General features: G+C 40.8%; 16 protein-coding genes across 21 annotated transcripts in view; 10 read left to right on the top strand and 6 right to left on the bottom strand.

Annotated features, from left to right (window-relative positions):
- Positions 1-7,187: 7,187 nt before the first annotated feature.
- Positions 7,188-14,505, bottom strand: chst3b (carbohydrate (chondroitin 6) sulfotransferase 3b). 2 transcript variants are annotated; one of them, XM_031842551.1, is made up of 3 exons: positions 14,268-14,505; positions 10,457-10,672; positions 7,188-10,245 (listed from the first exon to the last, which is right to left on the bottom strand). In XM_031842551.1, the coding sequence occupies exons 2-3, from the start codon at positions 10,534-10,536 to the stop codon at positions 9,018-9,020; spliced, it is 1,308 nt and encodes a 435-aa protein (XP_031698411.1). In that variant the 5' UTR covers positions 10,537-10,672; positions 14,268-14,505; the 3' UTR covers positions 7,188-9,017. The 2 variants fall into 2 exon arrangements, with proteins under 2 accessions (XP_031698411.1, XP_031698417.1); XM_031842557.1 differs by lacking the exon at positions 14,268-14,505 and adding an exon at positions 10,746-10,831.
- Positions 14,506-15,391: 886 nt separating this feature from the next.
- Positions 15,392-19,574, top strand: ghitm (growth hormone inducible transmembrane protein). Its single transcript, XM_031843550.1, has 9 exons — positions 15,392-15,460; positions 15,838-15,975; positions 16,495-16,591; positions 16,806-16,917; positions 17,037-17,178; positions 17,349-17,457; positions 17,684-17,872; positions 18,122-18,293; positions 18,410-19,574. Exons 2-9 carry the CDS (start codon positions 15,859-15,861, stop codon positions 18,492-18,494), a joined length of 1,023 nt encoding a protein of 340 aa, XP_031699410.1. The 5' UTR covers positions 15,392-15,460; positions 15,838-15,858; the 3' UTR covers positions 18,495-19,574.
- Positions 19,575-21,858: 2,284 nt separating this feature from the next.
- On the top strand, positions 21,859-32,898 carry LOC116381421 (cadherin-related family member 1). Of its 2 annotated transcripts, XM_031843563.1 has the most exons (18): positions 21,859-22,081; positions 22,329-22,331; positions 22,492-22,587; positions 22,915-23,060; positions 23,147-23,197; positions 23,412-23,501; positions 23,604-23,690; positions 24,653-24,769; positions 25,838-25,981; positions 26,057-26,135; positions 26,222-26,322; positions 26,413-26,616; positions 26,801-26,953; positions 27,633-27,797; positions 28,399-28,466; positions 29,197-29,425; positions 29,515-29,769; positions 31,285-32,898. In XM_031843563.1, exons 1-18 carry the CDS (start codon positions 22,021-22,023, stop codon positions 31,792-31,794), a joined length of 2,559 nt encoding a protein of 852 aa, XP_031699423.1. In that variant the 5' UTR covers positions 21,859-22,020; the 3' UTR covers positions 31,795-32,898. The 2 variants fall into 2 exon arrangements, with proteins under 2 accessions (XP_031699423.1, XP_031699424.1); XM_031843564.1 differs by lacking the exon at positions 22,329-22,331.
- A 914-nt stretch (positions 32,899-33,812) lies between these two features.
- Positions 33,813-36,049, bottom strand: LOC116381796 (leucine-rich repeat, immunoglobulin-like domain and transmembrane domain-containing protein 2). The gene is made up of 3 exons (XM_031844246.1): positions 35,999-36,049; positions 35,015-35,796; positions 33,813-34,804 (listed from the first exon to the last, which is right to left on the bottom strand). Exons 2-3 carry the CDS (start codon positions 35,781-35,783, stop codon positions 34,044-34,046), a joined length of 1,530 nt encoding a protein of 509 aa, XP_031700106.1. The 5' UTR covers positions 35,784-35,796; positions 35,999-36,049; the 3' UTR covers positions 33,813-34,043.
- Positions 36,050-37,788: 1,739 nt separating this feature from the next.
- On the bottom strand, positions 37,789-40,895 carry lrit1b (leucine-rich repeat, immunoglobulin-like and transmembrane domains 1b). The gene is made up of 4 exons (XM_031843538.1): positions 40,663-40,895; positions 39,813-40,273; positions 39,192-39,497; positions 37,789-39,044 (listed from the first exon to the last, which is right to left on the bottom strand). Exons 1-4 carry the CDS (start codon positions 40,782-40,784, stop codon positions 37,984-37,986), a joined length of 1,950 nt encoding a protein of 649 aa, XP_031699398.1. The 5' UTR covers positions 40,785-40,895; the 3' UTR covers positions 37,789-37,983.
- A 3,297-nt stretch (positions 40,896-44,192) lies between these two features.
- rgrb (retinal G protein coupled receptor b) lies at positions 44,193-48,612 on the top strand. The gene is made up of 7 exons (XM_031843539.1): positions 44,193-44,601; positions 44,839-44,995; positions 45,771-45,892; positions 46,065-46,218; positions 46,441-46,558; positions 46,863-46,976; positions 47,255-48,612. Exons 1-7 carry the CDS (start codon positions 44,526-44,528, stop codon positions 47,393-47,395), a joined length of 882 nt encoding a protein of 293 aa, XP_031699399.1. The 5' UTR covers positions 44,193-44,525; the 3' UTR covers positions 47,396-48,612.
- Positions 48,613-53,060: 4,448 nt separating this feature from the next.
- slc18a3b (solute carrier family 18 member 3b) lies at positions 53,061-55,887 on the top strand. The gene has a single exon (XM_031843873.1). The coding sequence runs from the start codon at positions 53,590-53,592 to the stop codon at positions 55,156-55,158; it is 1,569 nt and encodes a 522-aa protein (XP_031699733.1). The 5' UTR covers positions 53,061-53,589; the 3' UTR covers positions 55,159-55,887.
- Positions 55,888-56,561: 674 nt separating this feature from the next.
- Positions 56,562-67,045, top strand: chatb (choline O-acetyltransferase b). 2 transcript variants are annotated; one of them, XM_031844244.1, is made up of 16 exons: positions 56,562-56,740; positions 57,117-57,225; positions 57,314-57,429; positions 58,197-58,388; positions 59,064-59,182; positions 60,461-60,514; positions 60,712-60,892; positions 61,965-62,142; positions 62,245-62,414; positions 62,490-62,590; positions 62,688-62,816; positions 62,909-63,031; positions 63,109-63,250; positions 63,511-63,573; positions 64,452-64,589; positions 65,022-67,045. In XM_031844244.1, the coding sequence occupies exons 3-16, from the start codon at positions 57,385-57,387 to the stop codon at positions 65,286-65,288; spliced, it is 1,902 nt and encodes a 633-aa protein (XP_031700104.1). In that variant the 5' UTR covers positions 56,562-56,740; positions 57,117-57,225; positions 57,314-57,384; the 3' UTR covers positions 65,289-67,045. The 2 variants fall into 2 exon arrangements, with proteins under 2 accessions (XP_031700104.1, XP_031700103.1); XM_031844243.1 differs by lacking the exon at positions 57,117-57,225.
- Positions 67,046-78,074: 11,029 nt separating this feature from the next.
- Positions 78,075-96,727, bottom strand: LOC116381341 (poly(ADP-ribose) glycohydrolase). Its single transcript, XM_031843411.1, has 17 exons — positions 95,856-96,727; positions 95,663-95,751; positions 94,810-95,558; positions 94,411-94,533; positions 93,954-94,040; positions 93,627-93,701; positions 90,597-90,689; positions 89,413-89,567; positions 87,192-87,271; positions 87,031-87,091; positions 86,793-86,868; positions 85,421-85,568; positions 82,296-82,374; positions 81,778-81,886; positions 80,399-80,504; positions 79,213-79,341; positions 78,075-78,959 (listed from the first exon to the last, which is right to left on the bottom strand). Exons 1-17 carry the CDS (start codon positions 95,969-95,971, stop codon positions 78,817-78,819), a joined length of 2,418 nt encoding a protein of 805 aa, XP_031699271.1. The 5' UTR covers positions 95,972-96,727; the 3' UTR covers positions 78,075-78,816.
- Positions 96,728-96,752: 25 nt separating this feature from the next.
- On the top strand, positions 96,753-104,697 carry adam9b (ADAM metallopeptidase domain 9b). Its single transcript, XM_031843410.1, has 22 exons — positions 96,753-96,925; positions 97,212-97,318; positions 97,405-97,481; positions 97,593-97,671; positions 97,751-97,827; positions 98,193-98,385; positions 98,503-98,565; positions 98,829-98,900; positions 99,012-99,181; positions 99,284-99,371; positions 99,934-100,061; positions 100,709-100,877; positions 101,350-101,439; positions 101,568-101,769; positions 102,053-102,164; positions 102,280-102,460; positions 102,611-102,697; positions 102,787-102,892; positions 103,601-103,733; positions 103,843-103,924; positions 104,106-104,143; positions 104,257-104,697. Exons 1-22 carry the CDS (start codon positions 96,859-96,861, stop codon positions 104,378-104,380), a joined length of 2,445 nt encoding a protein of 814 aa, XP_031699270.1. The 5' UTR covers positions 96,753-96,858; the 3' UTR covers positions 104,381-104,697.
- A 528-nt stretch (positions 104,698-105,225) lies between these two features.
- pstk (phosphoseryl-tRNA kinase) lies at positions 105,226-107,696 on the top strand. Its single transcript, XM_031842326.1, has 6 exons — positions 105,226-105,559; positions 106,109-106,364; positions 106,656-106,857; positions 106,969-107,044; positions 107,127-107,220; positions 107,302-107,696. The coding sequence occupies exons 1-6, from the start codon at positions 105,338-105,340 to the stop codon at positions 107,517-107,519; spliced, it is 1,068 nt and encodes a 355-aa protein (XP_031698186.1). The 5' UTR covers positions 105,226-105,337; the 3' UTR covers positions 107,520-107,696.
- Positions 107,662-110,620, bottom strand: LOC116380389 (zinc finger protein Pegasus). Its single transcript, XM_031842316.1, has 3 exons — positions 110,137-110,620; positions 109,858-110,046; positions 107,662-109,488 (listed from the first exon to the last, which is right to left on the bottom strand). The coding sequence occupies exons 1-3, from the start codon at positions 110,294-110,296 to the stop codon at positions 108,557-108,559; spliced, it is 1,281 nt and encodes a 426-aa protein (XP_031698176.1). The 5' UTR covers positions 110,297-110,620; the 3' UTR covers positions 107,662-108,556.
- Positions 110,621-111,027: 407 nt separating this feature from the next.
- On the top strand, positions 111,028-115,368 carry acadsb (acyl-CoA dehydrogenase short/branched chain). Its single transcript, XM_031843540.1, has 11 exons — positions 111,028-111,115; positions 111,402-111,558; positions 111,660-111,760; positions 111,862-112,068; positions 112,275-112,445; positions 112,681-112,806; positions 112,885-112,977; positions 113,094-113,183; positions 113,291-113,428; positions 114,022-114,121; positions 114,621-115,368. The coding sequence occupies exons 1-11, from the start codon at positions 111,083-111,085 to the stop codon at positions 114,695-114,697; spliced, it is 1,293 nt and encodes a 430-aa protein (XP_031699400.1). The 5' UTR covers positions 111,028-111,082; the 3' UTR covers positions 114,698-115,368.
- Positions 115,369-117,615: 2,247 nt separating this feature from the next.
- Positions 117,616-119,390, top strand: hmx3b (H6 family homeobox 3b). 2 transcript variants are annotated; one of them, XM_031844001.1, is made up of 2 exons: positions 117,616-118,386; positions 118,678-119,390. In XM_031844001.1, exons 1-2 carry the CDS (start codon positions 118,107-118,109, stop codon positions 119,265-119,267), a joined length of 870 nt encoding a protein of 289 aa, XP_031699861.1. In that variant the 5' UTR covers positions 117,616-118,106; the 3' UTR covers positions 119,268-119,390. The 2 variants fall into 2 exon arrangements, with proteins under 2 accessions (XP_031699861.1, XP_031699860.1); XM_031844000.1 differs by having other exon boundaries at positions 118,675-119,390.
- A 1,663-nt stretch (positions 119,391-121,053) lies between these two features.
- On the top strand, positions 121,054-125,802 carry bub3 (BUB3 mitotic checkpoint protein). 2 transcript variants are annotated; one of them, XM_031843764.1, is made up of 8 exons: positions 121,054-121,210; positions 122,042-122,236; positions 122,335-122,404; positions 122,542-122,693; positions 123,163-123,321; positions 123,510-123,687; positions 123,900-124,116; positions 125,445-125,802. In XM_031843764.1, exons 2-8 carry the CDS (start codon positions 122,042-122,044, stop codon positions 125,452-125,454), a joined length of 981 nt encoding a protein of 326 aa, XP_031699624.1. In that variant the 5' UTR covers positions 121,054-121,210; the 3' UTR covers positions 125,455-125,802. The 2 variants fall into 2 exon arrangements, with proteins under 2 accessions (XP_031699624.1, XP_031699625.1); XM_031843765.1 differs by lacking the exon at positions 125,445-125,802 and having other exon boundaries at positions 123,900-124,535.
- Positions 125,803-134,355: 8,553 nt separating this feature from the next.
- Positions 134,356-139,072, bottom strand: part of LOC116381644 (uncharacterized) — a 15,623-nt gene continuing 10,906 nt past the window's right edge. The window contains exon 7 of the mRNA XM_031843942.1: positions 134,356-135,834. Within this exon, the coding sequence (XP_031699802.1) occupies positions 135,667-135,834 (168 nt within the window). The 3' untranslated portion in view covers positions 134,356-135,666. The remainder of the gene's footprint in view (positions 135,835-139,072) is intronic.

Here is a 139,072-nt window from a genome sequence, read left to right as displayed (position 1 = left end):
GGTCCAGACAGTGAAGCCTGTGAACATTTTTCTCTTAAGTCACAATTAAGACAATTAAGAAGAGTAGCCGCTGCCATTGTGTAAACTCAGCACATCAGGAAATCCAAGAATTAGATCCCGGCTTAAAACTGAAGGGAGGGGTGGGGGTAGGGGGAGTAACAGTGAGATCAAATGTTGTTTTTTTGTCACTGTAAATAGTATTTAACCCAGTATGTAACAGTATTTAACCCAGCACACTCACTTCACAGTTTCCCATATATCTGTCAACACAATATAGCATGTGTAAGGCTGTCACACTATAAAAGCTGTTGTGAGGGGAGATCACAATGATGTCGAGGCTCGGAGAAGTTAAGAGTATATGCTAGGGAGAGTGATGAATGGGCATAAATGATTGTGCTGTGGCTAAAAAAGGGAAAGTTATTAGTGCTGTATGTTGGAGCAAACTGACCTTTACAGGGACAAAAGGTCACCAGATAAATATCTCCGTTGGGAGTCTGGAGTTCTGCTGACATTAACTTTTCAAAACAGAGGAAAGTCATCTGTGTGTTATATTTAGATGTTACAAAATTCCTCACAGTTGTTCTCAAGTTAAATCCATTTAGTTTGTGTGTACTGTACTACACTGTACAGCAGGTTTCACAGGTTTATCTCAGGTTTCCTCTGGTGGTCTCTCTGGTAAGTTGTTAGCATGTCGTGCAGGCTAACCGTACAGTGTTGTATATAGCACTGGGGGTTTGTTCACTCTTTTTGGGCTGTTTCTGTATTTTAAATCACTGACTTTGTAAAACCAGAGGCCGCATGGTTTTTTACTTGCAAAGCTAAATTGAAGGTTGGAGATAGCGCTTGTATTTAAAGTTGGCACGTGGGTGTTTACTCCGTTAAGTTTGACATCAGAACACAAACATGTGAATTATTTATTTTATAAGGTGCAATTCTGCCTCTACAGAGTTTGCTTTGGTTTCTCCCAGTGAGGAGTCTGTAAAGGCACATATTTGGTATGTTTTCTCGTGCCATTTTAAATTTATATAGATTTTGTCAAACCAACTGTAAAATAGCAATATCGATCAATATCTCATCAGTCTTATTATTTACTGGTGGTTTCTCAGCTGTGTGCTTCTCAAAAACTAAAAGTTCATCATAAAGACAATCTCTTTTACAAAACAAAACAAAAGAGAAGAGATGTTCAACATATTTGGTGACTTGTTTTTGTACAGAAACCTTTCATTTGATTCTTTTTGTGTTCCTTTTCTATTGCCATACTTACTTTATGTATTTTTTTTTACATTATTTTATATTTTGTTATGTTGTATCGAGGTACTTTATTGTAATATATGAATCCTATACTGTGTTTGCACATGGACTTTCACATTTCATATCTTAATCATCACTTGAATCTGCATGCAAGTGAATTCGATTGAAAGAATAATCTCTAAAGCTCAATGAATATAACACGGGCAAAGTTACGTCACATGTAGAAGGATAACTGTGAGAGACAATATTTAACTTGATTAGAGAAGAGAGCCAGATTATACATGATCAATCCACAATAAAGGGAGGCATTGTGTAAATGTGGTCATTTCTGGTTAATTAATTCAAGAGGGTAACTGTCTTATTACAGTATCTTACACCAGTAAACAATTGACTTGTGTGTTTGGAAATCAAACATTGCTTCAATCACAGCAGTCACATGTTATGTTATCTTCGTTTCTTTTAGCCAAACGTCAGCTATGTGACCCAGCTGGAGGGGCCCCCGGGGGCCACAGTCACGGCTCCCTCTGCTTCAAGCTGCTGCCATAGGATTATCGGCTGCTGGGTTACACGTCAGCCGGCCAGAGATTTGATAAGCAGCATCTGTGGAAAAGAAAAGTCAAGGGGCGAGCATGGGAACTGACTTATCTGCCTGTGGAGCAACTGGTCATTCACGAGGCATGTGAGAGGCCCACGTCGCCTGTGGGTACTGATTTTCACTTTCTGGGGATTTTTGCATCATGCCTTTTTAACCACACATTTCAGAAACAGAAGATTTATTGTTTGACAATAATCTGCGACTTAAGAATGTTGATGACACTTGGAATGAATGGAAATTAATAATTCTGGTTATATAAAACCCAGATAAAGGTGACTTTAAGTCAGTGTTTTTCCCTCCACAGATCAACTGTATACCAAATTCCCAAATGCTAAATACAAGAAACTAGGTGTTCAACTGCTGCCCTCGGAAAAGTAAAGAGAGGTGTGCCTCCCCCCTCCGAGGGGCTCTCTGAGGGGGGAGGCACACCTCTCCTTCCTGCACAAACTTAACAAAGTACCAAGGTGGTTGAAAGAGGGGAAAGGAGAGTAGAGGCAGCTGAAGCTCAGGTGGTAGAGCGAGTGAGCCGTTTTGCTTGATCTCTTGCTTCCTCTGTCTGCATGTCGATGTGTCCTTTCAGCAAGAAGCTAAATCACAAATTGCTCCAGATGAGTGTGCATGCGTCGGAGGTAAATCTGTTAAGACAAAGCAAGTGAATGTAATGTAAAACACTGCGTCAGGCTGTTCTGAAATAAATACACATGATGCTCACTGATATAATCTGAAAGAATTTGAATCCTCTTTTTTGTGGAAGCTCAAATTAACCAATAACCTGGCCGCTCTTGAATCCAAAATGTATATTTAATTTACAGTTCATAGTACAAAAGCACTTTCAGTCCATTCAGCTATAGTGTCCTTATCTGTCACCAGGCCTTAATGAAGGGTCTGGGCCTTACCACCTGTTCAGCATATTCTAGTGCTACGCAGATGTTGCTGTAGCTGCAGGGGACGCTGCTCTGAGGCCAGCATTTGTTGTCCTGTACGGTATGTGCAGCACCCGTCCAGTTTGCCCTACCTCTATAATAATAATAATATAAGTCTTCTCTGTTCTTTGTTTTAAAGTATGCACACCTGAATCTGTCCTCACCAGGACACGCAGGTGCACAGCAACCAAAAAAAACGCCTTTTTCTTTGCCCTTGTAGAACAGTATGGTGGTGGAAAGATTATAGCACGGCAGTCTTAGTTCCTCTGAGGGATTCTCAGGATCTGTCTCTTGAAATGTGTTTTGTTTATGTAACAAATTCTATAAGAAGTCCTGCAAGTATTGTTATAGTTTACTATAAACCAGCTTGATGGACAAAGACAGACTGGTTGGGATGGGTAAGGTGCCCCTTTGGGAGTGAATCTTGCAATAAGAAATGTGCGCATTGGACTCTAAGAATGTAAAATTCCCCTCGGAGCTTTTCTGCGAGGGGAATTTTACAGCCACTTTCTCTGCACCGACCATCCGTATGTGTATGAGACCACAGCTTTGTGCGCTAGGAATAGAGAAGCTTTGTGTACAAGAAATGTCAGGGGCAAAGGTATGAAAACTTTCCCTTCCTGCTGCCCCCAGTCAAAGTGAGAGACCACTGTCGAAAGGGCTGACTTGTTTTCTTCTGTGTTGACTCCTTTAGGTTTTATACAATGTATATTTATAGGAGGTTGAGCTAGAACAGAAAATAGAAGGAGAAGAGAACCATGAAGAGTTTCATTGTCTATCTGTTGTACACCTCTAGTTATAGAGCCATTGTTAGGATTGAATTTGATTTAATGTCCTGGAAATGCCTGCCCAGCTTTTAGGCCACACTGTAGGTGGATTGATTTATTGTCATCATCACTTAGCAATTTAAATAGCATCTTAAGTGAATGCTAGTAACATTAAGCTTGACAAATGACCATATGATCCTCATTTTGTTCTTTTATGAGTTACACGCTGGCACACTGGACAGGGGTGCGTTCAGTTATTTTAACACTGCAGTTTGTGGTCAAATGTGGACCTGGAGCTCTATTTTTGTTACTGACCCATATTAAATTTATCTCAGTATAATAAATATAAAAAAAATATATTTAATGTTTGCCATGACAACTCCAGATTCTAAATCCCACAACGTGGTGCCACAGTTTGTAATTATTGTTCAACTTATAGTCAAAATAAACTCTGGTCTCCAGTCAGTGGTACATGATGCGTTATGAATAACACAAAATATTTTTTTTGTTTCTGTAGCTGCTCCTTGAAGAAGAAACCTTCGAAGTGGGCAGAAAGGTGGGAATGGAAGCCCACAATTATGATTTTTTTCAAACGTCTGCGGTTCAGTTTCTCCACCATCATTTCCTCAGTGTAAAAATGGATACTCGCTGTCTGCTTCCGGTGGTCACTCTGGTCTGCTGTGCAAACATCTTTCTGCATCTTTGTGGGCTCCTTTCATTGGTGGCAACCATGCAGCAGCATCACATGGTTGGTGCTCACATGGCATCTGTCGCGTCAAAAAGGAAAAGGCCTGTCATTACAGTGTTGAGGCTGGAGATTAATCTATAGTCGGTAAATGCATCAGCACCACATCTTACAGGGAAATGAAGACGTTCTCTATTGATGCTTAATTTTTTCCCATTAGCCCCCCTGCTCCTTTTGACTCTTTTTTTTAGTCCTAAACTGTAATGCCTGTTTTATTGTGACTAATAGTGGCACTAGAAAGGCACTTACTCCGTATTTGGTGGAAAGCCAACAGAGTGGGACAAATGGAGAGACCCATTCAGTCGTTCTAAACTTTTTTAAAGACCTCTTCGCTCTGGCTTGGTGCTGACACAAAAGGAGGTATTGATGTGAGAAAAGACTGAAGCTTTGTGTTATGCCCAACAGAACTGGCTGAGGAAACCGCTCTTTCACGAACATTAATTTAAAATGCAAATGGTGGCACATCTTGTACTCAAGAATCCTACAGTAAGCCCATTTTATGTGAGCTCTGCAGTACTTGAGTGGCACACAACAAGGACATTTAAGAAATGGTGCTGTTTTTTATAGGATATTGACATGGCAAAGTTAATATATTTATTTATATATATATATATATATTCTTCTTGTTTTTTTTTTAAATTCTGTTTGTTACACACACTCTTGTCGAAAATGGGCATGCTGTTCAGTGCTCTGGTAAGCTTCTCTGAGGCCTAAAACAAAGAAAAGAAGCACACAAATGCATTAATAGCTGTGTGTGGCATGGCAGAAATGAATTTTGTGGCCTTGAATTGTCTCAGGAAGAATGTCAGTCTGGGTTTGAAAAATGTTCATGATGAGTGTATTTCCTCGTTAAAAAAAAGACACATTAAATATGGGAATGAAACCTTTTCACTGAGAATCAGAGCAGCCCTTTGTCATTTTGTTCTCTTTGCACCACCTGCTGACCTAAGTATTTACTTAAACTCTCCCCTTACCCACAAAGCCATTGTTTGTACTGGAGGGGGCTGGCTGCAACTAAATGTCATGCTAGATTGCTAAAACCATGAAACGTCTTTGTTATTTCAAACTAGAATAGATATCTAAATTTAGAGTGGGGGTAACGCTTAATGTTTTCTTGTGTGATTAGGTAGAGAGGTTGGCAGTGCTTTGCATTAACACTGAGCTCATATTCAAAATGAAAAAGCCGGTCCAGTGAAAACAAACGCAAGCCAAGAGAAAACCAAGTAGGGAAATGAAAGATTACAATGTATTTGGGTAGAAAATCCCTGGTGTTTATCGCAGCACATGCCCTTTAATAGTACACCAACAGGATCTTTCTAGAGATGAGGTGACATTCAACCCCAAAGCATCAACAAAATACAAAGTAATTGAAACATGAATGCAAATTCACTTTACACTTTTTTTGCAAGGGACATTTTTTAAGAAGTAGGATTGTTTATTTGTATTTTGGCAAACACCTCAGAGACCGTCTGGACTTTATTGTAAGGGTGAAAACGGGTTACTGCATTTTTTAGCGACCACAGTCATCACAATTATTGTTATTTTGTGTCTTTACACCTTCCGCCTGAAAGATGAATGGACACATAGATAAGATGGCAGGGGATTTACGTAGATAATGTTTTGCAATATCCTTGATAAGTTAGAGCCGTAACAGTCATTTGTGTATAAGAAAAACTGGTGTCCTTACTCACTTCTACACTTCTTTTGCAAAGTGTGTTGACACATCAGTGCATCTGTGGCACGGAAACCAAACCACATCAGATCTTTGATGTCTGTCTATGGGTTGTATATGTGAAGACAAAATACCAACAGCACTCATTAGTCCTCAGGTTACCATTTCCTGTTTAAGCACAAAATTTAATGGCTTTATTAACAGCGAGACAGTTCCTGTGAAATTTGATCCAATGTCAATAAAGGCCTGTGAAAAACAGGTTTTATTGCCCCTATTTTATTTGAAGCAGCATGATATTGGACAAGAAGTGCTTCCTATGCAAAGTTTACCACAGAGCTTTGTGCAACTTTTGCTGACACACTGAAAATCTGCCCCTATGGATTTCATGTATAGTTAGAAAATGGTCAAAGATGAACGGAAACTCGATAATGGTGACATTTCCAATGCACCAGTTTTATATGACAAATAAAAACTGCCTAATGTGTCTTCTCATCACTCATCAGCTGCATACAGTCATTTTTGTGCATAAAGGATTCTGTGCCCGCTCCTCGCAAAGTCACTCATTATCGCATGCAACAACCTGAGTTTTATGAATTGCATTCTTCAGTGTGAGATAATTTACTGTGTATTTAGATTTATGTCTCCTCCTCAGCCATCATTATCGAGTTTTATTTGCAGCTCTGAGACACGTCTGAATTAACTCAATTTTGTGTCTGTTACTCACAGATCTTACAGCAAGGTATCATACAGATGATAGATCCTCTGCTCATGCTGTTTTGCATGTGTCAAAACCCTCATGGTTGATGTGGCAGGGCTCCATATAACAGCACGAGGGTGGGGTTACCTAAATGCCCTCATTTTACTGCGGGGGGGGGTGAGAAGGGTTTAACTTCGTGGAAAGTGGTTCTATATTTGCTTCAACCATACAGTTACTCCACCCTCCACAAGTCCCACATAAAGCCACTTTAATATAAGAGTTTATGAATGCTGAACCTCTTCTCATTAGGTTTAGACTCTTTAGAAGCAGCTGTAGACCTGGGAACACTTTTTATTAAAATAGAACAACCAGCCCAAACTAACCAGATAATGAACTGTTGATATGAATGAATGTACTTTAAGTGCTCTGATGTGGCTTTGCCATGTGTGACAGCTAAGATGAGTGAGTTAACAAATGTTTGAACCACAAAGTCACTTTTTCATGTAAAAGAAAATGACTGAGACCGAAAGACTGTAAATGACTGCCTCCCTGCTTTTTCTGTAAGCGGGCGGGGTCAGGTGGACTAAAATGACTTGGACCACGTTGTATGTAAAGTTGGTAATTACTAGGTTTGGAGATTTAAATAGCCACAGCGGTAAACACACTGTGAGTCAAGGCAGCTGCCTCCAGTATCCTTCCTTCTTGGCTCCTAAGAGACAAAGTTGGTGTGCAGAAATCTTCAACATTTGATTTAGATAGAACCGGAGTAAAAAGCCAAAGATGCGTCAATTTACCATTGCAACAGAAATGTAAGAGGCTTCAGTAAGTGGTCTTTCACAGCTAAAAGTATGAAATGAATTGTGAATGTTTCTTTTTTTGTTTGTTTTTTGCACAAACAGCTCAACAAACTCTTGTATGCACATAAAGTCGTACTGTTAGTGGAGCAAATAACAGGAAGAGCTGAATGTGCCAGTATACTGAAGTGCTTGTCAGATGGTGGAATAGCTTCAGAAACCCCATCTCTCTACACCTACACAAATAATCTATGAATCTTTCAGTGTTGGTGAGTCTTCTTGTGCCCACTGTTCCTACGTCTGGTATAAATACACTGGCAACGACAAGCTGTAGTTAAAAGCAGACCCCCACTAACACTGATACTCAATTGGAAGCTTTACAAAGGTAGTGTTTATTGCAGGTGAGCTGTTTACTGTATCGACAGGCTGTCCTTGTATTTTAAACCACACGGTTATCTTTTGCATAGCTCTGCCACATCTACTTCCGTGCTCTTTGATCATTAATAAGCGATAACTGAAAAATATGACGAAATGGGGAAGTTGTGCTCATGTCAGTTGAATGTGAAACTCAGACAAAGTTAACTAAAATAACAGTTTTGCCACAGTTACGAATGCAGTATTTTCATGCCAAAAGTGAGATGTTTTACAGTTAATGTAAAAGAATTTATTGTTACAAACAAGTTGCAAAAAGAACTGTCAGGGCAGAGTATCAGGACCTCTTTTTATCACCAGCCAAGAGACTTGTGTCAACAGACAGACCTGCCGACAAACCTCACACAATACTGCAAACCAGCTGCAGTTGGAATGTTTGCATACAGTGGCAGTGTAAACATCTGTTTTTACAGAATGGGTTCTTCTGATCGCGAGGACCACTTCAAAAAACTTTTGGCCAATTACAAACATGCATGTACAGCAAACTACAGTATATGTGTGCAAGAAAAGCACCTACGGAGGGCAAACGAACCTGTGCACATTCAGAGCTGGAGTCATTATGACTCTTAGCAAAGAAGAAATAAATAAATTAACATGGGACATTACTTCTAAGTCTCATGCTTAGAAATAACAAAACATTGGTGTTTCCTCATCCTGCCATAAGCATTGCTATACAAAGCTATTTTTATTTTTTGGCTATGCATTAACATTTCGTTTCAAGTTTCTTTGGTGTAAAAGCAGCCTATGTCGCTGACTCAAGTTGCTGAAAAAAAATAACTAATGAGGGTTCCTGGACGGGTTTAAAACAGCTACTGTATCTCCCGCAGGACTTTCCTATATTTGCTAAGAACAAGCCAACGATACAGTTTGGACAGAGAAAATAGTCTGGAGTGCAAAAACAAAGATAGCGTCCTATTTTACCAAATGTAAAGTCTCTATATACACCCTTGCTACAATATTACAAAGCTGTATATTAACTTTCTGCTCAACCATTTTCTTCATCAAACTATTTTAAATATTACAAACCTTTAAATAGCACACAGAAAATATATGGCTCTCTGTATCAGGATAAATTACTCTAATATATATGTAACTTCAGAGTTTTCCTGCATCTGGGTTCAGAATTCATGTCCGTGAAAGTCTATGAAAAGTTGAACACTTTGTCCTCAATCAAACTAATAGACTTATCTGTTAGCATTTCTTCACTGCTTACAAATTTATACCCAAAAAGCTTCAGTGTTGGTCCACAAACTTTCTGTACAACCTGGGCTACTTTAAATGGTAAAGTGAACCTCCATTTCTCTACTTGTTCTGAGGAGTTTTTCTGTGTGGAGTAAACACCGCTGGCCTCCTTGGAGGCCTGTGTGTTCTTCAGGATCCAGGATTTCACTTGTGGAGTGAACGGGATTCCGGTAAACCTGTACATCTCCGTCGCCTTCCTCATGGGGAACCGAGCGATGTCCTCGTACCGCACCAGCATGTAACGCCTGCGCAACCACGGTGGCTGTCTGAGGCCGATCTCAGCCGACATCCTGATGTTGTCGCAGTTCCCTTTCAGCTTTCTCACTTCGCCATCATCAATTGGCACATCCCCATCCATGGACCACTGCTTCCAGTTCTTGTATTTGGCTGCAAAGGCCACCATGCGCGAGGCAAGCACAGCCCGAGGATCCCGAACCAGCTGAATGAACTTCACGTCAAGGCGCGGGTCCTCAGCCAGAGGACGGAGGTTCTCCAGCTGGCGCACTCTCACTGACTTGATGGCCCTGTGCTCCTTTTGGAGGCAGGACTCAGACGCCATGGTGAAGTTCAGGGGACCACAGTGTCTAGTCCTGCAGTGATAACGCTCAAAGACCCCCTTGATGAAGGGGCTGCAGACCGACTCCTCGCATAGAGAGCTGCTGGACTCTCTGCGGAATAGAGCGGGGGTGATGTGGTCCACAGGGAGGGGGTCAATGAAGCTCTCCAGCAGGGAGAAGTCACACAGTAAGAGCTGCTGGAGCACATCGCGGTAGGCCTTAACTGCCGCTGTGGCGTTGGTGCCGCCGGTCTCCAGCGTCAACATCTTCTCCACGTGCCACAGCGGCTCAAACAGGTAAAACATGTTGTCGCCCTGCTGGTTGAAAAACTCGCCCACAAACGAGGAGCCCGTCCTGGTGGTGGCTAACAGGAGGATGTGCTTCCTGCCGGTCGTCACCACCTCCTGGTGCTGGCTGTAGTCCTCCAGGCGCCGCTTCATCAGCGTGAAGGCAGAGTTCCTCTTGCCGAGTGAGGTAAAGGAACCATTGTGCTTCAGCAGTATGTGGGATAAACCACTCGGCTGCAGATGGGTCTGGGGGGTCTGCTTTAAGGTGAGCTTATCTGACACCCTGAAAGTGCGAGAGGAATCAGAAAGTTGTATTATCTTTTACTGAAAGAAGTCATAGCTGTGTTATTTAACTCGACATTTGCAGCAACTTTGTGTTGCAAAAGTTTTGTTTTTTTGTTTTTTCTTTTTTCCTTCAAGCTGGGAAGAGACAAACGCACACAAACCTGCTGGGAATCACTAACGCACTCCATTGATCACTGAAATGGACTTACCTTGAGATAATGTTGTTTTCCTTCTCAATGATAACAAGTGCCACAAAAAAGACGATGGATATTGTGTATTTGATCCTCATTCTTGGATGTAGCTGTGCCTGGATATGCTTTTACAGACTGCTTCTTAATGGGTTCTGCCAATCTTGCAAGTCTCCAGTCGCCTTCTTAAAGAGCCTTCCAGTTATTTGTATTCCCCGTTGTAGGCGATGTTTCATCCTGTAAATGAAATGAACATCAACCTGTCAGTTACACATTTTGCACATTTGAGCACGGCGGTGAGTATACCTACTTTAGTCTCAATTCATTTTGTCGAAACACATCAAGGTATTTGTTTTAACCACTCGTGGAAAATGGGAAGTTGACAGTATATTGCTGCATATGTAAAACTGCACTGTGATGCCGAGTCAGAGTAGTGGTTACAGAGAGCACTTCTCCTTCTCATGCCCTTTTCTATTTTTTATTCCTACACAGCATCACTGTACGGTGTAATGCAAAACCAACGATGGAGGCATTTACTCAGAGACAAAAATATCATATCTCAGGAGGGTAAGAATAGAAAATAGCTGAGTGTTTAAGGCTGGAATCTAAGCCAGTTCTTACAAGGAAGTCCTTGTTATCTTTAAGTGCACCAGTGCATTTCAGGAACATGCCCACCCACGCTGCAAGACAGAAGACTGGTGCACATAATGAAGCTGTATTTATGAGTCAGTCTTAGAAACAAAGAAACAATTGCAAGAGCACAAATGAAATATGAGCCAGAGACTGCAATCAAGCACAATTTTGTAATTAAACTGTAATTCCACAACTGCAAAGCTGCTTGCTTAAAAAAAACTTGTCTAGGTTAGAGTGATTATCCAACCGCCCACTGATAGTACCAGTGTGGTCCAAACTACCAGCTGCTGCTCCATGTCAACACTGGGAGATCTTTTCAACAGAGGCCCTCAGTGACATAGTACAGTAGACCATCTGGTGACGGGCTAATGGCTTGCTGTTTCCCAATAATGTGTCTTTGTGCTTCTGATTTGAGACTGAAGGGGGACACATGTCCAAACGCTGAGAGGTATAACTGCAGAGTGCTGAAATTGAAGGGGAAAGCCTGCTTGTCATGGAGACATAAATTGCAGCACTCTGAGCCTGCAGGCCGTTCAGTACTTGTGATACTCTGTAGATGGCCGACAGCGGGGAATTCAAATGAAGATAAGAGTGGATTTAATGGTGCCTATGTGTATTTGGGGATGTCTTGCACATCCCTGACAGATGATATTTTAAGATAATGGCAGCTTGGCTCAGATCCCTGACTAATCTTTGGATTTTAGCATAATCCTGCCTTACCTCGTCTGCCAGAGAAAGGGTCAATAGCACGGCAAGAATAAATGAGATCGTCTCCACCCTGAGGAATTTGGCAGTGTGTCAGTTTGATGTGTGCCCACCAAAATGCCATGTTAGGAATTTAGAATCTTATAAGTAAGCACACAGAGGGTGCACTGTACAGTCAGTCTTTTAAAATCCTGAATCAAACATCTGGGTCTGTGAAAGCATTTGTTTATTGGATCCGTCAGGTGCTACGCACAGACTCCTGAGTGTGTCTGTGATTTCTTATGGATCAGTGTTAAACGATTGCAGGTTTAGCCTCTGGGCCGACACATTAGTGAAACTGCAGCTATTAATCAGCAGAGCCAAAAGCCAACAGACCAGCCTTTTCACTCAATGACTACAGCAATAGTCGCATGTTTGACACACGAAACAAGCAGCACTGTGGAGGAAGCCTGATACACGAGCATCATTTTCTGAATTCTGATGAGCCCGAATGTCTTTTGAGTTCCAACACGTCTGGAGGTCCAGTTCTCACATCCTGTTGCAACCTCTGTCCCGGGCCAATTTTGTGCACAGAAGCCAGTCCAAATGACTGAAATCTCAACACAGGGAATGGTTGGACACTGCCTGCGAAATTCTCTGAGAGGGAATGGGACGTTTTCAGCTCCAATAGAGCACTGTTGACGTGGAACGGCGTGTAATGAAAAGGTGAACAGCTTGTGTACTGAGACACGTTTTCTCCGGGAGGAAAAAATCAGCTCTGTCTTGCACCACACTGCTGCATGCCACAACCACAAAGGTCTCTTTACACAGGGGTGACTTGAAACCTCCTTTGGGCTGAGATCGCAGAACATAAACTTGCCAGGTCACTCACACGTCACGGGGTCAGTGAGTAACCCCCTGATGTTACAAGTCCCATGGTACATGTCAGATAGTCGGTTGCACCACAGGAAACGATTCAGTCCTTTAGTGTTCATTAGTCATTTAACATTGCAGTTACAGTCACAGTTTGTAAGTAAACCACAAGAAGATCTGAGTAAATATACCGTTATAGCACAGCACGTTTGTTCTGCAGTTTATTTTCTACTGTACCTGAACAGATTAAGACAAACACCAAAAATGATTTCACCTAATGAATAAGACATTAGTGAACAATTAACTGTTCTTTCAGTGAAACAAAAGTTAATTTGACATACCTTTAGAGTTCTACAATATGTATTAAAGCAGTTTTAGTTTTCTCCATGATTTTAAATAAACCAAAGAAAGCCACATCAACAAAATAAGTGGTTTGAGGTTTTGTCATTTATATGGTAAATTAGATGTACACCAATTATCTCAGCGTATTGCATCTGCTGTGGAAAGTGAAAAAAAGAAAACACACGAGCTGACATTGTTGAATATTCACAAACCACTGAGGCATATGACACTTTTGATCATCTACTCATAACAAAACCGCCACTGCACCATTTATCATCTTGCTACAAATGCTTTTAATAGCTGCCTCTTATTTAATGTAAATCTATGTGAAGAAAAATTAAACACCACCCAGCCAAACCCACTATGTCTGAGATGTTGTCAGTGTGATTCCATTCCAATCCCTTAACAACAGGTAAAGGGATTATTTTAGATCCTCTCTTAAATACAGTAGGCGTGATAATTATAGGATGTGTGTCTCGAAATACAAAAACAACAGACTACAAAAAATGGGATGCATTGTTACTTAAGGTATTTAATTAGCCAAACACAGACATTCCCATCTGAGATGTTTCTTAATTTACTCTCCAGAAAAAGCTAAATTTACAATCACGATATAGAACACAATACAAGCCTATACTGTGATAGTGGATTATTTTCTATCTGCAGTGTTTTTATTGTAGAATGTTTATCATGACCACATATCAAAGGAAAACAAGGTAGACTGTGTTATTAGTCAGTTATACTGACATACAGGTCGGTTTTTTAGTGAGAGTTATATCATGCACCATCAAAAAGAGGTTTTGGACAGATCTTTGTTGGAGATGATCATACTAGTAGCCTATATAAGGAATGTTGCCTAAGAAATCCTGAAAAAGTAGAGCGGAGTATGCAAGCAACGGGTTTAGTTGAGGTCGTTAAAGAGTGTAGAGAGTCACACTTGTTGATAGAATATGTTGAAATGCACAGCAGTGCTTTAGCCCTGCAGCAACATGTCACTACAAATTCATAAACCGGGTGAAAGATCGGAAAACCCTGACTTCTTTCATGCAACAGTGTGAGACCATGCGCTGCATTTAAAGGTCAAAGGGACAAACCATCAAAACTGAAGTCATGCTTTCTTAATAGGAAGACACTTGAAAAGAAAAGCCACTTCATATTTTATGTCAGAGATTCACAACAATTGTATGGTGATTTTATTGTACTCAATGTTGTTTTTAGGGTGATGTTAGAGCCTAACATGTGACATTATTAGTTCATACTTTTACAAAGTAGCCTCTCAAAGTCCACTCTCCATACCCACCATCATGATGAGCTGCGGTGTCTGAAGGCTTCCCGCTTCGGTTGATCAGCCTTTCCTCAAAGAGCGACTCCGGATAGAAATTAAAGCCATTACTTCCCAACAAGACTTCACTCGTGTGACAAAAAACTATCCGATTCGAAAGAAGAAGCAGCTCGACTAGTTTTAGGAAGTAAAACCTGTGGATCAGATGGACTCATGTTTGAGGAGGCTGCCGGTCGGGCTGCTGAACCGAATGACAAGTAGGTCTAACAGTTGCGACTCAGTGCATCACATGGGGAAAGTTTGGTGTAAAGGAGCGGAGTTTCATGCAGGAGGCGCACCGCCACCACCCCTCACAGGGCATAAGTCAGTGATAATGAATAACAAACAAACTTTATACACATAGAACACACGATAAGCAATGGTAAAGGCATAATACTGTTATTATGTGCTGCTGTCATTTGGTCTATTTTATGTTTTTTGTAATTTATGATGTAGTCACAACCAACGAAGAGGCAAGCGCTCCACCTAGTGGACGAGGTGCGTCTCGATTTCTACATTGACAGCATGTGGAAATCATTCCAAAACGCTTTTCTGACTATATCGTGATTCGTGTTACATCAAATAAAAAAACAAGTAATTTACTCTACTATACCTGTGATTACTACACTTCAAGAGGAAACATAGCGTACTTTTTACTCCACTACATGTATTTGGCAGCTGTCATTTGTTGCTTTTTTTGCTGGTTTTGAATATATAACATCATATTAATTGTGTTTTTGTATGTATTTGTACTTATATGTAAAGTAGTTTAAATTACGTCTGATTGAGCACTCCTAACACATTACTGCATGATTTATAATAAAATAATGATAGTGTATAGTGAAATAATAACACAGAGGGGTTATTTGCGCATTCTGAGTACCCTTATTTTTGAGTCTTAAAGTACCATTTGTTCATAACACCTGGCTTTTTTACATTTTGATATGGTTATTTGCTTCTTGGATCTGAATACTTCTTCAACCAATGATTACAGTAATTATATTATACGATTATAAAATGCAGCCCGATTAAGAACTCCAATTCCCTACAAACCTGTCGCTTAATGATGACGCGCCTAATGGGAGAATCGTCACGAAGGTTGCAAAACAATTGCGTCAGAAAATCGCGCAGTAGTTTCTGGAAAGGTGAACGACGACCGTTTCTCTCTCTCGGTATGTAACATTATCGTTACTTTACATCTAAATGTCTTGAAGTTAGACATCATACATCAGAAAATAATTTGCTCGTGATAACAGTTAATCTATTTGGCCAGACGAAACACTGTAATACCGGAAGTTAACAAAGACTTTAACGAAAAGAGTCTCAAACGTTTAGCAGCTAGCTATGTGATGTTAGCTGACGTTAGCTAGCTTACTTAACTAACGTTGAATGTTATGATATGAAAGATAATGTCCTTAGCTGTTATTACTACATTACTTTAACGCTGTTGTCTTACCGGCTTTGTGACTGTAATCATAATTACATAATTATGTCAAACGACTGTCTGTCATTTACTGTAACGTTACCTGAAGCTCTCTTTATATTTCAGACAGGATAATATATTGTGACCATGTTGGTGGCGAGGCTGATGTGCCTGAGGAGTCTTCCTCTCTCTGGGCTGCGTCCTGTGCTGACACAGAGAGCACCCACCCTGAAGGCCTGTCCACCGCTGCTCAGGCCCCAGCAGGTACTGTAAAGTCACCACCAACAGGATGGCATTCATAGGTTTCCAACACTTCTCTAAGCTCTCTTACCACAAGAAGAATGGATAAAGACAGTAAACAATGTCTGTGTAGGAGAGAAACAGACTAAATGTGTATGTAAACGTTAGTTTGAAGCACGTCTGATGCCTCGGATTTGACTAATTGCCTCTACCAAGGCCGTGGGTAGGAGCAAAAGTTATTAGCCTCAGAGGGACCTGCAGGGTCAGAAACTGCCGCCTGATATTCAGAATGAATGGCACGGTAATGTCATTACAAAATCGGAGATGTTGGCAGCAAGTCAGTGGTCTGACAGAAAGGCTTAACAACTGCCCTGTAATTAAGGGGTCACGTATTTTAAACTCTGCAGCAGATGGCTGAAATGAAGTTCAATAAGTCGTGTACCCATACCACTCCCTGGTTGTTTTTATGTTACTGGGTGTAAAAATCCAAGTCACTTAATCTACAGTTTCGGTTTTGTGTAACATGTGTTTTTCTTTCACTAGGGTTATTCTACTAAGGCCAGATTTGGTTTCCGCCGTGGGACCAAAGAGCAGCTCAAAGAAGCAGCTTTTGAGCCAGCAACGAATACCGCTATCAGAAGTAATCACTATTACATATACTAGTTAAATGTACTATTACATGCTGTTACATAGACTGTACTGTTACATGACTGGAGTTTTATAATATCCACTCTCTTGAAAAGGTCAAGGTTGTGCCAACATACAATATACTCGCATAGTCTCAAGCTTTCTTTAATGGCTGGCTAAATAGCCAATACGCTAAATTTAAAAACAAATATTGTTGTGTCCCACAGTTGACAGCATGGGAAGAATGTTTCTGGCTGGAGGTGCAGCAGTTGGCCTTGGAGCTCTCTGCTACTATGGACTCGGCATGTCCAATGAAATCGGTGCCATTGAGAAATCAGTGTGAGTAACAGCTTTTTGTTTCCGGCAGCTTGATTTAGTTTTGAAACACAGGTCAGTAGGAAGTGTTCGTTCCCCTTCCAAGAGCTCCATATTCACCTGGCTCTCCGCTCTCTGTGCAGGATCTGGCCTCAGTATGTGAAGGACAGGATCCACTCCACCTACATGTACTTTGCAGGCAGTATTGGACTGACGGCTTTGTCGGCTGTAGCAGTGAGCAGAACCCCGGCACTGATGGGTCTGATGGTGGGAGGCTCCTGGCTGGTAAGCTATGTAACTCAAGTCGACATAGATCCTCACTGCTTAGCAACATTTATTTTAATAATGAAGGCTAATGCACCATTGAGCTGGTTTAGTAATCTCTTTATTTTTCAACATGTTTAGGTGTATGTACAGGTTATTAATATGAATGCCTGTTGTTTGTCCTATCCCAGGCTATTGGAGCAACGTTTGCGGCTATGATTGGTGCCGGCATGCTGGTTAGGTCCATTTCGTATGAGCAGAGCCCGATGCCCAAACACCTCGCTTGGATGTTCCATGCAGGTTTGTAAGACAATGTCCAGTGGGGAATGATTATTCTGTTATGATGTCTCACTTTGGCCTTGTATTTTGCTTATGTAGTTGCCTTAATTGGACACTAGAGGGAAGTCATGTAAAGGCTCAGAGCCTCAGCTCAACCACTACATTTAGACTTGTGGCGCAGATCTGTTTTTTGTTGTATGTTTTGAATGTGGTGTTGAGATGTCTTCTTGCTTTATTTATCGATAAGGTGTGATGGGTGCTGTCATCGCTCCCCTCACTCTCCTCGGAGGACCTCTGATGATGAGGGCCGCCTGGTACACAGCAGGAATTGTGGGAGGTCTGTCCACTGTGGCCATGTGTGCCCCAAGTGAGAAGTTCCTCAATATGGGCGGGCCATTGGCTGTTGGCTTCGGAGTGGTCTTCGCTTCCTCTATTGGTCAGTATATTGCAGTTTTAACCTCATAACCCCATCTCAGTACTGATTCCTAGTTTTGGGGCTTACAGTTCATATACATGTGTGTTAATTATTAAGTGCTGTGCCAGGCAGATAAACATCTCATTGGTTTTTATAGTAACCACATACATGCATATTAAAATGAGACAATCAGCTCATGAATTATTTAGGTCTGTATCATTTTTAATCTGTACTTGTTAGTCTCACAGCAAATCTTCTTGTCTTCTTCAGGATCAATGTTCCTGCCGCCCACGTCAGCGTTCGGAGCAGGCCTGTACTCAATTGCCATCTATGGAGGCCTAGTCCTGTTCAGCATGTTCCTCCTCTATGACACACAGAAGGTTGTCAAGAGGGCAGAGACACACCCACTCTATGGCGTACAGAAATATGACCCCATTAACGCGTAAGTCCCTCCAGAAAATGTTCAATTTCACTTTAAATGCAGTTTTTTTTAACAGAATACTGTTAGTTATGTACTTGCACAAAGATGCGGGTCTCATATTCTTCTCTATCACACAGGTGTATGGGGATTTACATGGACACACTGAACATCTTCATGAGACTGGTGATGATTATGTCTGGTGGTGGTGGCAAAAGGAAGTAAACGGCAGCATTTTGGCTTTAGCTTCAATCTTACCCTCACAGAGCCAAACTAAATCATATTCTATTAAGAGCAGCATACGCCAGGTGTTAATTCTTAGTGACAAGTCTCGTCTAACTTGCAAAGCAATCACGTATTTTTAACAAGAGTGTGAAGAAGAGGACTGCACTCTCTGGTGCAAAGAAGACATTGATAACATACTGAGAGCTCTTACCTTGATGGTGGAATATCTGCTTTATCCTGTGGGTTACAGAGGGGTTCAATCTGTCAGCGTCATTATGCCTGCCTCACATATCGTTTGTATTCTTTATGTTTTGTATTTATTTCAACTTTATGGTTTCTGTTTCCAATATGAATAAAAGTTCAAGAATATCTGGTACACGCAGCAGACATGCCACACACATCAACCATAGACCGGTCCAGATCATCACTGACTGCTCCTGCTCCAGTATATGTTGTTATTGCCCTTTAGTTGATGTGTTAAATCAGTGGGAACTAGTTCATATATTTCTGAGAAAATATGAAGTAATTTTATTAATTGAATCACTCAATAAATACGTTAAAAGTTTGTTTTGGCCGAAGTTGCTATTTTGAAAAATGATAATAAAAACCAGCAGAGATTTAGCAGACAGGGTTCCTGTTCTATGCCTTTTTCACAGAAGACATTTTGACAGTCGAAAGAGCCCTACTACTACTACAATTAATGGTTGCTGAATTCTATTTAGCTGCTTCGGTTTCAGGGTCCTGTTATTGTGCATGCTGCCTCACTGTCACTTCTTGCTGGGACACCTGAATAGAACAAAGTCATTGGTAATGTGTTTTTAGTTGCAGCTTTGCTTGGTGACAGGTCACCAAAAACACCTGTTATCTAAATAGTAAAAACAACACAAATGATGAGATGCATATCTGTCGTCATCTTTAGGTGAAATACATATTTGCACTCTTGGAGTTTTGGTTCTTATAATTTCTTCTTAAATCAATTATTAAATGTCATTTTTAAAGTCCGTCTATCTTCTTGGAATGCAACTTGATCATTTACATTGGAATGATAACAAATATTTATAAAATTGCATTGATCCTGGTTGAACATATTGTCTACTTGATTGCTGGCATTCGTATTATGCTAATGTTGGAAAGAATGGACTTATCCAACAATGGTATAGTCCACCCGATTTTACGGGTTGGTTCTATTGGTAGCAATCAAGTTTTAGGTCATCCACACTCTCGGCAGCTCTGACCAGACTATGAGGGACCGGCGAGGTCCACCTTGTATTTGCTTATAAACAGTCAGTGTGTAACAGCAGATGACAAAGGCTTAGTGCAGTAATCCTCTTGTCCACCATCTGGCTGCTCTAAAATTAAACCTCCAAACCAGGGCACTTGCAACAGATGCTAACATCTGTGAATATTCAGGTGCTTCATTAAAGCACGTTCACATGGCGCAAACAGCTGCCAACAGTGTTTCAATCTCTCAGATCATGTTCACGTTTAGCACACGTATGATTCATATATATATACTGTGCATCGGCAGATGGGAGGGTTAAAGAGGGCAATAATGGATGAGATTGTGGAAAGCTTCAGCATTTGGAGATCTGGCATTACTGGGGATAAAAGTTGCTCTCTGGCAGTAATTTTCAGATTGATGACCAATATTTGGTTAGGGACCAGGGATTTGCTTAATGTAGACTTTTATATGTGTGTGTGTGTGTGTGTGAGAGAGAGAGAGAGAGAGAGAGACAATAAGCAAGTGCAGTGGACATTGACAAATGGCTCAGAGTATAGTTATAATTCCCCGCCTTTAGAACTCTGGCCTCTCACTTTGTTTTGCATTACCACGCAGAGAACAATGTGTAATCAGTTAATTTCCAAAATAGATTAAATTGTCTGAACAACTATGAGATGTTGTACAATATTCATGGTCCCCAGAGGATGAATCTTACAGACTTTGGTGAGCCCCTGAATTTTACTATAGCGCCACCATGAAATCGACATTTGTGATTTTAAGTGAAATGTTTCGACAATAACTCTATGGATTGCTGGTTTGGTGCAAGCACTCATGTTACCCATAAGAAACATTTAAAATAAACTTTGACGATCCCCTGATCTGGCCTCTACCGTCATTATCAGGTCACACCTTTAATTTCCCCAAAACTTTCATTTATGACTAAATACAAACTACTGACATTCCCATCAACCTCATCTGCTCATATTTTAGTTATTTTGCTGAAAGCATATAATTTTTACACAGTTCTTTACTTATTAACAACTCTAAAACAGTTCAAAAATCTGCTGATCATGCTCAAGAAAGTTTTCGTCATCCTGCTGTTTCTTCTCTAAATAAGTAAAATAAATCGAATTAGCTCCACCTTGGTCAACTACAACGTAAAAATATGGCGTTCATGTTAATGAATCAGTAATAATATTCCGATCATAGAATATATAACTCCTAAAGGGGACGTCCTGCTTAATGTTTACTTGTACTATTAATTCATAAGAACATTTTGCTGATAATACTTTTACTTAAGTAATATTTTGAATGCAGGACGTCTTCTTGAACTTAAGCATATTATTTATTTGCATAAAACAAATATGCATATGCAGAGTTCTTCCATACATTTTCTGCCTTACATCTTTTACCAGGTTATTGTGTCTGCTCTATAAACACTGAGCAGTCCATAGATTCTGTGTTTATTTTAGTGAGAGCCGATTCGTCATCGGCTGTGAGAGCATTGAGTGTGTCATTGAGCGTCAGACCCTATTTTCATACCTGTGAAAGTAAGAAGTGCACAAGTGAGCACCTCTACGTGGTTAAGTCGATACACTTAAAACACCTCACAGAAACAGCAGGGAAATGTGTACTCGCATGACACCTGCTTATAAGCGGCTCCGAAAAAAAAGGTGCAAAACTCTTCCAAATTGTGTTAAACAATAAAAAGTACTCAGTTTTCTACTTTGGTCTTTTTTTAATCAGATCAGCTGTTTATTATTGGGTTGTATCTCTTTGAATGTGAGAGCAGCGTTTTGGTTTGACCTCCTTAAGCTGCGAGTGATTCACAGCAGGAGTTCTCATCAGACAGTGATCGTGGCAAACACCTTCTGTAACATGACAGTAAGCTGAACTCAAAATGAAAAGTATACTAGCATCTTGATTTCAAACACTCAACTGTAAAGCAGAAGCCTCAGTAAGTCTATTATGTTATAAAGCCTTTTATTTAACAGTAATCACGGATTCAGTGCCTCATGTGTGCATTTTCACATGTCTGCAGAGGTGTGATGATCACACCATATTGTGTGAAACCTGAACACCCATCCCTCCACGCACAGTTTTTCAGATCAAAATTGGAGAGGGAGTGGTGTAAGATGTCTGTGTAGGGAAGGGGATGCGTCACTGGATTAGTGCCTGGGAATCTTCCCCAGCTTCTTCCTCCTGAGCTGCTGAGACGCCACCAGAAGGGCAAGACACTCGCTGCTCGCATTCCCTCCACCAAGCCTTCCACATGAGCCAGCCAAGCCTTGCCTCCCCACCAGGATGAAGAAAGAAAAGAAAACGCATGCTTTACTGTTTGTCCTCCTGCTTCACTTCACTTTAGGTAAGGCTTTTCTTTTCTTTGTGTTCTTTGTGTGTGGTTGAGACTTCTTGTCTTGATCTTATCTGGTTAATCCTCTAACACAAAGAGGGCATGTCCATCTTAGTGTAGACTGCTCATGCTGCCTGTACTTCACATCTAAATGTGTGATAGTGTTTGTGTTGTGATCGTAGAAAGTTACATCCAAATATATTCATAATTCATTTCCATCCTCCTCCTACTCCCTGCTTTCGGTTCCTGCCCTTTTTAGCAAGTGAGTGCAACAGTTATGTCTTAATTATATAAGCATTTCCATTAGAAATAGAACAATATATAGACAAATTTATGTGGCTTTTGTGATTTTCTTTTCAGATTATACTGTATATAGGCTTGCTTCTGCTCAAATAACTTGGAGTATGTTTGTTTGCTTACAGGGCAATCAGACTATGCTCCGTATTTTTATGATAATGGACCCAGCAGTACACATGGGAATATGGCCTCGTTCAGCATCTCTGAGGATACACCAGTCGGTAAGTCTCGTTGTAGTAATTACCGATCTGGTTAATTTCAGTAAGGTATTATATTTTCAGGCGTATAGTTGTAAAGATGAAATTGTCACACTGGTATTGAGGCACCAGCTAATCACTGTAACACCTTTTGGATTGTGACGTACGTCAAGATTTATGAGATGAAAACAATTTGGGCGGTGGCTCATCAGGTGACTGGATTATTAAACGTTCGATTTACACCGAATGAAAAAAACAAGACTTGAAAGGCAGGACTCACATGGTTTTAATCAACACGGAAATGTCATGTTTTTCTTTGACTTTATTGTTTCTGTCATTTTCACCACAAAGGGACACAGATATACATTCTGAATGGTACAGATCCAGAGGGAGATCCAGTGCGATTTGGTCTGACTTTTGAAATGGGCTCCAAAGAATACTTTAGGGTGGACTCCAAATCAGGAGAGGTGACTCTGATTCAGGAGCTCGACAGAGAGGTGAGTCTGTCGATGGGACTCTTATTTTGACTGCTTTAAATTTGCCACCGCTGTGGCTCAAAGTGATGTTCGCCTTTTCTTTGTAGAAGCAAGCTGAAATCTCAGTGCTCGTGAGCATAACAGACGGTCGCAATAAAGTAAGTTTATATTGTTTTTGTGATATGTTTATGTTTACTCTATTGTCTTGAATTCACTGTATTAATCACATCATTGACACCACAATCTGCACGTGAAAGAAAAACAAAAATGATATATATGATATTTACACCTAGATAATACGAGTTGTGTCGTGAAATAAATACCAAATGTTGAGTTTTTGTTTGTGATAATTCATTTTATTTTTGCTTTCAGGTTGTTGAGACAGTTCGAGTGTTTGTCACTGATGCCAATGATGAACCGCCCGAATTTCAAAATCTGCCTTTCATCATTGACATCCCAGAGGTACAGTATCATCTAAATCCACCCAATATAATATGATAAATACAATACGACCTCTAAACAATTAGCAATGATTGAAAATGAAGTGTCTCTTGCCTCTTCTAGGATACTGCTCCGGGAAGTAGCATCTACAGAGTCCAAGCAGCTGATAGAGATATGGGCTCAGGAGGCAGCGTCTCATATTATTTACAGGTAACCCTATAGCTTCGTTGTTAATGATGCACAGTTGTGGCTCTCCAAAGCTTTGTCTCGGTGAAATTCTGTGCTAGATAGAAAAATGAAGCGTCTAAATTAGAACAAGGCTGTTCTGGTTTTTTTTGCCACTGAATTTCAGGAACACACTGGAGGCTCAGTGTTGAATTTTACGCAGTAAATCTTTATTTTGACTCAGGTGAAGAGAATTATCCAAATTTGCAATACACCCAGAACCAAATATTTCCTAAATGTAATTTATCATTTTAGTTTGTCTTGCTCAGACTGCTGCATCTATCTTTACTCGGGTATTGGGTGGAAAAACATCTCCAGGCTTTGATTTATTTTAGCCTCCTTGCACATGGCCCACAGTTGATTTCATTGTGATTGTAAAATGTTAGTAATCACATTTACTGTAGCTTAGCTCCAGCCTACATCTCCTGACCTCTTTACTTTTACACACTGTGATGCATCCTGAAGTCTACCAACAGGTTTATCCTCTTGGTTCCCAAATCCTTTCATTGATGTTTTTCTATTGTTTTTCTTTTTTAAAAAACAACAGGTGATTTATTATAACAACTGCACCATTATTGTCTACATGACGATGCCGTTAACTGACATGGTGTGGCCTTAACACTCGGGCGTGAGACCAGAGGTCGAGCTGACATCGTGAGAGCTGTGCTGCCATGTGGAAAGAGGAAAAGGGCATTCGAGTAATAGGACAGTGTGTGGACAGGAAAGATTAATCTCACACCAGAGAGCAGTCTGGAAATGGTTTTACTTTAGTGGATTAATTTTCAATTACATTTGAGTAAGGCACTGAAGGCTAAATAGGGGCTTAGGTTTGGTCCAGGCCAACAGCTGACAGCGCAGTAGTTGTTACTGTTCATGTGTCAACTGTGAGATAAAAAAAAAAACTATCCTTACTGCTACTGAAACTGTATGGCTTTTTACATGATCAGACCTCACCGTTTGCCAAGTTTACCATCGATGGGAACAGCGGGATCCTAAGAGTCAAACCTGGGGAGACTTTGGACTACGAGACCACGCCTACTCACTTTGTGACCGTGGTTGCAAAGGTGAGACATCGCACATATCACCCTTTGTCTTTGGGTTTGTCTTCACAGGTGCCTTAAACACACATCCACGCGGTGAGCAGCAGCTTACCATCCATAACCCCAACAACCTTTGTCCATTGCTTTTTGACACGTTAAGTCTAAAAATAGAAAGTTTCGAAAGGGCTGAGATGAAACAATGAAACAATTGGCAGGAAAGTCGGGCAGCTCAGCGACACATCTGCTGCTCGCCAAAAGTTGACAAGTTCAGTCACGAATAAGCTTTTCTGAACATTAACACTTTTCTGAATTTCCACAATCTCAGTATGTGAAGTAAATGGGAGTCTGAAGTGTTGACAGTGTTTCTTCCAGTGTGAATAACCCGAAGTGTAATCCTTCCATTGTGAGTAATAATGATGGAGAGGCTTTTTTTAGCCTCTGCTTCTCTGTACGCTTGTGGAATAACATACACGATGTCAATTAGTGCTCGTTAAAGAACAAATCAGATCCTGAGAAGGTGCATCAATGATAAAATATATGATTGTAGAAGATTTGTGTGTACCATCAGTATAATCAGTTCAACTCACTGATGGTTAAACTGAAACAACACACGGCAGCATTTTTTCCACACAGAATGAGACGGCATCTGTCGCTGTCACAGAAGCAAAATATTATAATGAACATATCCATGCAAATTAAATTACAAATTCCACTGTCCAAGTTATACTGATGTTGACATGCTAAGAGTGGTTTATTTATAATTCTATTTAGCTAGTCAACAGAAAATCATCAAAGCCTTTCAAGCTAGACATTTGGTTACTTGCGGCCTTCAACGATATGATTTTAGTTGGGAAAGTGCTCAGAGTAAAATTAAATCTCTGTACAGGGATTTTAAAAAATACCTCAATGCTGCAGATATTACTTTATGAGAGGGGGCAGCCTTTACAAATATCACATAAATGTCCTGTACCAACACCTTTTTATTTCAGTTTTTATCATACTTCCCCATGGATAAAAGTATTATAGAAAGTTTACGATAAACACTATGAAATGTGTTAACTCTCCCTTCTGCCTCACTGTTTGTTTTCTCAGGATGGAGGTGGAAAGTGCAAGGGGAAGCACCAGGTTTTGACCTCGACAGCCACCATGACAATCAATGTACTTGATGCCCAAGACATGCCTCCATCCTTCATAGGAACCCCTTACTTTGGCTACGTCTATGAAGTCTCAGTTCCTGTAAGAGTCTTCCTCTTATTCTTTACACACATGCAGTAAGTATGGATACGATTAATTATATTTCCTTTCTTCCAGGGTTCTGAAATATTCACAGTGTACGCTAAAGATGGAGATCAAGGCAACTCTAACCCAATACATTATTCCATTATGAATGGTGAGATCAATGCATCAATAAATAAAATCCACGTTGAGCTATCTTTTATCAGACACATTCACAACATATCTTTAATCACCTTTCAGGTAGTGATGCTGTCTTTGACATAAACAGCACCAGTGGATGCATCACTCTGTCGACTTTTCCAACTCTGCTGAGAAATGAATTATATGAAATTATAGTCAAGGTAATGTTTTTTTTCTTCTTCTTTCAGTCTCCTCACAGTTATTTCTTGTAACCTGCTGTTATTACTACTGAATGCGTTTTTTAAACCCAGGCGTCTGAGGTAGGACCTAACGATCAGCAGCAGGACTACGACGTTACCACAGTGACGATCCGTGTGGTGGATCTCAACAACCACCCTCCGACCTTTTACGGGCAGAACGGACCACAAAGCAACTTTGAGGTCACCATGTACGAGCATCCTCCTGCAGGGGAGATCCTGCGAGGCTTTAAGATCACCGTCAATGACTCAGATCAGGTACATTTATTCCCACATTTCCTCGACGCATCCTTTGATTCTAGATGTGTATTGGTCTGTGTGTTCCTGCTCTTCTTCAACTAACATGCATTCATCAACACATCTGCCAGATGTTTTTCTAGGAAGCTTATTTACTTTACAAATTTATGGTTTTCTAAATTTTGCTGTTTATTTTTCTTTACAGGGAGCAAATGCTAAATTTAAACTGAGACTAGTGGGGCCGAGTCGAGTGCTGCGAGTGGTTCCTCAGACTGTCCTCAATGAAGCGCAGGTGACCATCATTGTGGAGGACACATCTGGCATCGACTATGAAAAGGGAAGAACCCTCTCTTTTAAGGTTTGACTTCATATATCACTAATGACTCAGATATTTAATCTGGGGCTGAAACTATTTTATCAACCGATTATTTGCTTTGCTTAGAGCCCAAGATGATGCCTTCAAATCGCTTGTTTTCCCTGACCAACAGCCCAAAACCCAAAGACGTTCAGTTTATAATAATACAAAACAGAGTATTATAAGTAAGAGCTTGCAAAATGAATTTTCATAAACATTTTCAGGATTTCTTAACTTTCCATCCAGCACCTTCATCAGGTCAAAATTTCAATTCGTCCAACAATGTGGGTTATGATCAAATATTTTCAGAATGAATGACACTCTTTTAAGCCTTAGCTGTGCGACTTTGATTGTTAGTACTACATTGACATGCACACACTTAACTGTAATAATATTAAAACAATAATCATTTCTCATGTAAAAACTTGTATTACATTATATAACAATTCACCACTAATCCCAAGGACTAGTCTCGTAGGTTAAAGGTGCAATGCGTAGAGCTTTCCTGAAAAAACAATGTATGGATTTGGATAAACTCATCACTTATGACCCGCTAAACGTGTGTGGCGGTATCTAGCAGTTTTGTTTTACAATGAACCTTTCAGTCTCACAGAGCTCCTAGTGTGACTCCTAGTGTTGTTGTTTAGGCACTGATTTAATCACACTTTGTCTCTCTCTGCAGCTGCTCGCGGTAGAGATCGACACTCCTGAGAGGTTCAGTGCAACAGCTGACATAGTGATCAACCTGCTGGACACCAACGACAACATCCCCAAATTCACATCCGAGTATTACATCGCCAGGGTCCCTGAGAACTCTCCCGGAGGCTCCAGCGTTGTGTGTGTAACGGTGAGTCAATCATGATTAAACTCTCCTTTAACCCGACCAAAGTGATTATATAATCCAACGGTCTTCCAATAAATGCATATTTCTCGGTGCGGTTCATTAGATGAAAGAGCTCACTGCTCCCTGGCTTTGTTTTGGTTGGTCCTAGTTATGAAATCCATGTGTCCGTGTGACTCTCTGGCATGTGCTTCTTGCTATAACTCAGGCAGGGCTTTCATTTAAAGTAATATTGGCACATTTGTCTCCTCCGTTCCATTATATTGTATGTATCCTGCAACCAGGCATCAGTGTGGGGTAAAAAGCTTAATTTTACCCCGAGGTTAATCTTGCTGACCTATACTTCCATCCTCACTCATCACAGGAAGAGACTTATAGCTTGCCCCACCCACATGAGCTTAAGACCCTAGCTTTATCCTCAGCCAGTCAGTAAAAACATCTAAATGGACCACCTTCAATCACCTTGGTTGAGTTTTTTCCCTGCCAGATTTTTGATTAAACGTATCAGATTGATAAATAATCTTTCTCACAAGTGTACATGTTTCACACTTTATTGTGTGTGTGATAAGTATTGGGGTTTTAATCTCTGTCCTGTCCCGTCCTCTAGGCAAATGATCCAGATTCAGGGCCCTGGGGTGAAGTCAAATACACGATTTATGGATCAGGATCAGATTTGTAAGTAAAAACCTTTCACTCCTGCCAGTTTATGTTTGGTCTGATCAGATACTTAACCCTTGCACTTCCTCAAAGCATATTTCATAGACTAAAAACATGTGATTGGCCCCTCTGCTATACAAAATCTGCTACTCTAAAATGGCTGCAAGATGCTGGCTAATCTCCTAATTGGATTGGAGATTTAAAAATAGACAGGCCCGTCTCACGTAGGGAGAGCCAATTAACATGCAATGTGACAGCTGGAGCCACAGAAATAGCAGCTTTGAGAAGCAAGGCAGCATGCAGTGAAAGAAAAGTGAGAATATATGCTCCTTTTTGAAGCAGTGACTTGAGTTATTTGTGTGAAAGTTATCAGTTTCAAGGCAACTTGTGAATTTTCACAGTAGAAATTGAGGCAGCTGAATAAAAATGGCCGTAAGCCCAAAATTGAACTGGAAAGCACTTTGAGAGCACAAACCCACAGCCATGCTATGAATTAATTTCTTAAAGAGATGTCATATCATACATAGATGTGACATGATTGAGGTCTATAAGATTTTTGACAGAATATATGACATTACAACCGAGTCTGTAATCCACTTTTGGAATAATATGTATAATTTAAGAGCGAAACAAACAAACTGTCATGACAAACAAACACAACATAATTGGTGAAAATAACTTAAATGACGCAGAATGGACAGCTGTGGTTTTGACTCATACACTGTGTCACCTTGCTCTGAACCTGCAGGTTCGCCATCAACCGGACATCAGGCCTCATCTCCACGCAGCCCTGGACCAGCCTAGATGCAGAGGTTAGGTCCAAATACAACTTCTACGTCAAGGCTGAAGATTCGGAGGGAAAGTACAGCTTGTCTGAAGTCTTTGTCACCGTCCTCGACATGAACGACCACTCTCCAGCATTTGATGAAAATCTCCTGGAGAAGACCATGATTATTGGCACACCTGTCAAAGTAGAGGTACATCGTGTTAAATCATATCGTCTTAAAAAATTGATAAGAAAATCGAAATATGCATCCATTATGTGTTATTCTGCTACTTTTCACAGGCAGTGGATGACGATGCAGAGTCCCCGAACAACGTCATTGAATACTCCATCATGACGGCCGATCCTGACAATGCGTTTGATATCAACGCAGATACCGGAGAGATCAAGCTGAAGCCGTACATCAAGACCATGGAGATTGTGCAGAACATCACCAAGCAAAAGGACTGCAAGTGGTCTCTGGTGGTCCAAGCCAGGGACAGAGGCTCTCCATCCTTCAGCACAACAGCTGTGGTCAACATCGATATCACAGAGGCGGTAAGACTTAGCTCTGACTTGCAGCATGCTCGCAGCGCTTTCTATTCCAAGCTTTCGGCAGCACGAGCTGTAGATTCGAGCAGTTTACCATGTGATAAAATGAATTGTCGTCATGCTACGCAACTGCTTAATTCAGCATCCTTGTTTCAGCCAGTCACACTTCATTGATCTCATATTCTTAAAAGGATAATGCCGGCTATTTTTATGCTTTTATTATCACATTTTGACAACACAAAGGTTGCTCATATTAATTACTTCTAACTTATACTGTATATGCCATTTGTCACTATTTACTCTTTTTCTAAATAAATTACAGTTGCCATGTTCATCGAGGTGTGTTTTTAATCGCTTTTGGACAATATTGGAGTTTTATGGCACGGAGGCTATCATGGCTGCACGAATGATGCCTGTTAGTTGCATAAAGTCATACTGTTTCTTCAGTACATTTTAAGATATTAAAATGAAATATAAAATAACAGCAGCATTATCCTTTAAAGTTTTCAGTCATTCACATATTTTACTCTATGTTTTCACCATGTGTTCATTCCTTCACTACATGATCAGATGACTCGGTGTTTTTGGTCTTGTTTCTGTGTTGTGTATCATGCTTTTCAGATCAAAGGTCGAATTGTTTCATACTTCATGGGCCTCAGCAAGCGTCCGCTGACTGTTTTTGGAATTTGTCTCAGCATTGTCACTTCCCTCATTTTACTAACAATCTGCATATCCACAGTCCTGTACTGTAACTCAGTGAAAAAGTCCCGAATCAACCCTGAGAGTAACTATATCAAAGTGGTGCGCAGACTCAAGTGAGAAATATTTGACACCTGTACCTCGTTACTTATTCATAAGCTTTAAAAAGATGTCTATTTTTTTACTGACCAGCTATTGTCTGTAAAAGAGTACTGGAGCACATTTGAAAGAAGAATACAACATTATAGTGAAAGTCTTTTGTCGATTTTACTTTTTTATTATTTTTGAGTGGAAAATATTCTAAAACACAATATTTTTGGATTTTTACACTCAAATGTCCTCTTAATCGAGTAAAACACATTTTTTTTATAGCACATGACTCAAAGTGACAAAGATGAAGCACTTTTATTCTGGATTTAAACCTGGATTTGCTCACTTAAACTCCATTTTTATCTCACAGATGTGCACATCTCCCCATTTTGTTCTCATGAACTGTCATCGTTCTTGTTCAGTCCTCATCAGTCACACACCGAAGAGAAATCCTAATGCACCGCACTGCCAGACGCATTCCCAACAACTAGTGTTCTGCATAGTTCTTAGCTTTGCACTAGCAGTCCTGTATTGTAGAACAGGAGCAAGATGGATGACTTGAGTGTGATTGTGAGTGTGTCACATTTTTGGTAGACATGTTGTTTGGGCCTCCTCTGTCAGTGCTTTGCGCATCCATCTCATGCTTGCATGCTTTGGACAAATGCTCCGTCAACACTTGGATTCAGTCCCTTGGACTTGATTTAAACTATTTTGTATTGTGCTCTTTCACAGACTCCTCTCAAGGGGCCTATGGCAGCCTTTTTAATGAAAAGTAGGGACAGTCCTATGAAAGCTCTAGGCATGGTCACTGTTGTCATTAGCTTATTGGTAGGGGTGACTGCCTTGATCTCTGTGGCTATGTACATGCGAAACTCAAAGTCAAACAGGATCACGCCAGCACGTCGCATCATTAAGAGGCGACCCAGGGACCAGCAGCCCTGGATCTTCAACATGCCTGTTCTCAAATTCAGCAACCCTGCAGATAAGTTCCTTATTGTCAACCAAGAGAGAAGCCCGCGGCCAAAGCCTCCCCCCCCCAGCGCTCCCCCGCCCCCATGTATCACACGGCTATATGAGAGGCCCCGGGCGGTCCCGACCATATCTGGTGTGCTGGCCTCCAAAGGTTCCAAAAAAGTTAAATCTAATCGCCATAAAGAGGGAAATATGAGCTCTGCTCTGGTGTCAGAGCTTAAAAGGAAGCTTGAGCAGAAAATGATTGAGAGCAACCAAGGTTACTATTAACTCTGTCATACAAACGTCTTGTTAAAGGTCCTTTGGCAACTCTACTTGCTCTTAGCTTATCTACTGTCCGAGACTTCTCACCCTTATGTGATGATCTGGTAGGGTGGGCCTGCCCTGCCTGTAGATTATTCATGAATAAATGGAGAAAAGGAAGGTTTACAGATATTTGATGTCTTAAGATGAGATATGAAACAAGTGGGCATCCTCAGTCGACCTGGCTTGGGTAAAGAGAGGAGAGCGCTTGAGTCTGTGTGGTATAACGGTAAATAATTCACCACACTGCCATCTCTAGGAAGATTACATAATAAGAAGCACCAATGTAAATTGCCCAGGGAGAGGATTACTAAGACTTACTGTGTATACATAAGTTGCATAACTTCCTGAAAAGTGTAATTTAAAAAATATCCTACAAAAAAACCTTTCCTCTTGCTCACTGGAGCGCGCAGCTGAATGACACAGTCATGAAAAACATGCTTCTTATAAAGTGCTAAAGGACCTGTTTTAATATTTTTTACCGCGTTACATCAGCCGCTTGACAGCTGAGAGGTTGCTCTTTTGTATAATTACAATGTGCCACTGTAGGTTTTCACAGTAACACAAGCTAACAGAGTTGCTTTTATTCATTTGAGTGTTTAATTCTAGAAAAATGCTTTTATATAAATAACACATGTCCATTTTAAATGTGTATATATATATATACAGTATATGCATGTATGACAAGATATGAGCATTTCCCTGTTGTATCTTGTAGAAGTAAATAGGTACAAATTAAACCATCTAACTCCACTTAAGATGTTCAAAGCACAGGTCCCTATGTATATAACCTGCTTAGACATTCTCATTGTAGATATAGATGTGGAAATATAGAGTCTGTGTCGAACATTTTGGTTCCTCTCGATGGTTACTTACCATGTGTACCTTCAATGCCTTCAAATATAGGCACCTAAATTAGAGTTGGTTAATTGATGTTGCCCATATCTTGTATCGGACTGTATCTTAACTCATAGCTATCTGAAATAAGTTGAGATAAACTATACATCTTAACTATACATTTCACTTGCTTGGTCCTTTTGAAGTAACATATTTGTACCGTCTTTGTACCGTTTTAATTTTGAATAAATATTTGAAAATGATTTGGTCTGTGCTCAATTTTGTCCCGGAGGCTATTTTGGTTTAAGTTGGAAAAGGACATTTGTGAAATCTTGGGAGGCTTGCATCTTGCAAACTTGCATCTTTGTGCCGGATACAGAATATTATGCTGTAGTTCATGTTTAACTTAGGTCAGCTTTGTTTGCCTTATATTTTACCCATGGTGTATTTCAATGTACATTGAAAACAACAAAATAAAAAGTCCTTCATGTGTACACTTTCCTGTTTCTAATGACATTTTTACATACTATACTATGACTTTTCTGACATGCTATAATATTACATTTTGAAAAAGAATATTGAAAATCTAAGAATACCCTTTATTTGCCTCCAATTGACATGGAGAGACACAGTGAGCTTGAAGCTGTCATTAAATGGAAATATCATGTCCTGCTGACTAGGATTCAGATAGAAAATCACTTTAATCTGCTTACGGGTGTATGTATAAATGCACGGGAAAACACTGCTTATGTAACAAATCCGCTGAGTGATTGTGCTAAAAAATCTGAGTATGTCTCAGCATTCATCTCTGACTTCTCTTTAATCCACATCAAACATCATGTCATTCCATTACAAGACAGCAAATCGGGAGTTGGAGCTGGAATTGAATTGGAGTCTGCGAAAAATACAAAAATATATTTTTTTAACAAGTCGATTGAAATCTCCTGACATATCACACTTACAATTTAGTTTTGGTTGACAAAAAATAAATATACACAATAATAATTATTTACATTATTTTAAATTCAGGATTTTTTTTGCATTAAGTATAAAAACTTTAAGAAAAAAAATGAAACCAAAGAACTGTCAAATGTATTTTATCACAAACTTCTTTCTGTACAAAAATAAGGAAGAAAGGCATCTCCACTTTGAGCTGATATTTACATGACTATAATATCTATAATAGCTCTGGTCTATGCCTCTCATTAGTGTATTAGTGTTACATCCAGTCACAGAGCTTCTGAATATGATCTTTGAAAAATGTAATAATGTAATAATATTACAAGAGATGCACACTGACATTATTTACAAATACACATGTATGTACAGTACATTTCTTGACTTTGATGCTTGTACAATTGAGCTGCACTTCCACCTTTTCACGTATCCTCAGACTTCCGCCTCTTTTTCGGCTTATCCTCAGAGTCCCTGTACAGGCCTTCATCGCTGGCTGCCTGCAGGCTGTCAAAAGTGCCTTGCCTCTCAGACGTTCCCTGCAGGTTCCTTCCGTGCAGTCTGCGCCTCCTCCACAGATTAACACAGCGATCCACGCAGCTGAATCTAGCCTCCGTGGTGCAGGCGTACATGCCGGCCGGCACTGCCAGCACCATGGCACACACAATAACAATAATGTGGATGAGTCTCGCTCTTTGCTCCAGCTCACTGATGTCACTTCCTGTCACAAACACGATGCACTGGCCCTCCCTCGGTGGATGGTTCTTCAGGGACACGCACACCTCGTATTTGGTGACAGGAAGCAGGTCGCTGACAGAGTAGCTGTTGATGCCGGGACCAATGTAGATCATCTCCTTTTTGGGTGAGTCATATTTGCCAAAGTGGATGGTGAACCAAGTTTCTGCTGGGTTGTCTGTTACTGCGTACCACTCCAGGGTGATACCGTAAACTGTCTGCTTGGCGATGCGGATGTCAATGTTGATATTCTCATCAGAAGACAACATGGGGACAGGTGGAGGGAGAAGAGCAGAGGAATTGAAGGAGTTGATGTTAACTGTGATGCTGACAGAGGAGTTGCCAATGAAGTTGTTGGCCATGCAGGTATAGAGTCCTCGGTCTGCCAGGTGAAGAGAGGGGATCACCAGCTGAGAGGTGACGGTCTCCTCGTCTATGCGAGTCTCTGTAGCTGCAAGTAGAAACCATAGCGTCAGAGAATTGAAATCAGAGGATTGTTTATATCTGATAAAAACATAGATAACCCTCAAGACGGTATTGCTCATGAATCTTTTCATAAAGCAGATGCAGCCTGAAAGTACAACCTATACCACGTTAAGTGCTCCCAGAGCAGGTTCACAACTATTTAATTAATGGATAGTAGTAATAAATAAATTCTTACCTGCAGATCCTCTTATAATCTTCAGAGTGTACATCCACTGAACGGTTGGGCCTGGCCTGGCCTTTACTAAGCATGTGAGTGTTGCATTTGCTCCGAGAGGTAAAGTGATGTTAGTCTCTGGGGCAGAGGCCACCGGCTTCATGCATGTTTTTAACTGGATCTCGTGGAAAAACTTGTCAGCTTTGGAGGCGGGGCCCAAGCACATCAAATAAGAGTTCATGAGAATGATGGGAGGGCTGACCGCCCTGATGAACTCAACAAAGCCTTTGAGGCGGCAATCGCACAACCAGGGGTTGTCATGCAGCGCCAGAACCACATTTGAGACTATCCCTTCTTTACCCCACGCTTTCTCTGCTGTTTGGTAAAGTGGCCAATTAATGAAGACGTCTTTTGATATGACACTAAGCTGATTGAAGGATAAATCTAAGTAGGTCAGTGCAGGTAAGTGTCTCAGAGCGTGTTCGGGGAGGAAGTCCAGTCGATTGTGCTTCAGGTCCAAAATCTTCAGTTTCGGTGTGTCCTGAAAGGCCGTCCATGTTACTGAAGTCAGCTGGTTCCCTTGCAGCCTGAGCTCAGTCAGGTTGGCCAGCCCGTCCAGGCTTTTTATGTTCATAAGTGTGATCTCATTGAAATTCAGCCAGAGGAACTCTAAGGCACTAATTTTAGAGAAAGATCCTCGAGGTAACTCAGTCAGGTGGCAGTTTTCAATTCGGATTTTTGTGAAATCATGTGGGATGTCCTCTGGTATTTTTCCCATGGAGGTTTCCATACATAGTAAAGACCTAGGATGGTAAGACGAGATATGTTTAGACAAGAAAAGTGCACATTTTATCTACAGCTACACATGTACATGCACCATTTGCTCACATTTAGTGTTTGTAGGATTTAGAATCATTTGGTTAGCAGGTTACATTTAAAACAACAGTGTTATGACTAACACATAACCTACTCTTAATAGTTTGTGTAGTTCTAATGGTCGCTTACCTTCCCAAGTTGTCATCTGTGCAGGAGCAACCAGTCAGACATGTTGATGATCCAGAGGCGATGAGATAAAATACCAAAGCGATACGTAATGCGACATAAAAGGCGTCCATATTCCTGCGGGAGCATGTGAAATAGGCCTGCGAGGACAGGACACGGGCTGTGTAGCAGAAAGCCTATTAGCTTAATCTTGCTTGACGTAACACTTAAAGACACCGACTGACATGTGAGACACACATAGGTAAGGTTTATTTATAGCAATCGTCCACTTTGCAAATCTCATCAAAAGCATGAAAACACTCCCCATAAATGTTCAACCAAGATTTAAGGAGTTAAGTTTGATACTGCAGTTCTACTTTCAGGTATGACCCCAAACTGCTTTGCATCAGTCTAATTTATTGTATTTGTCCAGCACCAAAGCGGAGGCATTGGCATGACAGGAGGGCCATCTGTATTAAGTGGGCCGGAGCCCGTTGGGCTTAGCAGCACAGAGAGGGAGGGCTGCACAGAGACAGAGAGACAGATGTCTGGACTGTAATCTGACCTCAATAATCTGAACACTGGTTGCCTCTCAGGTTGTTGAATCAGCATATAAAGAATATGTGGAAAAGGACAAAATCTACAGCACTTTGGTTTCAATCTTTAACAGGCATTTTTTCCTTTTCATTGGTGTACATGCTCAACATTTAACAGGCAGAGAGAAAGAGTTTAAATCAGATGTTCGGTAATGTAGGCAACTCCCAGTTATGCAACAAGTTTTAAATCAAGCATATGATCTCATATTGTTAGTTTACTTGCACAGCAAAAATAACAAATAGAGATGCACTGATACCGACACTGATATTGGATATCTGTACGATATTAACTCAAATAGCTGGATCGAGCTGTATTTATATCGATGTATTTATTTGTTATATTTTGTTTTACAAAGTTTGGAAGCCTTACACACAAACAAAATGTATACTAGTCACTTCCACACAATGAGGCATACATCCGAGTAACACTGAATCGGATCGGTACTCGCTATCAGCCGCTACGCAAAGCCCGCATGTATAGGTGTCGGCATTAGAACTGAAATTTAGCAATCTTTATAATAGCATATATTTACAGCCATTAAATGATACTTTTTAATGCACATAAGCTAATTTCTGCTTTAGTCAAGATACATATCGATCTATTCGAAAATCAATATTCTGAGATGTAAGACAAAACGCTTGAGAGTACTTTTTGTCCCCGTTAAAGTTTTTTTGGGAGTTTTTCCTGTGCCGATGTGAGGATCCTGGGACAGACGATGTCGTATGTGTACAGATTGTAAAGCCCTCTGAGGCACATTTGTGATTTCGGGCTATAAAAAATAAATAAATTTAACTGAATTAAATTGAATATATCGATATAAAAAAATATTTATTTTGATACAGTACATTCATACATACACATATTTCAGGTCACAAATATTTACACATTATAAAATGGAGAACTAGTGTATTTTAGGTTTTTTGACCCAACAGTAAACCTGGCACATTAAATTCATACCGACATATAAAACAGACTAATAACTGGTTAATCCTTTCTCTCAATACTTTATGTTCTAAAGCAAGATTTTAACACAATGCAGAGGTTACATCTTGGAATAAAAATAAAAATGATTGAGTTTTAAACTGTTTTGTGCAACATTTTTCTCAGCAAAACATCAACTTTAAAAGTGCATGATGAATAAAAAAAAAAAAAGATATTTTCACACATTTACTGTACACCACATGTAAATACTGAAATTGTGTAACTGTGTATTTTTTCCCGTCCACCAAATTAATGGTGTTTTTTATTCCCACAAGGCTGTAAAACAACGTAGTTCATCCAATGCCGACTGAGCTACCAGTGACCACTGTCCTCAGTCTTTCGAGTCTCTGAGCACAGCAGTTCCTCTATTTACATCACAGGCTGGTAAAAAACAAAGTGCGTCCTCTGTAGGTTGAGGAATTTGTTTGGTTTTAGCAGAAGTACTCATTTGGTGGCCCCTCAGTCCTGGCTGTGGCCTCCGAGTCAACACTGGACCTCGCTGAGAGCAACCTGTTGGATTCGTCAGGATTTATCCTTGTCAGATACTCTCCCTCCATCCCTTTAGGTTTGGTCCCAGGGCCCAGGGTCTCAAACGTGACGTACGAGTCCTGAATCTCCTTGGACTGCCGCCCCAGCAGCTTTTGGCAGCGCTTCTTTAGCGCCCCGCAGCACACAATCAGTGTCAGGGGGACGGCGATCACACATGCTACAGTTATCACCACCACATTAATGAGCTTCTGGGTGCCACTGGCACTGGCCGCCTCATCTGTTGAGAAGATTACACACTGCTCCTTTTTTGGGATCAGGCCTTTAACGCAAACGCAAGCAATGTACTTTGTCTTTGGTACAAGGCCGTCAATGGTGATTCGGTTCTTTCCAGCACCTACGTTGACCCTACGCATGTCTCTCTCACCAAATACAGCATATAGGACACTGAATTCTGTGATGTTTGTGGCTGTAGGGGCTCGCCAGTTCAGAGAGACAGTATGGTCGGTGTCGCCAATCACCTTCACCGAACGCACTACCCTTTTCTCGGGAGCTTGCTGTAAGGACGAGGCATTGGCTGCTAAGTTGCTCAGAGCATCCACCTGCACCGGTCTCTGAGGGTCTGGAGCCTTGCCTCTTCCCTCAGAAGCACCGTCAGAGATGCTGTAGCTTTCGACCTCATACTTCCCAGTCACGCCTTTGCCGTTGAGAGGTTTGACGATGGGTAGGGCAGCGGTGCTGGTTGGAGGAACATATCTGGCAATAAGTTTCTCCTGGTATGCTGCTCTACCAATGCCACTGGGTTTCTTCCCTCTGGTTTTCTTAGAGACCCCCCCACCTGCTTCCTCTGACCGAAAGGAATCTGTGATCACCAAAGAGATGATGGCGTCTGCAGTGCCCACAAAGTTGGTTGCTTTGCACACATATTTCCCAGAGTCTCGGTAAGCGACTGCAGGCACGCTCAGAATCGACCAAATGATGCCCTCCTTTGAAATCTCTTCCTGAACTGAAAAATAAAAAAGCAGACACCCACAGACTAGTCAAACAGATTAGCACAAAAAGAATAATTTTAATCTCATTGACACTTTGACTTGGACAGGAATAGATACTCTTCCAATCCAGGCACATCTGGAATCAGTTCAGCAGAACTCACTGGTGCCGTTCATTTTCTTTCCATCAGCGCGGCTCCAGGACAGCTCTGGGATGGGGACTCCAACTGTGCCACAGCGCAGCAGGACGTTGTTGCCCAGTGAGCTTCGTACACGAGCCACGGCCGTGTGCACCCGAGGGCCCTGGCACCTCTGCAGCTCCGCTTCGGTGAAAAGAACCCCCGACAAGCTCTCCGGATCGGCGCACCTCAGCCGGGTGTCGATGAGAGCTACCGGTGATGACGGGGATTTCTGATACTGGACCAGATCGTACAGCCGGCAGTCGCACAGCCACGGGTTATCATGGAGACCTGCAGAGGAGATGAGGTGTGAGAAAGTGCTGTCAGCAAAAAGAAAAAAACATCCTCTTATAACCTACTGTCACTACCATCCAGTAGAATTTCCTTTACACAACACCAAAGAGTCCCTTTAAGACCAAGTACATGTGGCTGTGAGTTAAAATACATAGAATTAGTGTGACATCTTGACACGCTGGACACAATAACTATAATTAGACTAATCCCTAACTCTTTAAATACTTCTGGTGTCAAAGACGTAGTCGTCATGCAAGGCAGCTTAAAAAGAATAAGTTCCGGCATCCAAATATGTCACAGCTTGATCCTCACCGAGAATTAGTTTGGAGGAATCTGCGTCCTGAGACGGCTTCACACTCAGCCACATGGTGAGAAAGTCAGCAGGAACGGTTGCCAGGGAGTTGCTGGATAAGTCCAGATAGGTGAGATTCTTTATGTGCACAGTGGAATGGGCAGGGATAGTGGAGATCTTGTTGTTGTGTAGGTCGAGGAGCCTCAGGTTTGGCATATCAGTCAGAGACTCCCAGGGGAAGGAGGTGAGGGAGTTGCCATCCAGCCGGAGCTCATCCAGGTTGTAAAGACCCCGGAAACTGTCAACATTCAGTGAATTCAGTGAATTGAAAGACATCCACAGAAACTCCAGGTTGTTGAGGTAGTGGAAGTTGTCGCTTGAAATACGTGTGATTGCCGTCTTTTCAATGCGCAGCTTCGATGTGTCTCTGGGAAAGTTTGGAGGAACCCCAGTGATCTCTGGATTGTTGCAAAGTACACTCCTGCAAAAAAAAAAGGACAAATATTATTTATTTCTCATTATGATTATTTCTAATATGACAGTTAAGGGAAACAAAACTGAAGCTACTTTCAAATTGTAAGGGTTTGTAGAAGTGGATTTAATTACAAAACAAATTTATTTCCTGCCTCTATTTTACCTAAAAAAATAATATAGCAGAGCATGTATTGAGAAAAACGTAGTAATCTATTGTTCAGTAACAAGCAAAGCAGATTAAAGGGCAACTCCAAGTTAATCCTCCACTAAACGGAATGACTTAACAGAAGAAAGCTGAAGTAAAAATCACTTTTGCATGCAAGAAAAAAACATTTAACACATGCTGAGAATAAAATTCAAACAACAACATTCAATTTAACAAATTACCATATTTACCTTGCTTTTGACCCGTCGCTTAATTTGTGGAAGAAGCAGCTGCATTGTGCAGGACATGAACTGCTCAGGAAAGGAAGAAAAACTATAGCCAAACCGAAAACAGTGGTAAAATGTCGACTCATGTTTTCTCCTGCAAGCTACTAAACGCTATGCAGCTAGACTACAATTGTAAAAAAATAAATAAAAAAATAAATAAAAATAGTAGCGTTTAATGGGGCATCAAATGCATCGTAGTGGTTTGCAGGCTCTCAGCTCCATACTGCTCCGACTGGTCTGAATCCTGAGATAAAAAGGATAGGCAGGGATTAGTGGAGGACTCGGGTTATTTTCATTCACACGATTAGGCTATTGCTTCCTGGAAGCTGATAGGCTGCATAGTTTTATACTTTTATTCTCTGGGGAATAGTTTCCAATATTGACTGGATAGTTATTTAATGAACAAAGCAAACTACAGCACCTAAGCTAAAGGTACACAAAAAAATTAACTCTTTTTCACAACGATTTTAAAGATAGATAGGATATATATATATATATTTTTTTTTTAATGCTCTAATTTTTGTTTACAATTGTATCAATATTTTCCCGTTAAGTCATATCATTCACTGCTAAATATCGGAGTAAACACTGTAAGATTGTTAGGCCTCCTACCTCACATTATTAGACAATCATTCACCAAATACAGATTACAACTCTGGTATGAAAGCACAGGGAGGTGCTTACGTTTTAGAACATTTTCATTAACATGTATTATTGTTATGTTAGCCTGTCGTGAATCATGCAGTCTATTAATAATGTTTAATACATAGACGGACTGTAGTTGGCATGAAGGCTAGAAACCTAGCAACACGTGACCACTAGATGGCGGTAGAGAGGTGCTACAGGTATTTACTGTGTTACTTACCCTCTCGTTATTCCAATCTTCAAACCAGATAAATGACAGCATCATGGAAGCAAATGCAGTTGAACACTGGCTTTCAATACCAAAAGATGAATTATTATTAAAAAAAACTTCAAAGAAGTCAAAGAATTATGTGAGAATAATCTCCAATTATTAAGATTACTAATATACTATTATTAAACTGCATTATCATTTTCAGTAGTAACCTGCAGAACACATTTTGTGTGTGACACAGTTGGTGGATGACAGACGTGTTGTCACATTCTCTGTGGGTTTTTTTCACAGGTGCAGAGGTCTAAAGACACGGCTGTCTGGCGGGATCTCAAATCCTTTAATCCAGTCATCTCTCTGTCTCTTATTAATACATCTTTGTTCTATTTTCTTTCAGGAGGGTTGTCCCAGGCAAATGAAGGCATTTGAAAGAATATATGTTCTCCTAATAAAGACTGGCCCCTGTCAGAGTAAAATGATTGAAAATCCCCGTATTTGGAGGAAGTGGAATGGTGAAAAAATGAGATTTGAAAAAAATGGGGTTATAAAATGAAGTAAAAACTTCCAAAATGTGTATCTCTAATCTGAGAAACGGTCATTTGTAGAACACTTATCATGTCAAAAATGCTAAACAAGGCTGTTTTTTGGCTGTTTTAAAGATCTGTAATTTATATTTCCTATATTATCAGTAAAATGTATTCAAAGTTTCAAAAGTAAAAGTACTCGTAATACAGAAAAACTCCTTTCAGTGTTAATATGGGATATTACTACTTAAATAAATGTGTCAATGTGTATCCACTTTTATGAACCTTATACACCAATTGGTTTGAAGTAAAGATCATCATGTGTCATAAAAAAGTACAATATCAAGTAGAAGTGTAAAGCAGGATTAAATGAAAATACTCAGTACCTCAAAATGTACTACAGTACTTAGTTGTAAATGTGTTTTGCTACTTCCCAGCTTCTTAGATAAAACTAAATTTAAAATGTCAACCAGCAAAGTATCTTGTGTCAGATAAAGTGGAATACAAGTTACAATGTCTCCCTCTGTGTTGTTCCCTACCTGGAGATTATATTGAGGTACAGTACATAAGTAAAGTCATTGCATTGCTTCTCGTTTCTGATGTTATCACTTGGTACTTTTACAGGAATAAAGAAAAACATTTATTTCACTTTTTCATCTCGCTCTTGATCTTCAGAGTGTGCCGGACCGAAAGAGATTCCAACAGTAAAACCTTTGTTTTATTGCAGAACCAGCAGATTATGATTGTGTAATTATGCGTTAGCCAATGCATTAATGTGTAAACACTGCAAGGGTGCAAGCGCTTTGGAATAAAAATATCACAGACAGGGTATTCAGGTCAGTTTCAGTTGTGAGTTGTATTCTCACAGTATGTATTCGTGGCTATAGCCTCTCACTAAGTCTGTATTAATTAAGAAGTTCAATGAGATCCTGATTTCTTTCAGTAAGTTAAGGCTTCATGGTGCTGACTTTTTTAAAGGATATAACTTTTTGGTCCACATGTCGATCAATACAAAGCACAGAAGGAGAGAAGAAATTTGTTGGACAACGCTTCAACTTTCAAATGTTGTTGAAAAAGTATTTTTGTTCTCATTCCAGCGCTCATATCATAGTTTAACGTTAGAACCGAAACTCTGACAAAAAACACAAAGCGAACAAAGATTACAATTGATAAATCCTCTACATTCACGTTCTCCGTGATGATTCCTGCGCTGAGCTTTCAGTGAGGACAACACGGGCAGTTTGAGAAAAGGGTATTATAAGTCTATTGGGACACATCATTACTTCATAGTTAATGAGTTTTTGGTAATCTGTGGGCAGATTAGTGGTGCAATCAGACTCGGCCCAAATGTTACATTTTTTAAATGTTCAGGCTGCCCTCGTCTTTTCGGGTTATTTATGAGTAAATTAATGAGGTTCTGATGCTTTCACAGACTTTTTAATTGACCTTTCAAACTTAATTATGTATTCATTTGTCAGTCAGGTGTAAAGATCTGCTGGTTTGTACCGAGTGCCTTTTACTTTACATGCATTTTTGATGATCCAAAGGAAGTTTTTGGTTTGTTTTTAACAGGGAGAAAGCTGCACAAGGGTGTAACCTTAAGAGTGAGTGCAGTCTGAGTCACTTTGCTGAGAATAAGACAGAAGTCGTTCTGTTTTGAGTATTTAAAAGTTCCCACCTGCTCCACAACCTGCTTTTGCAATCCCAAACTATAGCCCATATACTTTGAAATACAGAGCATACAACTGAACTTGTATCTGTGTATACATACATGTAGGCTATGCAATTCAAAAGTCACATTTGCTTCAGTTTCTGTCAAGTCGATGTTGTGTATAAAAGCCCAAAATCACACATTTGCATCAGACAAGGCACTGACATAATATAGATACCGCAACACTCAGTCAATGTGTACAAATATATTTAAATTACAGCAGCAATGTTATCATTCCATCATGGCCTCTTTATTTCACAAATGTCAATAATCAAATGTTCAATCAATAACCACTAAAGAGAGAGATGTTACCCTGTGTGTGGTGGCCTATATTTGAGAGTTAAAAACAACATTTCCCATGTGTCCATGTTTTCCTCATCACCCACTGCAACAGAAACACCGTCAGATGAGTCAAGTATCATAACGGAGTTGAAAGAAAAGCTGTGATGAGTTTGCAGCAGCGGCCTTTAATCAAACTGAGAAAGCGCAAGCTCTCCATCGAAGAGTTGCGCACTATAGTCGGTGGTGAAGTTGCAGGACGTGTGATAGAAGTCCGCTCGTTAGGACATTCTTCGGAGGATTTCAAAAGTGGGGGTTTACTGAGATTAGTCTCGTTGTGCTTTTTCACGTGAAAGAGCCTTTATAAGGCGACATTTTGTCCGAGACGTTGGTGCGCTGCACAACAGGGAAAGGACAACTTGAGCTCGTGCAAAAGTTTTAAAAGTTTGCGCATTTCAACATGGCAGCGTTTGCATTACCGGAGGGATTCACGGAGTTCGATATGTTTTCATTCGGCTCTGCACTTCTTGTCGGGGGTAAGTTCACCGAGAATACCGGAAGACATGTTTCTGCTAGAATTAAAGAGACAGTTCAGTCTAAAAAAAACATTTACTTAGATAATAAAAGCATCTTAAATTATGACAAAAACAAACATGCATTTTATTTTTCTCATTGTGATGTGATTGCAAATATAAGTTCACCTTGCATATATTTTTGGATACATATTCAGGTTGATAACTGTCATACATTTATCTTCTTATTGTTTCCTTCAGGCATGCTTGGATTCTTCCTCAATGCCATCAGCATCTTGTCTTACCTCGCTGTGAAGGAGATGCGGACTCCCAGCAACTTCTTTGTGTTCAACCTTGCCGTGGCTGACATCTGTTTGAATATTAATGGCCTCACTGCTGCCTATGCGAGCTACCTCAGGTATCAAACAGAGGTCACACTGAGGTTTTAAAGAGTTATTTTCCTTCCCGAGGCCCCATTCTGTTCCATGGTGGGGTTTCTACATTTCTTTAGGCACTGAAAAGCCAGGGCTTAGTATTTGGTATCAGCCACTGGGTCGCACAAACTAAATAAGCCTTTGGGTTCATAATCCACATTCCACCTTATTCAGTGTGTAAAGTTCAGATTTTGCAATGGGATCGGTTGGAAGTTATCCAGCATGATTATAATTAAAATGTAGCAACGTTTAAATATTCAAACCTCCAATATATTTAAAAATAAACTGAAATAGTAAAGGCCTTAGAACTAGATTTTACCTGCATACTAGTGCATACAGTATCAATAACAATAGCTCGCGTTAGTAATCCAGTCTTGGGCATTGGGAAGATAAATCTGAGGAGTTGCCAGATGTTTAACAAATATATTATTCTGACTATTCTTGGCGACACATTGGAGTTTTACCTTTTCCGGATGTTGACTGAGACTATCTGAGAAGGGCACATCACTCTTTGCTTTAAATGCTCACAGCTCATCTTCAAATACGACCTACATATATGAGGGGCTGTGGGTATATAGGGCTGACTTGGTCACATGCTAGAAACGTTGGGAACCAGATTCAGCCGCGTGAAATCATGCCGTTTTAAAAAATGTAATCAAAATGCTTTTACAGCCTGATGTAGGCGTGATAATAACACTGGGTTTAGGCAGTAGTTCTCAACATGGTGGAATATGACTCAAGTTCTGCTGTCTTTTCTAGATATTGGCCATTTGGTCAAGATGGATGTGCCTTTCACGGTTTTCAGGGCATGATATCGGTCCTGGCGTCCATCAGCTTCATGGGTGTCATTGCTTGGGACAGATATCACCAGTACTGCACCAGTAAGTACAACATATCACCAGTACTGCACCAGTAAGTACAACATATCACCAGTGAGTACAACATATCACCAGTACTGCACCAGTAAGTACAACATATCACCAGTACTGCACCAGTGAGTACAAATAGCAGAGAAATGTCAACTCACATCCAGCGGTGTTCTTTATTCTGTAGGACAGAAGCTCTTCTGGAGCACTACTTTGACGATGAGCGGCATCATCTGGATTCTTTCCATCTTCTGGGCTGCGGTTCCTCTCATGGGATGGGGCGTCTATGACTTTGAGCCTATGAGGACTTGCTGCACGCTGGACTACACCAGAGGGGACAGGTAGAATTGTATAAATATAGGAATGATACTAAAACTGGAATGTTGTTATTTTCCTCACTATCAGTCCATATCTATATGTCTATAGTTAGCAAAAAAAAAAAAGATAATTACTTATTTAGACAAAATAGCATGTACACTAGTTAAGAAATGCAGCTTTCAGTAGCATTTTGACAAGTATTTACCATATTACATCTTATTTTCCTATGAATCTCTTTTCAACAGGGACTATGTGACCTACATGCTGACTCTGGTGTTGCTCTATCTGATGTTCCCAGCTTTCACCATGTGGTCATGTTACGATGCCATCCACAAGCACTTTAAGAAGATCCATCACCACAGGGTAAATGTGCAAAAAAGAAAAGTCTCGACTGACTTGTGTTAAGCTGCTGCTGTAGTACACAGTGTCTATTCTGTTTGTCGTATTTGGACAAACAGACACACAATGATGCCTCCAACATGTCAGTTTGACATTTTGGGAAATGCAATTATTCTCCTTCTTGCAGAGAGTTATTGATATAGTGCTCTGCCAGAAGGCAATACAATTGAACTTGACTGAATAATTTAAAAACGAAACCATCAGCGTTATAAATCCACTACATTGCTTGTGTGATATCTACAGTAACACGATGAACTTTGTTTCCCAGTTTAACACCAGTATCCCCTTGAGGGTAATGCTGATGTGCTGGGGCCCCTACGTCCTCATGTGTATCTACGCCTGCTTTGAGAATGTGAAGGTCGTATCTCCAAAGCTAAGAATGGTGAGCATTTATTTAGTTTAATTCAGTCCAACAGTTTGTGGGAAAATGCAGTCAAAATGATGAAAAGGGAAGAAAGTAAGTCATCTTATTCCTGACTTAGTTTAAAGGAGAATTCGTAGTTTATTTAATCTGGCTAAACTGTCGGCGTGTTTACAACCTTTTGACTGCTCAGGTTTTGTTGTAACAATGTCAATGTGTTGCTATGTGTTTTAATAAACTCGTAACTATCCTTTGAATCGAGCACCTAACTTGATGAGAATCCTTCTTTGTGCTCGCAGGTGCTTCCAGTTGTTGCAAAGACAAACCCCATCTTCAACGCTCTCCTCTACTCATTCGGAAATGAGTTCTACCGCGGCGGCGTGTGGCACTTCCTCACCGGGCAGAAGATCGTTGATCCGGTGGTCAAGAAGTCAAAATAAAAGGAAACTCAATACGTCATCATCAAATCATCATTTGCTCTGATGTTGTAAACATCAGTGAGCCCTTTAGATGTCTGTACAGTTGGTATGTTTTCACATGTGGACAGTAGCTGAAACTCAGGACAATCTCTGCATTTGGAGCTTGATGCTGGATTTATGTAAATCTACAAAATGTGTCTTGTGTAATTATCAAATTACTGCATAATTTCTACATTTGTCTTAAAAACCTGCACTGCTACTCCGTCCGTGTTAGACCACTTACAATAAACACATTGTGTTGCTGCTCTTCTACTGTATGCTTCATCTACTTTAACCTGAATAACTGAGCTGATGTTATAACTAAGATTTCTACAATTGACCAGCATTCAGAGATGCCCTCTCCTGACACAGCTGTCTCAACCGTTTACTAAGCAGACTGATCAATTGTGGTTTTGTTATGAAGACAATGTAACTTCTATATATGGTAAGAAAAGCCGTCACTGTGTTAAGACTCTATTATGCAATAATACCAAAGTCAACACTTGAGGCAAAGTGAACTTCATGAACTCATTTCAAAGTAGGCGATTCTTTAAATAGCATAAACTGATAAATAAAGAGGTAGATTGTGTGCTAGATCTCAAATTGCCTTACCGTGGAGCTACTCATTAAAATATAGGTTCATGTCTGCCATTAATAATACCAGCATTAAAATGTACCGTTGTACCTATTTCTTTGGACTACATGCTTAACATTCTGTCTTTTCTATGAGTCACATTAAAAGCAAGTGTTAACAGTGTCAGCGAGGGCACAGAAAATACAAGACGACAGCACTTTGATCTCTGAGCTGCTGAACACATGCAACTCCAGAAATAAACTGCTGTTACACTGACCTCAGATGCGACTGACGTTCTTGCCAGGCAGGTGTCAGCAGGTGAAATCCTCTCACCGTCGAAGGCAGCCTGTCTTCACTCAAGACGAGCCGGCTCTAATGAACAATGTTCACGCATGTTCAGAGCCATCCAAAAATACTCCTGTTGTCTCCTTGAATTACAAAAATAATTCTTGGATAGCAGCGTTGTCAGCATGTAGCATCTGTGATACATTGTCTAATAAAGGCAATTAAAATGATCAGTGCATAAATTAAGGGATTTACTTGGCCAGAAGGGAAAGCAGCTACATCTCCACAGCATGAAATGTCTGGTCTTTGTGGTTTGGAAATAACAAAGATTGGACAGAAAACTTGAAAATGTAGTTCACACATTCATGTTACCTACGGGGTGAATTATATTATTTTCTGTTTGATCCCTTGAGTTGTAAACCAGCGCCATCATCAGATCAAACTGTCCTATATTTTAAGATTATGACCACATACCTAAAAAAAAGCATGCTAATCTAAACACAGCAAACATGTAACCTGCTTAGCATATTGACCTTACCATTCACCTCAATGCACCTTCGTGCTCAAGTACGGCCTCACAGACCCTTGAGCATGGCTGTAGGCTCTCTTGTTACAACAAGACATTAAATACAAGTCAAATCTTTGGATTTTGTATTTCAAAACATTTGTGTTAATAAAAAACTAAAAAATGTTTCTGGTGTGATATATTTAATTGGTTTTCCAAACAATATGAAACAAACATTCTGCCAGTATGTGTTTGCTCTGACAGGACAAGGGCCCTTCCCTCCCATCAAAAGCAGTCTCTCAAGGCAGGCATGGTGCTAACAAATATATATTATTAAATTGTAAGTCTCCACCGTCCCCATGTTTCATGAGGTGGCTGAACGAAATTATTTTATCGTTAAGATGGAACAGATTTGTTTTAGCACACGGAAATCACAAAACTATTTCCCTAAACCTGACTGTATAGCTCTTTGCGGCAATGTTATATATTTTTATGCTGTGCAAACTCAGCCTTTTCCCTGCATGCTGACTGATGAAAAAAAAGAAAAGAAAAAAGACTCCACTAGTCTTAAACTGACTCATGCAGCCGGCTCTTTAGTGTCCTTGCAGCACGCCAAACAAGCTGGTCTCATTAGCAGGTAGTAGATGGCAGGCATAATACTTCCTCATGAACTCTACTGCTCCTCATCCATTGGGATGATCAGGGTTTTACCCAGGAAAGACTGGGGAATCCAACAGATTAGCATCAAGTTCTTGGGAACAGGCGTCCCATTGACAAGACAAGCGTTTGCGTACCAGTGATCTAAATCGGTCACGGCTGTAGATAGAAGCGACAGTAATAGCAACAAGCTCACAGGAAGAAAGGAGAACAACTTGGCTGAGAGAGACGCAGTCTCATTGAGTAGCTAAATCCGTCAACAACCCTTTTCATTCAGTCGAGTCAGGATTTAGATTACCATCCACCCACAAGGTGAGGTGAAGGTGTTCCTGTCTGTGCTTGAATAGTGATCATAGGTGTGTTAAATATAATGCTAGTCACAGACAGATGGTGTTAAAAAAAAAGAAATAGAAAACATCTGTCACAAAAAAAATTCCAGAAAGAGGAGAGGGAAAAGAAATGCACTCTGCAAGGTTGATACAAGCTTTGGTGGCTCTAAATCGTTCCACTAACAAACACCGGAAAAACTAAACATATATTTTATCGAATTCAACTGTTAAATCAAACAGTACAAACAATCATACACATATAGAGCCGTTTCCAGGCCTTCTGCACACTGCAAGGAATACAACTCAGCTGTAGAAATACTGAAATGATTGTACAATAATAGAAGTATGATTGTTTTACCTAAAATAGCCTAATTTTCACAGCACATTTTTAAATGAGCCTCAAGATATCACCTAAAAGCCCCCAAATTCTGAGAAATAATATTGAGAACATGACACTCTGCATGATAGCTACAGCCCTAAAGAACTATGATATAATAATTATGATTTGAAGAGTACAAGATAAGATAAGAAATACTGTCAGATTACCTTTGCCATTCTGAAACACTTCAAGTTCTAGGTTTTGTAGTAAGAGTACAATAACGCTTACCGTTAATGCTATTAACTGCTGCAGAATTAGATTTCTACAAAAATCAAAAAGCACAAGGACTCTTAAAAGGAGGATTATGGTTGAACAGCACTTTATTTTACATCAACTGATGATCTGTTTAAGTGCACAAGATTCCCCTGCTGAGTTACAATTTGGGAAATAAAAGAATAAGCAGAGCATAAAATACTTTACTGAGTAAAAGGTGAAGCACAGAGGTCGATTGAGGGAAACAGTGTTTGCATAAATTCGCAAGATAATTAGTAACTTTCTATTGGCCCACTAAACACAATGCTCGATGTTAAATAATAATTTAGCCGAGAGTTACTTAGAAAAGAAAAGCAAAGGTCAGAGAGAATCCTGCAGTAGACATTACATGTTGCAGTCAGCAGGTCGGATTAGATGACATCGACATGTCACATGACAAAAACAAAGATCTTACGTAAAACACTGCACATGTCTGTTCATAAACCAAAACGATTTCTCTTTCACCAACTGATATTTTGATTTTAACACATCAACAAATTGTGTCAAAGATGTGACACACCTCCTGTGGATTTTTTTTGAAATAATATCAAAAGGATCGTCTTCCAGAGTATAATCTGGATTAGATTATATTCGCGTCACTAGCCTTCACATACAGCTTTTCTTCTGGCGTCATTGATCGATTGATCTCTCACAACGTTTTCCCACCGTCCGTGTCTCAACACAGACGAGAAATCTCACACTATGAACTCCAGATTGTCAATGTAGTCACTCACATCTCTGCACTGTCACTCATATAAAATCTGTATATAAAAAAAAAAGAAACAGTAGTGTGTTTTTCTGACGGCTGCTGCTGTGCCAAGCCTCTCTCATTAGTGAAATTGGGCAGTAATTTGCTGTGATGTGTTAATCCTCCCGTTGGTGTATTAATGTTGCCTTTTCTGCATCAAATAATCCACTGAACACCCTGGAAACACCCATCCGCTGTCTGCTGAGATCATCATCCAATATTCTCTCTATAACTATAATTATCAAAAAGTGTTGATATCAACAACTAAAAAGATGCTGTCTTAGCTGGGGCTGTTACACATACAATACTAACATATGCAATAAAAGTACTGCAACACAAGTCACATTTGGTAGAAACAGATATATTCCCACACAAAGTGAGGCCTCATAAAGTAGTAAATAATTGCATGTGGAACATGTTTGATTGTTATTACCTATTTGAACTTTAAGGTCCAAACTTTAATTTGTATCTATTCCTTTCTGGGGCGACATATCATTTAAATAATAGTATAGTTTATACATTTTATACAAGTATAAATCCAAATTGAAGAGTTCGTCGTACAGGATAAGATAGGCCTGTTGAATTGATCTTTTCATTACTTGATTTTGGTGTAGTGTCAGAAAATGTTTTACAGTCGGATAATGGATTACACATTTATCATTATTTGCAGGACTTCACTGCCCTCTAGTGGCGAATGATAACATTTCTAGTTTAGTTTAATAGTTTTAGATTACAGTTAATTTATTTTTTAAATTAGCAAGGCTTGAATACTCTTAATTTGCTGGAAAATTCAAATGGTGTAGATTTGTTGTTGTTTTTTCTAACGCATACATATGCATTAAATATGAATAACAAAAAGAATCATCGAAAAAACCGCAGACTAAACTGTAAATGATGAGTAGCATCCGGTTACAGTGGTTGTAATAATGTAAAATATTTACTGACTACTTCATGGACAACATCGCTGAGTAATGAGATGATCTTTTGTCGATGTTGTGGTCACTTGTGGATTTTCACCACACGGTGTCGCTGTTGTCTTGTGTTAAATCTTTCAAGAGGTCCCCTCATCTCCGTACTGTCGGGTTCGATTCCATCTCAGGACATAAGAGCTGAATGCAATGGTTTCTATGTTATCACACAGTTTAGTGTTGTTATTGATATGATTTGTTTTCTTGGATACATTTTAACTAAGTATACATTTTTTTGTTGTTTTTCATTTACGAAGTAAGTGACAATCTCCTCGGCTGCCTTTCATGTTCGTCTGCGGTAACGGGTGCTGTCCAAAGTCTCGTGGTGCTGAAATCTCTTCAGCTCCTGCTGCATTCGTTTATGAGTTCTTGTCTGGTACACATTCAAAAAAGCAAATATAGTAAACTAGAAACTCTTCCTTTTACGCAGCTAATGAATGTAGTGAATTTAATATTTGATTGAGTTTTAATATCTTAATTTCTATAAATATCTATATTTATGAAAACTCTTTGGCGAGAAGTGAGATAGTTGTTTTATTTATGCTTGCACTGTTTTAAGTCCTCTTTAGATTTTCTTATAAACTATGCACTTACGATCTGTGTGCGCGCGCACGCTTACTTTTTTTAAACAGTTTGTGTTTGTCTATCTCATCTTCAGATAAATATCGGATAGATGATCTTTGTAAAAGATGTATTACCCACGATGTCCTAGCTTTGCATGTCCGTACACGTCTATGGATTTATATAGAATCATTGAAGAATAACATGAAAGTCAAGAGTCACACACTGGACAAGAATGAGAAAGCCTCTTTGTAGAGGGGGTCGTGTGATGTGGTGCTCATTGGCTCTTATTGGTTGGAGTGATTGCTGCCATGGATGGAAATTAACATAAAGGAGGCAAGTGGCGAAGGGATCCACTTGGGGGCAAGCTGGTGATGCGTCACAGCTCTTGGTGAAAATAGGAGACAAAAAAGGGACTAAAATAGCGCCGAACCTGCGGGTTTAATGTGCACCAATGGCCACGAAGTCACTCGTGGTCTCAGAGCTGCGCGCAAAAGTGCCACAGGTGATAGGAGGAATGGACACAGAGATGAGAGAGTTTGAGCGCCCTCGGTGTTGCAAATAAGTAACCAATTTCGCTCCAAACAAGCTTTGCCATGTGAGATTAGCGACCGAAACCTCTGCGCGGTGCAGAAACTCTACGACTTCACCACGTCACTTCTAGGGAGATCATGAAACAGCATCGGATGTGGCTGCGCAAAGACACGTTGAGAAAACTGAGGAAAACCATCTTCACCGATGAGGCAGCGGAGTTCCTCTTCGCCTCTCCCTTTACGCACAGGCGAGGTGAGGACGGAGAGCATGACATCAATGTAGAGAAAACACCAATACGTCATCCGAGGTGTTAAAAGATCGGCAGCAGACGGGAGAAGCACAACTACAATTTTTAAATCGAAAGTCATAAAAAAAAAGCACATCATGGATGGAGAAGGAAGATCGTCCGGGTTGGTCAAATCAGCCGCGGTAAAGCTGTCCGAGATGGGCGAAAGAACCAAGGAGCTAGGCACCGCAATGAAGGATCCTCACCAGCAAAGACGGATCATATTAGTGATCGTTTGCGTGGCTCTCCTGCTGGACAATATGCTCTACATGGTAATCGTGCCAATTATTCCAGACTATCTTGCTGAACTGGAGAGTGAGCAGTCAGAGCACGTCCACGTAGTGATGCACCGCAACTCTTCATTCAACAGCACAAGCCAAGACAAAATCAACAAGAACAATTTAGATATCCAGATTGGAGTACTTTTCGCATCTAAAGCCATCCTGCAGCTGCTAGTTAGCCCGCTGTCGGGAACTTTCATAGACCGGGTTGGATATGACATTCCACTTTTAATTGGACTGAGCGTTATGTTCGTGTCCACCTGCATATTTGCAATTGGGGAGAACTACGCGACGCTCTTTGTGGCCAGAAGTTTGCAGGGTCTGGGGTCGGCTTTCGCGGACACCTCTGGCATCGCGATGATAGCTGACAAATACACGGAGGAGTCGGAGAGAAGCACGGCGCTGGGCATCGCCCTGGCGTTTATCTCTTTTGGGAGTCTGGTGGCGCCTCCTTTTGGGGGCATCCTGTACGAGTTTGTGGGCAAGAAAGTGCCCTTCATCGTGCTCGCCTGCATTTGCCTGGCGGACGGCTTTCTGCTGCTGACTGTGATCAAGCCGTTCTCCAACAGGACTAGAGAGAACAGACCAGTCGGCACCCCCATATATAAACTCATGGTTGACCCGTACATAGCTGTGGTGGCCGGGGCGCTGACAGTCTGTAATATCCCCTTGGCCTTTCTCGAGCCCACCATATCCAACTGGATGGAGACCACCATGCACTCCACTCAGTGGCAAATGGGGCTCACCTGGCTCCCAGCCTTCTTTCCTCATGTCCTCGGTGTGTACATGACAGTTAAATTGGCAGCTAAGCATCCAAATTTGCAGTGGTTTTACGGAGCTTTAGGTATGGTTATCATAGGAGCGAGCTCCTGCACAGTCCCTGCATGCAAAACCTTTGGGCAGCTCATCGCCCCGTTGTGCGGCATTTGTTTTGGCATTGCACTGGTAGACACTGCCCTGCTGCCGACACTTGCATTTTTAGTTGACGTGCGTCATGTTTCAGTGTACGGTAGTATTTATGCCATAGCAGATATTTCCTATTCTGTTGCATATGCTATGGGTCCTATAGTAGCCAGCCAGATAGTGCACAATATCGGGTTTGTACAACTTAATTTGGGCATGGGCCTCGTGAATGTGCTTTACGCACCAGCCCTGTTGCTTCTGCGCAACGTGTGCCAAATGAAACCGTCCCACTCAGAGAGAGATAACCTCTTGGAGGAGGCTCCGCAGGGGCTGTACGATACTATCAAGATGGAGGAGAGGAGAGCTAAAAAGAAGGGCTACCGTTCGGCAGGGAATTGCCTTGCAGTAGATGAAAATGGGTTTGACAATTTCAGAGCACAGCGGTCCGCGTCAGAGGAGTCGTCCGGTCCGGAGTACACTTAGCCCGGCCACACACTCTCACCGCCCCCCGAAACATTCCCCAGGAGAGATTTGGAGATGAGGCAGGTTATAGTCAAGTAATTTAAACTTTTATGTAAGTACTGATGTGCAATATAAAGACCCAATCACCAAAATCATGGTGTGACCCGCTTTATAGTTTCTTTTTGACTGTGATTTCATTGTGTCGAACACGTCTATGTAGCGTTTGTCATGGACGTATAATTGGAGTTTTGTGTGAGATCTATCAGCTACCGTTGAATTCGTGTGTATCACTATTGTAAAAAGATATAAATAGATAAATGTACGCACAATACTATATGGGACCAACTATATGCAGCACATTTCCCCCCCTTACACAAAAAAATAGCCTATATTTTTAGTCTCTGAAGAAACTTTTTTTACTTGCACATCAAAGGCCTGATTTTCCTTTTAAGTTGTTCAAAACAATTCGTGAATTTTGATTTTGTAACAAGTGGGCCCGTTTGAAATGTTTTTGTTGTATTAAATGCATCATAATAAATGGATTTTGTACATATGTGTATATGTGCACAATTTAAATGGTTAAAACATACGTGGACCTCTACAAAGTACGTGTGCGTTTGTTTGTGTGTGCGCGCGTGTGTATGTATGAAACATTTTGTCAAGACGTAGCTAATGAAGTCAGTCTCCTTCCGATGAAAACATATGTATTCATTTATCAATTGTCGTTTTAATAAATCTCTGTTTGGACCTGCGTGACACTGGTGATTTCATTGTTATTTCAAGCTTCAAACGAACAAAAACAAAATAAGTCTGGAACATTTTTCGTTAGAAATACCATGAATTCAGATTATGAAAAGCGATTCAAACTCCATGTTGCTTTTCTAGAAGTATTAAAACACATGGCTGAAAAAAAGACAAATCTCATCAGGATTCCATTATGAAAAGTGAGAAAAATATTATTCGTCCTGTTTATTGAAACAAAAAATACATACAAATTTAGAATCTCACAATTTGGCACATTTGCCACAATATAAAACAAAAACACATATAAAGCTTATAGTTTAGAAAATGAGGCTACAGCTGCAAAACAGATCTATTTTTCACAAGGGCATCCCTTATTGATTCAAATCAAGATGACAATCTCGGCAGAAAGCGCACAGGACTTTAATCTGAACCGTAAAAGCACCATTACTGTCATCTCTGTCGACCCGCAGGACCAGGACATATGAATGACAAACAAAAAGCGAGTCTCACTAATTGTTTCTGTATAAAAAGTATTATCGGATGTGGGCAGAGGGGGGAGGAGGGGGGGGGGGGGGGGGGGGGGGGGGAGCAAGCTGTCAGATAATATGTTCCGCGAATAGATTTCAATGGGAGGAGTTTCTTGCCCCAAGGGGGTAGGTATAGACGCAAACACCTTCAGCATCTTTTCCAAGGCGCACTTTAACGTGGAGTCGCAGCCTTATGGCGAGAAGAGGGAATGGAGGAGAAGTCCGGCGTCTGAACGGAGCTTTACACTAATATGGGATTTCACAGCGTGGACGTGGGCGGCAATGTGAACTTCCACACACTCATCTGACCTCTTGAGTCGTGCACCGATCAGGTAAGGTAACTTTTCTTCACTTTTAAGTAAATGTTTATTAAAGAACGGTATAATGCGCTGGGTGAGTTTCTTTGGCGCACAGCATGTACGATTATGCATCTTTGAAACTCATTTAATTTACTCTGAAGTCCACTGTGCTGTAAAATTTGTTTTTGAAAAGTTGTATTTAATTGTTAATCATTTAACTTGTTGCCCGACTTGCATCCAGGGATACAGAATTATCTATAATTTTGTATATATTTTAGCATTGTGTTATTAAAATAAGTACACATTTTCTCCCTTCATTGGCTGAATTTTCATTTGTTTTGGGAAAAGTGAAGCTTCGAGGACTGAAATAGAGATGAAATGAGTTTTTAAGATGCATATCTCTTTGCAGTGGTGAGCGATGAGGCACAGCTGGAATTCAAGGACATGCAGCAAATTGCATTATGGCTGCAAAACCATGAAGAATGGAAGCCTGATGGTTCACTTTCAGACAGTACTATGTAACTCCATTGCTCAGTAGGCCTCATTTTATTTACTGTAATTTTTCTATACTGCACTCTCTCAAATGTCTTTACATGCTTCATGCAGGGAAGACTGACCTCAGATCCTCTCGAGAGGCTTTCCACATTATTTCCCTTTGACTGGACTGGAATGCAAAGATGCCAATCATGGAGAAAGAGGCGGCCAGTGGCCGAGACAGCAAAGTATGAAAACATGTAATTCCTTTTACAGTGAACATGTTTCTTTTCTTTTCAATCAGCACTCTGAGCATTGTCGCTGTCCATGGTCCTGAAGTTGGCAAAGTAATAGTGTTGAATTTCAGCACCACGGACAGCGGCTGCGCCACTTATGCTAACTGGCCGCTAGGGGCAAAAAAGACAGCGGGCCCTTCACCGTCCAGACAGTATTGTACTATTTTGTGTCGTTGAATCCACATTGAGCCAGTGGAGGATTATGATATCATTGAGTTTGCATTGTATTTACTGTGGTTTGATTGGCTCCAAATTTTAATCTAAGTTTTTCCAAGCATAACAATTTATATGACTTACTAAAAAAACATCTCCACAAACCCCATTTCCAGGAATCCATAGCTAGGAAACCTATTTTACAACTCACTGTACTTGTCAATATTAACATGTGGGGCTTCTAAAAGTACAGTTATGCAAATGATCAAACATCAGACAGAAAAGATAATCAATTTGCATTTTCTATTCTAATGAAAACAAGTGGTTCAAGTCCCAGAGGGCTGGAGAGTTTATTCTCAAATAAGCCTTGAAGCATTTAAGTTGAATTATTAACGTAGGTTTTATTTATTTTTTAAGCATAAAGAAAAGATGTGAGGGAATTACCACTTTAACTAATAAACCCTCAGTGAATCAGGGGAAAGACTTAAAAATAGTGAACAGCTGCTGTCCTTTCATCACTTATTATGAGTAATTATACCAACCTGTGTTTCTTTTAATGACATCAGATGTTGCCAAAGGTCCCTGTGCCCCCACTGAAACAAACCCTCGACACTTACTTGAAGTGTGTCCAACACCTGGTGAAGGAGGAGCAGTTCAAAAAAACAAAGGCCATCGTGGAGAAGTTCGGGGCTCCTGGAGGCGTTGGAGAGGTTCTCCAGAAGAAGCTTTCAGAGAGGAGGGACAAGATGACCAACTGGGTAAACTCTAATATCTGCAAGATAAAATAAAAACACTGCTGCTCCATGCCGTAGGTCCCCTTGTATCAATTAACTTTGTCTTTGTTTTATTAGTCTCTAAAAGTAGTATTTTGATGCGTTTCTCCTTTCTATTTCATCAAACGTACATTTGGAAAAGTCAATACCGTCATTGCAAAATCATTCTCTAACGATTTTTCTACAATCAATACACTCTTTGTATCATTCATTATCATTATAATCCAATTTATTGAATTTGACCTTTTACAATATAGTGTCTGTAATCAGCCTCAGCTTTGATTGTATTTTTTTGTAATAATACTGTATCAAACTCTGCCTCTGCTCTAATGAGTCTGAAAATAAAAATGAAATATATTACCCATTCATAAAAGAGTTGAAGAAAGTGAAACACCTTCCAATAAAGATTTATTGGAGCCTTTGTTGCTTCAATATCTCCACCTGCGTCTGGGTGATCGGTCAGACCACAACTCATCCAGCTCAGTGAAATCTATCACGCTCCCACTCCCACACTGACGCTCTCCCACTCTCCTTTCCACCTGGCAGTGATACACTGTAATGGTTTTTTACTCCATTGCCCAACTCTGACAGCAATAACTTAAGTCCAAAATGTTTGACAAAGCCACATTTCTCAAAAAGCGTCCCTGTGTTTTTATTTAGGTGTATGACTACTGGCTGGAGGACATGTACTTGAACAACAGGTTGGCCCTACCGGTCAACTCCAGTCCTGTCATGGTGTTTCCTAAGCAGACGTTTAGAGATCGTAAAGACGCCCTCAGGTATGTGCTGGACTTTTGGTTCTGCTATTGCCAAACCTTTGCATGTGCTGTGTGTTTAAACAAATAGAACAAGTATCTTCATTATCAATTTATCTCACAATTGTCTCGATTAACCGGTTTGTCCAAAAAAGGTCCGAATATTGTAAAAAACCTGAGTTCCAAGAGTCCACGGGGACGTCTTCAGGTTCTTTTGTCCAACAGTCCATAACCCAAAGGTATTAAGTTGACTTTTATATAAGACAAAGAATCATCAGACTGGAGGAAGCAGAAACTTGTTGCATCATAATTTAATTAAACAATTGATTGATTATCAAAAGAGTTGCAGATGAATCTTCTGTCAATCAACTATTTATCTCAGCCCTGTTGAAAACCCTGTTTGTACTTTGCTCTCACTTTTCAGTCATTCTGGGAACTATAGGCAATCTCAAATTTAAGCAGAAGTACATAAATACACCAAGTTCCATAAAAAAGCCAACCACAATACTTCATATCACATAACAACTCCCAGAATGCACTGGACATCACAGATTGTTTGCGAGTCTGTGACAACCACAGGTTTTCAACCGCAAAACAATGCCATCACTACCAATACAAAGTACCCGATATATCACTCAGTTCTGCAGCCAATGACAGGGTTTATGTTCTTCTCAGCAGGCACGGACTCAGAATAAGATCTGAATTACAGACATGGAGAAAATCACTGGCATCATCTCTTCGTTGTATCTCTGCCCGTTATTAAATGAGCCGTGATACACCAGACATTACACCAGTCCACCCAGGCCTGTAACTCAACATTAGCTTTTGTCAGCTCTCGCCGCACTAACTGAATAGTTCCAGAGCACCCCAAGCTGGTAATCTACTGACACAGACACTTATTAGATTGGGAGTGACAGAGCCAAGCTCACCGCAGAGACTGCTAGTCAGGCTTCATTTAGGGGTGTGGTGCACTGCGGCCGCCTCCTTTGTATTGATCTGGCTTTGAACGTAATAACACCAAGACAAATGACATACAACATGAGACCTGACAGGGCTCTGTGTTTTCCCTATTTGCCCACACCGCCCACTCACACATACAGACTGTGTGTCTCTCTCTCTCTCTCTCACAAACACAGATAAACACACACAGCTTGCCCACTGTATCCTAGTAATTTGCCATAATGTGATTACTGTTCAGCCTGTGAGAGATGAGAGCAGATATGATTACAATCACCAGCCAGTTCGCTGTATGTTCAATGTTTCAAGTTTTTTAAAATTTCAAACCGCTTCACTCTTTTCAAGATTTGCTGCTCGTCTCATCAGAGGAGTGTTGGACTATGCTGCTCTCATTGATGCGTAAGTTTAACCTGTAATGGATCACATGCCACCCTGCACCCTCATTCTTCACCTGCATGCCCCTCGAGCCCACCTCATCGATGTTACCTCGACAAAGCAAAGTTAGTGAATTTAAGATGAAAATAAAATGAAGTCAAATGATAAGTGATAAAGTGAGAGGTTACAGGTAATTTGATGTGTGTAATAATGTCTCTCAGGCGAGCGCTGCCAGTGGATTTTGCTCGAGGCCAGCTAGCTGGAACCCCTCTGTGCATGGAGCAGTACTACCGCCTCTTCAACTCCTACCGCTACCCGGGGTTAAAGACAGACACGCTGGAGGTCCAGATGAATGCAGCCTCCTCAGCGCCGCAGCACATCATCGTGGCGTGCAAGAATCAGGTCAGCACGCCAGCCTCTGAGGAAACTTTTCACACTCCATCACACTTGTAACTGGAGACAGTGTCCTGTCCATTTGAGAGAAAATATAAGTAAATACAAAGAGTTTATCGATAGATGACACACCTACTCCACATCTTACAGACCCTTTCAATAAAGGACAGGCTAAACAATGACGTCTTTTAATAGGTCTATATGACTCGCATCAAAAAAGTTGCTCTTCAGTTACACATTTTGATTTCTTATTGTATCTCTGGTCTGAACATAGTTACTACTCTCACTGATCAAATCAGACGAAAGATTGTAAGTAATTGGTGATCATATAATCCTATTTACATACATGGTCCTAGTTTTATATTGTTCGTTTCTCAACTGATCATGATTAAAAATGTCGGTTTTACTACAGTGTTTACAAATGTTGTGGTTGTCTTTCTGTCTTTAAAACTGCACCAGCCAACTCCCACAGGGCCCTGTAACAAGCCAGCCTGCCTACAATCTGTAATCTGTGCCATGTTCCCCACATTATGTTTAAATCTTACTGATAATCCTCTATAAAGATTCCCATTAATGCATAAAGCCCACGCCGCTAACACGCAGGTCTTAGGTTCAACGCTACTATTTTGATTACATTTAGCTCACGGAGTGTGCCTTTAAATAACCTCGGAAAAGAGGCACGGTAGGGACTCTCACCTGGAAACAGTTCTGGGAACTATCAATCTGTGGCAGATAAGGGCCTGTCCCTATGGAGATACAGGCGGTTAACTAAATTACTGTCGATTGAATCAGCCAGAGCTTCCTTGAGTCGTGTGTTTAACTGATCGCAGTAGAGAAGCCTTTTTTTTTTTTTTTTTTTTTTTTTTTTAGGTAGCACTGGACCATTTTCAGCCATAATCACTATCGTCCAATTTATCTAAGATGTTCCAGGTACCGTACCGCAGTAAACAATAAACTCAGATATGAATGACTAATAGCAGACAAGGACACATCTAAACACAAATATTGCATCGTGTGATGCAGTACACGATTAAATAGTGAAGGCACACATGATTTCTATAATCTATTTTTTTTTCACTAGTTTTTCGTGTTGGATGTAGTCGCAAACGGCAAGCAGCTCATCGAGACTGAGATCTTATCCCAACTGGAGAAAATCATGACAATGGCAGAAAACGCAGCAGAGAGACTCCCTCCTCTTGGTATCCTGACAACTGATGGGAGAACAGAATGGGCACAAGCCAGAGATGCACTAAAAAAAGGTCTCTGCTTCGAACGTTTCTCTAATTCTCTCAAGTTTCAAACAACTGCAAACAATTTTGAAAGAAATAAACCAAGACATATCTCATCTCCTTCCCATCCAGATCAAACCAACAGGGACTCTCTGGCCCTGATTGAGAGCGGTCTGTGTGTGGTGTGTCTGGATGAGCCCAGTGGCCTGGATCCTAGGGATACTAACAGGTCCCTGCTGATGCTGCATGGTGGCGGCCACGAGAAGAATGGGGCAAACCGCTGGTATGACAAGTCAATGCAGGTAGGGCAACATTCAAGGCACTTAATCCTCCATGAATGTAGCGTTTGGACTGTTAGTTAATCCACCTCCACTCAGTTTGTTGTAGGAATGGACGGGATATGCGGATTTGTGTGCGAACATTCGGCATTCGAGGGAATAGTTATGGTGCAATGCTCTGAATACCTGATGAAATACATGTAAGTCAGCCCATCGCAGCAAAACATATAACCACACACTGAATATTGTTGTCAACGAAGGCTGCTGAGGCACACGTTCTGTTGTTGTCTTGAACAGAACAGGGAGTCCCTCCAAGATGGCGAAAGCATCCACTGTCAGAGAGCTCCCCCCTCCAAGAAGGCTGCTCTGGAAATGCAACCCACACATCCAAGGACTTTTAGCAGCTTCTGGAGACAGACTCCAGAAGTAAGACCAACACAAAGAAACTAACCACCATATCTACAAATAATTCCTTCTATAGACATCTGGTCTCATGTCATCTGCGCTTTCTCCTTCAGGCTGGTGAATAATCTTGACATGGATGTTTTCAAGTTCAACGTTTATGGGAAAGAATTCATAAAAAAACAGAAGATGAGTCCAGATGCATTCATACAAGTTGCCTTACAACTTGCATTTTACAAGTAAGGCACATTCAGGATCTCAATCTTCAAATTTGGCTATCAATGTGCACTTTCAAATATACTGCCTCCTCATATAGATGTAACAGAAGGCTTGTTGCCACTTATGAGAGTGCGTCCATTCGGCGTTTCCAACAAGGTCGGGTTGACAACATTCGCTCTGCCACCCCTGAGGCCCTGGCCTTTGTGATGTCCATGACAGATGAGAGGGCCACGTTCTCCGTGAGTCATTTTTCTCACTTTGACCCCAATTACTGAGTTACTCCCACAATACCGTTTATCACACCTGCTTAAATGAAACAGGTGCGACCAGTCACCTCGCCCCGCCAATCCCAGTGTACTCATCCAAGCAGATGATCTCCCTGCAGATTTAACGGGTCTATGGAAAACGGATTTATTGGCTGCACTGCTCTCTTTCTGTACAATGTAAAAATGCCTTGTGTTTACTTTTTCCTCTAAATTGTTTTTGGTTTCTCCAACAGGATTTGGAAAAAATGAGACGACTGATTGATGCAATTAATGCCCAGACAAATTATACAATTAAAGTAAGTATTTCAAAACAGCCTTTGTCAGTATAATTAATGTGACAGTCAGAATTTAAATGTGAAGACTAAACACCTTCATCTCAAAATGTCTTTTGAGTATCAAACATTCACTCTTAAAAGAATTGTTTGACATTTTGGGAAATGCACTTACTCACTTTTTGCTGAGAGTTAGATGGAAAGATTGATACCAGGCTAATGTCTGTATGGCAAATATGAAACTCCAGCTCGGACACAGTTAGCTTAGCTAAGCACAATGACTGTAAACTGAGAAAAACAGCTAGCCTAGCTTAATCCAAAGCTCACAAAAAAAATGAATAAATCTACCTACCAGTATACCTCTAAAGCTCACATTACCACATTAGACAGGCTAGCTGTTTGCCCACCTCGAGTCTTTATGCTAACCTAAGCTAACTGTCTCCTAGCTGGAGCTTTATATTTTACAGACAGATATGAGAGTGGTATCTATACTCTCATTAAACTCTCAGTAAGAAAGTTAATTGTATTTCCCAAAATGGTTGTGTGAAGTTTGTTTAATCATCTTGCAGGGAGGGTGGCAGCTACGGTCAACTTGAATTGATATTTGTTAGTATAGATTCCAATAGTGACCAAAAAACGGATTAATTAAATTAAATTAAATTAATATATTTTGGGGTATCACTTAAAGAAGATGGGCTATATGGGTGTTGCATTTCTATTCCAATCATCCGACAGGCAGTTAAGATAATTCAGTGAACATGGTCTGCAACCTACTGTGATGTGAGATGGTTGAAAAGCTGCTGAACACAAAACAAGGACTGGACTGGAAATAACTCATGTGCTCATATTGAGGTCCTAATTAAAAATCCTTCCTTAACACTAAATAAAAACGTATTTCTCAGGCTATTACAGGACTGGCAATAGACAATCATCTTCTCGGGCTTCTGAGGATCGCAAAGGAGCTCAACATGGAGAAGCCAGAGATCTTCTGTGATGAGACGTATTTGGCCAGTAACCAGTTCATCCTGTCTACCAGTCAGGTAACATGTGATCCCCCTCTATTCTAACAGAACGCTCGCTTTAAGTGATTGCTTCTGGATGGCGATAGAGAATACAGAGGAGATACTGTTGAGGAAATACTGGTGCCGATAGTGTTTTTGCACAAGACTAAATTAAATATAGTTTCTGCTGGTGTTTGGGATCCTCACTGAGGGCTCTGTGCTTGCTGCTATAGTATTTTAATTGGAGACCCTGCCAAACACTATTGCCCTCCTTATTGGGTTCAATATCTTTATGTTATGCTCGGGCTCTGAGAGCTTGTGATGAGCATTGTTTTATCTACTTTCTGCCCATTTATATGCTAAATGATTAATCCAATGAAAGAGTCAACTGATCAAGCAATAATACATTCCTTTTCCCGTTCTCTTGACGAGCTTATCTGATCTAACCCCGACTGTGCTCTCTTGTATCAGGTCCCAACCACAGTGGAGATGTTCTGTTGCTACGGCCCGGTGGTGCCCAATGGCTACGGCGCCTGTTACAACCCGCAGTCAGACCACATCATCTTCTGTGTGTCTAGTTTCTGGGAGAACACGGGGACGAGCTCGGCCGTTTTCGTCAAAGCCCTGAACGAGAGCCTGCTGGAACTCAGGGACCTGTGCAGTAGAAGCAGCGCTGCGGCTACCAAACGGGCCGATAGCGGCCAGGGAGCTGGCCAACGTCATAAATCAGGGAAGTAAAAAAATACTGAGAGAGCACGCCCACTGAAGCTGCTTCACTCAACTCTCAGACTCAGTAGTTGAGATGCATTTGTGTGTCTTTGTTGTCTGTGCAATAGTGTTCCTTTAACAACAAAATACAAAGCCTTAAAGTTCATATATACTATATGTAAATACTAAAAAAATGTGATGTGAATGAAAACTGGAAAACTATTTATTTTTTGGGGATATGTGTAGACGTAATGATTTGGGGTCCAACAATGACCCTGTTTGACTCGGCAGACTGAGATTAACTGGTCTGCTGCCTTTAGGAAACTTAAGCCATGCCCACTTTGTAGCACTGATGAGAGGGGCAACTCCCCATCAGAGCAAATCAGCTGAGCAATCCCAATGTATATCTTACACACAGAGTAGTAATGTATATGAGAATATTCTGTAAAAAGTACAAAACAGTATATTTAAGATACTTCTAACAACCATGACATCCTGTAAATGTGATCCTGTTTCACTTTGTGTGTGCCATCGTGTATTAACTAACTGGATCAGTTATATTATATATTACACAAGATCCATTTTAATGTGCTAAAGTTATGTGATGTATATATTCTATCGACACCATGAGGTTTCCAAAAAAGTTGTGTTCATGTGAAGTCTGTCTGATGAGGCACTTTAAGATATTTATATAAATATATGAATCAATAACTGTAAACGCAGAGGACTGGTTATGAATAATGTGTGTAGAGGGAAAACTGATTTCAGTGGCACATTTAAGGTCGTCTAGATGTGCTGTACGTATGTGTTCCATGTTATAGCAATAGTTAATAAGTGTAGAGTGCAATCAGTGCTACTGTATAAGTAAAATACAGTCCAGTGGTGATTGAGGCAATAAGTGCTTTGTATTTGCACTTAAGAGGTAAAATGAGGGATGTATTGTTGCACTGTAGTGCAGTGCAGTGAGGGTATACGTGCAATTTACCAAATCAACTCTTTAGATGCATGGAGCTTATGTAATATTATATCAACTATTTTTGATAGTCAGAAATAGCCGACATTATCGGTTAACATTAAAATGAACTATGGCAATCTACATCGTGCATGCTGTTTGGGTGTGAAAATATCAATTCAAAGTGTACTGTGATTCGGATTCTTCTCCAAATGTATATTGTGTTTCAATCTGTGGTGGTTCATGTCAACAGAAAATTGAATCAGTGATCTGTAGTGTTGAAAATGTGACAAAATGTTGTCCTGTATCCAGATGCCACTAGTTATGTGTCTACCAATCATCAGCCAAAGTGAACGTGAACCATGTAGATGATTTCAAAATCAATGTCACAAAAAGACTTTAAGCTTAAAATAAAGTGATGTAAACTGTTTTCCTGCCAGATGTAATATTCTTGAATGTTTTACCTCGAAAGTTAATTTGATTTGTTGTTCATTGCCGTCTAATCCGAGTGATACGCGTAATATGTGTCATGTGTTGTTTGTAAACCAAGTGAGTAATTCTTGCTGTTTTATCCATTGAACCACTGCGTAGTATTAATGTATCATCCGTGATAACATTTTTAAATGACATCTTTGACAGGGTGCTTTATTAAGCGATTAAATATTCAATGAATGTTCAGTGAAAACTCATATGTTCGTCATGAAAAACAAAAGGCTGATTTATTTTTCTAGGCTACAACAATATTTTGTTGATAGAAGACAGTTAATTTGAGCTGTAATACAACTGTTGTGTAGCAAAACGTGATACTCTATTCCAGAAATAAAATTAACTCTAAACTCTCTCATAGTGTCAGTGTCGTCTGTTCTACATTATTTAGTATTGCCACAATTTTTAAGTCGACCTAATCCAGTCTCAACACACAAGAACACATTTACTCATTTTAATTCTTGTTTTCAAGCATTATGGTAAGATAACGTGGCTGTGAAATATACTAACCTTGATGTTCAGTCTCATGCACAAATGTAACTTGAGAGAAACAACTGGATTCATTTGCATACTGTCTGTTTGCAGCATGGCCACTTCACTAACACACTCCCAACAGATGGCCTCGTTTTCACCGGCATCTGATAAGGTCTTTAGGGAGAGACCTAAATTTAATTCTTCAACGGTTAAACCACTGAACCGGGTCAGTCAAATGCCCAAAAAATAAATTTAACATTTAGTCAAGCTCCTGTGAACTGGTCCAATTAAATTTGAAATACAAATTGAGGTGAAAATAAATCATGCAGACTCATATGGATTACAACAGTTCAGTGTGTTAGTGGCAACAAGCGCAACACAGTCCACTTACATGATATTGCTAATCATTGTCTCTGTATGTATTCAGTGGCTGTGTTTTATCGCCATATCACTGCTGAACTAAGATGTTGATTGGACTTTCAATTCAAAGCAGCAGCAACTCAATTCAGACCTCTGCCATATCAATTTCTCAGTCATTAGGCAAACCTCAGGTGAGGGTTGGAGCACAGATTGACTGGTCTTCACGACGAAAAAATCTCATTGAACAGCAACATCTCACTCATTGGTGATTAGTCACCAATCTACTCTTTCTTCTGAAGATGACTCCAAGATACTCAGAGACTCATACAGCAAAATTGGCATACTTACCTTGATAAACAATAATCTACCATTCACATGCACACCACAGTGCTTGGGCACATTGCAAAGATCTTATAGAAGTCGAGCCAGGTTAACCTATTTTGCCAGACGACCCTGTACCGTTTTGCCAAAGCCCTGTTCGTTAATAATTAATCAAAGGACTTACTAGTATTATCCGATTTCACTGTATTACAAGAGTCCATGCTAATTAAAAGAGAATAGATATTTTCCTATTGAGTGATGTCATCTGAACACACTGCCAGGCTGAATTTAGGTATTGAAGAGCACTGTGAGGAAAACATGTCACACTGCTGTGCAAGTCACCTCGCTGCTCTAATACCGGCTTTCCAGAAGTGAGTCTATTGACAGAACATTAAGCTCGGTCATCTAAAGTCAGTGCTGGCGGCGACCAGCGCTTTCATTCGGCAAGGTGCGACTAGTGACAAGCCTTGGCGCCGAGATCAATGACGGAAGCCCACCTGGAGATGGATGATGGGAGGACATTACCACTAATAAGTGTCTGCCATGCAGCAGACGGACACAGAGCCTTACATGCTGGCTGCTATTGACTAGAGACGGGGCAGAGCTGTCCATCCAGATTCCCTCCTCCGTGCTGGAGCCAGAGTCCAGGAGAAATAAAAGGCGACTGTTGCTGGATTTCTACCTCAACTGAGAACGACAAAAGCAAAGCAGTTGCAGTCTATTTAAGTTAAGACCCTCATACGTAGAAATATCCTCCTCAACAGGTGGGAATTACAAAATAGATCCACCGCTGTACAATGAGACAGAGATGTAGAAAAAGGTAGAAAATCATACGTAGTTTCAAGGCCATGAGTTGAGTTTCTATACTCATTCAAAACTGCCAACAAATTCAAAATGGAAACAGCAAATATTTGTCCATGAATATGATATTTACTAAATAAAACAGTGTACAAGGCATCAATTAGTAAAAACGTAGCTACCTAGCCACACGTCTGACCAGTGCTCAACAACCCATGAGAGCCTCAGCTCTCACAAATCACGCGATGTGCTGTAATCACTAATCACCACGTCGTCTTAATGAGCCTCTGTAATTGAACATGACTGCACATTACTCAAAAACAACAGCTACAAGATTACAATCTGACTCCATTTAACAGCCAATTTGTTAGACTGATCCTGTGATCCAAATGTGCTTCACACACTATTAATATATTCGGTACAACAGAAGCCATGAGCAATGGTGCAGCCATCTTTGAAAACGAAACTGAGCTTGACATTTTCTCCCTAAAAATGGTACAGGGAAGAAAAAAAAAAAGTCCCATTGTCTTGTGTCAGATATTGACATTTAAGAAGGAAAATTGAAAGATCGCACCACTGTCATTCCCACAATCTTTCAATTAAGGCCAAAGTCTATATTATAGCTGTCTGTTTTCACTCACAAAGGAATTCTGATAATGGCCACTCTGGCATTTATGAGGAAACTGCTCCCAGGGCAGACGCTCCATTTACACACTATCTTGAAGCCTAATTGGGCAAGAAGTGAAGCCCCATTAAATAATACGCCATAATACATGCCAAGAGCTCAAAAGCAGTACTTCCATGGAACCTCCCCCATTTAAGTTATATGTCCATTAATGTACTGATACCGCTATGACAGAATACTGTGTAATTCAGCTTCGTACAGTGATTGACAGGCTTCCATTATGGCTTTTTTAAACAAAGTCCGAATTAAGAGGCGTGTGAAGAATTTGTTTCCATCACATAAAAGAAAAATTGCTTAAATACAGCATGAACTATTCGAGCTTGCTGAAGAACTGCAGTATAATAATATCAAAAGGCACCGCAATTATTCTCAAATGAAAATATTAAAATCACTGCAGCCATAATCACACATTGTTGCATATCACCACAGTAGGCGACTTCAAGCTCCTCACTTCAGCGACTGTCAAGAGTTTCTTCAGCTGTTTTGATATGTTATAATGAGGCTCTGCTGGATGACAACATAACACCTATTCATCTCAAGGTAGACTCCTAATTTCTTTTCCCATTTATCCCCGTTCCGCGCAGGTACTTGTTTTACTCGTGGTTTCAGAACAATACTCCATCCTCAGGCTGTATATCAGCAGTAACAGAAGCTACGCTACTGTAAACGCAATACCTAAACAGTGTTGGCAACGTATGATTCATTTTGTGATTGGAAGATCAATAACCAATTTGAAGATGACCTGGTGGAGAGGATCCAGATTGTGTGGCTGTGCTTCAATGTGCGGCGTAAATCTCGGGTGGTGGATGCGCGTCCAGGCCTGCCACGGCTCCTGCTCTGGGGAATGATGTATGCCTCGGTCCTGCGACGTCTCCTGTAGCGGTTGGGCTCGTACCAAGCGGAGCTAATTTGAGTGGCCTCAGTGAAAGAGCTTTCTGAATGAATAGTGGGGATAGTAAACGAAAGGGTCAGGGTGTTACAGTGAGAGAAAGTGGAGTGGAGGACAAATAGTCATTAATCATTAGCTTTATCATCGTAATCATTATCATAAGCACACTGTTCAGCTCACAACAGTATAAATGGCTCGACTCTCAAGCACACACATGGACTTACTTTAGATCTTTAGAGACGAACAAAGAGAAAAAGAGAGAGAAAGTGAGAGTTCAGGACTGGATGCGAGTTGAGAAGGTAAACGGTTGTGCAATCATCTTAAGACCCGAGTCAATCATCCACAAAAGCACTGCGAAGAGACAATCGCATAAATGCTGTCCTCGCATCGAAGTAACAAGCATTCGTCCGCCTGCACGGCCTCCAAGTTCGGCATGAGAGAAACTCAGAGCCGGTTGCATAAGTGCCAAATGTGAACGGATAGAAGGCGACAAGAGGGATAAAAGTTAGATGGAAGGAGCTCATTAAGAGTGCTGCATTCTCCTCACAAACCCCATCTCGGTAAAGCATAGAAATTTGTGAACTGGCCATGAGTTCTGAAGGATATCTTATAATACTTGACAAGTGAAAACCGCCACCAGGCAGCTAATAGCTATACTGTCATGAGGGCAAATAAGAAAGCATGGGTTTTGCATGCATGTAGGCTTTGTGGCTCTGGTCATGCGGGACACACTTTGCAAAAGGCAATTCCCTCACTCAGTCCCCAAGTTCCCCGAACAGATCATGTTCTGCTGCCATGCCAGATGTGAGATGGAGGGATTGTAAGCGTTAGGAAAAGAGGTTAATTGAGGAGAAAAGGAGTAAAAAAGAAAAAAAAAAGAAAAAAGGTGTGCTTCATTAAATGCTCAGCTCCCAGGTGGCCATTTGTCCCAGTAGCATAGTCCCTGTGGAGCAGAGCTGTGTGGGGTGGAGATGAACAGAGGTGCAGGAGCAGCAGCAGCATCCTTGAGCCCACAGCTGCCAATAGCTCCATCGCTCTCAGGACTCCAGTAACTAAGCCACACGCCAAGGAGCAGCGCCCGCTTACTGACTCCGCCAATTACAGCGACCCATTAAGAGGAACCAACGCAGCTCCAACAGATGGAAGAACGGAGGTGTGTTCATTCACTTGTCTGGTGAAAGGAAACAAAGCCTATTTTGATGCTGATGGGATTTTCTTTTACCTAACAAATAAAGGTTTTTTTCCACAATAGATCGTTCATATTTTTATGTGCATTTATATCGGGTTTTTTTTTGCCAGAGCGTGGTTTAAGGATCAGGTGAGAGTCTCATTATTTGATACTTGCCATACTAACAGTTTGAGTGTGTATACGTTGCTTTCAACTATAGAAACGTAATATTAGATGTTGCTGATTACTGTACCTTACTGTAAATATACACAGACCACATACATTCCAGTTTATAATTGCCTTCACATTATTTTAAGTCAACAGATATTCCATGAAAGTTGAGTTATGTTCATACTGAAACTAAACAACATACAATGTGAACAGGAGAGTTAAAGGGCATTCCCTCAATCTCCAGTCTTCAAAATATACTTTTCAATAAATCCACTATTTCAACCTAAATGAATAAAAGCGTTCTGTGACTGTCCTTCCCCCTACTGGCAAACAACACAGCTGAAATCCAAACACCACCCCAGGAAACGCACACACTATGATTAACAAACACATTACGCTGCATAGTTCACAGGGGAGTTTTTTCAGAAGTAAACTTAATCCGACCACTAAGAGATGTTATGAGAAATATGGTTAAAGGCATTAGGAACTTAATGGGCCGCACACAGTTGAAAAGTAATACTGTACGGCCACGTTTCACAGGTTTGGCTCGTGTGCTTTCTGTACAACCTTGAGCTCATTTGTGTCTATTTACTTCCAGGGGGCTGTGAAGGCAGATGAAGGAGGAGCAGAGAGAAGCGAGCCGGAGCTGTAAAGTGATGGTTCCATCTTTAATGAGCGGCTGGGGACCGTAATATCTGGTGACAGAGAGCGTCCCTCTGCCGAGTCTCTGTCACAGTGGAGAGGCTCATCCTAAATCTCGCTCTTATTGCTATGAGCAGCGCGACAATATCTCACTCTGGAGACAGAACTTCAGGTTTTTATGGATGCTTGGGTAATTGAGCAGCAGGAGGAAAAAAAAAAAGGTCTCATCCACTTTTTCATAAAGGAAGTGTATCCAACCTAAATGACTGGTAAATTGATATTGGTATTCTCGCTTTTCTCTTTACTCTCTCTCTCTGTTGGCTTTCACACCCAGTAGTTTATCAATGAGATTTGTTCGTGAATTGAATCATCTGAGCTACATGTGTCCTGGTGCAAATAAGCCTGTCAGTTTAGCCACTCGTTCATATGTAATAGAGGATAGGACTGAAGAATGGAGGCTCTCCCGCTTTATGGCCTCTCAAACCAAAACTTGTCAGGGAAACCGGCTCACGAGACAGCTCTGATGGGCACTGCAAATAGGCTTTGTCTCTTTGGTTTACAATTACCCAACAAAGAGACAAACTATATAGCATGTTCAATCTTTAAACTGACTCACTGCTGCTTTTGCCAGTGGGAAAGCAAACATTTCAACAACTGTAAAGTCAGACTTTTACTTCCTATTGGGTCGAGATCCCAATATGGTCATCAAGGTGCTTTGGCCACAATATGATACTACTGGACACGCATACATATATCTCATTATAGAAACAAATCTCAAAGTTATCCCAAGGAGTTGGAAAAAAACCAGCAGCAGTTATAGTTTATCATTCTTACACAGGCCCCGACACCAAATCACTCATTTATTGTCTTTGTTGTTGTTGCTGTGCTTTAATATACCCTCCCATCACAAATGAAGTACTTGATCATGAATAAGATGTTAAGCAGAGTGCAAAGATAAAATAATGATCTCAATTACAAGTTATAAATCCCCCAGAGTTATGATATACTTGCAATCATTTTAGCATGTCTCATTTATGTTTTGATTAAAAGGGATCTCTCTGTAAGTACTGGAGGGCTTCCACAGATTAAATCCAATTAACATTCAGTAAAAAGGCCCAGCAGGGATTTACATTCTAACCAGGAAATCCTCAGCCCCCTGTGCAGCCTTGCTGGCAAGTAACTGTGCTTTCAAAATCACTGTAATTACTGTATTGTCACAGAAAACAAAACAGACAAATACTACCAGGTTAGTTCCTTAAATTATCTGTGAATAACAGTGAAGGAAACAAACTGAGGTGTTAACAGAACTCATTTGCTTGTGCCTTTCCTTTACACTCCTCATCCTGTTCAAACTTCCACGAAAGGGGCCGATGCACTGTGTGCTGCCGCCCCAACAGTGACAGCTCCATAACAAGCCCGGTCCACGGAAGAGCCTCGAGGTCCACTCTGCCAGAGCTACTCTGAAAAGCACCAAAGGCGCATGCAGACAGCTCCCTTTCTCTCGAAGGACAAACGCACACAGAGTCAACCTGCGACATTTGACGGGTGGTCGCTCTGTTCTGCTATCCCCTACAGTCCCCTGTCACAAAGTCCTCACATACATGCAGCAAACAACATATCAAGCACTTTGAAATGTCAGCAACAGGGCCGGTTGAGGTTCCAGTTCTCCAAGTATTGACCACTAAATTATAGGCCTTTAGTTTAGATGCAATTGGATTAATCCCCTTTCTTGGTGATTAGGTCAGAAAGAACCCAAGTTGATGTATTTAAATGCAGGTTTGCTTGACTAGCAGTCCAAACGCCAAAATATATCAAATTCACAATGCTATAAAACAGTGGCGGGCAACAGATCCTCACATCTGAGAAGTTGAAAGTAACTTTTTGGCATTTCTGCTTGTCAAATGATGTAAACAATTAATCCACAATCAAAAATAGCTGTGGATTCATTTTCTGACATTTGACCAATCAACTAGCAGACCAATCGATTCAGCACTACGTCCAAGGTGAAGTAAAACACACTCAAACTTATTCGCCTCACTTTGTTTTTCTCCCAGTTTAATGACTGCTGCCATGTGTTGGGATCTAATCATATCCTGAAAATGATCAAGGCCAAAAGCCAGTAAAATGTCTCCTTTGAAATGTCAGGGAAGCATCTGGTTCCGGCACCTTTGAAACCCAGAGAGAGAGAGAGAGACATCTGTCGGATGTGGTAACGTACCCAAAGAACCCTAAGATCACCATATATGCATACATCTTTACATCTCATTCACGCAACACATAGCCCTCTGCAAATAACAGTGTAATATGAAATATGTTTTAAGTTCAAATGTATGGGAAGGTTTTTTAGAAAGTTTCCCGTAGCACTATGAAACAGAACATATTTTTCTCATGACTGGTCTTGTGCGGACACGGAGCAGATGGTGTTATCTACCTCGTGGGTGGAAGGAGCAACAAGTGTGCAATTAAAGGCCTGAAGAGATGCCTTCCGTTCAAAACAGATAAACTCAGGAAAGCAAACCAATTCAGCAGTATATACGGACAAATTATTAGATCTTAATATATGGTAAAATGACACCAGCAAGCAAACATGAAAGCTAATGAACAGTCTATGACATTTTAAGTGGTCAGCAATATGTGGGCTGTCCCTAAGTTATCGGTCTTTGCATACACTTAGTGGTAATCATCCTTCCACAATTGCCTATCCAGCTGTTTTATTTTCCAGCTGAGCGTGCTGAGGTTGTAAGTTTTATAAAGAAGAACGAACTGCAAGAACAAAAGAAAAAGGAGAAATGACGCAGCACCAGTAGTTAGCTAGTCATTTTATATCATTTAAGGGCTTCTTCAACACAAGTTGCCGTGGCTATTGTGTGGGAGCAACAATGGCCTTGCTCCATCGTTCATTCAAGCCGAGTCGGTATCAATCACATGACACTTCAGTGATAGATAGGCAATCTAATAACACTAGGAGCAAAAATAACTTCACTCACTCAATCCTTGACCTTACGAAGCGAGCAGTCAGTTTGGTTAAAAGCTACAGCTATCACATAAACATTGATTTTTCTTTGCGATCAATTGCAGTGGAAACATTTGAACTAAAATGGCCCTAGAGAGCTGTCACTAATAAATAATTGCTGTTGTTAAGGATTTATACACCGGCTCCGCCTCCTCTAGAGCAGCTCATATTTAAGACTGTTTTTGACTGCGGGCTATTTAGACAGAATAAAAAAATAAAAAAAGACAACGCAAGCAGGTTTTCAGAGCTGTGAAGGAACTGCCTTTGGACGAGGAACCATCTCAGCATGTGTAGAGCCGCAGGACAGACACAATTACTATCAAACGATAGCGGCCATGACACTGCTGAGGCGCCACACAAAGGACACAGAGGAAGTGGTGAAACATCTAGGTCACACAGAGTTCAAACATGCTAACAGCTCCAGCGGTGAGAGCCGAGGACGTTTAAAGATGATGCAAGATTTGTTCAGCGTGATGGCACAAAATTGATTTAAAAAGGAGGACATGAGCATGACAAGGCAAGCATCCTGTCTGCAGAGGAACATTATGGGTCACTGAAACTTGCTGATGGATGGGAGAGAAAACTGATGGGTGTGTAACAGAATATTGTCTTTTATCTCAGTGGCTGTAATTTGTTGCAATAACAACGATTAGTGGTCAGCATTTTGGACCCTGCGACTGTTTTTCCGAACCATTTTGCCTTTATGTTGCACATAGTGTGAAACTACAAATAAGGGCATCAGATTCGCTGTTAAGCTCGGTTGACTGTCTCCCACTTCAGCAAGCTAGCGCATAACAAGGTGCACCTGTGCTCAGGGTCTTGCCAAAAAAACATGTTTTTAATAAATCCCTTCTAAAACGGCAATGCACAAATTAATTAGAATGGGCAAGAAACATAACCACCTTAGAGTATAAGCTCTTTGACGTCTGAAATGATATTTCACGCAGGTGACGTCTGTAATAGTGTGGTCGCACTGCAGGGGTTAGAAAGTGAACTTGAGAAAAATACATTGACGCTATAGCCTCAAGTGAAGACATGGAAGGAAAATAAACATGCAGGAATTGATTTACAGACAAAGTTGGTGAAGCTAATCTGACATTTAAAATTATTGTTTTGTTTCTTTTGATGTTAGAACTGATTATTTTTACCAACAGCGTAAAATGGTAATAATTCATGACCAAGATCGGAATAGATTTCACATAAGCTTGATGCACTCCAATAACCCCGGTATGTATATGCAGCGTCTATCTTCTTTCATAAAAGAAAGATTTTTTGTCATGGAGAGGACAAAGTATGAATAATTACCAAAAGGCAGCTCATGACAACGAATCATATTTTTGTATTATGTGTTCAGTCCAAAGAAATCTAAGCCACAGCTCCCGGGGTTCCGTCAAACATATCAATATTCAGCTGATTATTCCTTTAATCTGTGGCCAAGAGATCCTCACATTACTCCTCCAAACACTGCAGGGAATATCCACTAATGATCAAAAATAATAAGGATGTATGAAGTAAATAGCAAATAATTAATTCAAGTAGGCCTCCCCATTTATAATACATTATCAGAGGTGACCTTCTTGGATGGAAACAAAGCAAAAGCGGAAAGATTATTTGGCAATGTTGTTCCATCTTCAAAAAGAATCTATTGACGAAATGTTTGATACAATTCCTTTGTTCTCTGGGGTCCATTGATGAATCATTCAATCGACTAAAGAAAACTTGCCGTTACTGTATTGCTGTATGTGTACGATTACTCATTCACGATATACGATGCACTGTACCTGTTAAAGGTTTCCTGATCCCCCAACTCATCTGCAAACTGCATTATTTATCCAACGTTTCCATCCCAAACTGCAGCACCGTCATGAGTCATGTTCAAGACTAAATACTGCTCGTGACTTTATGACAGATGGCAGCCAAAATGTCAGACACACGCATGGGGCTCACTGAGGGGAGATCGATTCAGTGGGGTACCCCTGTGTGTCTGATGGATCCCCTTAGGAGAGACGCCACCAAAGCCATTTTTTGAACTCAGCAAGCCACAAAGAGAGACCCACCTACCCGAAGTCCTGATTCCATGAGAGCAGAGCACGAAACTTAGAGATGCCTCCACCTCGTTCATTCACTTACAGGCTTCCAGGAGTCCATTCAGTGGCGCGCACACACTCTGGGGACAAAACTTATTTAACATTCAACTAAAAATATTTGGAAACTCCTGCTGACTGAGTAATCTGTAAATAGACAGATAACACCTTACCAGGCATGTAACATCACTGAAATACAAAGAATTGTGTCTATAATCAACTAACTTTAAGAAGCATTCAATTCATATCAAACAGAGTGTTAACGTATCAATTTAAGTTTTAAATATTGTGAACCCATTGTCATTTATGCGGAATTGTGTTGTGGGCCAAGATTATTTCTACACGTCTTCCACAAAATCAAACCAGAATACAAAGTGCCAAAGGTCTCACCTCAGACTTTGCGTCGAGCAGCTTCTCCTTGATGCAAATGAGGCAGTTTCATCCCACACAGAGAGAGAAATCACCCAGGAGCCCCACTGCCTCACTCTCGCCTGTGACTGGATGTTCTATGATCTACACTTTACTTAATGAGGTGTCATGTACAGTTTATATAAAAAGGTATGACCTTATTAAACTGTGAGTGAAAGAGTGAAGCAATAGCTGGGGGAAAGATAAATGGCAAGGTTGTATAGAAACTCATTGTGCCTGTAACATTCACGGGACAAGAGGCCCTCCTTCTGATTGTTCCGAGATGTATTACTGACATTTGGGGCCCTCTTCAAAACGGTGCTTCAGAATAAAACGTAGGCACTATTAAAAATTTGAATATTGCATTTACTTTAAACTGATTTTATTTTCAAAATCTGTCAAACAACACATAAAAGATTCACATTGATATTAATTGTAAAATACAGAAACAAACCAATCAAAATCATAATTTAAGTGCAACTGGGTTCCTTCGAGTGTGCATCAAATACAGCAAAGAATCCGAAAAATGTACGACTGGAGCTGTTATTGCAACTACAATTTTGCTGCGAGTGCAGAAGGTAAAAGATTATTTTCCAAAGAGTCACGCTGCTCTTTAAATCAAGCCAAGCTTTCCAAACCCCGTTCTTGTTATTTTTTTCCTTTAACTTGATTTCTGACAGCCAATTCAATTAGGCTGGATATGTGTGGGTGTAAAAAAAATAAAAAAAAATAAAAAAGGCAACACGACAAACTCAGAAGATGGATGGCAACCTTTGCTTCACCATTAAATTCACAATTGCGTCATATTGAAGCTCAATCCATTGGCGTATTAACAGCAGCAGCAAAATGAACACGGCGACAGACGGGGTCGTAACTAATCACCCTCTGCATGCTAGATTGTCATTTCTTTTTTCGGCTGCCAGTGGTGGAGACCACATTTGGTTTATCCACCGCTGTTAATCAAGTTTGTCTTACAAAATCAAAAGAAGCCGAAGAAGGTTTTAAAATCGTTTTTTTCCCTTTTTTTATTTTTTATTAAATAAGGCATGGTGACTCATCAGCCACCTGACCTTAACGGCGGCGGTCTGCAGGGACGTGATGTCTGGCTCAGCCCCTGTCGGAGTCATCCGGCGCTGGGGAGGAGCTGACCTGTTGGTAGATGAACGAGTAGAGGCTGACGTCAGGGCGCCGACTCAGGCAGCTCTTGCACACCGAGCTGTAGTACTGCCCCAGGAGATCATACACCTCCCCTGTGACGGAGACAAGGAGATTGTGTATGTTCTCTATAGTCTCATATCACAGCAAACTAAATGTGGAGTTTTCAGGGAAAATAATTGTTTGCAAAAAAAACGAAAAAGGAAATATTCCAAGACCTAATTAATCATATTATTATTAAATTATTATCGCGCCCGTTGGCAGTGAAATCTGAAAGAGTGCAAAAAAGAAAGGCATAGACACAGTTGCATACAACCAGGAAGCAGACCGGGTGCTTGTTTTCCTTACCTACACAGATCTTTCTGCGAGTTAGGAAAGAGTGCATCTTGTGGACATCTGTCATGAGCTGGCTGTCACCAAAGGTGAAATAGGCCACATCTCTGCCCGCCTCAGCAGCTGCCAGCATCTGGAGCAGAGCTGGAGGAACAGAATCCGTGAGAGTGGCAAAAAAATCTGTTTCATTACAGTAAAAGGATTGTTTTTCAAAGGTTTTTTTTTTTTACACATTCTCTTCTTCTTAACTGTAAAAATAAAGAGAAGTTTAAATAAAGTCTGAAGAGCCATCTAGTAGCCGATGTTACCATCAAAGTGTGTCGCACCAGCCTCTGTGGCATGTACAGTGAAAGGGAAGTAATCTGGGAATAGGTCTCACCCCCACTGAGAACTCTGGATTAGTTACAAAGAGAGGCCAAGTCTGGCCCCGGGAAGCTGTGAATATTTTAAGAGACTGGAAATATATCTGCTGATTAATGAACATTGGGACAGGGGCAAGTAAACAAGGATAACTGAATCAACATTTTCAGAAGCAGGCTAAGCTGAATCTCCACACTTCCGCTGTTTCTCTCCCCTGCCTTGATTTAACTGCTTTTCCCGAGAATTATCTGATCGTTAAAAAAATAGGCGGCTATCCGAGGCCACTGAAGGTAAACCCAGGAGGAGAACCGCATCTGAATTACAAAGCTCTTCCCAGGAGGAAGGTCATTAAGAAAACAGTAGGTGATTGTGCCTATGGAGGGCTGTACCGTGCTACAGCTAATTAACAAATATATATATATATAGTTTGCAAGCACAGTGGCTGGAGAGTCAGGTAGAAAGAAAGAAACAAAGGTACTACTACAAATGGTTCGCATAAACTCTCCGGAAGCTCCCTGCTCAGTGACAGTGATACAAGGCTGAGACAGAAAGCTGTAACGGATTGATGGACTCGAGCAGTCGATCAATTTCACTATTAATGAAACATATTAACTTTGTCATTTGATCAATAGGAGGAAGGCGACAAATCAGGCTTAACTAAAAACACATTCCCGGGAAGACAAATGGATGCCCACGCTGATCTGCCGGAGCCTTTGAAGCTGAAATGTATTTCATTATGTCCTGGAAGAGAGTCCACTTAAGACTGCCAAGTGCACCAAGATGACCCGAGCACATTTGGCCACATGATCTGCTGACGGGGAGCGTTACGTCAAGTGCTCACCTTTCAGACGCGCGTCACCTCCAAAAACCCCACAGCCCCAGTTCCCCGTAGCCACTGCCGCAAGGTTTTGGCTTCGTTCTTCGGGTCGAGCAAAGCCACAGTAGGCCTAAAAGAAGACGGCAACACGTTAGGAAAGGAAATGGAAAACACAGAGCAAAACACAATTCGATATGATAGGACAAGTGTTCTGTAGCAGACACAAGGAGATCAGTACACTGTGTCTGACATCGTTCACTATTCTCTACATAGTAAACACTTGGTATAGTCTATAGTGAGTAGTGAAGTGAGGACACCTATGAATCATCATTATTATGTAGTGTTGCATACCTGTCACTCAAAGGCAAATCTTTGCACAATGAGATTTTTGTATGTTGTGAACACTGTATTTGATCAGATGTGGGAATTTTTGAGGGCTCAAATAAAGTGGCAGTAAATATACAAGATGTTCAAGGTCCCAAACAGGGAGTGATATCAAATACCGCCATTGCCTCACGGTAAGCAAAACCCTTCCGTCATCAAAATTGTAAATGAAACAGGTTTTCTTTGGATGACATTACGTTAAGTCGTCAGCCACACAAGGCCGGGCCGTTCAAGCTTGAGCTTGACACATCAGTCAATGCATGAACACATAAAGGCTGGTTTGACTGGCTGAACATACAGTTGTAACGTTGTGTCGTATTGCCTCAATTCGACTGCCATTGGTGTGAAATTGGCGTGGGTTTAAGAGATTAATAACTGCACATTATGGACTAAACCCATGTGCAAAAACAAGAGCATTTGACATGACAACATGTCAGGTGTCATATGAGAAATCATTTCGAAAAGCAAATGTTAAATGGAAGATCTGAAGGAGCTCTGGACATTCATTTTCCCACTGGAAGTGAAGTGAACAGTGAAAATGAATCGTGAGCGCCCGCCCTCTCTCTGACCAGTCGTAAATTCTTCCTGTGAAAGGGCAGATGTGACAGACAGCTGAACAGTATTTGAAACAGGATTGATCTATATGTTGGTGCATTCTTCACACCCTTGTCAGAGCTGTCAAACTCCTACATGCTTCCTTCTTGACAACATCAACATCTTGATATTCTATTATGAACGGACATCTCTGACTGGGAAGATTGCACACATGGTAGGATTCCTATTTTAAAAAAATCTGTGACGATAATTAAATAATTGTGATTAAATCAACCCGAGGTCAGTTATGTTATTTAAAATTCATTCTGGGCCGAATGGACAGTGGAATGAATAAAATGGAGCATATACTCAGTCTGTATTACACGTATAATGTCGTTTTGTGACATATAGTACAAAGACACTTTACAGAAAGAAAATAGAAAGAAACACAAACACTCGCATGAAGTAAGCAGATAAAAGATCACCTTGTTTAGTTCTCGGTTTAGTTTTTCTGGACTAAACTGTTGAAGAAAGTTCTTGAACTGCAGCGCATCGATGGCCACAATCTCAGTGCATCTTCTCTGCCAGTCATCTCTGAAACAAGTCAAAGAAATGGTTTTATAACGTTCCACAAACAACAACAACTGGGCTTCAGTCGAATATTTTACAGCTACGGACAACACAAAAATAGACAGTAACACAGAAAAAAAGTCAAAAAAATAGACATTAAAAGAGATGCCTGAATTTGATGGCGCTAGATGAAAAGTTAGGCATCACCCAAATCTGTTACAATTCATCCTGAGGGAGACATGAATGTCTGTACAGAATTTGATGGCAATCCATCAAATAGTTGTTGATTTATTACAGTCTGGACAAAGATGATGGACCGACCAAATTGCCCTCCCATGAGCATCGCCAAAAAGTTAACGATGGGGTTAAACATTGCATGTTCTTATTATTTAGGCCTTTTAAGGTCTTTAAAGCAGTTAGGTGCAATAAATACCTTGGTGTTGTGTCCTGGTGGCTGCCAGCCCACTGGTAGGTATGAGAATAGCCTGTGTATTTACTGTACTGCTCGGTACCTGGTGATAACAAACAGGGACATTAGTCACACATCACTGCAAAGCATCAACAAATCAATCTTGATTTTTAAACATGGTCGGCAAGGGTGGGAGAAAAATGATGCATGTAAAAAATTGCCTTAAAAAGAATCATTGTTTTTAACAAAAGGTTTTTAGAGGGTGTAGTGCTTCTGCCTCATGTGATCGGATGAAACAAGAGAAGCTGTCTCCTGACAAGAGGAAGGTCAAGTTATTACCCCCCTCGAAACAACGTGAGAAGCAGTGACTGACCGCCAACCCACATGGGAGCACTCAGCACCGGTAAAGAAAAAAAAAAGAAAAAAAGAAAAGGGAGCGGAGGGTGGTAAGGCAACGGCACAGTCAAACAAATGAGGCCTCAAATTAACTACCCATCCATTAGCGCTCATTAGTACCTGGCTGCCGAGAGCACTCACTGAGATGCTTCATGCTGCAAAGTGCATAAACCAAGTGATTAGTAGTGGGGGCCTTGGTCAGCAGGTATTAGGAGGTGCACAAGGGGGGAGGGAATCTCTAGAGGAGACTCCACTTGACATTTCACTGATAATCAGCCTGCCTCTCGGTGTTTTTAAGTAATACGCACAATGATTGGTTGCCAGTATGCCTTTACATGAGGAAAAAGAAGAATGGGTAATATATAAACACCATACAGTCAATTAGCAAATGAATGGAGTCCCCTTTATTTAGAGAAGCTCTGGTGAGATTTGAATAAAGACCACTAAATTGAACAGCTGCATTTTATACTAATGCTTATCAAAACAATACAATGACCCCTAATTCTGTGCAGCTACAGCTAACATGTTAAATTACAAAGTTGGTTTATAAAAAACAAAAAAAGATAATATTAACTATGCATGCACATTAACCTTTATTGGTCCTCCAAGAATATCAAACTCTACGATCAACCATATTTGCATTTGAAAGGAACAACCTTCAGGAACAATATGAATTTGATTTTTTTTTGTGTCGTCATTCAAACATTATCTGCAGTGAGAAGCAGATCAATCTTGGCCAGGGAATGATGCATCTGGTTATCAGAAATGATTTATAAATAACAAATAGGTTACATAGAAATCTGCAGGTATAATTCCCGATGTTCCTGAAGGTTGTTCCTTTCATGTGTAAATACGTCGTAAACAAAGTGTCTCATATTTGTGGTGGACCAGAGACTAGAAAAGGTCAGAGGCGCATCTCATTGCCATGTTGAGGCTAACGTGGGCAACTGAGAAAGTTTGACTGCCGTACAACAGTCAAGGTCTGCATGTGAACGCATGAGAGTAACATTTAGCAAGATTTTGTGCGGTCAAGAAGAAAAAAAAAAAAATAACGTTTACATCTTCTGCACCACATTTTCAGGTCTGTACCGACTTCTCCTTGATACTGTTCGGACTTTTTACAGCCCCGATGGCCGCCACACATATCTATCAATCAAGGCAAATTCAATTAGGCTTGAGCACTTCTGCAAATTTCTGAGCAGAGGTAGGATCCATTAGCATCCGTACTGCATGCCAAAACGTATCACAGGGGGCAGTGATTTACCACGCGGCCACAATGCAGCTAAGGCTTAGACTTAGATGGGGGATGAGAGATACGGGCAGAGTTAAATAAAGATGATGGAACGGAAGAGTCCATTAGCGGAACAGGTCTTGGGCCGGTCTTCCAGCTATAATTAATTCTGGGACCCAGTAATAAAGTTAAGTGCCCGTAAGTGGAGCCGAGGGAGAGGAGGCGGGCAAGAAGTCTGAAGGTGACTCTGCCATAGCGAGAAGACCTGATGCAGCGGTGTGATTGCTGATCAGCAGGGCGGAGGCTCCGTTGCCTCACTTCCTGCTCTAATCCAACCCACTTGGTAATGTAATCTATTTAAGGGTGGGTGTTCGCGTTGTAGCAGTGGTTCACGGCATGGACTTGGCATTGCATATATTCAAATCAGGACTTGGTGACCAATTAGCAGCCGATATCTCTGCCAGCAGACAGTTTATCGGAGCTTTTTCTCTAAAAACATGTCTGAAAACAATGCTGGTGACAACGGTGACAGTAAGCCAAAAAGACAAGAGCAGTAACATACAACGAGCAGTAAAAAGATATCGATGATAGCTTCTGGATCGCTTATAACAACACAATGAGATTCTAATTCAAGTGCATCTATCGTAGGGTTGTGTATGGGCAAGAACCTGACAATACAATGCGTATCATGATACAGGGCGTACAATTCAATATACTGCGATACTGTAAACAAGGCAACATATTGCGAATGTTTAAATCTTATTTAAGGAAAACTGTTTTAGAATAAAGAACACACCACCATATGCATAAAATCTGAGCATTTGCCACAGTCGCTGTACCATCCAACATCACATAACTACTTTTTGTGCAATCAGAGCCACTGCCAAGAATCTTTGCAGGTATAAATATATAACATAATGTTAGTTTTCTAACCTGTTTATCAAATGCAATCAAGCAGCTGCAACAGTCTCAACAAACAACGTGAGACAGATACACAAAAAAAAAAAAATAAATAAAAAAAAGAAAAAAAAAAAAAGAAGAAGAAACTGTCAGCAGACATCGGCCACCTGCTGGGACTCCTTCAGTCTAGCTCTTGTTACTGGGTCTACTGGCCTGTCCCAACCTTGTTTGTTGCAAACACTCGATACTGAAGTACAGTCAGTGGGAATCACTCAACAGAAAGACACCAACAGAGCAATCAGGACAGCCCAATCTACAACACCCGACTGATGAGACGCTCCCCTATGCAGCCAATCAAAAGGGAACATGTGACAAGGACAGATACAGAAAACGGGGCAATTGCCACAAACATCCGTTAGCCTCTTGCTGAGCCAGAATGGGGGTAAATTGAAGGTGTGTACTTCATGCTGTGTGTCTGTCAAATTATAGGTCAAGCATTAAAAGAACCCGGGGGCATTATTGATCTGATCTGGAACAACGGGGTAAATTATGAATCATGGAGTAAGATTCATTCAGTGGAAATCATTTTCACAAAAGGTGCGGGAGGGTTTTGATCACCGACCTGTGATGATCAGACATTCGTTATGATCCAGGGCTTCAGTGAAGAGGCGAGAAACAATGAGCTCAGGATTGATTAGAAAACGGATTTCCTCTTGGACTAAACCAGAGCTGGTGACTCCTCCTCCCACAAACTGGTTGGCAAAATCCACCTGCAAATCAAGAGAGAAAGCTGGAAAAAAACCCACTTTGAATTTTGAAGTCGTGTGCACATATTCTTATTACAAAAAAAAATGTCTTTGGCTGTGAAAAATACTAGTATAGTTCCCCAAACTAGGACAACAGGAGGAAAACATCTACATGAAAGGGTCTCAGCCCTTTTTCTTTGATTTGTGACAGAATCCCTGACAAGCTGATTGGAAAGGTGGCCTGGGGTGCGCGCATTACTCAGACGTTTGTCCCCCCCATGCCAAAGTGAGCTCTCCCCGAGAGCTACACTCAGGTGTGCTGCTGCCAGACGCAAATATCAAAACAACAGTCATGTCCTACAGTCATAAGTAAACATCTCCCTCCAGTCACAACGTGGTGCTGACGGATGCCTGTGATATATCTTCCTGCGTTTGTTCTTTCAAAATTGTGGGCAGATGGGTGACACTGATTTACTTGTTTATTTTTGGTTTGTTTATGATTCAAAATACAACACGCATCTCATCGTTTCAAGTCAGACACAGACGTGACAAGTCATTGTTTTATTTAGAAAGCAGCCATGTGGAACATATAACCCAAATTCGGGACAGACAGTTGTTGCTCATTGGCCTAAAGACAGTCCCGACCAACCCCGTCACCAAACCCACGAAGAGGCTGCAAAGGGGAGAGCAGCATTCTGAGGGTAGATCTCCCCAAACTGGTCACTCAACTCTGGGACAGCGGGCCATCCTCCAAAGTCTGCTTTGACAGGCTGTCAGCACCCCCCCTCACCCACCCACCCCCCACCCAGCAGAGCATCCATCAATCCGGGCCGCAGTGTGCCCCGGAGCCGGTCATGTGTGCACATCAACTGTCAGCTTGTGGCAACTGGAGGCAAACAAAAGGTGAAAGGCAGAGCGGGCCATCCTGACAGTGTACAGGAAGCATGGCCGACAACAGAGAGCCGAGGAGGCTCAGAGGCCTCGACCCCAGTCCCAGCGCACACTCCCTCCGACATGTCACGGGCTCCCTCAAAGGCCTTTTCAGCAGTAGTAAGCATTCTGGGTGAAAGACTCCAGAATGTTGTGGCTCAGTGATTGACTACAACAGAGGCGAAAGAGGATGGGAACCAAGCACAAGGTGGAGTATCCCTCAAACTAAGAGCTCCGTCAAGCTAAAGAATATGATTCGGCAAATTAAAGTCCTTACAAATCACGCTGTCTGTATACTTCCCATCCTCGGCATCTTACCTGAAGCATTCCATAACCATCATCCTCAATGGTCCCTTCACAAGTAATGTGGATCTTTGTGAGTCGAGTCTGTGAGCTGAAACACAAAGAATGAACTTTTCCAGTTAACTACAGTTGAGACGATGGATCCTTGATTGCTTCCAAACAGTCTACTGGATTTAGCAAGCTGCAGGGATCCTTGACAGAAACAATTGACATACTGCAATAATTCTTTGATTACAGTGTCGATACACTACACCTTCTCCAATTCAGAGGTTTATCTAAGCTTTTCCGTGTGAATGTTACAAGTCCAGTAGGATCTGACGAAACGAGAAGGGAAGTGAGAAACATTCAATATCTTATTTTACATCAGTAACAACATATTGCTGCAACATTTGAAAGTTGTATCTGAACACCTACTTTGTTCGGTGACACTTTTGAAATAGCACATCAGGGTTTTCAGTTTCTCAATCTTCCTTAGAGAGGACCCATCAAACAGCCTGAAGGCAAGAAGAGATTATGAATTGAATTCAGTTCTTTCAATAAGACAACACATTATTCTCTTCTAAAAATGAAGCACACTTTTTAAGCAAGCTGGTTATACATGACATCGCAGCCGAGTCCGCTAACGGTTAAACAACTACAGCAAAAGAACAGGAAAAATGTCGTCGACACACAAGACCTCCACTTTGGCCATGTGAGTTCAGTCATGCTTTAACTTTTGATATAAATTGGTTCATCTCTCACTCAGCTTCCCTTTCAGTCACTAGCCCTATTATATAGGAGTTCCTATGCTGTTACGACAATGGAGTTGCCCCAGGCTTGCCATCACAGAGTCACACTCATGTGCCACTTCACAGCACTCTCACACACAAAAAAAATGAACAGAAAGGGAAACAGGGCTCCCTCTCCTCGGGGGTACATTAAGAAGCCCCGTGTCCCTTTTAAGCAACAGAGTCCTCAGGAGGCAAAAGGTCAATCCCCCTGAAAAATATCACATTAATGCGCACACACACACACACACACACACACACACACACACACACACAACTGCTGGTAGTGAGGTGCAGTGAGCAGTGTTTGAATGAACTTTCCACCATCTCAGTCAGTAGCAAACTCTATAAAGAGCGCCACAGCCTGCCTCACATGCCACAATAAAGAGAAAGAGATTTCATGTCAGTGAAATGAATTAATGACAAAAGGTTGATGCACTGAGAGCCCTTCAGGGGCCGAGAAACGCATTAATCTAAGTCTGCTCCTGCATTCATTTCTACTTTTTGTAGAAACAACCATGCGTCGTGTCGTCCTCGGGGCAAATGTCTTTGACATAAGCTAAGCCACTCGTGGAAGCAGGCTTTTAGGAACAAATTGCAATATGGTCTTTGGGGAAGAGAATTTATACACGATTATATAACATCAATATACCACCCACAGATGTGAAGAAGGCTATGTTTTAACTCAGGAAAAGGGTATAAGTGACTACAGTATGTATAACAGCTGGGTTTCTGTGTCATCGGAACAAGAAAACTGGGTAATCAAGCCTGGAAACTCAGTTTGAACTAAACGCACTTCATGGTGAAATAATACATAAGCTTGCTTCTGAAGAATACTTTGAATGACAGCGACAACATTCAATCCAGACAAAGAAATAACGGTCTTAATAGTCAGCTTTATCTCAATGCAAATAATGTAAGACGTCTGAATTGAGATTTAAAAAAAAAAAAAAAAAAAAAAAAACAGGTGAAGATAAACAGATTTCTGTTAATATGAAAGTTTGGAACAAAAGTAATAAAACAAAAATAAATGAATGATTTAAGAAAAAACTACATTTTCCAAGCTGGCTCGCACCAAATGTATGATTCAGGACGTTTTTTCAGCAGCAGGCTAAAAAGATGACACTGGCTTTCCTTTTTCAATCACAGTAAAACCTTTATGTGAATGAAATACTGATGCAATTGAACTCTGCTACAGCCTTCTGCAGAACAACCAATGGCTGTCTCCTTTGTCAAAAGCAGCCATCTGAGTCAAAGTTAATTGAATTCCCTCCTCCATTTAGGTAATTACACTGTGATGCCAACAGAGATGGGGGGACAAGACTGAGCAGTGATCTGCAGAACGTTGTTGCATTACACCACCCAGACCATCTCCACAGTGAAAGCTTGCAGGGATTAAAATGTGACCCTCCTGCCCTCCTCTTTATTATATTTGATGCTTTTGAAGGGACGCGTTTGGCTCTTAACTGCACATAGAGAAAGGTATTTAGTATTCTGGTAAAGCTGCCAGAGAAGGATCAACAAATAGTATTGTAGTGTATAGTTCTGATAAGTATTGCAGCCTAAAGGAAACGTCTGTTTCAGACATTTTTTAAATGGAAAATCTTTCAGATCAGTCTGTAAAGACGTCAGAGCGATCACTGTCTCTGATCAATGTACTCTTGTTATAAGACGCCGTTTGCTCATTTGTCATTAAATCTGCGTACTGTGATTTTACACCCAGCCAGAAGATAAAATGAGGAATCAGGAAACATATACAGCGGTGCCCCCTCATGGAAATTAAACTAATTGTCCCAGCAGCATCATTTACGAAACTGATTATGCAACTTTAAACATCGTGGATAAAAACTACCACACCCCTACGTTACCTGAAGAAGTTGATGTCTGGGTAGTTGCAGTATTCCTTCCTTCTGGAGTTGCGTCGGGGGAAGGTGCAGAAGAAGGCGTTGGCGAGCAGACATGCCACCTGCTCCTGAGACATGGTGATGGAGTGGTTCATGCCTCCCTTGAGGAGGGGTATCGGCTAGAGGAGGAACAAAAAAAAAAAAAAAAAAAAAAAAAGGTACAAATGAGGAAGGTCAAAACAATTTGTGTTTGCCGAACGAGACTTTGAAGCATGTTGCATAAATGTGTTAATTTGGCACCACTCTGTGCTTCTTGAAGAAGCCATCCTAATCACAATCAACATCCAGCTGTGCTCATAAGAGATCCATACTCCTAGTAAAGGCTGTGGGTGAACAAATAAACATAAGCTATTCTGTTATGACAATGGGGAGAGCTTGTTGCATTAACACTATAGCCACGCAGGAAATGGCTACAAGTTGCATGGCCAAAAATGAGCAATTTAGGAACACAGCAATAATGATGGATGGGATGGATTCAATTCATCGTGCACTCTGTTTAGCAGGTTTTAATGTTGCAGTCATGTAAGAGCACATCCAGTTCACTTAAATATTAACCTCTTCATCGCTCCACATCAAACACAGACCAGTTTTCAATGGAATCAACTGAATTTTAGACGAGCTACTCAATTTTCTATCCACTAAAGAAATCAACGCTTAACACAACACATTTTTCTACGCTACTCACGTGTAGAATAACACTTTTTTTATAATTTTGGAAGCCTGCATCACTACATTTGCCACACTAAACACTAAACACTGCGGTAGCGCAGACTGTTATTCTCTGTCTGGGCCACTTTGAGTATTAAATTAATCAAACTAGAAATATATTTAACACACAGATGTATAGATAAAATTTGATTACTGGCTGTTTGGCCAAATTGATACACATAAAAAAAGCCTTTTAATGAGACTTTTTTTCAGGCTGCAAACACATATTGCTCTTCATCATCCACATGCCAAAGAACCAGATGACCAAGAGGACTTTAAAACACAGGACACATCACCATCAATCGCTACGTGCCTCGACCTTGCCATTTTTACTACCATTTCACAAGATATTTGTCATGTTGTGACCTAACCCGCTGCGGGGGGATCTACTGTGTCACAGACCAGTGAGTCAGTGTCTGTTGGTTAGTGATGACTGTTACCTTGGTACAGAGCTCAGATGCTCTCAGTGCTAATTGCACCATGTCTGGCAGCAGGGAGCCAAACAGATGTTCAGCAGCATCAGTATCCAGGACCTTGGAGAGAGCAAGAGATCTGTTTATGTTTGTTGTTTTGCCACAAAACTCAGCTGTGACATTATTAGCTGTTTGGGTTGATTAGGACAGATAGAGGACGGATAGAATTAACAGCTCTGATCCGTATCAAAATGTTCAGTTTTACGAAGAAACAAATCAATGAAATACAAGCAACGCAAAACATCAACTGGCAATTTAAAATTCCACTATCCAACCTTCAATACTGTTCATGCAAATGTAAATAATAAGAATAACTGACTATTACCTCATATTGAACATTTAAAAGGGATCGTGAAAGACATGGCTTCATATCATTAAAATACATCTGGCTATAGCTGGACAGCTTGTCTCTAATAATATCACCAGAAACACATTTTAAAGTACCGTACCAATCTCCACAACACTCCTTAAGTGCACTAATGTATTTGAGACAGTACACACTACTCGCATTTACTCCCATATTGGCTACGAAATGTCAGAATGATCAATCACAGAGCAATTTCATCAGGGTTGCACGGCCATGCCAGCTGATGAAATAGTCTTCCTGGAAGAGATGCAAATGACCCGAGCGTTTGAAATGAAAAGGACAGTGTGTTCCCGGGACAGGAAGCCTCGACTTGTGATTTAGCTAAGGACATTTATATTACGGAAAAAGAAGCCTGACTAAACAGTGTCATAAGTAATGACCTGGTTGACACCATAAACCGCTCCTATGGGGTGTAATAAATGAAGGCAGACAGGGCGAGACGGAGGATATAGCTGAGGTAGTATGAGCCCGGCTCTTTAAATCAGCAGAAGACAGTGCATCAAATCAACTGAACTAACACTCTGTATGACTCGATACAGGTCTGTACATCACGCCAAACTGACAAAGTAATCAAGCAAGATGCAGGCGTGTGAGCAGTGAGAAACCAGAGCTCCCATACAGATTTAACACAACTCCTGATGCTCCTGTTCCTATTCCCCGCCGGTCGGAGCAATAAAGCAATCTGCTTGACTGCGTCTGCGGACGTGTGACCATGTAAAAATAAAACACTCGCATGCTCATAACCGTAAACACAACACTGGTTTGCTAGAGAAAGAGAAATTGACAAAAAAACAAACAAAGCTGTCCGTCAACAGCTTTTCAGTTATTCATAAGATGCGCGTGCAGAGATGAATATTCAATGAGGGTGCCTGGCCCGTCACTCCGTGCCATTCATGTCTACTTTTCTCTGACACTCAAAATAAGTCTGCTCCAGTGTCTCCAATCCAGCATCTCCGGGGCAAAAGTAACAAAGCAAAAAATGGGGAACATTAGGTTGAACTGTTTGCTATCCCCATGTGTGTTGCACTGGAAATAAATCCTCGGTTATTGGTTTTAAAATGAAAATGTGTTAAACACCAACAGTATATTCTGTGGGTTGCTATACGAGCTGCTTTCTGTCGATGCATGAAAGATATGAATGTGTAGCCTAATTGCTACTCTCGTTTCAGCATATTCAACTATTAAAAACACAGATTTATAACTCAGTCAAACGGAGAATAAATTATGTAAGAGAGGGAAGCAATAAACAGTCTTCGTGGAGAGGAACTGTGTACGTCAACTTTGCAATAATACATAACATAAATAAAGCAACTGTTTTTGTGTGAGCTACAATGATACAGTATGTGGCTTTCAACAGTTTGTTTTTTATTAATGGTGCTGGAAAATGTAGCGTCTGACAAAATCAAGTGTTGCCTTCCCAATAGACTTGGCAGGATTCAAATTAAACCACGACTAAACTTGGTCTTTGTATAAGGCCTCTCGACCTCTTCTTCCCCATTCGGACATGATTTATGACATACGTATGGCACACGATTGATTCAACATTATAAAGCAGAGAGTAAAGCATTCTCTGGGACGTAATGTCAGCCATTTTCATTTCTGACAAGTTACTAAACGTGACCTTTTGGCAAAAGATTAAATTATTTCTCCAGACTCCCATTTTGCCTCTGAAGGGGCTGCAACATTCTCCTGTGAGAACAGCATTACTGTACAAAATAATAGAAACACATTTGACATACTGGCATCCATGAAAAAAAGAGTTACATGCACTTCTTTCCTGAGATGTGAGATGATATAAAAAAACATGTAGCTGATGTATTCTAGAGGATGCCATGCATCGGGTGGATGAGTGCTCCGACTATATGGAAAATAAAGCTTATTGTTTGTCTCGTCCTACAGGCTCAGGGTTTCTTATAAAAACACTCATGTCACAACACGACCCATCTCTCCAAATGGAAGATTCCCATCCCCTTCATGAGCCAGACAGTAGTACGGCCCTCTGATTCTCTACATGACGCAGAGCGCATCAAGACAAAAGATGATGGATGGCCTCCAAAACGAGGCTGGAGAAGACACTGACAACTCAGAGCAACAACCAACAAACCAACAGGGCTCATTACACTGCATGTACTGTTTTGAAGAAGTAGAGAAACAAACAAGAAAAAAGGCTGCCTAGTACGTCTATCTATCCATAAATACAGATTCCCAATGCCAATTAAATACTGGTCACATCAAACTAAATCTAATCTGGTGAAAATGCGACATCCGTTTCACTGCGTCTTCCACAAAGTGTAGATAAATATTATCCTAACTATCTGATGAGACATCTGGACTTTCTGTGACCCGAACTCTGTGAGAAGCACCGACACCGGTTTACAACGCCTTCTGTGGGGCAATTAAGTATCACGATTAGACAGATGATGTTTAATCAATCTACAGCTAACCCTCCAACATCATGCGTCTTCCATCTGTGTCTGCAAGTCTGCAATCACTCTTCCCCAAAAAAAAAAAAAAAAAAAAAAACTAAAAAAAAAAAAACTCATTTTGAGTACAAAGCAACTTCATTCACTACTTCTGGGTTCAGTGATATTCATAGAATGATCAGTTATTATAACACTTATATTGTTTACCTTAGTGCAGTACAAATGTAATGCAGTGAAGTCCCATTTCTTGGCCTGTGAAGCACTGTATTTCAATATTGCATTCTGGAACAAACAAATTAAATTATCACACAAAATTGAAAAGCTAAATTTATATGAATTGTTAATTTCAGTCATAATTACTGTGTGTGTGTGTAAACTCTCAAAAAAGCAAAATTCTGAGAGACTCCGTTTCTGGGCCTATGGCGCCATCTTATGGTCTGGTCTAGTAACTACAACTACAATACATTGCCCCTCATTTTATGAAGTGACATGCATGAGGCCTTGCCAATAAAAGGACACAAATGTGAAACTTGCCTTCAACTCTTGTTGACTTGAAAGTGTGTCGTTTAAAGTCTCCTTGATCAACTCCCAGCGACTCTTTTTCTGAAGTTCTTGTGTTACCTGTGGAAGCACACATGTACGAATGAATGTTGGGTCTAGGCAGGGTGATTTCAGTTCAGCTTTTCATACGCAATGAATGATAGCGCTGTGTTGATGTGCCCGTTTCTGGCAGTGATTTCATGATTCAATAAATACAGGACCGTCTTTTGCCCCTAAATTGTTATATGAGACATGAAAAGTGAATGTGGACGGATAAGCATCGTGACTTGTAGCCGCTCTTGAATGTCTTACCTAAAGTGATATTTCAATACTTGTAAAATTAAGTATCACAATGCTAATCCTATAATCCTCATTGATAGCAATAATAGACTGAATATGCATTGCAGCAAATGTTCTTATAATGATGTTTCATAAACGCTTGGACCATTACCTCATCCTGTACAGGAAATAGGTTCCGACTGGAACAGGGCATCTTGACATAGTCATCGTCCCAAGTATCCTTAAACTTAGCAGGATATGGAACAGAGACTTTACCGTTCTCAAGAAGGTCCGTCTGTCAATGGGATTGAATGAAAATAAATATTAGTATACACACAACATCTGTGTGAAAACCAAATAGTCCTACTGACAATAAAATATAGATATGTAAGAAACTTAAAGAATAAGCATCATTTTAAAGATCTAATTATTACTTAAATAAGCTGACTCACAAACCTGCAAAGAAGACATTGGATTGACCAATTAAATTGCTGTCTGTTTCCATAACATAACCACTTGAAGTGCTTTGAATACTAGTATAAATAAAAAAAAAAGAAAGAACGTCTCAAACCCGTATCATCACAGTGTGCTGCCCACGAACGTCCCTCAGCGGAGGAAGCAGTCCGCCACATTCAGGCATTCTCTTTAGTTCGTTGATTGGCGTCCCGAGCCATTTGGCCTCAGCAGAGGTAGTTTCCTTGTCTGCATCTTGTTTCTCTGGAGACTTGTCTGGCCTGCGCCTTCTCACAGGTAAACCTGGTGAGGACGTCCCTGAAAAGAAGTCTGTTATTTTGGTTTTGTGTTTGACAGAGTCCTCTGAGCTCGCTGAGCATGTCTCCACCTCTTTTTTCTCTAATCCACCATGATTGCGGGACAGTGTCTGCATTAGCCCTCCTCCTGCAGAATCCTTGGAAGGCGGTGATACAGGTTTGTCTTCATCCAGCTCCTGTGGTGTCAAAGGTTGGGTTTTTTCATCTTCGTCAGACAGGGTGGGATGTTCAGCATGTTGGCAGTCCAGAACCTGAGCTGAAGTGCTTTCAAAGCCACAGTCGCCGGCCATCTCGACATCCTCTTGGGTTTGGCACACTTCAGGTGACGTTGTTTTTTTTTTTGGCTTAACCAACCATTGGTAAACAGTATTTCTAAACTGCTGTGGTGTGGGGCCGATTCTTTGACGATCACCTTTTATCTTTACGCCTCGCAAACTATCTGCTCCAGTCTTTGGTCGTTTGTCCATCTTCGTCTTTGTGTCGTTTTGCCTCCTTTCTTGATTTACTACTGTGTCATGATTATCTCTGCTCTGAATAAATGAAGATGGGGCTTAAAAATAAAAAAAATATATTGTTTTACAAAGAGGGATATACTAACGCAAATGACATATTTAATATATACTCTGCCAGACAACTATTATCTAAACAAATTACCTTGGAGAGAAGATGAAGGGGACGTTGGGGCACTGATTTCAACCCTGAGTCTCTTTGCTGAAGGTTCAAAGTCAGCCAGCGCAGTCATCCTACAAAATGAGAAAGTAACACACAAGACATACCCATATTATTTTGAGAGAGATGTGCGTGTCTTGGCAGTTTAAACATGAAAATATACTACACGTATACTCACAATACAACTTGAGCTGACACCACGATTGAGGTGTTATTTGGTTTTGTCCAGACTTGTTTCTTAGGCAGTCCTATCTTCAATATGTGAGCAAATCTTAAGATATGGTATGCAGCCATACATGACACAAACTGTTGTTTCTTGGATACTTAATGACGCAAGGAAATGGTGTTTTGTATTTCAATATTATTCAGACTTGTTCCTTCGGTCGTAGTAAGTTGCTGTCCAACGATAGTTTGACAGACTATCTAGAAAACGACTGTCAACAAACCATAGCTCATGCTAGCTAACGCGTATCTGCCAACTAGCGTTGGACTACAACGGATTGTTAAAACAACCCCAAAAATCGTTTAGGATAGAGTCTGACACTTGAAAGCTTCAAAGTATACAACAATAACATTTGTTCGTTGATGATAAAAAATCACAATCGTATTTATAGCGGTTGAACATTGCTACAAACACAGTGCCGTTGTTCAACATCAAAACACTTCCGCGTGCGAGTGACGCCCAAGTCACTGAAATATCGCGATAATTCCACTGCAGTTCTCGTTGACGTTTAGAACGGCAAATTATCACTTATGTTGTAGAAAGGTTAACGCAAGTTATTCAGAAAGTCTGATTCAGGCACCAAAGCTCGATTTTATAGTAGACTTACTGTGTCTTTATGACGCCGATGAACGGAAGAATGTCAGTAGAGAGACTCACCCACTTGAGACAGTTAACTCTGGTAAAGCAGACTGTTTAACTGTCCGTTAACACGTAAAGCCACAGCAAAGCCTAGTAACGTGTAACGTTAACTGTTTCACAAACATTAACAGTATTGTCACTCCACCTTTTGGCGTTTGTTTGTTTCCACAAGCCGAAAAGCTCACCTGTGGTTATAGCCACGCCCATCATGACGCACCTGACCAGCAGCAAGGAAGCAAAAGCACGAAACTTGCATTTATTAATAGTTGACTTACCGTGGGCCTAATGGGAAAATAACCTTGATACTTTAACGAGGATCATGGTCAGAAAATACATCTTATTTGCTATTGTTTTGCTGTCTTACGTTTCCTGGATTGACAACACAGGTGAGGCATAATATGTTGTTTTCGATGGTGCCGAAAAAGAGCGTGTTTTTCGTGTTTTTCGTCTTTTGTACACACAAGTGTTTGGAGGTTTTGACAGTTGTTGTTTTGCCATTAAGCTTGCTTGCTGTCTACAAAATACATTGATTTTGTATGCTCGATAGGGATTCTAAGAATACACCTTTGGTCATTTTCCTTTTTTGTATGTTTGAATTATTTTTTGGTACTATGTGTGCCACAGAATGCCTCCTCAATATTTACAGTTTCTCTGTATTCACCTTCCTTCCAGACAGTTTCAATGGGCTAAAATTAAAACTCTCCAAGTACTCCATTGTAAATCCTCAGGTGGTTCACAGATGGAAAAGGAGCATCAACAGACCGCCACAGTCGAAAGACGTAGGAAACAACCCTGATGAATCCTTTTTAACTGATGTTTTAATGTGACAACTTCAAGAATGCTTTCTTGTTTTTACCCATTTCAGAAACATGGAGAGGAGACAATATCATATTCAGTCAACATAAACAACAGGAAGCACCTCCTTCATCTAAAACGGAACAGGTTTGAACAAAGTTGGAACTTCGTTTGATGTTACTGACATTATTGTAAGTTCATGCCAATGCTTCAGATAACATATCATGTAATACCATGTATTTTTCATCTTCTTGTCAGAGACTTTTTGCACCCAAACTTTGTTCAGTACTCAAGTGACGCCACTGGCAACACTGAGGCATCATATCCAAAACAGCATGTAAGTTGACACTTATTTGTTTGGTTGTATTCTGGTTTGAACTTCAACCCTTGAACCTTTTTTACTTTTCTCATCCCAGGTGCATTGCTATTACCATGGAGAGGTGGAGGGATATGAGGATTCATTGGTAGCACTCAGCACATGCTCTGGCCTCAGGTTTGAACATCTCTCTCGCTGTTTCTAGCTCCTCTGATTCAATATTGACATTTGTTGTCTTTCAGTGGAACGGTGTCCTGATTTTATTGATCTTATTATGGTGCCACAGTATTTTGTTGTCCACATTAATGATCCAGAGCAGCAAAAGGTGCTTTTATTGAAGTTTTGAACTTCAATACATTTTTCATCACCTCAGACATTGTTTCCCACTTATTATGAGTTAGAATTTTGGGTTTATTGTTTTTTTTTTTTCAAATTGTGCCAGGTAATGCCACATTGTGGAATTGCAATGCCACACCCAGGCATTGGTACTGAGTGAAAGCATTTCTCTAATGGTGTATCTGCTATGCACTACTTCTCTTTAGGGGTGTAATCCTCCTTGGAAATGAGACATATGGACTTGAGCCTGTGCCACAGTCCCCCACCAACGAGCACCTTCTGTACCTACTGAAGGACGATGACTCCGGGCCCGTCACTTGTGGGGTCGTCAGTGAGGCTTCATCAACGCAAAGCCATGAACCCTTTGAGCCAGGCAAATCACTGACTTCAATGCTGCGGGTTAGGATGCACCCCACCTTCATTCTGAAGTGAACATACTTCTATTGTGTGAACTGATTTTGAAATGGAAGAGTGACACGACTGCATTTCCTTCTTTACTGTGTGTTGTTTAAACAGAAGAAGCGCAATTTACCAGAAACCAGTTATGTGGAGTTGGTGCTGGTTGCCGATCATCAAAGGGTGAGTGTGCATATCTGTTGATGACCTCACTGGTATGTAAGTGAGAATGAATTGGCTGCAACAGGTTTGTTTTTTTTACACTAGATGCAAGTAAATATCATTCAGTGAAAATTAGCACTTTTACCATACTTATTGAGTCATCAGCCTTAATTAGTAATGTGCTATTCCCCTTAAATGTTGCAGTGCTTTTTTCAATGCTGTGGAATATAGTGCCAAAATATTGACCTTGATCTGTTTATTATGTTTTATAATTGTATTTACAGTATACTTTTAAGAAAAACAATGAGACGGCTGTACGAGAGGAAATAGTGCAGATGGCTAATCTACTGGATGGGGTGAGATTTCAAGTTGTTTGTAAAAGAAAGTATGCTCCATTCTAATTAATTTAAATCTTGTTTTTGTGTTATGCTATGCCTTATAATCTTTTATTTTCTGTTTTATTCTAGTTTTACAAGCAGCTGAATATCCGTGTGGTGCTGGTGGGCCTGCAAATTTTTAAGGACAGTAACCCCTTTGATGTGGAAGGCTCTCCAGGATCTGTGTTGGGCAGGTTTGTCCGGTGGAGGAAGACTGTTCTGTTACCAAAGATCAGGCATGACATGGCTCAACTCCTTATGTAAGTAATGTGTGTTCTTTTGTCATAGATGGCCACATGTCTGAATCCTTCAGACAGTAGAGTCAAGTTTGTAACTTATCTCTTGGTCCACTTTTTTCTCAGTGGTCCGCCTACATCATACGGTAATGTATTGGGTATGGCCTTCGTGGGCACGGTCTGCCACGCAGGGACCGCTGGAGGAATCAACTTGGTTAGTTCAACTCCCTTTTAACTTCTAACACCAGCTGTCACATTGCTGCTTTGGCAGCATGAGCTTTTGTACAGAAACTGATACTGTCTGCATTATTTATGGTGCGTTTTAAAAATGCATTCCATTCTCGCATGCTGTAAATAACAAGTCAAATTGGTTAGACTTCAATTCCTTTTGATTCCTTTGTCTTGTGATGCCCTACAGTGTTTTACTTTTTTATATCCTTTGACCTATAAATTCTAATCAAATAATATAATTCAACTTTTGTTGCCCTTCTTCTCCCTTAAAATAAAACACATTTTCTATTGAAAGATCCCTTGTTGCTGGATCTCTTCCTCCAATATCCTGATTCAACAGTAGATAAGTAAAATGAATCGGGCGAAAGGCTTTCTTTCACTGTGACTTAAAAATACTCTTGTTCAAGGGAAGATTAATACATATGTAGCCAAAGCACTTTAGTTTTTTTTGATAATACCGATGAATAACTTACATTCAGGATCATATATTTAGGTATATTGACAATGGAGATTGTAAGTACTGAATGTACTGTGTGTTTTCCCAGTTCCGCGAGGACAACCTGCTTTCTGTCTCCACTGTGGTGGCCCATGAGATGGGTCATAACCTGGGCATGAATCATGACCGTAATGGATGCAGCTGCAATGCGAATATATGCTTCATGTCAAGCGTTGGGTAACACATCTTCCACAAAATATTTCTGAAACTCTTGACATAAAATTAAACAAGCAGTAGTTAAAGTGCTGCGGTACAATCCATACAGCATATAGCATATTCTGTGCCTTTTACAACAGCTAGAGTCTAAAACAGACTCCTGAAATTATCACATTTTTCTTTGTCATGTGACAGCTAGCAGACGGCTGTTTTTTTTTTTTGTTTTTTTTTGAATATCCATGATGGTCCAAGTACTTACTGATCAGGATTCAAGCACAATATGCTTCTCTGTAATGTAGCCTTTTTTACACTAAATCCATTTACCTTTGAATGATAAGAAGCAAATGTGTGATCTTTTTAATGTTTTAATTTTCTCTATCAAGTAAGATAGAGATCATGTGCATAGTTTAACAATATACATAGGTTATGATGATATTGTTTGGCACGAAGCTCTTGATGTCCCTGAAATATTTTTGTGACTTTAGTGCCTCCGTACTGAAGTGATATAATTCTGTATTTCTTCTTGTTCCCAACATTTTTCATGTCATATCAAAATTAATGTTTCTAGGACCACAAAAAAATGTCCTCTGCTCAAAGGTCAAAGATTGTTTAATGCGAAGCCTGTCCAATTGGACATTTCCATTAATAGCTTATCCTGCTACCTGTAGGGGTTCCGCTTTCAGTAGCTGCAGTGAAGAAGACTTTGAGAATCTGATCTTACGCGGAGGAGGCACATGTCTGAAAAACCAGCCATCCCCCTCAGATGTGGTTGGTGTAGCTGAATGTGGCAATGGCCGACTGGACAAAGGAGAGCAGTGTGACTGTGGCAAACCAGCGGTAGAGTACTGCCTCTCAGATAAACTCACACACACACACGCAGGAAGTTAAAGATTATTGTATTGGATAAGGATTTTTTTGAATACTTCATTCTACTGTAATGTAACTGGCATTTAAATCTGACAACCAATAAATACAATGTATACCAGGAACTTATACAGGTAGAAACTATATAGAGTAAAAATATTCAGTCCATGAAGCTGAGAAGTTTGTGATATGTTGTAAACCAATATCTTGAAAATGAAAACAGACATTTGCAAATTAATTCTGTTAAGAGTAATAATTATTGTTTCTTTATAAATGTAGAAGAATTCTTTGGTGTAACATTTTATTTTCAGCTTTACAGATTAGACACACGTCATGTTACAACCTCATTGGACTTAGAATAAAAAAATATTCTCGCAGAGTTAAATTCTTGTAATTTTTTATTGTTGTGGTATGAATAGATTTTCTCTGTTTCCATTTCCTACAGGAATGCAAAAGTAAATGCTGTGATGCTGCCACCTGCAAATTCAAATCTGGGGCCGTCTGTGCTCAGGGAGGCTGCTGCGCTAACTGTCAGGTCAGCATTATGCTGGCCTTAATGCCAGAGTTATATAGCTTATGGAGGCAATGAATTGTACTTGGGGGGGGGGGGGGGGTATTTTTTTTATTTTTTTTATTGTTGTGTGTGATTGTTTTTTGTTTTAGATCAGAGTCTCTGGAACACCATGCAGAGGGTCTGTCAACACTTGTGATCTTTCTGAATACTGTGATGGCAAGACTGAGTTCTGTCCCGGTGACTACTATGTCATGGACGGCCTGCCCTGTCAAGACCGTCAAACTGCTGCGTACTGCTATGAGGGCCAATGCCAGACGTATGATTTCCAGTGCAAACATCTCTTTGCACCAGGTACATTTCATAATGCATGATACGAAGATTTTGCAGCTAATTAAGCTCCAGAAACTGTGAGGTTTGTGTACTTTTGGTCATAATTTCTGGCTGCAAGATATACCCTTTGTGCCAGTCCAACACATGCCTTTTGATTTCTATCTGTTTGTGTAAAACGCTAACTGTGGATAACCCTGTCAAAAATACATAAGTCCAACAGGAGGCCGTGGTCACCTGGAAAATATTAAATCACTTCTGTTGCCATCAATATTATATGTTGGATATTTTTTCTCTTTTTTGGCAGATCCAGCAACAAAGGCAGCAGATATTTGTTTTGATGCCATAAATGTGGGGGGAACCATATTTGGTAACTGTGGAATTGGAAACAACGGACAACTTATCAAATGTAGTTCAGCGTAAGTACTCTGGTTTTTAATAATTGAATGATTTGAACTAAACTGTTTATATATATATATAAAAAAATAACATTTAACTCAATACCAACTGTGTTCCCTTGAACCTGCACTGCAGAGATTCCATGTGTGGGAAGTTGCAGTGTGTCAACGTGGACTTGAACACCGTGCCCACTGGTGCCCATATCAGTGCCACAGACATTGACGGGGAAAGGTGTATTAATGCAGACTTCAACCTCGGCCCAGATGTGCTAGATCCTGGCTATGTGAACTCTGGCAGCCCTTGTGAGGAAGGAAAGGTAAGCAGACCAACTATTTAGAAGTGTACACGCCCAAGAGAAGGAATGGAAGGAGGAACTACTTTGATTATGTGTTCCAGGACAGTACTGTCATTTAAAGTTTAAATAATGACACCTAATGACATCATTAAGTTAAGTCTTCTCTCTCAGGCCTGCCTGGATTTTAAGTGTGTGAACGCCTCTGCTCTGCTGCCCAACTTGGACTGTGATGCCCAGACCACATGCAACGGCAGAGGGGTGAGTCTCCTTTTTATTTACTTTTTTTTTTACTCAGTTACCAACCAATAAATACTTGTGTGACTTTGCTGTTGTAATGTTTTCATCAGGTATGTAATGACCAAGGGAACTGCCACTGTGAAAATGGGTGGGCCCCACCTAATTGTGACAAGTCAGGGCGTGGTGGCAGCATAAACAGTGGTCCTGCTCAGATAGGTGGGTTCAAATTGATGTTGTCAATTTACTTTTCAAGGTAAAGTATGCAGAAAGTCAAAGGCACTCTACTACGTATATACAGTTCACCTAATGTCACACTTATAAGCTCTAATCGGGGCAACATGAAAGTCAGCAATGACGTTGTCTAAGTGCATCCTTTATTAGGCTTCATATGACTCATGCATTAATCACTCTGTCTTCTGTTGTCATGACTGAAGTTGGTGTGGTTCCTCATTACACCTGTTGTAGCACCCAGATTTGAACAGGTTTTGATCTTAGAGCCTTTTAATTATACTGGAAATACATCATGCCAATTTGTCTATTTCCTCAATTGTATATGCTGGATCAGAAATCCGAAACAATGTGTTCAGTCACTGTTTATCGTCTTCTCAGGCTGTGATGCCTTTCGTGATGAACTAGAAGGAACCAGATATTTTAGCTGTTATACTAGCATTAGTTATATATTGTAAATCTAAGTTGTCTTTTCTGTATTGTGCCTCCGTTCCTAATGTATTCGTGGATGTTATGTTTGTCATGATGGATTTTGTATTGTCATGTTTGCAGGGAAAAACTACATAGCAAAAATCACCGAACTACTGATGTAATTTTTGGTAATCTGCTCGGAAAACACGTTGACTGTTTGGTGTACCTAATGCAATTAAATATACTGTAATGTTTCTTATTCACACGTGACCTTTTCTACCACAGACCACTCCCTCAGGGACGGACTGTTGATCTTCTTCCTGTTGGTGGTTCCTCTTCTGGTCCTTCTCATCCTGGTGCTGCTCTACTTCTTCAGGAGAGACTCCCTGGACCTGTGCCTAAAAGGACGAAGCCTCAAGTAAACATCACCTCACATTAAAAATATACCAATAGATACTTTATGAACTGTAGTGTTTTATATTTGGATGAAAAGATTATTGCTTCTCATAAGTTTTCTGCTTTCACAGGTCGCGTAATGTTACAAATGGAAACGCAAATGGGAACTCAAGTGCCACAACCCAGCCTCCATCACGAGCTCCTTCTGATCAGGTAAAAATGTGTCTTTTTCTTAGTGATCATCACTGCAGTGTAATGTTGATTTTGCAGTAGGAAAATCTGTTTTTCCATCACCTGAAAATTGTCACACAGAAGGAAAGAGGCAAATCAATCAGAAAAGGTACATGTTTTGTTTTCAGCATTAATTTAACATGTTTATTTCTTTTAATTCCAGGTTGGATATCCACCAGCTACTGCAGTTCCAATTCCTGGGTATGAACTTTTTTTATTTTACTCAATCCATATTGCCCTCCCACACAGATGGAAATGTAAGCTTTCAATGCACAAGCAAACCTATACAACCAAATTTGCACACATCCTGTCAGTTTCAGGCCTGGAGAACTGGATTATTGGAATGCAGAGGAAAGCACTGCCCCTGCACAACCACCAGCTCACAGGCAGGGCCCTGGAGTACCCGCACCAATCCCACCCAGGCAGCCAGCTAGTTGATTCTCTTTTAATACAAACTATATTCAAGTTTATTGTGAATATATATGGAGTTTACTACAGCCCAAGTGAGATGAGTTTAAAACACTGTGATAACAAAATAGTTATTTTACCTTGTTGCCAGCACTTTTTTAAAGGTTTACTGTAGTAATGTGGTGGTGGATGAGGTTTATAGGCAAGTGAATATTTATTGGAATATATGTGGTTTTATTAGATTGCCGTTTATCACTTATTGGGAATTTATGCACATAAGGTATCTCTTTAAATATCCCCAAACATTTTGTATTTTATGTTACTATGCATTTAAATAATTTAAATATTTTGATTTCATGACTGTAAATGGAATAAATAAATATATGAATGAATTTCAACTTGTTTTATTGTGAGTGTGTGTTTCTTGGAACTGTAGTAAAGCTGTACTGTCGGTGCAGTTTGTTGAACTCCTGTAATGTAATAACACATGAGAGGCACAAACTGGGCTTATGTAGGTATCAGAAATGTTAAGCAAGAAAATGTTTTTGGCAGTTGATTTGTTGTTTAGTTGCTCAACGAATTATGGAAAAGGAATTTATATGATTTTTGGGGAGTTAAAAATATATAGTTTTCAAGAACAAAAGCTCAAAGACCGTATCTATTATTTTGTGTAAAATAAGTATCTAGTGACCCTTGAATTCTTTCCTTGGAAGTATTGAGAGGTTCCGAACCCACGGTTGGGAACCATGGTCTTAAACAAAGCAGTCTTTGTGTTACTACATTTAAAAATATATTGTGTCGGACTACCTATCTCAAGCTTTTGCCCCTTTTTATTTTGAAAGGCTTGTGGCGGGACGTCACGTGTCATTCCTACATTCTGACGCAGCATGATACGGAAGTTAGCTGTCAACTGCAACCACCAATAACCACCCATTGCTACAATGTGTCAATAAAAATATGAGTTTTGAAGCGGCTCTCTGGTAGCACATGGCAGCAGAGGAAGCCGGAGGTGTCGGCCGGGTTCCGGCCTGTCTGTGTGTCCTCTGCGGTCTACCTGCTGCTGGGAAGTCCACGCTGGCCCGCGAGGTCCTCAGCACCGCTGCACAGCGCGGATGGAGAGCTAGTGTGGTGCCGTATGATGATCTGATCCTGGAGCATGCTTTTCAGACCAGAGTGGTGGAGACGGACTGTGTCAAACGGGAAGAAACGGTAAAGAAAATTTAGCTAAATCGGTCCCAACCTAGAAGCAATCGCAGACCAAACTAGTAGAATAGCACAATTTATATTATTTTAAGTGGACTTTTCCTATCAGTAGCCTAATCTTTAATTATAAGCTATAATATGGTGTTAATAACATTGCAGCTGTACTATGGAGGGTAAAAAAAGTGTATTGTGAGAATAATATATTTGCAGACATTGCAGCAAAGTTTAAAGTTGTGAGAGAGAGAAGAGGAATAAGTTCATTAAGTTATTTTTTAAGGATAATTCACTGTTTTCAGCTTCTCACATGTGACTATTTGCCGGTTTGCTTGGTAGTTATGATATTCAACAGAATATTTTAGGATTTTGGACTGTTGGTCAGACAAAACAAGCCATAATAAGTACAAATGTATTCACTATATGGAACCAGTCATTGTCCTGATTTGGGTTTCCGTGATGCGTCCACAATATGTTTTTGCAATAACACTGTCAATTCAATTTCAGTTTTCCAGAATACATAAAAAAAGGTAGATCGGTTAAATGTGTTTCTATTTCTAGCACACTGAATGGAAGTTGCATAGACAAGCAGTTTTGCGCTGCGTTGAGCAGTTCTTGGAGAAACCTCAAGTTTTGGCCGAGCTGCCGGACAGCCGTCAGATCAACAGGGCTGCATGGGAACGATGTATTCAAGCTCTACTGCAGCCTGGAGCTTTGGACCGCTCACAGGCGGACCAGCCACCACTTCTGTTCCTACTGGATGACAACTTCTACTATCCAAGCATGAGATATGAAGTGTACCAACTTGCAAGAAAGTGTAAGCACCGTCCTTTTCAGCATAAGCCACTGACTTGAATGTTCATAACTTACCATAATGGTAGTGTTGCGTGTTTTAGCCCATTAAGTAGAAATGTATTTTATATCTCTGCTCTACTGTGATGAATTTTGGATCCCAAGCAAGTTTGTTTTAGTCGACTGAAAACAACTGATACTGTCTGCCTTGACAATTAGAAATCGGTGTCAAAACTTTGGGATAACGCAAGCAAAACCACTCGTATGCCATTTAAATGTCCCTTCGGTTGAATGAATGTGTTTGTTGCCTTTTTAGATTCACTGGGTTTCTGCCAGGTGTATCTGCAGTGTGATTTGGAGTCCTGCATCAGCAGAAACCGGACCAGGTCTGAACCCATTCCCACTGAGGTGATATCGGAGATGGTGAAGCGTCTGGAGTCTCCAAATCCACAGAAGAACTCATGGGAGACGAACAGCATTTCACTCAACACCACAGACGACTTGTCCAAATCTGACGTGTAAGACGGCAGAATAAGCAGTTATTAACACGTATTACTGAATCTCAGGCGCATAAATTAAGTATTCATGTGTTGCCTGTCTTTTTCTCTTCCTGTCTGGCTTGCCCTCAGCCAGAGGGTGATGGAGTTGATCTGTTCTTCACTTAGCAACCCACTGACCCCGGCTGAAGACGACACTGAACAAAAGGTGTGCCAATGTAGCTCCCCTCAGATGTTTTAATAGAAGGACTTCAGTTATGCAAGATGTGCTTTTCTCTCATATCGTGCAGGAGGCGGACCGCCTGAAATGTGCAACTAGTGTGGTTCACCAGACAGACCAGGCCTGTAGACGCCACATCTCTGAAGCCATGAAGACTGCCAGAGGTCAGTTGTGAGCATTTGACGTTTTATGCAGTTTGTCATTTGAAGCCCAGCTTTATAATTATTTTTTCACCTCAACTTTAGAGAATCAAGCACCTCCCGAGCACATGAGGTCTTTGGCCGCTCAGCTGAACGAATCCAAAGCAACATTTCTTCACGACCTGCGGAGACGGCTGTTTCATGAAGCGTCTTTCGCTCAAGACGAGGACATTGATGTAGAGCGTGTGGTGAAAAGAGCAGTGGATGTTTTTGACCGTGAGAAAGAGGAAATCCTGTTGAGAATCACAAATGAAAATAGATGACTTAATTATCTTCTTGAAGGCAGATTTGATTGCATCAAACGTCACGAGAAAATGCATGACAATCTGTATTTAAATGTAAATAAAATATACTTTTGCCGGTCATTGTCACAAAGAAAGAAAATGTATGCACACTACTATTTTATCCTGTTATTAAAAACTTTTTTATTTCAAACTCAAGATACTGCGATACATTCGTGGTCATCTACAAGGTCTCTGCCAATAAGGTGTCAGTATACAAATGCTATACTTAATAGATAAGAACACATTGATCTCAAATAATCACTTTCTGTCCATAAAAATATTAATCGCATACAAACAAGCTACCAAATGAATTAACATTTTAAATTACATCTTAAGAGTCGGAGATCTTTACAGTGACTCTACATCTCTTACTATACACAGAAGTGTGTACAGTGAAATCAGAATTTGTACTAAAAATTGGTACCACAAAACTACTTAAAGTTTATAAATACAAAATTGTTTCATGGAGTGAGGTATAAATAAATATCAGAACAGCAAGCAGGATTATAATGGGTCTGGCTGCACAAACGTTTGAACAGAAAATGAGCCAATTAAGCGGCCAGTCTTTGAACGTCTCACAGCGAAGTGTGTCCAGACAATTTAACTAACGGGCCATATACAGATGATGGACAACATTACAGTTAAACAGCCTCACGCTGAATAATGTTAGGTGTTAAATACTGTTGGTGTTTCATTGAAATGTCTCATGGATACGATAATGTCTCAGGATTATATGTCAAACACAAGAAGCTGCGTTGTTATAGAAGGGAGGATTCAAGATGTTTCTGTTGTTTTGTCCACCGTTTGTATGTATCAATCCAGAGCCAATATGAAAAGCTCAAAGCCGTATAGAACAGCAGTAAGACAACAACATAGTATTTAGCAAATTAAAAGAAAATAGTAAACTGTTCAGAATATAAAAATGTAAATCAGGGTTACCATGTTTAAATGCTGTACAAGCAATATGCTGAAAACACAAGGAGCAAAGACACCGTATGCATCTGTGTTGCTTGGAATCACTTTATATGTTGTCCGCGGGCAAAATGGCATGAAAAGTTGTATTTGTCTTTACACATGTGACCACAGATGTTGCACTGGAATGGATGTTCGTAGCCATGGCAGCCCATGTGAATGGTGTAGAGGATGTTATCCAGGAAGTGAATATCACAGTGCTGGCACTTATTTAGGAGCTGTTGGTCCGCTGGGGTCAGCGCAGGAGCCGGTGTGCCCGGCTGGCTGTTGCGGACACTCTCAGTAACAGTGTTCAAGCTGTTCTCAAAGCTGAAGCCAGGAGCGGGACTGCAGCTCCCGTGGCCTGACTTGGGGGATTCATATTTAGGCGGTAAAGTCTGCATGCCATTTGAACACATGGCAAGGTGTTCACTAGAGACCTGTTGTATGAGAATGGGCTTCTCATCTTTTAGGGACTCCCTGTCTGGGGATGCAGGGGTCTGAGACTCAGGATGAATGTCGGCTAACTGGCCAGCGAGTGTAGACAGCTGGTCCAGTGGGTTAATAAAAGTCAAATTATTGTCGTCTCTTTTATGATCGTCATTCTCGTCTACCTTGGGATGGTTCTTATGATCACTGCCATGCGTATGATGGTGGATCTTGTAAGACATGTCATTTATATAATTCGACTTTGGCATCCCCATGGAGGGAGGGTTATAGTTGATGAGCAGTCGCCTGCTGAAGCCCAACGCGCCGGTCCTCTTCTGCAGCGAGCTCAACATTCTTTTGTTGGAGAAAGGAGAGCGGACGGCCCTGGTGGGCAGGAGCTTGTGGCGGCGGCGGCGATGGTGCGACAGGTTGCTGCGGTCACTACAGCGGAAGGCGCAGAGGTCACACTTGTACGGTTTCTCTCCTGTGTGCGAGCGCATGTGGGACTCCAAGTGGCGCTCGTACGCTGAAGCAAACGGGCACAGCTGGCAGCGATGAGGCTTTTCTCCTGGGTGACAGGAAATAATTGTAGATATAATATCCATATTACCAAGCATACTTTACCGTGAAAGAGTAAACAGCTATGAAGCGGTAAGTACAATGTAGTATGTGTGCAGCACAAGAGATTACACAAAATAGACATGATGATAAAGACAGAAAAAGTCATAGCAAATACAATATATTCTTCCAATATATAATCCTAAATTTGTGGGGGAAATAAATGACAAATTTGATATATGGTACAATAACAACAGTAGTTGATTAGGGACATTTCCAGTCCATTTGACTGAGATCCCTGAGAGCTGCTGGTCCCTCAGCACTGTGTTCGAATGACCTGTATACAGTGTTTAGGAATGGATGCAGTGTGGACACTGACCTGTGTGGATGCGGATGTGCTCTATTAAACGAGCCATGCCCTTGTTGGCATAGCTGCAGTAGCTGCACTTGTACTTCCCATCGCAGGTCCTCTCCAGGCCGTCCATCTGTACATCTGGACCATCCTCCATGGGCAGGCTCACCTCCAAAGACGGAGGGTCCAGACCATTCTGCTCACTCCTGGGGGCAACTTTAAACCAAACAGCACAATGACTTAATCGAATGACTCTTACGTTATCAAAAGATATATTGCTGTAAATGTACTGTACTCCGTTCCCACCGGCTTGAAACGGCTCTCCTGGCTCTGTTTCTCCGCAAACAGAGCCCGAGATCATGTTGACATGTTGGGTCTGCTGGGTCAGGTATTCTTGGAATTCCTTCACAAAATCCACAGGCTCGGTCTTTATCTGTTCCATACTCCTTATTGAGCTTGATAACATCCAGAGGAGATGAGTTGACAGTCGGACTTGCAACCTACAGTACGTTAGCTAACGTGACGTTAGACGCCTGTGAAATAATGTTGACGGTTAGCTCATAGCTGCTAACAACAATGCTAACGTGGTCTCGCTAGCTCGACACCTTAAAGCAATTTTAATATATTAACACCGATTATCTAGCACCACCCTCAACGCAGTTCATAGCTTACATTTCAATGTGTAAGTAACATTATCGCTAAGCAGAGACAAGTGTGAAAACTGGCCGCTAGTGGATTAATTATCTGGCTAGGACCGTTACCAAGTGACCGCTTCTGGTTTTTGCTGAGTCGTCTGTGTTCCGTACTCCTCCAAACGCAACTGTTGCGTTCGCTGACTGTCGTCAAAAATATGCATGTTCATACATTTGGTACATACGAACGAGTCTCAAGAACGCTTCTGAAATTAGTGGTACATTTTTCTGTGTTGACCGGGTTGCCAAGAAACCCATAGTCCGTCCCAAGCATGCAATAATAATATAATTAAATATAAAGAGTTACATCTTCAAAATAAACATTCTGCATGAAAGCGCCTTTAGTTTCATTTTGTTTGAACCTACTTATAGAGCATCCATAGGAGAGCTTCACGACTGACAGCTTGATTTAAATTGTGATTGCTCATTCGTTTTATAATTTACGCTTAAGTTTCAAGTGTCTGATTCGCACAAGGGGCACTTGAAGGCAGCATAAAACCTCCGTTCGTCCACGCATGCCCCATGACGTATGCACGCATGCAAACATTTTGTAACTAATAATGGCTGCACCATTGGTCAGGATTTTCTCAAAGGTGAGACTGAATACCATTGTAACAGTTATTAACAATTGTCAGGTTTCATTGCTGCATTTAATAGATTTTGTCCACTGCAGGAATCCTTTATCCTTGAATTACGCAACGTTAACATAACCCCAGCTGGCTTTTGTTGACGTTACCAGCTAACACACAGCTAATGCTAGCATTAAGGGCACAAACGAACTTGCAGTGCTGGTAAATACCGTGTAGCACTCTTATTCAACGTGTGCATTTAGCCCAATACGCAGATAGACATTTCCACTGTTGCCTGTCTTGTTTTTAGTCGTGCAGACAGATCTCTCGACCATGGTGCCAGGCTGGATGGAGGAGCAGGTCCACCAATCCTGCCCCAGATGTGTCCTCAGACCAAACAGCTGGTATGGTCTCCTTTCCTCCACTTCAAACATATTCAGAGGAGGAGAGCATGATGAAGGAAGCGGGTGAGTTGGACATATGATGGTATTATAGATTCTGCTGCTGCTGGCAGCTGGAGACAGATATTCCCACAACACACTAAACATTATGTCTTGTTCTTTGACAGTTAAGAAATATGCACAAGAGCGCATTGCTCCGTTTGTGTCCAAGATGGACGAAAACTCTGCCATGGACGAGGAAGTGATCAAATCTCTTTTTGAACAGGGTGTATGTAAATCATTTAATTGCGAATTAACAAATATGTCAGTTCACTGAAGTCAGTGTCCGTCTTTTTTCCATGCAGTGATTTTCTTTGTTTCTCTTTACAGCTCATGGGCATTGAGATTGACCCAGAGTACAACGGCACCGGCTCCTCCTTCTTCTCCTCCATTCTGGTCATTGAGGAGCTGGCGAAGGTGGACCCCTCTGTGGCTGTGCTCTGTGACATCCAGAACACACTGATCAACACACTGTTTGCCAATCTAGGTACAACCGCTCAGAAAGAGCAGTACCTCAGCCGACTGTCAACTGACATGGTGAGCCATTTAACATACTGTCTCTCAGCGTACGGCATGAAACAGTACGTTGTCGGTGTGGCACAGATACCAAACGGTAACCTAAAGTTGAAGACATCTATGACAGGAAGATTTGTTAGAAGACCAGCCACATATTACTGTAGTAATCTCTTGACAGGCTGTGTATATTCTGCACTGTATTTACTCTAATGCTCTCCTGCACACAGATTGGAAGCTTCTGCCTCTCTGAAGCAGAGTCGGGGAGCGATGCCTTCTCTCTGAAGACGCGTGCTGAAAAACACAAGGACTATTACGTCATCAATGGATCCAAGATGTGGATCAGTAATGCAGAGCATGCAGGTGTTTTCCTAGTGATGGCAAATGTCGACCCCTCTTCTGTGAGTAACTGCTCATCTCTCCTATGTAAAAATACCAAATCTCTTCATCTCACATCTCAAAGATGGTTTGCAATAGAAAAGTAACATCTGATTGTCCCTTGTTTCCTGTGAAAGTAGCTACCGTCACTACCTCCAAAAGTTGCTAAATCTTGCAAGAAAGTCACCAAGTCTCCCTCAAGAAGATGTGAAAAATGTGCCTCTGTAATGTACAGATAAACCCACTATCAATTAACAGGGATACAGAGGCATCACCTGCTTCATAGTGGACCGGGACACAGAGGGGCTCGAGATTTGCAAGAAGGAGAACAAGCTCGGCCTGCGCTCGTCCTCCACCTGCCCGCTCAACTTTGACAATGTCAAGGTAACACCTCGCTCTGCACCGGACCAGTGTGCAACTGTGACTTTTACCAACTTCCTGCTTTTTTTTTTTAAATTTTAGGTACCAGAGAAGAACATTTTGGGCCAGATCGGTCAGGGGTACAAGTATGCTATCGGAATGTTGAACGAGGGCAGGATTGGAATTGCCGCTCAGGTGAGCAATCTTTATTTAAATGATCTACTTAAAACAAGCTAAACTCGCTCTGTTCAAGATTACAAAGTGTGAAAGGGAAATGTTGCATGTGCTAACTTTGTCTCTGTGTGTTTCAGATGATTGGTCTGGCCCAGGGTTGCTTTGACCACGCTATTCCTTACACCAGACAGAGAGTGCAGTTTGGACAACGCATCTTTGACTTCCAGGTTAAGCTCCACAATAGACTCACATGTTAGTGGTTATTCACATTATTCTGGGGACCCGCGTGTATTCATGGGGTTCTTATGTGGTTGTGTTACTGTGTGCGTTCCAGGGCATGCAGCACCAAATAGCGCACGTAGCGACGCAGATCGAAGCTGGTCGGCTGCTGACGTACAACGCTGCTCGTCTGAAGCAAGCTGGGAGACCTTTCATCAAGGAGGCCTGCATGGCGAAATACTTCACTGCAGAGGTGAGCTTCCTGCTTCACTGACTGCACTTCATCATCAGGGTTATCTGGGTTTTTGTCCGTTTATCCTGGTACTTAAACATGTTTACATTATTTCTCTTAACAGATATGTGTTGATGAATCTTGATTACCTTCTTTTCTATGTGCTGCTACCATGGCTAGGGAACTCCTGTAAAAAATATATATATATTTTCAATGTCGGTGAAACATCTTCCTGGTTGTATTAAAGTCATTATAATATCAGAATCAGATTTATTGCTCAGTAGGATTTCACATGAAAGGAATTATAGTATTGCAAAAATCACAAAACGTATAATGTAGAATAGAGGAGATATACAAATGAAGAAATAATATTTAAAAATAATACTTACAGTAAATCTCAATTACAAATGGGAGAGCTGTGTAGATTTTTTTTTTTTTTTTTTTTTTTTTCAAAGGTTCACAGTACAAAGTATAAAAAGCATATGCAATGTACAGGGATATATTCCCAAACGTGTGCGTTAAAGTAGCGCTTATAGACGGATGTGAAGGCTGTTAATGTAACGTGTAGTGTCTATGTGACGGGATAAGAGTCTGTTATGTTTTATCTTCCTCAGGTTGCAACTCTAACCACATCTAAATGCATCGAATGGATGGGAGGGGTCGGCTTCAGCAAAGACTACCCCATAGAGAAATACTACAGAGACTGTAAAATTGGTGAGCGTGACATATACAGTACATGAAATACGCACCATGCGACACATATGGGCTTTGTTAAGCTGTTGCTGACATTAGGAGCTTGTTTAGGTAATCGTGACTGAAGCTACAATGTGGAAAGGGACACAACTCATGAGGGCTGCAGGAAGGTCAGGTGTAGCTGTTGGTGATTGGTCCAGAGTGGGGCGGAGAGCAGGGCTGATAGTGGCGGCTGTAATCGGACTCTGCAGGAATTCCCCCCGGCTGGACCCCTCAGGGTGCCATTATACTAACACGCATCCAAGGAAGCTGCCAGGGCAAAATGTCCCTTTTCCTGTCATCGCCGCCATTTCGGCTCCCCAGTCCTCCAGCTGGAGCGCCGGCATACTGAGCTGCATAATAAGCCCCCACCTTGTCTCCTCCGCAGGTTCCTGTACTGTGCGGGGGAATTTGACAAAGTTGACCTTGTTTTGTACTGCAGGAGTTGCTTCTAATGCTTTGGTTTGTCTCCCATGTGCAGGCACCATTTATGAGGGCACAACAAATATTCAGCTATCGACGATGGCCAAGTTCATTGATAAAGAGTATGATCACTGAAACCACCTGACTGGAGCCTGATGGATGGCAAACCTGTGTTACACTCCGTATTCTTCCCCTCAAATGACTTTGTGGAGTGCATTGCTGTAGATCTGCATTCATGTTTTAGAGTTTTGTTGCAGTTATAGATGTTTGTTACCAATCCCACCTCTTGTTAAGTAGTTCACACTACTGATTTTACTCATGTTGTGGTTAAATGCCTCCAGCTTTAGGTTCAAAGTTGCTCTGGTACAATGATTTCTATTGCTTTCTTTCAGACCTTTCCAAAAGTCTAGGAGTAACTGAATGTATGTAGAGCTGCACCGCTTCCCTCTTGTTCATTCTTCTTCTGCTTATTGAGATATGGTGATGAATCATGACAGCACAACATGACTGATCCATATGTTTTTTTTTTAATATTAGAATTTTGAAAGATATTGATTGGTATTTTCTTTGAATGTTTCAGTGCCTTCAGAGGGTCGGCTATGACTGAGCTAAATCACTTAAAAGTGTGTTGTCTTCGCTGGCTCTCAAATAGGTGAATTCTAACATTTCACTCACTTACTACTGTACAGTTACTTGTTGGAGAAAATGTGGAAATAGTTTCACATCATATAAATAAATATTCTGTATAGAGAAATCTATTAATAACTTTGGCAATATCAATAAATATGAAGTATGATGTAGTGCAATTGACAGTCTTTCTTTGGTGTGACTGAGGTCGATTAATACGGAGCACTGCCACTAGATGGCAGCATTCTCCAAAGTGACAACAGCACTTTGAGTTGAGGCAGCTTCTCACTGAGAGAATAGTCCGTTCCCAAGTCGTTTAACAGCCTGTCACCTCTAATGACATTTTATATCAGTTTAATTATGCTGGCGCTTCAGATGAAGAGAGCCTGCCCTGTATAATCGACTTACTAATCATTTTTCAGGTGAGATTGATTACAAATACACGGCCTACATGTGCTGTGTAAAATGAGGTCTATTGTTTTACACAACACAGACGGGCTGTCTCCAAGTATACATACTAGTAATAGCCATTATTGCTCCTTGTAAATATCAGTTTAGCAAAAAGACATTAATCACTGACGGTACTTAATGATATTTATTAACAGGGATGAAAACATACCTGTCGCAATGGAGATTGTCACAATTGATGTCAAATATGTAGATGGTCAGATCCCCATGAAGTTAATGGATAACATTTGTCATTACATTGATTAAACTTTATTTTAACAGAGAAATCACAAAGCTCTCTTTCTCTTTGGGGCCCCGAAAACTATTCCTCTTACATATACAAAGAGGAGAGCAGAGACAAAGTAGACTGCTCTATTAAAAACAAGAGGCAAATATGTAGAGATCATATTTGACAAAGTGTTTTCCCAACAGTAGCTAAAAATGTCCCATTTTCCTTTTGTCAAATCATTCCAATTACAAAAAATCTAGATGTGTAACCTAATTCTGTTTGGTATTGTCCCCGTACGATTGTATTTACTGATATTTATTGTTACCTGTTGACACCAGATCAAACACAATATATTACTTTATATTTTGTCTTATAAAATAATATATCATTTAGGCATGGGGCGACACTGATAGAACTAATAATCCGACATGAGTAGAGTCTGTCTTTTATGGGTGGTGTAATTAGATATAAACATGACAGGTTCAAACAACACAATGTTATTAACAAGATCAGCACCATGCATGATTTGTCCAGACATTTCCAAAATCACTAAGACGACAAAATTAAAAACACAGGCCTGCGTTTGCATCATTGGTTAAGCTTACTTTGTTTCCCCCTCTGATCCACTCTGACTTGCTCCGTCTATTGTGCAAACCCCTGGTTAATGAGCATAATCTGATGGAAACACAGCTATCTGCTTTTCACTTTGCATTGGCAAAGGCAGCTCAACTATAGCCTCCTTCTCCGCCCCCATCTTTAACACGGCTATGAGACCTCTAATTATGCAGGGATTCAAGTAGCTTTTCACAAAACACAGTGTTGTCCTTTAGAGCTGGAGAGCGCTCCGTGAGCTAAAAGGACAGGCTGGATGTTTCTAGGTTGAGCAAATTCATTTGGTTTGATTAGTTCTCTGCGTCCGCTTGGAGTTTGGTGTTATTGATGAATCTTCAATGCATTCCATGGTGTGTTTTTTGTATTTTTGTATTTCATTTTATGGCCGTATTTACTGATAAGTTTGAGCCAAATGTTACAGGCATACATTTTTGTGTGTTTGCTTTAGGATTGATTTTCTAAGTAACATATACATTAAAAGCATATTCGAGCCAGTTGTTTGATTCAAAAATCCATGATTCGTCATACCTCTCCATTGTGAAGTCTCATAGTTTCCTCAATCTTAAGAGAAAATCATTTTTGACGACTTACAAATGTAAACACAATCTTTTTTTAATGAATGTCTCATATAAGTCGCTGCATCCAAGCAGCAGCATTATTGTAATATTTGACATAAAAAAGACTTGTGTCATCCTCATGCATTACATCACCTGCTGCCCCTGTGGGCTTTTGTAAAAAGCTGATTTGAAAAGGCTTTATCACTGTGCTAAGCATTCAATTTGATGCCTGCCTGTAGCACTTCCTGACTAATAAAATTACATTGAAGTCAATGGGCTCTGGTACAGGAGAAGTGCAGGTGCATAATGCTTTCCTGTTGCAGACAGGTGAAACAGAGGATATTTGAAATAACAGATGACTGAGGTTGATCCTCTGCAGGTCACACAGTTCAACAACAGCTTCAACACGCCAAAGTCAAACTAAAGACTCTGTCTTTAGTGTGCTATAATAATAAAAAAAATGTAAAGTCAAAATCTCCTTTTTTTTAAATTAGTTTTTATGTTTTCGGTGGTTTACAATAGTGCGTAAAATGTGCGTAATTTGCGTAATATTTGTGCCAAGGCCAAGCTGTTTACAGCTCCTCGTAGAGGTGTGATAATCCTTCGTCTGTTTATTCAATTTACTGACAGATGATTGCGGCTCGTGCACGCCCCAAAAAACCTTGAGACATTCTCCTCTTTAATCTAATTGGATGATAAGTGGGTACGCACTGTTGAAGCCCGAAGCCAAAAACGCTTGCCCGGCCTATTTCTCTGGAGTCTATTCTCGTCACAACCCCTCGCGGTTTCATCTCAAATCCCATTTGCTATTGTACCTGCCCAATAGCAGGGACCGAGCGCGTTTTAACTCGGATGGCATTTTTTTTTATTTCATCATTGCAATCCAGCGCAAGTTTGACGCAGTGATCTCTGAGCTCTCACTCTGTTCATCCTCAGGAGCTGTTTGTCTCAACTCTCTTTCTCTCTCTCTCTGGCTTAGTTTTAACAAAAACGATCATCTTTTTCGAGTGTTTTTTTTTTTGTTCGCCCTAGATAAGTTTTGATGGTGATCCACATCGGACAGTAAACGGTGATGGCAGACTCTGATGCGCAAGAGACTCGCCAACCTGCAAAAGACTCGCCGTTCTCCATAAAGAACCTGCTGAACATTGAAGACAAACCCACAAAGCCGAAAAGCTTCCTCGGCTCGTCCAGAGGAGTGTTTGAAGGCAGCTTCTTCTCTCGGCTCGGTGACTTGTCTTTCCCTCGATTTGAGCTGCCCACACAGAGAATTGGACTATCAGCGCAGTATTTGGAGAGAGCGTCCACCTGGTGGTACCCTTACACGCTCGGGACGCATCTGAGGACTGGAGGTAAATATAATTAACGTTGACGCTGCTAATGTAGGAGATGTGGTGTTTTGGTTTGGAGAAATCTGAATTTATATATTGTACAGCAAAGATGTCATATCATGAAGGGATATCATAATTTGTGATTTGAAATAAACCTATACACGAATTATCAGGAATCATGTAAATAAAAAGCAATATTTCAACAAAAACATAAACTGGATGTTTATGAATCAAAATGTTTTGCCTTTGAAGATCACACGTTTATTGTCTTAGTGGGTCAAATGTGAACACAATATTTTTTATTCTCAGCAGGGTCTGAGAAGGCCAGCCTGAGGGCAGCATCGCCGGTACCGGACAGGCGCTCCCCGGATCTCCAAAAAAGTGACCATGATGGCAAAGAGGAAAGCGCCGACGATGATATCGCGCTGGATGACAGTGACTCGGAAGAACCGAAGAAAGAAGTAGACCAGGAGGACGACTGGAGGAGGAAAACGGACGAGCTGGACTCCGATAGGAAGCCCTGTCGGAAGAAGAAGACGCGCACGGTGTTTTCCAGAAGTCAGGTCTTCCAGCTGGAGTCCACCTTCGACATAAAGCGCTACCTGAGCAGCTCGGAGAGGGCAGGCCTGGCCGCATCCCTGCACCTGACGGAGACGCAGGTGAAAATCTGGTTTCAAAATCGGAGGAATAAGTGGAAAAGGCAGCTGGCCGCGGAGCTGGAGGCGGCCAACCTAAGCCATGCTGCGGCACAGAGGATTGTGCGGGTCCCCATACTTTACCACGAGAACGGAGCCACAGAAACGGCCGGGGGCCCCGCTGTAAACTCACCGGGCAGCCAGTCACTCCTGGCTTTTCCCCACCACATGTACTATTCCCACCCGGCACTGCTGAGGCCTGTTTAACACTGACTGTGTCATCTGTACATATGTTTTTAAATGAGAGGACCTTCATTGGAAAAAAATAAAATTTTGTATATTTTGTAGATTCAACGGACACAATGTTAGGTCATGTAATTATTATTATTATTATTATTATTATTATTATTATTATTATTATTATTATTATTATTATAGCCTATGTAATCATCATTTATCCTGCTGGAGCGTCCTTGAGCAAATCCATATTGCAGTTATAATTGGTTATTATAGTTGTTATTATTATTATTATTATTATTGGTGAAACTGTTAAAGGCTCAAACGTGGGTGAACATAATTTAATGTATTCAATTCAATTTGAAAAAAAAATACTTGTTTTGAACATGGGTTGACTGTATTTTACAGAGATTTGCGTCAGTGTTTGTAGGAAAACATGTGGAATATATTATTTTTATATTTTCCAATATTGTGCAATAATGTTGGCTTCACATTAGATACCAGCCTTTGTCACCTATAAAAAAAAATCATCTTTCTCTTTGTAACAGTGCAGACAATCATGTGATCCTTAAGAAAATCCCCGAAAAACTGCAGGTACAGGCATTTGTTTTTATGACGTAGTGTTTTGCCGGTAATTTAAAAGCCATGCAAAGAGCCAAAAATAGCCTCTGTTTTTGTGTGTTTTTTCTCTGATATTGTTATTAAAATGATGTCTATTATATGGTCTTACACTCAGTAAAAATTCCGTTCCCAAAATAAATGTATTTATATCCTTAATATAATTGTGATACATGAAAAGGAATATTCAATTAAGTCGTGTGCTGAAGATCTTGGTTTCAAATATTTGTGAGGATGGAGTGATCCGATTTCTGTCCGATTTTTTTAAACGTGGCAATAAGGCACATTGAGTGTCTGCGGAGATGATCAGTCTCTCCTAAATAAAATACTAACATTTAACATAGCCTAATAAATGAAGGCTATCATTTTTAATCTGATTTGAACATTTTTGCACAATGCCTTATTTTAAACATCTTTTGAGAAACCATTGTTTTTCTCAATGTTTAGGCCGATAGGCTATTTTGACTACACATAAACAGATCTCTTGCTATGGGCTAGCGTTTTTCTGCCCAATTTTCTTAAAAAACAATATTTGTGCAGATAGGCTGTCTCACACAAATCAAGATGGGCACAATTAAGAGGCAAAGGGGATTACATAGTCCAGGAGTCAGTCGTTCAATTTTCACAAATGTTTATGATATTGATGTTTAGAAGGCTGAGATATTTTTCTTTTTTTGTTTGAGTCTGGCCTATAAGAGACTGTACACTGGACCTATTTGGGCAAAGTTCTCCTCAAAATGCAAAAAAAAAAGAAAAGAATATAAGGAAGGCTAGCCTACAGATACAGTATAGCATACAATAGCTTATAAGCCATAAGCCTGTGTACACTTGCTGATATATAGACCTGATAAGCACAATTTTATAATTATATTATAAGATTGTCATAGTTTGTAATTGTAGGCTACAATGGACACATAGTATATGCTGGCTTGTATTTGTATCCTGGTGCATTATAGCTTCTTCTTTTTTTAATGATTTTTGCATTGTATCTATCTTAAATGAAAGACACAATTAGGCCTTCTACTCATACTCAGAAAATGTCATGCAAGAGAGAGAGAGAGAGAGAGAGAGAGAGAGAGAGAGAGAGAGAAGTCCTGCGTCATGTGATCTACACTGAGACAACGGACATATCCGTATCAACCAATCGTATCGCAGGCGGGAATTTGAACGTTTGTCCTAACCAATCAGCATCCGCTGGAGCTACGGCGTCGCTTGTCCAGGAGCTAGCTTCATGCTGCCACATTGCGTTGTAGCATTCATTTCCACGTTGTATATTTTATTGGATATCAAGGCCTAATAATTAGGCTCGTTAAAGAAAATAACCAGTCGCGTGTGAAGGACACCAAACTGAAACGGTAAGTAAAGTGAAACGGCTAACATCAGGGCTTGTAGCGACGTTATCTTCACAGTTCTAAGCTACCGTTACCAAACACCAGTGTGCAGCAGAACGGGGCTCCCGGCTCCGTGTAATTGCTGGATGTAGCTGAACAAGTCGTGTTAAAGAAGAACAAATGCGATCGAGAAATTGCTGTTCCACCAGCTCTCGCAACAGAAACCCATCTTATTGAGCTTGTTATGTTATGTTAGCAAGCTAAGTAAGCTACTCGAAGGGGCTAGCTAACGTAGCTAAATCCACAACCACTCATTGAGGTAGGCTAACAACAAGCTAACTCAAAGCTAACTGTTTATGATCGCAAACCTTTATGTTATGGATTAATTTTACATTGTGAAAGTAATTGGATGTACACGTACATTTAGAACTCAAAAATCCTGAACTGTATAACTAACGTAGGACAGTGGCAGCCGCAGTGGTTTAGTTTAACAAAACTCTTCTAGTTGTGGATCAAATGACAACTCGGGGAGTTCAGTGTGGTGTATGTGTAACAATTACTAGTATTCTGAAGCATAATATGTAAATAAGTTGGTATTGCATCCACAGAGAGGTGATGATTAAACTTGAAGCCCCTGTTTGTGGCGTTGTTGAATTTGATGGCACAATAAGGGTGTATCTTGTGTCCAACCCTGTATATTGCCTTTTTTCTAATTGAAATGAGTAATTTATGCATCTATTAGGTGACATTACAGTCATTTTTTTTTTTTTTTTTTTTTTTTAGGTCTCATTAAAGTCACAATTTAGCATGATTCAGTCTCAATTTCAGACTTTGTGATATGTTTCCTCTTTGCAGATGACAGGCTCAAACGAGTACAAGCTAAACCAGGGACCAGAGGACAGCATCTCTGCCGTCAAGTTCAGCCCCAACGCTGCCCAGTTCCTGCTGGTTTCCTCCTGGGACTGCACTGTCCGCCTCTTTGATGTCGGAGCCAACACCATGCGCATGAAGTACCAGCACTCGGCTCCAGTTCTTGACTGTGCTTTTTATGTAGGTCACAGATTATTTGATTTGTTTAGGTTCCTTATTGTCATGTCAAACCCTCGGTGTCGAGGTACACATGGATAACGCTCCTCTTTAACTTGCAGGACCCAACACATTCTTGGAGTGGAGGCTTGGACGCACAATTAAAAACTCATGATTTGAACACAGACCAAGGTATGCCACAAACCTGTTGAGCACCAATAAAATGTCTCAGGCTCTATCGACTAAACCTTTCACAGATCTTCATAAGTATGCCATGTATTTGCTGTATGTGTTCATTTATGCTGCTCTCCGATATTATCCTTCAACAGATACAATAGTTGGAGCACATGACGCCCCCATTCGTTGTGTGGAATACTGCCCTGAGGTTAATGTTATGGTAACGGGCAGCTGGGACAGATCAGTTCGGCTGTGGGACCCAAGGACGCCCTGCAATGCTGGCACCTTTACTCAGCCTGAAAAGGTACAGACACAGTATAATAATATCGTATAGTAAAACAATGTATGCAAGATTTTACGAGTGACTTTCTTGCTGGTATATCTAAACAGCCTACCAGTTTCTCTGTGCATGGTTTTTTTAGTTATAGTCGTAATGACATGGCATGTTAATGCTCCCTGCCTTGTTAATTTCATGTATTTTTCAAAGTAACGATGTTTGGGACGGACATAACAAAAAAAACGACAATTCAAATGTATTTTTCAGGAGCATCTTTTATTGGTGCACAAAGCGGTAGCCCTTAAAGCTGCACTGTTTTTGATTAGATTGGATTTTGGCCTGGATGTGTAAGAGAATGAAGACCTTGTAATTGTGTTTGTTTACTGTCAAATGATTGTGTACCACATTGTGGAAGACTGCTTTTAATTTGCTAGCGTGAATGAAGACTCTGCATTTCTAGTGTTCCGTCTCATCTTGTCTCTTGTCTTTGTGAAAGGTGTACACCCTCTCTGTGGCGGGAGACAGGCTGATTGTTGGCACGGCTGGAAGACGAGTACTGGTGTGGGATTTGAGAAACATGGGCTACGTCCAGCAAAGAAGAGAGTCCAGTCTCAAGTATCAGACCCGCTGCATTAGAGCCTTCCCCAACAAACAGGTACACTCTGACTTAGAATCTACCATTTTATCAATTAAACGTGTGCACCATTCTACTATACAGACATAGACGACAGATCAAACCTGTCAGATCATTTAATCCAAAGAGCATTCTGTCAACGATGCAGATTGCTTTTGTTAATGAATAGACCTCGGATGGTAACTTCATATTTTCTGTCTTGGCTCCAGGGCTACGTCTTGAGTTCAATCGAGGGACGTGTAGCCGTGGAGTACCTGGACCCAAGCCAGGAGTTTCAGAAGAAGAAGTATGCCTTCAAATGCCACAGGCTGAAGGAGGAAGGAATCGAGCAAGTTTACCCCGTCAATGCCATCTCATTTCACAGTATTCATAACACCTTTGCAACAGGTACGACTGGCTAGTTATTACATGACAAAATATATTAATGAGTTTCCTATTGCGTTTAGTTTGTTTCTGTAATTTGTTCTTATAAGTCTCATAGATTCTGATGTGACCTTTAGCCTTGCACGAGCAGCCCACTGTTCTTACAGATCCATATCTCAGCAGTAACGCAGCCTAAATCTTTTGAGGTTGACCGTGAGCGCCTCTCCTTCTTCCAGGTGGCTCGGACGGCTTCGTGAACATCTGGGACCCCTTCAACAAGAAGCGCCTGTGTCAGTTCCACAGGTACCCGACCAGCATCGCCTCGCTGGCCTTCAACAACGATGGCACCATGCTCGCGATCGCCTCCTCCTACATGAACGAGAAGGGTGACATCAACCACCCAGAGGACGCCATCTTCATCCGCCAAGTCACAGACGCTGAGACGAAACCCAAGTGAGTCTTCCTCACCCCTTGTGTATGACGGTTTGCCACTCACTGAATCATGTATGCAGCACGTCCAGCTGCAGCATGTGCTGATCTCTATCTCTGTCCGCCCACTTTTCAATATCCGACAGTTGAAAGATAGACAGATGCGAACTTGAAAATCCTCCCACCAGTTTGTGTGTCTGTGCTGTCGTGAATATACACTCGGTGACCGTGTAATGCAATTCTCTACAATAGCCCTGTAATATATACCTTTTTTGTGAAACAAAATCAATGTTTGACCAGCAACTCTAATGATTATTCCTTTTAAAAATGTTTGTATGCAGTATATGGTTACACATCTTGGACTCAAACTGTAACGCAGTGGTTCTCAAACTTTTTCTGTCACGCCCCACTTTGGAGGAAGAAAAATGTTCATGCCCCAACAACATTGTAACAAAATGGTCCATGTTGAACTTTTATTGAAATAACATTGTGTGACTCCTCCATCTGTGCTTTTTCAAATAATAAAATAAAGAAAATTTATTTGGGGGGGGGCTTCATGTTTCACCATGTTACGTTTTTTTCCTCCTAAATCGTGATAAGGACGAACGTTAACAGTCCACGAAGTTCCGCATGCAGTGGACGTTAACTTAACCCAGCAAGTCAAGTGTGAACGGTAACATAACGTAACTTAAACTGTAACAGAGGGAAAGACGGTGTAGACATCTTAACGCTGATTGGCCAAGACTCGACACGTCACATCAAAGATGTTTTATTGTGAAGATCACGACATCACCTTTTCTCCTCGTCTCACTCCAATCTGAGAAACGCTGGCTGGCCAGTTGACCCCCCCCCGTCCTCCCTAAAAAAAAAACCTCTACGGATCTACACGATCCACGTGGATGATATATTTTGATTCAAGACGGCGAATTTTGCCGAAAAGCGACAAGTTTGCAGGTATGAATAAAGTTCTTGAAATAAAATAATTCTGCATTTCCCCCTGCGCCCCACCTGCAATACTGCTGCGCCCCACAGTTTGAGAACCACTGCTGTAATGCATCGTTTGGTTAAATGTTTTTTAGCTCAGAAGGAATTGTGATTGTTGACTTTTCAAAAATGTTTTGTGAAGACGAAGTATGAATTTTTTTGTATTTTGTCGCACAATAACGAATTTGGATTAATAAAGTTATAAAACATGTATTTTTAGCAGATCTTTTTGTGTGTGTGTGTGTGTGTGAACCTCGGACACTATGCAACAATATTCAATGACATGTCTCATCGTGCGTTGGGTCAGTCAGTGACTGCTCCTGAGTTGATTTGAATCCATTTTCTCCTGTTTTTTTTTTGGTTTACAGGTCAACCTAAGTCCACCGTGGACTGGTTCCCTCTGCGTATGAAGCCTTTATCACATTTGGGTTATGTGCTGGCGTCCGGAGAACCATTACCACATTGTTTGCCATCATGCCATTCCAAAAGCAGTTTTTTTTTCTTGTGAAACCCTTTCTTCTTATTTGTGGCTCTTGTTAAATATTTCATTGTTTCATGTTTTTTTCTGACAACCAACTATGGTTTCTCTTGACTAAATCATTTTTACATACTCCTTTTTGTCATTTTGGAGTCCTCTAAAAGTTGTGTTTACTCTACACTGAAGCTGTCCTTGGATCAGTCTTGTAACATTTTGACAGTATAATAAAACGTTTTTTTATCTTTAAAGTTTTGTCACATGAACTACCTGTGAAAGAAATGCCAGGAATGTGTCCGGGCTGAAGAGGCTGCTCTCTTGATGATGTGTTGAGGGAAAGCGATGATCCACTTGTCTTGCCGAGGGCTCCACTTGCCCCCAGACAGTGACCTGTATTGATAGACATCGGAGGTCCGCGGCCTAAACCAGATCCGGCTTTTATTATTGGGGAAAATTGGGAGAAAACGACTAAACTGAACGGCCCGGTTGCATCTGGCAGACTGAGGGCTTCACTGTGCAATGGGATTGTTTTTAATCTCATTTAATGAGAAATGTTATACAGAGTGTCATGCATAAAACATTGTACAAATTGTGTTATTATAGGAGATAAAGGGCGATGGCGGAGTTTTTCCCTCAGTGAACTTATACCTTTTTAATCCATATCGCTGAGTTTATCTGCTGCTGTGTCGTAAGTTGTTACACTGGTGACAGAGTCGGACGCGATGCAGACCTTTTTTTTAATGCAGCAGTCAGCATTATATGAATGGGAACAGTAAACGCAGAGCAGTACACCGCAAAAGTCTAAGTGGTGTCTTTTTCCCCTCAGTTATGATTTTCAATTGCAACTAATGCAATTTCTGAAGCCCTTCAGCTGAAGCAGCAGAGAAGATATAGATGTCAATTATTCTATTTAAGAGCTCCAATTTTTTCTAATGGCTCTATCTGCTTCTGTGGTATCCTGGAAATGATTAGTCTGGATTGGTTAAATGATGTAACTAATTCCCATGATTGTCGATAATGAGTCCATCTTTGACGTTGGATTATGACTGCAGCTTAATATGAAATGGCATTCATTTTGGGACATAATTACAACCCGTGAAGCAGGCGGAGAACGGCCGCCGGGTTTGTTGTTGAGGCTGCAGCGAATTACCTTGTTTCCTGTCGTCTTTGGCTTCCGCTAAATTGGAAAATTGAGTTCTTTGAGGGCGAATTAAAACTGTTACAGGTTTTTTGTCTCTATTGTTTCGCTTTTTTTATCGGGGAAAAAAAATAATTTCGCAGCCAATTTGTCAGGTGCATTGAAGCACTGTTTTCAACCTTAAAACAGTTTGCAAAGAGTAACAAGGAATTCCATTTTGATCAGTGCCGTACATGATTTATTAAGGCCTGTAACTTAACAAATTGCAGCAGATACATCTCACATTATCAGCATCTTCCTCCAAGCCTGTCTCCACAGATCTCTCCTGGGTTTTTCCTTGTTTTTTTGTTCCTTAAGCAAAGCCCCAGTTAACCACATCTGTGGTTGTGTGGCCAGGCTCTGGTTTCAAACCGCTGAAGTGTTGCAGACAGTTTGGCTCTACATGAAACCGTTACATGACAATTAAAATGGGTGATCGTGCTCCAACAGCCTGTCATGTGCATTTAACCCAACCACAAAAGGCTCTTATGTTCACTCAAGAGGGCACAGATGACCTTCAACCAGACACCTTATCTCTGTCAGGACCGGTTTCTAATATATCAAGCTAATGATACCATTCTCCATGTGTAGGAAATGGGGAAATCACATGATGCATCAGGAAAATGTTGACAGCATTCTGTATTATGGTTTGCCTTCCTCCTTAGTAATAAAGATCAAACTATTTTACTATTTATTTTATAAGCATACAGCAGCATTCATTCATTGTATAACACTGACTGTATACACACACAAAAATGAGTTTTATTGCCAGGCTTCCTGACCATGTCGGGAGCGGGGACGAGTGGCTTCTGAAGGCTCCAGCCCCGAATGTTTTCTCAAAAGCCCTGAATCTTTTAGCTTTTTAAAATACCGTAGACTTTGTGTCATTTGCCTTCAGTCTCTCTGACTGCACCAGCAAATCAATGGAGCAAAAGTTCTAGTACTGGGGAATCATTGTCATCTATGTCTGCCCTCACTTTATCAACAGGCTTGTTCTATGTGCTACTACTACAGCGCTATTACTTTATTAGTAATGCTGTACATACCACATTATGTAAGTTAAATAGTAGCATCAGACAATTCTTTTGCTTTTCAGGTGACAGGAGTGAAGATTAGGCGTAATAAAGTTTGTTGTGTTATGGTTTGAGAATGATACAGACAGTTTGATAGGATGCAGGCTCTACAGGAGGAGTTTTTTTCCTTGGCATCCTGTTTCCAGTACATCCCACCTGGGGGAACAAAACCTGAGCTTTTCACTTGTGGCCTGCCACAGCACCTCACCCAGAGCTCCCCCCGCCTCGAGGAGGATTTTTAAAGAGCTTTGGTGGGCAAGACAACATCTCCTTGAGAGCATTGTAGTTACATTAGAGCCTAATTAGATGCTAAAGCTCAAGGCCATGTAAACCACTGCTAGGTTTCACACTCGTAGCCATCCATCTCTTTACAGGCCGGGCCAGGCAGGCAGCATGGGGCTGACTGGTGAAGGGGACTCTCACCTGGGAGCTGGGCTATAGTAAATCACAAATCTCTGGGCGTGACAGGAGGGTCACAGATTTTGGGCTTGAGGTTCCTTTTTGGCTCCTAGGCTTTGTGCTGCAGATTAATCATTTGGTTAATAAATGGTTGGCATTGGTGTTTTAGAACCAGGCCTGTAAGACTATGAAACCAGATTTAGAGAACCATAAAATATCTAAGGAGACTGACTCTTATTGTTTCCGTACACTCAACTTTAAGCCACACATAGATCTCTAAAGTATTCATCCAGACATCACAGTAAACATTCACTTCAAACGGTGTCGTGGAAATTGATGCTTTAGTGGGGAAAAAAAGTGCAGCATTGAAATCAGCTTTCATGCCACCTGTCAAACTGATGAATGTATAAAGAAGGCAGGGGGCAGTCAGTGCAGGGTGACTGCCCTTCAGGGTCAGGTTTGAAAATGTATGGCCAGGGGGCACCAGAGCTGCAGAGATTAAAGGTGAAAATACTCAGAAAGGGGAACTCTTGTTTGTGACTTTTGCTCGCCCAGAACAGGAAACAGCTAAGCCCCAAACGAGTGAGATATTTTAGGTATAGTGATTGATTTAATCATGTTTTGTTCTGATGAAGTGTTTAAGGTGTTGCCTTCAAAACAGTGAGACAATGCTTGATGGTTCCTACTGAGGAAGGACACCTTTCCCAATTATTGGGTGCTAACCATGACTTGTTAATGTCCTCCAGGGGTGAAACCACAAGTAATTAAACTCAACAGATCCACATCCAACAGAAAACCACCTGTCAGGCTCTGTGAGAACTGATGGCACGCTGATGGATCGCACAACATATTCCGCTTGAAAACATAGAACTTGTTGCATTGTAATAGATGATTTGTGGTCAGCCTTGGAGTGACAGTTTTCTTTACACTGTCAAAAAAAAATACGGTGAGGGCAGAACTCATGGGGGGCTTTGTAAAACTTGTTATCCCCACTTAAACTGAAATCAGTTTGCATCCTTTTTCGTACTCTCTCCATGTCTATGAAACCCTCTGAGTTGTTTAATAGGTTCATGGCCACAGGGCAAGGGTTACAGTTTGTCCTTCCTGCAATTAGCATTCACGGTTAGCTTAGCAGAACTAATGCACCACATCTTTGAGGCTCAGGTTCCCTGTGTGCCTCTGAGTGACCGCAGGCGATATTTAGCTGACTCCTTGTATCCATTTCAACATGCTTTACCAGAAGTTATTGGCAAAATCCCCTGAAGAATACCATTTCAAGGTATCATCAGCCAATTAATGGTCTGTGTCATTTTGTTGCTCTGAGGAACAAACAGAGGAGATGGATAAACCTGTGCATACCGTGTGCTGAAGTAGACTACACTACAGCTCCAAGTCATGCTATTAACCTGTGGTGAAATTATTTCTGCCTTTTTTTGGGGGCTGCGTTGCAGTGTAGGCAGTTGCTATATGCTGGAAAAGCCACTTTTCCTGCGGGATATTCTGTCTTTGAATCAGGCTTTGAAGATCTGAAGGGATGTGCACACTCATCTGCATTCGTAGAAAAGGAAGGCCCTCTCTGAAATGACCTGCGACTTCCAAAGTCTCCCGTCATCAGCCAGATCTTCTAGAGCCTGAAAACAGAGCCAATCGGAGGCGCACAAATCTAGTTTTCTCTCAGACCACTTTAATTACAATATACTGAAAGGCTGAAAACAACTATGCCAAACATAAAAGGCCTACCCTCAGGTTTAATTACTATATTTATAAAACATATCTACATTTTCTTTACAAAGACCCATGATGAAAGCAGTAAAATTACATTCAAACATAAGTCAACATCAGGTTGAAATCACACAATTCCCAGGTTATATCCTTCTCCAACATCCCAGAAATAGAGTTTAACGAGAACATTGAAAGGGAGTTCCATATTACTATGAGTTCATGTCTATACTTAGCCTATTATGGATGTGGAAATGTTTGTTTAAACTCCAACCTGTGGTTAAAGCAGGGAAAAATCTATGTTATTGAAATATAACATACATTTGTCATTTCCTAAGTGCATTCCGTCTGAGTGATCAGTGACTGCAGTGCATTACAGAGTCCAATCAATGACGCACAAAAAGAGGTGCTTTCATAAACAGCTTTTGATTATTGGACATTATTAACTTTTCTGAATTCAGTGAAGTGAAACGCTGTGCTGCCCCATCGACTCAAATGCAGATTAAGCAAACTAATGTGAACACAGTGATCGATGCATTCATCTAGTGATGTTTCTGTGCGTATGACGGCGATGCACTGCGGAGTCTGGCTCTAATTCATCATCATCCACACATTATATTATTATTGATGGCCCTTGCCAGGGGCTAGTCCATTTGTTTTTCAGATTTGTGACAGGCGGCAGAATGCTGGATGGAGGTTTATTCTGCAGCGGTGCCAGCAGCGTTGCACACAGCTCTCTTATTTATCTATTGATCATCATACCTCCCAATAATCTGGCGCCTGACACATTTGACAACATTATGTGGAACAGGTCAGAGGACAGCGCTAATGAAACTGAATGATGGATGTTGTTATCCGCCACATTAACCTTGCTGATAGTTGTCACAGACGGCAGGTTTACGCACACTGTGACCGTGCGGAGTCTGTTGGGATTGGCATCAAAAAAAGAGCATTCATTGAGGTGGTCCAGAGGCATATGCGTGAAAAAAAAAATTAAAAAATAACATTTTACAATTAAATATAACATCAGTGTTGCAGCCATGCGTGTCAAAAGATGTCTAAAATAAGGTTATAGAGCATTTCAATGATCATGTTTATCTGTGAAGCAAGTCTTGAAATTTGAAATTGTCACCGAAAAACATTCACTTTTTAATCAAATTTCAACTGGCTTTAACCTAAACGTCCACCTGAAAATCACCACAACCATGCTTACAGGGAGAGTGCTTCTAAAGTTTGAAAATAAGTCTGGGAAAAGGGAAAAACAGATTGTTTGAGGGATGAAAAGAGTAAGAGCTCCTTTGAAATACATTTTAACATGTCTTACTACGTAATTTTAGCTCTACTGCAAATAGTCATCAAAACAGATTTCATGTCAGCTCAATGAAAAATTAAACCACACACGAACATCATCTCTGCAATTCATCCAAACAAGATAAAGGAGAGCAGATATTTTCCACATCTGAATTTTTTGTTAAAAAGTCTTAGAAAGCAGGTAGAAAATTGCATTGTAAAAAAAAAAATCGCATTCTGTGCGAGCACTGTGAGTGAAGTCATAAGAGAGGTCTGTAACACCAGGCGTGAAGTGAGCTGTATGACTGCGAAAGCGCCGCTCTGCTCCTCTCCACTCCATCCATCCCCGCCTGGCTAATGTATCCCTCTCAATAGCCGGGGACAAGGGGAGAAAAAGACTGCCTGTGTGAAGCACAAAAAGCTCCACCACCACCACGCTTCCCCACAGTAATTGGCAAGGAAGCATCATTTCATTCACTCCTGTATGTCTTTTGTTGTCCTGTAGGTTTTTTTTTACAAGTGTGGTGCTTTTGAGGGTTGTTTAAAGACCGGCTAATTTCTGCAGCCCCTGCCTGTTGCTACCCCATGTGCCCATTAATTTGTTCTTTTTTTTATTGGACACTGAAGTGTATTAATAACTCTACATTTAATAGAGTCTTGATGATACTTTTGAGTACCCTACTTAATTTTGTGCATCTGCAAGAGAAAAACATTTAATCTCTTCTGAATCCGACTGCTTTCACACTCTCACAGCTTTGTTGCTGTTCAGTAAAGTAGCGGTCACAGAATAGGGGTTTTGTGGGCATTGTCTCCTTTCATCACCACATTGTAGTAGTTTGTATAAAAGCCTGCAAAATGTAGCTGGTAGTTATGTTTTCACCACAATTACACTTTATCCTGTCATAAAGTGCATTCAAAAAAATGTCCCCTATGCTACATCGCAGCATTTCTTTTCTTTATAAGCACTTTTAACCCTCTGATTCATCAGCTTTATATGAATACATGGTGCTAAGAAAGGTCTATCTACTTATTGGCTTTTTCAGGTGCAATTCAGTCATCATGTACCTTTGTCACGGATCCTGTATTTGTGTAACATGTTCACAGCAGTTTATACAGCTGTAACAATGTTGAACACTAGTGGTTCCCAACCTGTTTATTTGCGTTTGACCTGTTAATGTAAAGCCATGTAAACCCCTTATCACAGGCTACATAAGTTGTGAGCATCGAATAGTTATTTTCCCTTCTCAGTAAAATGTAAGTATTTTACCCCCAAAAAACAATAAATATATAATTGGAAGCAGCAGTGTCCTGACCCAAGACACAGCAAGGTCTTGGATTAATAAGCTTTTGAGTTTTTAGCCTCGCAGCATAGCTGTCCACCATTTTGGTCCAGTTGGAAATATCTTTGGATTGCAAGCAATTTGGTACAGACATTTACGGTGCACAGATGATGTAGCCTATCTCAATGCTTTTGATGGTCCCCTGACTTTTCCTTTAGCTCACCATTCTTTTTTTTGGTGAGATGTCTTGACAACTATTGGATGAATTGCCATGCTACATTCATGGGGACATTCAGGTCTCCTTCAGCACTCAGGATGAATTGTAAATTTGTCCGTTTGGTTTATGATCAGTTACCTGCAGTAATGATATTCCCATCAGCCTCAGCTGTAATTTGTGTTAGTGCTAATTAGAAATAGTCAGCTATTTCCACCATGCTTTAATGCTACACTGGTTACAGAAAATGAGCCAAACAGCAGGCTTGTGACACCCCTGGCTTCTCCAGAGAAACACAAGCTACCTAGTTTATTACTCGACCATTTGTCTTCGGAGCTGCGTCCGCTCTCTCTTTAAGCTACAATAATGGTGTCAAAGTTCCAATAAGGAGAAATACTTTTGTAAAACTTGAAGCCGTGGTAGCTGCTGTGATAACATGAAGATAAGAGACGCAAAGTGATTGTTAACTGCTGAATATCAATGCACTTACAGTTCCAATGCATTTTACTGTTCACGTTGTTTTTATGTAAGGGCACAATCAGAGCCAAGAGTCATTCCTAACTGTTCCCCCACTTACAGTAAACACAGCTTTTCCTGTGGGGTTAGACTCTCAGTACAACACAATCTCATCTCTAGGGCCCTTTACAGATGAAACAGGCTTGCATCTCAGAAAATGTTACAGTTAAAAAGAGTGTATTGACCTCCGTCTGATCAGAACCTTTGAGCTAGTCAAGCTGAAGAAGCAAAATTGCACAAGGTAGGGCGCTCACATAATGCGATCAAACTGTCTTTACTGCATCTGCGTTCAAGCAGGTGAAAGGAAGCGTTTCAAACCATTTTTGAGAGGGGAAAAAAAAACCCCAGTTATGTCCTCGAGTACTGACCCGTATGAATGCAGCACTGTGGTGCAGGATTTCCAACTAAATGGCTGTGGTTGAGACAGTGGCTCGTTCCTTCGCATATGTCATTTGAGAGGGATCTGTCCTTTATGTCCAGGCTGCTCTACAGTTGCATGTCCTGTACAAAGGAAAGGTCAAACCAGTCACCTGACCTAACAACCCTGTGGACCGTGCCAAACGGCGCGAGGTCAAAGTTGGACACCTGGTCTTATTGCAGGGTCAAGACTTTTACTTCATCACTTCCTGGATGTGCCAGCTCTCAAAGTCTTTCTCGACGTCAAAACATGCAACTTACAGATGGTAAGAACAGCAGTAGAATATACGACGCAGACGTTTACTGCAAAGGAAAACATATTTACAACTAATTCTATTGTGCTATAGATTCACATAAACTCGATATCCGGGAGGATTTCCATTTAAACAGAACCCTCATTGATTCAGTTTCCTGAGGAATTGCAGCCTGGGATCACTTTACCTTGTTACCTTGTCGCACTATGTTCTGGTCTGATCTCCATGTCCATTTCCGCTCTGCTTCCCCTCCCTCTCGCCACCACGCTGCCCAACAGAGTTCGCTTTGTCCCCGTGGCCAGTCATCCATTCCTAATATCCAGACTTTCACCGCACGGTAGACGTGCTGCGTGCTTTCACAGAGCAAAGTCAGCCATTGAAGGATGCCCTCCATCTCCCAAATGAAGCTTTGAAGAAACCTCCTGGCCCAGTAGTGACAAGTGACTTTGAATAAGGAGCATTAAATCATAAAATATTTTTTATTATGACAGCAGATAGTACAAATATATGTAAACATAAAAACTATGTTTAAAGCATGACAACCATGCTTTAATCACTCGACTCTAGAGTATTGTTAACAACCAAGTAGGCTTGATACTGAAAGTGCTAGAAGTTAAAAAACAAATCGCAAAACATTCATATTAACCCGCATGCACCCACCACTCAGAATCATATATAGCAATGTCTCACAACCCTTCTCATCCCAGATCGTCTGATATTGTCAATATTGTTTGTCAAGTGTAGCGGAGAAAACAGTTCCTCAGGACCATAATTAGAACTTAAGTTTGAATATGTAAAAGAAATAAATTCATCAGAACACTTTTACATTCAAGCAATGTTGACCAATATCTGAAAACAACCAGAGTCTAAAAAATCTGCACTTACAAATACAAAGAGAACGGTACTGTTTGTGCAATCTGTCCCTCAGGTGAAACAGTAAACAGACGTTTGAGTATAGTGTAATGATGTTTCAGGTATGAGAGATGCCATGCAAAGAGATACCATCAACACAGAGAGCTCCTTCTATTGCATTAGCTAAAGGCACTGATATCTCGATGTAAATAACTTCATTTTGGCCGCTACCAGGCAAAGAAAATACAATTGCTAGCTGTTAGCGCAGCCGTGTAAGCCTGGTAACTGATGGAAAGTGACTCCGACAGTTATGAATGGCACGGGTGGCTACGCTTGTGCGCTCTTGAATATGTTATCATCTCCTCTGTGCGGTGGAGCATATTAATAAAGCACCTCACAGTTACACTTTCTAAACAGACGGTAAATCACTGCCCGTTAAACCCACAGAGGCAGTCGTCGTACTACTAGAGGCCACCAGCTTTTAACCGCCACGATTAACACATTAAACACTTCAATCTGGAACTGATGTGACACAATCAGCGAGCATAATGATTAATTAATGGCTCGTGTAAAGTGTGGGCCAGCCCCAGAAATTCAAAACAAGAGAAACTTAATCCGTGTAATTGTCTGAAACCATTTTCATTAACATAATATTGCCACTGAGGATTGCAGAATCAGTGAAATTGTCATTTTTCTTCTCTTCTTTTTTTTTTTTTTCAATAAATGTTCACTTAAAGACATTCAGAACTTGTGTTTTTAGTACAATATGACAGATTGCAAACACTGCATAGTAAAAGGCACTCATTAAAAACGTGAGTAGGTTTGAGCTAAATTAGGAGCTTTTCTTCTTGTAATTAAGAATGCTTCGTCTCCCCGCAGAGCCACGTTGTGATGGCGTTCCTCTTTATCGACTGACACACGCGGTCAGTTGCTGAGTAAGATGCTGTGAATGGTGTTTGCTGGGATTTTGGCATCTGCTTCCTCCCCGCTGATCCTGAAGATCACAGCAGTGTTGGAGGGGATGGTGGTGGAGGCGTTCAGGGATTTTCCCAGCCAGCCCTGAGATCCACGCTTGTACATCTTAACCGTTACCTGCAGAGTAGGACAGAGAGAAGTCAGCAGGTAATACATATAATCAAGATTATAAAGTGAAGTGTTGTACAGAAGCGGCTGAAAAACAGGGAGCTGTTCTTGGATATTCAGGGCTTTTGCTGGGGTCAAGACCCCTGACGGAGACCTCCTGACCTCTGCCTGGAGCCAAGCAGACGTTCATGACTTTCACATTTGAACTCTACGTGGACAAGCTGTTGTTTTGTCTATGAGCTTGTAGACTCAAGTTCGGTACAAACATATTGATTGTGGCTTGTTGGAACAGGGACAGGGTTTAATAATGGATCAAATAAAAACGTCTGTCAAACTTGAGGTCCATTTTTACCTGGAAAGGATTGATTTGATGATCTGCAGGTAAAAGATGGCGAGGCATCCACGACATCACAGGACTAACTTTGGTAATTACCGTTGATTCAGCAGCATTTTAATTACAGTAGCAGGTAACTTTTTATTGAAATGAAGTAGAAATATTTTGTATTTTTAAATTTTTAACCACATTCAGTCTGGTTCTGCCTATTGTGAGCTTATTTTTCTTTTAAAATGATTCAAATGATAAGCAAAACAATTGCCGATTACTGATAAATTAATAAAAAAAAATTCTGATATATCAGGCTTATTAATAATTAATTATTTACATTTACCAAATGTATTACAGGGTAAAACAAATAACTTCTCCTTTTATTGGAAGATAATACTTGCACAAAGATCCTCCTTAGGAACCAATTACTCTTCAAAAAAATAAAATATGTAATATTTTCCACAACCTTGCTAAATGTCTGATCCGAAAGGCTTTCTGAAACAGAATAAATATTAAATTAACCTTGTTCTCACTGTGAGCTTTTTTAATTCCCCTCCACATCTTGAATGGAGTCACACCTCTCTTGATTTTATGTAGGTTGTAGGCCATCATACGCTTTAACATTACATCAATACTGCCTGCTATGTTTGAGCCTGACAATAGAAGCCTTAACTAGATTTAGACATGCAGGTAATTGAACCACATCCATTTCAAAAAGAATGCCTCGCTGCATCTCTTGTTTGGCTGCATTTACAGGGGATAACAGAATATTACAGTGCCTTTTCACAGTTCCATTTTCTTTCACTTTAGCATTAGGCAATTTTTCAATTATTATTTTTTTTCCATGTTCTTTCATCCCCGGCTCTCCATAATGTCTGGGCCTTTTAGTTAATGGTAGCGACAGTCAGAGCCCAGTATATCGGCCCTTGTCCATTTTGCAGGTCATTGTGGAAGCCCAATAGGCCTTTTATTACGCCGACATCAAAAGGCAGATAAGCATTAGAGGTGGGGAGAATACCCTGCACTAGATATGTTCCCTCTTTCCTTTGTCTGCTATTGAAAGTGATCATTTTAATAGTGAAGAGGTTGGTGAGCTTTGGGGCTGATGGGAAGTGCGACACCCCTGATGGCCTACGAATATGAGCAAGTCGATAACACAACACGAGCACACAGCACACCCTCAACACCTGCACACTCTTGCTGCTAACCTAATTATCTGCAACAAAGGCCACTGCCATTACAGACACACATCTTTCCACCATTTACTTACTTATTACTGCGCATTAAAACAGGGAGAAAGCGAGAAAAAAAAAAAAAAACCCGGAACAATTGTGTCTTATATTGCAGCCATGGAGCCATGGCCGAATGCCACATGGCTTGTATTACAATAGCGTCAGACACTTCAGAATGAGTGTCTTTTAATTTAGGATGCATGAACAAATAGCGTCATGACAGCTGGTGGCAGAAAGGCGCATAAACCAACACAAAGACATCATAGAGGAGTTATTCTAACAAATCACAGCCAAACCTAATAGTTGGTAATCTGCAATTAACTCATTTAATGGAACTAAAGTTGAGTACTTCCATCTTTGTGGCACAGACAAAATACTGTTTTTGCATCACATTCAAACCCAGACAGAAGAAGAAAAAAGATTCACTTCTTATAGCAAGAACAGCCCGAGAGGCTATGAAACACACATACTGCCTATGTGGGAAAGCATCCATTAAGCATTTACCTCCATAAAGGCTGAACAATCCTTTAAATGCTATTTTCATTAAGGAAAATGTTCTGAAATCTGCATCTAGATCCTGATCTGCTTTGGAATATGCCCCGTCTGAGAATATTGTGTTTTTGTAGAAGGATGAATTGTGGATGAATTGAATTTATGCCCATTTAAATTGATCCTTTTTCTGTAGCAATGGCCAGAGGGCAGAATGCAATCAAATTGCAGGATTATTTTGAGTTGATATGAGCATATGACATCTTATTTGGTTACAATTGCACGATGCACTCAGTAGTTACAGTTTACACAAATGTGTAAATAACTCCTTGTCAAACTGCCTACAACAATCTGGAAACCGGTCTTTAGAAAATCATATGGAATCAAAAGAACAAAGAACATTTTATATATAATTCTTATATATTATAATTGTTATATATTATTGGGAATGTACCAATAATACCTGTAGGAGACAGAGAATCATTAAGGCTAAAATGAACATATCCTATACCAACATATTCACTGTGAACCACACAATTAAGACATCTATGGCTCAAACTTAAGATGTTTTATCCAAAACATAGAATGCCAATCAGAAACGCTACAAGGAAATACCGTATAATTAAAAAACAGGTTTGATTACCTGCCGCATTGATCGTGTTGTGCCACATACAGGAAGGAAGCATGCAGCTGTCTTTGGCAAAAGCTCAAAGAGGAGAGTTCTGTGTGGTCTAGACAACCTGCCTGCCAGGTGTTGTTCAGCAGAGATGGTGTGTCAGGTACAGTAACTGTCACTACATGTTAACCTCTCAGCCACTCGCGGCAAGTGTCTGAGGGTAAAGACGATACTGTATCTAACTTACAGTAGAATAACAAAGTGTAAAGGAGCTGCTCACATAAAAAAAAAGCATTTTTCAAAGTGCAACCTGCATCCTACACTTAAATGTAGCATGTCACAGCTGCACGTCCATCAACCAGACAATAGATCAATAGTTGCTAAAAAATAATGTCTCCCTTTTGACGTCAACGAGTGTACGAGAATCATTACCATTCCAAGCACAGACAGGCCTGAATGTGTGTGTGTGTGTAACACTTAATGGTGAGGACAGGACCCTTGGGGCTAAGGTTGGGTGTCACACAAAGGGCTAAGAGCTCACCTAACGGAGTCTACCCCTGATCCGCCTCTCACTTTCGGTGTCGG

This window comes from Anarrhichthys ocellatus, unplaced genomic scaffold (assembly GCF_004355925.1).
Source record: "Anarrhichthys ocellatus isolate YVR2014 unplaced genomic scaffold, GSC_Weel_1.0 scaffold4, whole genome shotgun sequence".
Taxonomy (NCBI): domain Eukaryota; kingdom Metazoa; phylum Chordata; class Actinopteri; order Perciformes; family Anarhichadidae; genus Anarrhichthys; species Anarrhichthys ocellatus.
The sequence above is the reverse complement of the archived record's forward strand: the minus strand, read 5'-3'. Positions and strand labels throughout refer to the sequence as shown.

Bases quoted from the DNA above. Each gene is read 5' to 3' on its own strand.
- acadsb (XM_031843540.1), top strand. From the start codon at position 111,083: ATGGCTGCACCATTGGTCAGGATTTTCTCAAAG. The intron at 112,446-112,680 runs GTGAGTAACTGC...ATCAATTAACAG, and splicing joins CAAATGTCGACCCCTCTTCT to GGATACAGAGGCATCACCTG. The intron at 113,184-113,290 runs GTTAAGCTCCAC...TGTGCGTTCCAG, and splicing joins AACGCATCTTTGACTTCCAG to GGCATGCAGCACCAAATAGC.
- rgrb (XM_031843539.1), top strand. From the start codon at position 44,526: ATGGCAGCGTTTGCATTACCGGAGGGATTCACGGAGTTCGATATGTTT. The intron at 44,996-45,770 runs GTATCAAACAGA...TGTCTTTTCTAG, and splicing joins GCCTATGCGAGCTACCTCAG to ATATTGGCCATTTGGTCAAG. The intron at 46,977-47,254 runs GTGAGCATTTAT...TTGTGCTCGCAG, and splicing joins TATCTCCAAAGCTAAGAATG to GTGCTTCCAGTTGTTGCAAA.
- lrit1b (XM_031843538.1), bottom strand. From the start codon at position 40,784: ATGAGTCGACATTTTACCACTGTTTTCGGTTTGGCTATAGTTTTTCTT. The intron at 40,274-40,662 runs GTAAATATGGTA...TTTTTTTTGCAG, and splicing joins AGCGACGGGTCAAAAGCAAG to GAGTGTACTTTGCAACAATC. The intron at 39,045-39,191 runs GTGAGTTCTGCT...TTTATTTTTCAG, and splicing joins AAAGAAAATGAACGGCACCA to TTCAGGAAGAGATTTCAAAG.
- pstk (XM_031842326.1), top strand. From the start codon at position 105,338: ATGGCAGCAGAGGAAGCCGGAGGTGTCGGCCGGGTTCCGGCCTGTCTG. The intron at 106,365-106,655 runs GTAAGCACCGTC...TTGCCTTTTTAG, and splicing joins GTACCAACTTGCAAGAAAGT to ATTCACTGGGTTTCTGCCAG. The intron at 107,221-107,301 runs GTCAGTTGTGAG...CCTCAACTTTAG, and splicing joins AGCCATGAAGACTGCCAGAG to AGAATCAAGCACCTCCCGAG.
- adam9b (XM_031843410.1), top strand. From the start codon at position 96,859: ATGGTCAGAAAATACATCTTATTTGCTATTGTTTTGCTGTCTTACGTT. The intron at 96,926-97,211 runs GTGAGGCATAAT...CCTTCCTTCCAG, and splicing joins TTCCTGGATTGACAACACAG to ACAGTTTCAATGGGCTAAAA. The intron at 100,878-101,349 runs GTAGAGTACTGC...CATTTCCTACAG, and splicing joins GTGACTGTGGCAAACCAGCG to GAATGCAAAAGTAAATGCTG.
- LOC116381796 (XM_031844246.1), bottom strand. From the start codon at position 35,783: ATGGAAACCTCCATGGGAAAAATACCAGAGGACATCCCACATGATTTC. The intron at 34,805-35,014 runs GTAAGAATTTAT...TTCTACTTGCAG, and splicing joins GATTATAAGAGGATCTGCAG to CTACAGAGACTCGCATAGAC.
- LOC116380389 (XM_031842316.1), bottom strand. From the start codon at position 110,296: ATGTTATCAAGCTCAATAAGGAGTATGGAACAGATAAAGACCGAGCCT. The intron at 110,047-110,136 runs GTGGGAACGGAG...TTTGGTTTAAAG, and splicing joins AGGAGAGCCGTTTCAAGCCG to TTGCCCCCAGGAGTGAGCAG. The intron at 109,489-109,857 runs GTCAGTGTCCAC...CCTGTCACCCAG, and splicing joins GCACATCCGCATCCACACAG to GAGAAAAGCCTCATCGCTGC.
- chatb (XM_031844243.1), top strand. From the start codon at position 57,385: ATGCCAATCATGGAGAAAGAGGCGGCCAGTGGCCGAGACAGCAAA. The intron at 58,389-59,063 runs GTAAACTCTAAT...GTTTTTATTTAG, and splicing joins GGGACAAGATGACCAACTGG to GTGTATGACTACTGGCTGGA. The intron at 62,591-62,687 runs GTAAGTCAGCCC...TGTCTTGAACAG, and splicing joins GAATACCTGATGAAATACAT to AACAGGGAGTCCCTCCAAGA.
- ghitm (XM_031843550.1), top strand. From the start codon at position 15,859: ATGTTGGTGGCGAGGCTGATGTGCCTGAGGAGTCTTCCTCTCTCTGGG. The intron at 16,918-17,036 runs GTGAGTAACAGC...CTCTCTGTGCAG, and splicing joins GGTGCCATTGAGAAATCAGT to GATCTGGCCTCAGTATGTGA. The intron at 17,179-17,348 runs GTAAGCTATGTA...GTCCTATCCCAG, and splicing joins TGGTGGGAGGCTCCTGGCTG to GCTATTGGAGCAACGTTTGC.
- hmx3b (XM_031844000.1), top strand. From the start codon at position 118,107: ATGGCAGACTCTGATGCGCAAGAGACTCGCCAACCTGCAAAAGACTCG. The intron at 118,387-118,674 runs GTAAATATAATT...TTTTATTCTCAG, and splicing joins GACGCATCTGAGGACTGGAG to CAGGGTCTGAGAAGGCCAGC.
- bub3 (XM_031843764.1), top strand. From the start codon at position 122,042: ATGACAGGCTCAAACGAGTACAAGCTAAACCAGGGACCAGAGGACAGC. The intron at 122,405-122,541 runs GTATGCCACAAA...ATCCTTCAACAG, and splicing joins TGATTTGAACACAGACCAAG to ATACAATAGTTGGAGCACAT. The intron at 123,688-123,899 runs GTACGACTGGCT...TCCTTCTTCCAG, and splicing joins TCATAACACCTTTGCAACAG to GTGGCTCGGACGGCTTCGTG.
- LOC116381421 (XM_031843563.1), top strand. From the start codon at position 22,021: ATGAAGAAAGAAAAGAAAACGCATGCTTTACTGTTTGTCCTCCTGCTT. The intron at 22,588-22,914 runs GTAAGTCTCGTT...TTCACCACAAAG, and splicing joins CTCTGAGGATACACCAGTCG to GGACACAGATATACATTCTG. The intron at 25,982-26,056 runs GTAAGAGTCTTC...CCTTTCTTCCAG, and splicing joins TCTATGAAGTCTCAGTTCCT to GGTTCTGAAATATTCACAGT.
- chst3b (XM_031842551.1), bottom strand. From the start codon at position 10,536: ATGAGGATCAAATACACAATATCCATCGTCTTTTTTGTGGCACTTGTT. The intron at 10,246-10,456 runs GTAAGTCCATTT...TCGCACTTTCAG, and splicing joins GAAAACAACATTATCTCAAG to GGTGTCAGATAAGCTCACCT.
- slc18a3b (XM_031843873.1), top strand. From the start codon at position 53,590: ATGGATGGAGAAGGAAGATCGTCCGGGTTGGTCAAATCAGCCGCGGTA.
- LOC116381341 (XM_031843411.1), bottom strand. From the start codon at position 95,971: ATGGCTGCATACCATATCTTAAGATTTGCTCACATATTGAAGATAGGA. The intron at 95,752-95,855 runs GTGAGTATACGT...CTCATTTTGTAG, and splicing joins GTGTCAGCTCAAGTTGTATT to GATGACTGCGCTGGCTGACT. The intron at 93,702-93,953 runs GCAAGTTTCACA...TGTTTGTTCCAG, and splicing joins CAAGTCAACAAGAGTTGAAG to AATGCAATATTGAAATACAG.